Source organism: Chiloscyllium punctatum, chromosome 40, assembly GCF_047496795.1.
Source record: "Chiloscyllium punctatum isolate Juve2018m chromosome 40, sChiPun1.3, whole genome shotgun sequence".
NCBI classification, from domain to species: Eukaryota; Metazoa; Chordata; class Chondrichthyes; order Orectolobiformes; family Hemiscylliidae; genus Chiloscyllium; species Chiloscyllium punctatum.
This window is the reverse complement of record NC_092778.1, coordinates 27,421,004-27,563,736: the sequence shown is the minus strand read 5'-3', so window position 1 is coordinate 27,563,736 and position 142,733 is coordinate 27,421,004. Positions and strand designations below refer to the sequence as shown.

At 54.2% G+C, this 142,733-nt stretch overlaps 1 protein-coding gene across 2 annotated transcripts; it reads left to right on the top strand.

Annotated features, from left to right (window-relative positions):
- The first annotated feature begins 41,767 nt into the window (after positions 1-41,767).
- Positions 41,768-112,168, top strand: LOC140464447 (prolyl 3-hydroxylase 3-like). Of its 2 annotated transcripts, XM_072559506.1 has the most exons (10): positions 41,768-41,853; positions 42,340-42,392; positions 83,603-83,709; positions 84,192-84,319; positions 84,690-84,785; positions 84,924-85,071; positions 85,321-85,429; positions 88,494-88,569; positions 103,469-103,609; positions 107,487-112,168. In XM_072559506.1, the coding sequence occupies exons 1-10, from the start codon at positions 41,806-41,808 to the stop codon at positions 107,718-107,720; spliced, it is 1,140 nt and encodes a 379-aa protein (XP_072415607.1). In that variant the 5' UTR covers positions 41,768-41,805; the 3' UTR covers positions 107,721-112,168. The 2 variants fall into 2 exon arrangements, with proteins under 2 accessions (XP_072415607.1, XP_072415608.1); XM_072559507.1 differs by lacking the exons at positions 103,469-103,609; positions 107,487-112,168 and adding an exon at positions 89,823-89,912.
- Positions 112,169-142,733: the final 30,565 nt, after the last annotated feature.

Genomic DNA, 142,733 nt, shown 5'->3' with positions numbered 1-142,733 from the left:
GTCTGTGTGTTTGGGGATTGGGGGGAGTGTGTGTGTGTATTTGTGTGTGTTTGTGTCTGTGTGTGTGGGGATTGGGTGGAGTGTGTGTGTGTGTGTGGGGATTGGGTGCAGTGTGTGTGTGTGTGTGGGGATTGGGGGGAGTGTGTGTGTGGGGATTGGGAGAGTGAGTGTGAGGGGGTGTGGGGGGAATGTGTGTGTGGGGGGATTGGGGGTGTGTGTCTTTGTGTGTGTGGGGATTGGGGGAGTGTGTGTGTGATGGAGGATTGGGGGGAGTGTGTGTGTGGGTGGGATATTGGGGAGACTGTGTGTGGGGGGGATTGGGAGGAGTGTGTGTGGGGGGATTGGATGGAGTGTGTGTGTGGGGGGTGGAATGCGGGGAGTGTGTGTGTGGGTGATAGGGGGGAGTATGTGGTGTGTGGGGATTGGGGGGGGAGTATGTGTGTGTTTGTGTGTGGGGATAGGGGGGAGTTTGTGTCTCTGTGTGTGTGTGGATTAGGGGGAGTGTGTGTGTGTATTTGTGTGTGTGGGAATTGGGGGGAGTGTGTGTTTGTGTCTGTGTGTGTGGGGATTGGGTGGAGTGTGTGTGTGTGGGGATTGGGGGGAGTATGTGTGTGGGGGGGATTGGGGGGGAGTGTGTGTCTGTGTGTGAGGGGATGGGGGGGAGTGTGTGTGTCTGTGTGTGTGGGGATTGGGGGGAGTGTGTGTCTGTGTGTGGGGATTGAGGGGAGTATATGTGTGTTTGTGTGTGGGGATTTGGGATGTGTGTGTCTGTGTGGGGGGTTTTGGGTGGAGTGTGTGTGTGTGTCTGTGTGTGTGGGGATTGGGGGGAGTGTGTGTGTGGGGATTGGGGGGAGTGAGTGTGAGGGGGTGTGGGGGGAATGTGTGTGTGGGGGGATTGGGGGTGTGTTTCTTTGTGTGTGTGGGGATTGGGGGAGTGTGTGTGTGTGGGGGAGGATTGGGGGGAGTGTGTGTGTGGTGGGGATTGGGGGCAGTGTGTGTATATGTGGGGGATTGGGGGGAGTGTGTGTGTGTGGGGGGGATTGGGGGAGTGTGTGTGTGGGGATTGGGGGAGTGTGTGTGTGTCTGTGTGTGTGGGGATTGGGGTGTGTGTGTCGGGGGGGATGGGGGGAGTGTGTGTGTGTGTGGATTGGGGGGAGTGTGTGTGTATGAGAGGATTGGGGGGAGTGTGTGTATGGGGGAGGATTGGGGGGAGTGTGTGTGGGGATTGGGGGGAGTGTGTGTCTGTATGTGTGTGTGGGGATTGAGGGGAGTGTGTGTCTGTATGTGTGTGTTTGTGTGTGTGGATTGGGGGGAGTGTGTGTATGTCTGTGTGTGTGGGGATTGGGGGGAGTGTGTGTGTGGGGATTGGCGGGAGTGAGTGTGAGGGGGTGTGGGGGGAATGTGTGTGTGGGGGGATTGGGGGTGTGTGTGGGGATTGGGGGCAGTGTGTTTGTATGTGGGGGATTGGGGGCAGTGTGTGTGTATGTGGGGGATTGGGGGAGTGTGTGTGTGTGGGGATTGGGGGAGTGTGTGGGGATTGGGGCGAGTGAGTGTGAGGGGGTGTAGGGGGAATGTGTGTGGGGGGGGATTGGGTGTGTGTGTCTGTGTGTGTGGGGATTGGGGGAGTGTGTGTGTGAGGGAGGATTGGGGGGAGTGTGTGTATGGAAATTGGGGGGAGTGTGTGTGAGGGGGTGTAGGGGGAATTTGTGTGTGGGGGGAATTGGGGTGTGTGTATGTATGTGGGGGATTGGGGAGAGTGTTTGTGTGGGAATTGGGGGGAGTGTGTGTGTGGGAATTGGGAGTGTGTGTGTGAGGGGGTGTAGGGGGAATGTGTGTGGGGGGGGATTGGGGGGAGTGTGTGCGTGTCTGTGTGTTTGGGGGGATTGGGACGTGTGTTTGTGGGGGGATGGGGGAGTGTGTGTGTGGGGGGGCTATTGGGGGGAGTGTGTGTGGGGGGGGTATTGGGGGGAGTGTGTGTGGGGGGGGTATTGGGGGGGAGTGTGTGTGTGGGGGGGATTGGGGGGAGTGTGTGTGTGGGGGGGGGATTGGGGGGAGTGTGTGTGGGGATTGGGGGGAGTGTGTGTCTGTATGTGTGTGTTTGTGTGTGGGGATTGGGGGGAGTGTGTGTATGTCTGTGTGTTTGGGGATTGGGGGGAGTGTGTGTCTGTATGTGTGTGTTTGTGTGTGGGGATTGGGGGGAGTGTGTGTATGTCTGTGTGTGTGGGGATTGGGGGGAGTGTGTGTGTGTGTGTGTGCGCGCGGCGGGATTGGGGGGAGTGTTTGTGTGTGTGTGGGGATTGGGGGGAGTGTGTGTGGGGATTGGGGGGATTGTGTGTGGGGATTGAGGGGAGAGTGTGTGTGTGGGAATTGGGGATGTGTGTGTGTGTGGGGATTGGTGGGAGTGTGTGTGTGTGCGGCGGGTTTGGGGGGAGTGTTTGTGTGTGTGTGGGGATTAGGGGGATTATGTGGGGGGAGTGTGTGTGGGGTTTGGGGGGAATGTGTGTCGGAGGTATTGGGGGTGTGTGTGTGTGGGGGGGTATTGGGGGGAGTGTGTGTGTGGGGGGGTATTGGGGGGAGTGTGTGTGGGGGGGTATTGGGGGGAGTGTGTGTGGGGGGTGATTGGGGGGAGTGTGTGGGGGGGATTGGGGGGAGTGTGTGTGTGGGGGGGATTTGGGGAGTGTGTGTCTGTGTGTGTGGCGGGATTGGGGTGTGTGTGTGTGTGTTTAGGGATTGGGGGTGTGTGTGTGTGGGAATTGGGGTGAGTGTGTGTGTCGGTGTGTGCGGGGATTGGAGGGAGTGTGTGTGTATGTGTGTGTGGCGATGGGGGGAGTGTGAGTATGGATGGGGGGGATTGGGGGGAGTGTGTGGGGGGGGATTTGGGGAGTGTGTGCCTGTGTGTGTGGGGGGATGGGGGGAGTGTGTGTGTGTGTAGGGATTGGGGGGAGTGTGTGTGGGGATGGGGGGAAGTGTGGGGATTGGGGGGGGGTGGTATGTGTGTGTTTGTGTGTGAAGATTGGGGAGAGTGTGTGTGTCTGTGTGTTTGGGGATTGGGGGGAGTGTGTGTGTGTATTTGTGTGTGTGGGGATTGTGGGGAGTGTGTGTTTGTGTCTGTGTGTGTGTGGGGATTGGGTGGAGTGTGTGTGTGTGGGGGGATTGGGGGGAGTATGTGTGTGGGGAGGATTGGGGTGAGTGTGTGTCTGTGTGTGGGGATTGGGTGCTGTGTGTGTGTGTGTGTGTGGGGATTGGGGGGGAGTGTGTGTGTGGGGATTGGGAGAGTGAGTGTGAGGGGGTGTGGGGGGAATGTGTGTGTGGGGGGATTGGGGGTGTGTGTCTTTGTATGTGTGGGGATTGGGGAGGTGTGTGTGTGAGGGAGGATTGGGGGGCGTGTGTGTGTGGTGGGCATTGGAGGCAGTGTGTGTGTATGTGGGGGATTGGGGGAGTGTGTGTGTGTGGGGATTGGGGAGTGTGTGTGTGTGGGGATTGGGGGAGTGTGTGTGTGTGGGGATTGGGTGAGTGTGTGTGGGGATTGGGGCGAGTGAGTGTGAGGGGGTGGAGGGGGAATGTGTGTGTTGGGGGATTGGGGGTGTGTGTCTTTGTGGGGGGATTGGGGGAGTGTATGTGTATGTGGGGGATTGGGGAGAGTGTGTGTGTGTGTGGGAATTGGGGGGAGTGTGTGTGTCTGTGTGTGGGGGGATTGGGATGTGTGTGTGTTGTGGGATGGGGGGAGTGTGTGTGTGTGTGTGTGGATTGGGGGGAGTTTGTGTGTATGGGAGGATTGGGGGGAGTGTGTGTGGGGGGGAGGATTGGGGGGAGTGTGTGGTGATTGGGTGGAGTGTGTGTCTGTATGTGTGTGTTTGTGTGTGGGGATTGGGGGGAGTTTGTGTCTCTGTGTGTGTGTGGATTAGGGGGAGTGTGTGTGTGTATTTGTGTGTGTGGGAATTGGGGGGAGTGTGTGTTTGTGTCTGTGTGTGTGGGGATTGGGTGGAGTGTGTGTGTGTGGGGATTGGGGGGAGTATGTGTGTGGGGGGGATTGGGGGGAGTGTGTGTCTGTGTGTGAGGGGATGGGGGGGAGTGTGTGTGTCTGTGTGTGTGGGGATTGGGGGGAGTGTGTGTCTGTGTGTGGGGATTGAGGGGAGTATATGTGTGTTTGTGTGTGGGGATTTGGGATGTGTGTGTCTGTGTGGGGGGTTTTGGGTGGAGTGTGTGTGTGTGTCTGTGTGTGTGGGGATTGGGGGGAGTGTGTGTGTGGGGATTGGGGGGAGTGAGTGTGAGGGGGTGTGGGGGGAATGTGTGTGTGGGGGGATTGGGGGTGTGTTTCTTTGTGTGTGTGGGGATTGGGGGAGTGTGTGTGTGTGGGGGAGGATTGGGGGGAGTGTGTGTGTGTGTGGGGATTGGGGGGAGTATGTGTGTGGGGAGGATTGGGGTGAGTGTGTGTCTGTGTGTGGGGATTGGGTGCTGTGTGTGTGTGTGTGTGTGGGGATTGGGGGGGAGTGTGTGTGTGGGGATTGGGAGAGTGAGTGTGAGGGGGTGTGGGGGGAATGTGTGTGTGGGGGGATTGGGGGTGTGTGTCTTTGTATGTGTGGGGATTGGGGAGGTGTGTGTGTGAGGGAGGATTGGGGGGCGTGTGTGTGTGGTGGGCATTGGAGGCAGTGTGTGTGTATGTGGGGGATTGGGGGAGTGTGTGTGTGTGGGGATTGGGGGAGTGTGTGTGTGTGGGGATTGGGGGAGTGTGTGTGTGTGGGGATTGGGTGAGTGTGTGTGGGGATTGGGGCGAGTGAGTGTGAGGGGGTGGAGGGGGAATGTGTGTGTTGGGGGATTGGGGGTGTGTGTCTTTGTGGGGGGATTGGGGGAGTGTATGTGTATGTGGGGGATTGGGGAGAGTGTGTGTGTGTGTGGGAATTGGGGGGAGTGTGTGTGTCTGTGTGTGGGGGGATTGGGATGTGTGTGTGTTGTGGGATGGGGGGAGTGTGTGTGTGTGTGTGGATTGGGGGGAGTTTGTGTGTATGGGAGGATTGGGGGGAGTGTGTGTGGGGGGGAGGATTGGGGGGAGTGTGTGGTGATTGGGTGGAGTGTGTGTCTGTATGTGTGTGTTTGTGTGTGGGGATTGGGGGGAGTTTGTGTCTCTGTGTGTGTGTGGATTAGGGGGAGTGTGTGTGTGTATTTGTGTGTGTGGGAATTGGGGGGAGTGTGTGTTTGTGTCTGTGTGTGTGGGGATTGGGTGGAGTGTGTGTGTGTGGGGATTGGGGGGAGTATGTGTGTGGGGGGGATTGGGGGGAGTGTGTGTCTGTGTGTGAGGGGATGGGGGGGAGTGTGTGTGTCTGTGTGTGTGGGGATTGGGGGGAGTGTGTGTCTGTGTGTGGGGATTGAGGGGAGTATATGTGTGTTTGTGTGTGGGGATTTGGGATGTGTGTGTCTGTGTGGGGGGTTTTGGGTGGAGTGTGTGTGTGTGTCTGTGTGTGTGGGGATTGGGGGGAGTGTGTGTGTGGGGATTGGGGGGAGTGAGTGTGAGGGGGTGTGGGGGGAATGTGTGTGTGGGGGGATTGGGGGTGTGTTTCTTTGTGTGTGTGGGGATTGGGGGAGTGTGTGTGTGTGGGGGAGGATTGGGGGGAGTGTGTGTGTGGTGGGGATTGGGGGCAATGTGTGTATATGTGGGGGATTGGGGGGAGTGTGTGTGTGTGGGGGGGATTGGGGGAGTGTGTGTGTGGGGATTGGGGGAGTGTGTGTGTGTCTGTGTGTGTGGGGATTGGGGTGTGTGTGTCGGGGGGGATGGGGCGAGTGTGTGTGTGTATGGATTGGGGGGAGTGTGTGTGTATGAGAGGATTGGGGGGAGTGTGTGTATGGGGGAGGATTGGGGGGAGTGTGTGTGGGGATTGGGGGGAGTGTGTGTCTGTATGTGTGTGTGGGGATTGAGGGGAGTGTGTGTCTGTATGTGTGTGTTTGTGTGTGTGGATTGGGGGGAGTGTGTGTATGTCTGTGTGTGTGGGGATTGGGGGGAGTGTGTGTGTGGGGATTGGCGGGAGTGAGTGTGAGGGGGTGTGGGTGGAATGTGTGTGTGGGGGGATTGGGGGTGTGTGTGGGGATTGGGGGCAGTGTGTTTGTATGTGGGGGATTGGGGGCAGTGTGTGTGTATGTGGGGGATTGGGGGAGTGTGTGTGTGTGGGGATTGGGGGAGTGTGTGGGGATTGGGGCGAGTGAGTGTGAGGGGGTGTAGGGGGAATGTGTGTGGGGGGGGATTGGGTGTGTGTGTCTGTGTGTGTGGGGATTGGGGGAGTGTGTGTGTGAGGGAGGATTGGGGGGAGTGTGTGTATGGAAATTGGGGGGAGTGTGTGTGAGGGGGTGTAGGGGGAATTTGTGTGTGGGGGGAATTGGGGTGTGTGTATGTATGTGGGGGATTGGGGAGAGTGTTTGTGTGGGAATTGGGGGGAGTGTGTGTGTGGGAATTGGGAGTGTGTGTGTGAGGGGGTGTAGGGGGAATGTGTGTGGGGGGGGATTGGGGGGAGTGTGTGCGTGTCTGTGTGTTTGGGGGGATTGGGACGTGTGTTTGTGGGGGGATGGGGGAGTGTGTGTGTGGGGGGGCTATTGGGGGGAGTGTGTGTGGGGGGGGTATTGGGGGGAGTGTGTGTGGGGGGGGGTATTGGGGGGAGTGTGTGTGTGGGGGGGATTGGGGGGAGTGTGTGTGTGGGGGGGGGATTGGGGGGAGTGTGTGTGGGGATTGGGGGGAGTGTGTGTCTGTATGTGTGTGTTTGTGTGTGGGGATTGGGGGGAGTGTGTGTATGTCTGTGTGTTTGGGGATTGGGGGGAGTGTGTGTCTGTATGTGTGTGTTTGTGTGTGGGGATTGGGGGGAGTGTGTGTATGTCTGTGTGTGTGGGGATTGGGGGGAGTGTGTGTGTGTGTGTGTGCGCGCGGCGGGATTGGGGGGAGTGTTTGTGTGTGTGTGGGGATTGGGGGGAGTGTGTGTGGGGATTGGGGGGATTGTGTGTGGGGATTGAGGGGAGAGTGTGTGTGTGGGAATTGGGGATGTGTGTGTGTGTGGGGATTGGTGGGAGTGTGTGTGTGTGCGGCGGGTTTGGGGGGAGTGTTTGTGTGTGTGTGGGGATTAGGGGGATTGTGTGGGGGGAGTGTGTGTGGGGTTTGGGGGGAATGTGTGTCGGAGGTATTGGGGGTGTGTGTGTGTGGGGGGGTATTGGGGGGAGTGTGTGTGTGGGGGGGTATTGGGGGGAGTGTGTGTGGGGGGGTATTGGGGGGAGTGTGTGTGGGGGGTGATTGGGGGGAGTGTGTGTGGGGGGGATTGGGGGGAGTGTGTGTGTGGGGGGGATTTGGGGAGTGTGTGTCTGTGTGTGTGGCGGGATTGGGGTGTGTGTGTGTGTGTTTAGGGATTGGGGGTGTGTGTGTGTGGGAATTGGGGTGAGTGTGTGTGTCGGTGTGTGCGGGGATTGGAGGGAGTGTGTGTGTATGTGTGTGTGGCGATGGGGGGAGTGTGAGTATGGATGGGGGGGATTGGGGGGAGTGTGTGGGGGGGGATTTGGGGAGTGTGTGCCTGTGTGTGTGGGGGGATGGGGGGAGTGTGTGTGTGTGTAGGGATTGGGGGGAGTGTGTGTGGGGATGGGGGGAAGTGTGGGGATTGGGGGGGGGGGTATGTGTGTGTTTGTGTGTGAAGATTGGGGAGAGTGTGTGTGTCTGTGTGTTTGGGGATTGGGGGGAGTGTGTGTGTGTATTTGTGTGTGTGGGGATTGTGGGGAGTGTGTGTTTGTGTCTGTGTGTGTGTGGGGATTGGGTGGAGTGTGTGTGTGTGTGGGGATTGGGGGGAGTATGTGTGTGGGGAGGATTGGGGTGAGTGTGTGTCTGTGTGTGGGGATGGGGTGCAGTGTGTGTGTGTGTGTGTGTGGGGATTGGGGGGGAGTGTGTGTGTGGGGATTGGGAGAGTGAGTGTGAGGGGGTGTGGGGGGAATGTGTGTGTGGGGGGATTGGGGGTGTGTGTCTTTGTATGTGTGGGGATTGGGGAGGTGTGTGTGTGAGGGAGGATTGGGGGGCGTGTGTGTGTGGTGGGCATTGGAGGCAGTGTGTGTGTATGTGGGGGATTGGGGGAGTGTGTGTGTGTGGGGATTGGGGGAGTGTGTGTGTGTGGGGATTGGGGGAGTGTGTGTGTGTGGGGATTGGGTGAGTGTGTGTGGGGATTGGGGCGAGTGAGTGTGAGGGGGTGGAGGGGGAATGTGTGTGTTGGGGGATTGGGGGTGTGTGTCTTTGTGGGGGGATTGGGGGAGTGTATGTGTATGTGGGGGATTGGGGAGAGTGTGTGTGTGTGTGGGAATTGGGGGGAGTGTGTGTGTCTGTGTGTGGGGGGATTGGGATGTGTGTGTGTTGTGGGATGGGGGGAGTGTGTGTGTGTGTGTGGATTGGGGGGAGTTTGTGTGTATGGGAGGATTGGGGGGAGTGTGTGTGGGGGGGAGGATTGGGGGGAGTGTGTGGTGATTGGGTGGAGTGTGTGTCTGTATGTGTGTGTTTGTGTGTGGGGATTGGGGGGAGTGTGTGTATGTCTGTGTGTGTGGGGATTGCGGGGAGTGTGTGTGTGGGGATTGGAGGGAGTGTGTGAGTATGGATGGGGGGGGATTGGGGGGAGTGTGTGGGGGGGGATTTGGGGAGTGTGTGCCTGTGTGTGTGGGGGGATGGGGGGAGTGTGTGTGTGTGTAGGGATTGGGGGGAGTGTGTGTGGGGATGGGGGGAAGTGTGGGGATTGGGGGGGGGGGTATGTGTGTGTTTGTGTGTGAAGATTGGGGAGAGTGTGTGTGTCTGTGTGTTTGGGGATTGGGGGGAGTGTGTGTGTGTATTTGTGTGTGTGGGGATTGTGGGGAGTGTGTGTTTGTGTCTGTGTGTGTGTGGGGATTGGCTGGAGTGTGTGTGTGTGTGGGGATTGGGGGGAGTATGTGTGTGGGGAGGATTGGGGTGAGTGTGTGTGTGTGGGGATTGGGTGCAGTGTGTGTGTGTGTGTGGGGATTGGGGGGGAGTGTGTGTGTGGGGATTGGGAGAGTGAGTGTGAGGGGGTGTGGGGGGAATGTGTGTGTGGGGGGATTGGGGGTGTGTGTCTTTGTATGTGTGGGGATTGGGGAGGTGTGTGTGTGAGGGAGGATTGGGGGGCGTGTGTGTGTGGTGGGCATTGGAGGCAGTGTGTGTGTATGTGGGGGATTGGGGGAGTGTGTGTGTGTGGGGATTGGGGGAGTGTGTGTGTGTGGGGATTGGGTGAGTGTGTGTGGGGATTGGGGCGAGTGAGTGTGAGGGGGTGGAGGGGGAATGTGTGTGTTGGGGGATTGGGGGTGTGTGTCTTTGTGGGGGGATTGGGGGAGTGTATGTGTATGTGGGGGATTGGGGAGAGTGTGTGTGTGTGTGGGAATTGGGTGGAGTGTGTGTGTCTATGTGTGGGGGGATTGGGATGTGTGTGTGTTGTGGGATGGGGGGAGTGTGTGTGTGTGTGTGGATTGGGGGGAGTTTGTGTGTATGGGAGGATTGGGGGGAGTGTGTGTGGGGGGGAGGATTGGGGGGAGTGTGTGGTGATTGGGTGGAGTGTGTGTCTGTATGTGTGTGTTTGTGTGTGGGGATTGGGGGGAGTGTGTGTATGTCTGTGTGTGTGGGGATTGCGGGGAGTGTGTGTGTGTGGGGATTGGAGGGAGTGTGTGTGTATGTGTGTGGGGGGATGGGGGGAGTGTGTGTATGGATTGGGGGGAATGTGTGTGTGTCTGTGTGTGGGGATTGGTGGGAGTGTGTGTGTGTGTGCGGAGGGATTGGGGGGATTGTGTGTGGGGATTGGGGGGAGTGCGTGTCTGGGCATTGGGGGGAGTGTGTGTCGGGGGGATTGGGGGGAGTATGTGTGTGGGGGTGTATTGGGGGGAGTGTGTGTGTGGGGGTGTATTGGGGGGAGTGTGTGTGTGGGGGGGATTGGGGGGAGTGTGTGTGTGGGGGGGATTGGGGGGAGTGTGTGTGTGGGGGGGAATGGGGGGAGTGTGTGTGTATGGGAAGATTGGGGAGAGTGTGTGTGGGGGGGAGGATTGGGGGGAGTGTGTGTGGGGATTGGGGGGAGTGTGTGTGTATGTGTGTGTGGGGATGGGGGGAGTGTGTGTATGGATTGGGGGGAATGTGTGTGTGTCTGTGTGTGGGGATTGGTGGGAGTGTGTGTGTGTGTGCGGGGGGATTGGGGGGATTCTGTGTGGGGATTGGGAGTGTGTGTGTCGGGATTGGGGGGAGTATGTGTGTGGGGGGGTATTGGGGGAGTGTGTGTGTGGGGGGGTATTGGGGGGAGTGTGTGTGTGTGTGGGGGATTGGGGGGAGTGTGTGTGTGGGGGGGATTTAGGGAGTGTGTGTCTGTGTGTGTGGAGGGATTGGGGGGAGTGTGTGTGTGTGTGTGTGTGTGTGTCGGGATTGGGGAAATGTGTATGGGGGTGATTGGGGGAGTGAGTGTGTGGGGGGATTGGGGGAGTGTGTAGTGTGTGGGGATAGGGGGGAGTTTGTGTTTGTGTGTGGAGATTGGGGGGAGTGTGTGTGTCTGTGTGTGGGGGGATTGGGGGGAGTGTGTGTGTGTTTTTGTGTGTGTGGGGATTTGGGGGAGTGTATGTTTGTGTCTGTGTGCGGGGGGATTGGGTGGAGTGTGTGTGGGGATTGGGAGGAATGTGTGTGTGTGGGCATTGGGGGGAGTTTGTGTGTGTGTTTGTGGATTGGGGGAAGTGTGTGTGGGGGGGGGGGGGTTGGGGGGACTGTGTGTGCCTGTGTGTGGGGATTGAGAGGGGTGTGTGTGGAGTTTGGGGTGTGTGTGTGTGTCTGTGTGTGGGGATTGGGATTGTGTGTGTATCTCTGTGTGTGGGGATTGGCGAGAATGTGTGTGTGTGTCAGTGTGTCTGTGGTGATTGGGAGGAGTGTGTGTGTAGGGATTGGGGGGAGTGTGTGTGTGGGGATTGGGTGGAATGTGTGTGTGGGGATTGGGAAGTGTGTGTGTGTGTGTGTGTATGTGTTTGGATTGGGTGGAGTATGTGTCTGTGGGGATTGGGTGTGTGTGTGGGGATTGGGGGGAGTGTGTGTGTGTTTGTGTGTGTGGGGATTGAGGGGAATGTGTGTGTTTGTCTGTGGGGATTGGGGGGAGTGTGTGTGTGTCTGTGTGTGTGGGGATTGGAGGGAGTGTGTGTGTATGTGTGTGTGGGGATGGGGGGAGTGTGTATGTGTCTGTGTGTGTGGGGATTGGGGGGGAGTTTGTGTGTGTCTGTGTGTGGGGGGGGATTGGGGGGGAGTGTGTGTGTCTGTGTGTGGGGATTGTGAGATTGTGAGTGTGTCTGTGTGTGGGGATTGCGGGGAGTGTGTGTGTGGCTGTGTGTGTGTGGGGATTGTATGTGTGTGTGTGTGTTTGTATGTGGGGATTGCGGGGAGTGTGTGTGTCTGTGTGTGTGTGTGGATTGGGGGGAGTGTGTGTGTGTCAGTGTGTGTGTGGTGATTGGGAGGCATGTGTGTGTGAGGATTGGGAGGTGTGTGTGTGTCTGTGTGTGTGCAGATTGGGGGGAGTGTGTGTGTGTGTGTGTTTGTGTGTGTGTGGGCATTGGGGGGAATGTGTGTGTGTCTGTGTATGGGGGGAATTGGGGGGAGTGTTTGTGTCTGTGTGGGGATTGGGGGGAGTGTGTGTGGGGATTGGGGGAAGTGTGTGTGGGGGGGATTGGGGGGAGTGTTTGTGTCTGTGTATGGGGATTGGGGGGAGTGTGTGGGGATTGAGGGGAGTGTGTGTGTGTCTGTGTGTGTTGGGGTTGGATGCAGTGTGTGTGTGGGGATTGGGGAGAGGATGTATTTGTGTCTGTGTGTGTGTGGGGATTGGATGGACTGTGTGGGGTTTGGGGGATGTGTGTGTCTGTATGTGGGTATTGGGGGGAGTGTGTGTGTGTCAGTGTGTTTGTGGTGTGTGGGGATTGGGGGGAGTGTGTGTGTGGGGGGGTTGATTGGGGAAGTGTGTGTGGGGATTGGGGGGAGTTTGTGTGTGTGTGGGAGGGGATTGGGCGGAGTGTGTGTGTGTCTGTTTGTGGGGGGGGATTGGGGGAGTTTGTGTGTCAGTGTGTGTGGGGAGTGTGGGGTGTGTGTGTGTGTCTGTGTGTGGGGGGGGATTGGCGGAGTTTGTGTGTCTGTGTTTGGGGAGTTTGTGGGGAGTGTGTGTGTCTGTGTGTTGGAATTGGGGTTTGTTTGTGTCTGTGTGTGCGTCGGATTGGGGGGAGTGTGTGTGTGTATGGGGTTTGAGGGGAGTGTGTATGTGGGGATTGGGGGGGAGTTTGTGTGTGTCTGTGTGTGGGGGGGGCATTGGGGGGGAGTGTGTGTGTCTGTGTGTGGGGGGGATTGGGGGGGAGTGTGTGTGTGTTTGTGTGTCTGGGGTTTGGGGAGAGTGTGTGTGTGTGTGGGTATCGGGAGGAGTTTGTGTGTGTGTGGGAATTGGGGGGAGTTTGTGTGTGTGTGGGAGGGGATTGGGCGGAGTGTGTGTGTGTCTGTTTGTGGGGGGGGATTGGGGGAGTTTGTGTGTCAGTGTGTGTGGGGTGTGTGTGTGTTGGGGGATGGGGGGAGTGTGTGTGTGTGTGGATTGGGGGGAGTTTGTGTGTATGGGAGGATTGGGGGGAGTGTGTGTGGGGGGGAGGATTGGGGGGAGTGTGTGGGGATTGGGGGGAGTGTGTGTATTTCTGTGAGTGTGGTGATTGGGTGGAGTGTGTGTCTGTATGTGTGTGTTTGTGTGTGGGGATTGGGGGGAGTGTGTGTGTGTGGGGATTGGTGGGAGTGTGTGTGTGTGTGGGGATTGGAGGGAGTGTGTGTGTATGTGTGTGTGTGGATGGTGGGAGTGTGTATGGATTGGGGGGAATGTGTGTGTGTCTGTGTGTGGGGATTGGTGGGAGTGTGTGTGTGTGCGGGGAGATTGGGGGGATTGTGTGTGGGGATTGGGGGAGTGTATGTGTGGGGATTGGGGGGAGTGCGTGTCTGGGGATTGGGGGGAGTGTGTGTCGGGGGGATTGGGGGGAGTATGTGTGTGTGGGGTATTGGGGGGAGTGTGTGTGGGGGGGGGATTGGGGGGAGTGTGTGTGTGGGGGGGATTGGGGGGAGTGTGTGTGTATGGAAGGATTGGGGGGAGTGTGTGTCGGGGGGAGGATTGGGGGGAGTGTGTGGGGATTGGGGGGAGTGTGTGTATTTCTGTGAGTGTGTGGATTGGGGGGAGTGTGTGTCTGTATGTGTGTGTTTGTGTGTGGGGATTGGGGGGCGTGTGTGTATGTCTGTGTGTGTGGGGATTGCGGGGAGTGTGTGTGTATGTGTGTGTGGGGATGGGGGGAGTGTGTGTATGGATTGGGGGGAATGTGTGTGTGTCTGTGTGTGGGGATTGGTGGGAGTGTGTGTGTGTGTGCGGGGGGATTGGGGGGATTGTGTGTGGGGATTGGGGGAGTGTGTGTGTCGGGGGGATTGGGCGGAGTATTTGTGTGGGGGGGTACTGGGGGGAGTGTGTGTGTGGGGGGGATAGGGGGGAGTGTGTGGTGTGTGGGGATTGGGGGGGAGTTTGTGTGTGTTTGTGTGTGGAGATTGGGGGGAGTGTGTGTGTCTGTGTGTGGGGGGATTGGGGGGAGTGTGTGTGTGTATTTGTGTGTGTGGGGATTGGGGGGAGTGTATGTTTGTGTCTGTGTGTGGGGGGATTGGGTGGAGTGTGTGTGGTGATTGGGGCGAGTGTGTGTGTGTGGGCATTGGGGGGAGTTTGTGTGTGTGTTTGTGGATTGGGGGAAGTGTGTGTGTGGGGGGTTTGGGGGGAGTGTGTGTGCCTGTGTGTGGGGATTGGGGGGAGTGTGTGTGTGTCTGTGTGTGGGGATTGGGATTGTGTGTGTATCTCTGTGTGGGGGGATTGGGGAGAATGTGTGTGTGTGTCAGTGTGTCTGTGGTGATTGGGAGGAGTGTGCGTGTAGGGATTGGGGGGAGTGTGTGTGTGGGGATTGGTTGGAGTGTGTGTGTGGGGATTGGGAAGTGTGTGTGTGTGTGTGTGTGTGTGTGTGTGTGTGTGTTCGGATTGGGTGGAGTATGTGTCTGTGGGGATTGGGGGTGTGTGTGGGGATTGGGGGGAGTGTGTGTGTGTTTGTGTGTGTGGGGATTGAGGGGAATGTGTGTGTTTGTGTGTTGGGGTTGGGGGGAGTGTGTGTGTCTGTGTGTGTGGGGATTGGGGGGGAGTTTGTGTGTGTCTGTGTGTGGGGGGGATTGGGGGGGAGTGTGTGTGTCTGTGTGTGGGGATTGGGAGATTGTGAGTGTGTGTGTTTGTGTGGGGGGATTGCGGGGAGTGTGTGTGTTTGTGTGTGTGTGGATTGGGGGGAGTGTGTGTGTCAGTGTGTGTGTGGTGATTGGGAGGCATGTGTGTGTGAGGATTTAGAGGTGTGTGTGTCTGTGTGTGTGCAGATTGGGGGGAGTGTGTGTGTGTGTGTGTGCGCAGATTGGGGGGAGTGTGTGTGTGTGTGTTTGTGTGTGTGTGGGCATTGGGGGGAATGTGTGTGTGTCTGTGTATGGGGGGAATTGGGGGGAGTGTTTGTGTCTGTGTGGGGATTGGGGGGAGTGTGTGTGGGGATTTTGGGAAGTGTGTGTGGGGGGGGATTGGGGGGAGTGTTTGTGTCTGTGTGTGGGGATTGGGGGGAGTGTGTGTCTGTGTATGTGGGGATTGAGGGGAGTGTGTGTGTGTCAGTGTGTTTGTGGTGTGTGGGGATTGGGGGGAGTGTGTGTGGGGGGGTTGATTGGGGAAGTGTGTGTGGGGATTGGGGGGAGTTTGTGTGTGTGTGGGAGGGGATTGGGCGGAGTGTGTGTGTGTGTCTGTTTGTGGGGGGGGATTGGTGGAGTTTGAGTGTCAGTGTGTGTGGGGAGTTTGTGGGGAGTGTGTGTGTCTGTGTGTTGGAATTGGGGTTTGTTTGTGTCTGTGTGTGCGTCGGATTGGGGGGAGTGTGTGTGTGTATGGGGTTTGAGGGGAGTGTGTATGTGGGGATTGGGCGGGTGTTTGTGTGTGTCTGTGTGTGTGTGGGGATTGGATGGACTGTGTGGGGTTTGGGGGATGTGTGTGTCTGTATGTGGGTATTGGGGGGAGTGTGTGTGTGTCTGTGTGTGGGGATTGGGGGGAGTGTGTGTGTGTCAGTGTGTTTGTGGTGTGTGGGGATTGGGGGGAGTGTGTGTGGGGGGGTTGATTGGGGAAGTGTGTGTGGGGATTGGGGGGAGTTTGTGTGTGTGTGGGAGGGGATTGGGCGGAGTGTGTGTGTGTGTCTGTTTGTGGGGGAGGATTGGGGGAGTTTGAGTGTCAGTGTGTGTGGGGAGTTTGTGGGGAGTGTGTGTGTCTGTGTGTTGGAATTGGGGTTTGTTTGTGTCTGTGTGTGCGTCGGATTGGGGGGAGTGTGTGTGTGTATGGGGTTTGAGGGGAGTGTGTATGTGGGGATTGGGGGGGTGTTTGTGTGTGTCTGTGTGTGTGTGGGGATTGGATGGACTGTGTGGGGTTTGGGGGATGTGTGTGTCTGTATGTGGGTATTGGGGGGAGTGTGTGTGTGTCTGTGTGTGGGGGGGGATTGGGGGGGAGTGTGTGTGTCTGTGTGTGGCGATTGGGGTGTGTGTAAGTGTGTCTGTGTGTGTGGGGATTGGGGGGAGTGTGTGTGTGTCTGTGTGTGGGGGGGATTGGAGGGGAGTGTGTGTGTGTTTGTTGTCTGGGGTTTGGGGAGAGTGTGTGTGTGTGTGTGTGGGTATCGGCAGGAGTTTGTGTGTGTGTGGGAATTGGGGGGAGTTTGTGTGTGTGTGGGAGGGGATTGGGCGGAGTGTGTGTGTGTCTGTTTGTGGGGGGGGATTGGGGGAGTTTGTGTGTCAGTGTGTGTGGGGAGTGTGGGGTGTGTGTGTGTTGGGGGATTGGGGGGAGTGTGTGGGGGGGAGGATTGGGGGGAGTGTGTGGGGATTGGGGGGATTGTGTGTATTTCTGTGAGTGTGGTGATTGGGTAGAGTGTGTGTCTGTATGTGTGTATTTGTGTGTGGGGATTGGGGGGAGTGTGTGTGTGTGGGGATTGGAGGGAGTGTGTGTGTATGTATGTGTGTGGATGGGGAGAGTGTGTGTATGGATTGGGGGGAATGTGTGTGTGTCTGTGTGTTGGGATTGGTGGGAGTGTGTGTGTGCGGGGGGATTGGGGGGATTGTGTGTGGGGATTGGGGGAGTGTGTGTGTGGGGTTTGGGGGGAGTGCGTGTCTGGGGATTGGGGGAAGTGTGTGTCGGGGGGATTGGGGGGAGTGTGTGTGTGGGGGGGTATTGGGGGGAGTGTGTGTGTGGGGGGGATTGGGGGGAGTGTGTGTGTGGGGCGGATTGGGGGGAGTGTGTGTGTATGGGAGGATTGGGGGGAGTGTGTGTGGGGATTGGGGGGAGTGTGTGGGGATTGGGGGGAGTGTGTGTATTTCTGTGAGTGTGGGGATTGGGGGGAGTGTGTGTCTGTATGTGTGTGTTTGTGTGTGGGGATTGGGGGGCGTGTGTGTATGTCTGTGTGTGTGGGGATTGGGGGGAGTGTATGTGTGTGGGGATTGGAGGGAGTGTGTGTGTATGTGTGTGTGGGGATGGGGGGAGTGTGTGTATGGATTGGGGGGAATGTGTGTGTGTCTGTGTGGGGATTGGTGGGAGTGTGTGTGTGTGTGCGGGGGGATTGGGGGGATTGTGTGTGGGGATTGCGGGAGTGTGTGTGTCGGGGGGATTGGGGGGAGTATGTGTGTGGGGGGGTATTGGGGGGAGTGTGTGTGTGGGGGGGTATTGGGGGGAGTGTGTGTGTGGGGGGGATTCGGGGGAGTGTGTGTGTGGGGGGATTGGGGGTAGTGTGTGTGTGGGGGGGATTTAGGGAGTGTGTGTCTGTGTGTGTGGAGAGATTGGGGGGAGTGTGTGTGTGTGTGTGTGTAGGGATTGGGGGAATGTGTATGGGGGGATTGGGGGAGTGAGTGTGGGGGGGATTGGGGGAGTGTGTAGTGTGTGGGGATAGGGGGGAGTGTGTGGTGTGTGGGGATTGGGGGGGAGTTTGTGTGTGTTTGTGTGTGGAGATTGGGGGGAGTGTGTGTGTCTGTGTGTGGGGGGATTGGGGGGAGTGTGTGTGTGTATTTGTGTTTGTGGGGATTGGGGGGAGTGTATGTTTGTGTCTGTGTGTGGGAGGATTGGGTGGAGTGTGTGTGGGGATTGGGAGGAATGTGTGTGTGTCTGCGTGTGTGGTGATTGGGGCGAGTGTGTGTGTGTGGGCATTGGAGGGAGTTTGTGTGTTTGTGGATTGGGGGAAGTGTGTGTGTGGGGGGTTTGGGGGGAGTGTGTGTGCCTGTGTGTGGGGATTGGGGGGAGTGTGTGTGTCTGTGTGTGGGGATTGGGATTGTGTGTGTATCTCTGTGGGGGGGATTGGGGAGAATGTGTGTGTGTGTCAGTGTGTCTGTGGTGATTGGGAGGAGTGTGTGTGTAGGGATTGGGGGGAGTGTGTGTGTAGGGATTGGGGGGAGTGTGTGTGTGGGGATTGGGTGGAGTGTGTGTGTGGGGATTGGGAAGTGTGTGTGTGTGTGTGTATGTGTTTGGATTGGGTGGAGTATGTGTCTGTGGGGATTGGGTGTGTGTGTGGGGATTGGGGGGAGTGTGTGTGTGTGGGGGATTGGTGGGAGTGTGTGTGTGTGTGGGGATTGGAGGGAGTGTGTGTGTATGTGTGTGTGTGGATGGTGGGAGTGTGTATGGATTGGGGGGAATGTGTGTGTGTCTGTGTGTGGGGATTGGTGGGAGTGTGTGTGTGTGCGGGGAGATTGGGGGGATTGTGTGTGGGGATTGGGGGAGTGTATGTGTGGGGATTGGGGGGAGTGCGTGTCTGGGGATTGGGGGGAGTGTGTGTCGGGGGGATTGGGGGCAGTATGTGTGTGGGGGGTATTGGGGGGAGTGTGTGTGGGGGGGGGATTGGGGGGAGTGTGTGTGTGGGGGGGATTGGGGGGAGTGTGTGTGTATGGAAGGATTGGGGGGAGTGTGTGTCGGGGGGAGGATTGGGGGGAGTGTGTGGGGATTGGGGGGAGTGTGTGTATTTCTGTGAGTGTGTGGATTGGGGGGAGTGTGTGTCTGTATGTGTGTGTTTGTGTGTGGGGATTGGGGGGCGTGTGTGTATGTCTGTGTGTGTGGGGATTGCGGGGAGTGTGTGTGTGTGGAGATTGGAGGGAGTGTGTGTGTATGTGTGTGTGGGGATGGGGGGAGTGTGTGTATGGATTGGGGGGAATGTGTGTGTGTCTGTGTGTGGGGATTGGTGGGAGTGTGTGTGTGTGTGTGCGGGGGGATTGGGGGGATTGTGTGTGGGGATTGGGGGAGTGTGTGTGTCGGGGGGATTGGGCGGAGTATTTGTGTGGGGGGGTACTGGGGGGAGTGTGTGTGTGGGGGGGATAGGGGGGAGTGTGTGGTGTGTGGGGATTGGGGGGGAGTTTGTGTGTGTTTGTGTGTGGAGATTGGGGGCAGTGTGTGTGTCTGTGTGTGGGGGGATTGGGGGGAGTGTGTGTGTGTATTTGTGTGTGTGGGGATTGGGGGGAGTGTATGTTTGTGTCTGTGTGTGGGGGGATTGGGTGGAGTGTGTGTGGTGATTGGGGCGAGTGTGTGTGTGTGGGCATTGGGGGGAGTTTGTGTGTGTGTGTTTGTGGATTGGGGGAAGTGTGTGTGTGGGGGGTTTGGGGGGATTGTGTGTGCCTGTGTGTGGGGATTGGGGGGAGTGTGTGTGTGTCTGTGTGTGGGGATTGGGATTGTGTGTGTATCGCTGTGTGGGGGGATTGGGGAGAATGTGTGTGTGTGTCAGTGTGTCTGTGGTGATTGGGAGGAGTGTGAGTGTAGGGATTGGTTGGAGCGTGTGTGTGGGGATTGGTTGGAGCGTGTGTGTGGGGATTGGGAAGTGTGTGTGTGTGTGTGTTCGGATTGGGTGGAGTATGTGTCTGTGGGGATTGGGGGTGTGTGTGGGGATTGGGGGGAGTGTGTGTGTGTTTGTGTGTGTGGGGATTGAGGGGAATGTGTGTGTTTGTGTGTTGGGGTTGGAGGGAGTGTGTGTGTCTGTGTGTGTGGGGATTGGGGGGGAGTTTGTGTGTGTCTGTGTGTGGGGGGGATTGGGGGGGAGTGTGTGTGTCTGTGTGTGGGCATTGGGAGATTGTGAGTGTGTGTGTTTGTGTGGGGGGATTGCGGGGAGTGTGTGTGTCTGTGTGTGTGTGGATTGGGGGGAGTGTGTGTGTGTCAGTGTGTGTGTGGTGATTGGGAGGCATGTGTGTGTGAGGATTTAGAGGTGTGTGTGTCTGTGTGTGTGCAGATTGGGGGGAGTGTGTGTGTGTGTGTGCGCAGATTGGGGGGAGTGTGTGTGTGTGTGTTTGTGTGTGTGTGGGCATTGGGGGGAATGTGTGTGTGTCTGTGCATGGGGGGAATTGGGGGGAGTGTTTGTGTCTGTGTGGGGATTGGGGGGAGTGTGTGTGGGGATTTTGGGAAGTGTGTGTGGGGGGGGATTGGGGGGAGTGTTTGTGTCTGTGTGTGGGGATTGGGGGGAGTGTGTGTCTGTGTGTGTGGGGATTGAGGGGAGTGTGTGTGTGTCAGTGTGTTTGTGGTGTGTGGGGATTGGGGGGAGTGTGTGTGTATGGGAGGATTGGGGGGAGTGTGTGTGGGGATTGGGGGGAGTGTGTGGGGATTGGGGGGAGTGTGTGTATTTCTGTGAGTGTGGGGATTGGGGGGAGTGTGTGTCTGTATATGTGTGTTTGTGTGTGGGGATTGGGGGGCGTGTGTGTATGTCTGTGTGTGTGGGGATTGGGGGGAGTGTGTGTGTGTGGGGATTGGAGGAGTGTGTGTATGGATTGGGGGGAATGTGTGTGTGTCTGTGTGGGGATTGGTGGGAGTGTGTGTGTGTGTGCGGGGGGATTGTGGGGATTGGGGGAGTGTGTGTGTCGGGGGGATTGGGGGGAGTATGTGTGTGGGGGGGTATTGGGGGGAGTGTGTGTGTGGGGGGGTATTGGGGGGAGTGTGTGTGGGGGGGATTCGGGGGAGTGTGTGTGTGGGGGGATTGGGGGTAGTGTGTGTGTGGGGGGGATTGAGGGAGTGTGTGTCTGTGTGTGTGGAGAGATTGGGGGGAGTGTGTGTGTGTAGGGATTGGGGGAATGTGTATGGGGGGGATTGGGGGAGTGAGTGTGGGGGGGATTGGGGGAGTGTGTAGTGTGTGGGGATAGGGGGGAGTGTGTGGTGTGTGGGGATTGGGGGGGAGTTTGTGTGTGTCTGTGTGTGGGGGGGGATTGGGGGGGAGTGTGTGTGTCTGTGTGTGGCGATTGGGGTGTGTGTAAGTGTGTCTGTGTGTGTGGGGATTGGGGGGAGTGTGTGTGTGTGTCTGTGTGTGGGGGGGATTGGAGGGGAGTGTGTGTGTGTTTGTTGTCTGGGGTTTGGGGAGAGTGTGTGTGTGTGTGTGGGTATCGGGAGGAGTTTGTGTGTGTGGGAATTGGGGGGAGTTTGTGTGTGTGTGGGAGGGGATTGGGCGGAGTGTGTGTGTGTCTGTTTGTGGGGGGGGATTGGGGGAGTTTGTGTGTCAGTGTGTGTGGGGTGTGTGTGTGTGTGTTGGGGGATTGGGGGGAGTGTGTGGGGGGGAGGATTGGGGGGAGTGTGTGGGGATTGGGGGGATTGTGTGTATTTCTGTGAGTGTGGTGATTGGGTAGAGTGTGTGTCTGTATGTGTGTATTTGTGTGTGGGGATTGGGGGGAGTGTGTGTGTGTGGGGATTGGAGGGAGTGTGTGTGTATGTGTGTGTGTGGATGGGGGGAGTGTGTGTATGGATTGGGGGGAATGTGTGTGTGTGTCTGTGTGTTGGGATTGGTGGGAGTGTGTGTGTGCGGGGGGATTGGGGGAATTGTGTGTGGGGATTGGGGGGAGTGTGTGTGTGTCAGTGTGTGTGTGGTGATTGGGAGGCATGTGTGTGTGAGGATTTAGAGGTGTGTGTGTCTGTGTGTGTGCAGATTGGGGGGAGTGTGTGTGTGTGTGTGTGCGCAGATTGGGAGGAGTGTGTGTGTGTGTGTTTGTGTGTGTGTGGGCATTGGGGGGAATGTGTGTGTGTCTGTGTATGGGGGGAATTGGGGGGAGTGTTTGTGTCTGTGTGGGGATTGGGGGGAGTGTGTGTGTGGGGATTTTGGGAAGTGTGTGTGGGGGGGGATTGGGGGGAGTGTTTGTGTCTGTGTGTGGGGATTGGGGGGAGTGTGTGTCTGTGTGTGTGGGGATTGAGGGGAGTGTGTGTGTGTCAGTGTGTTTATGGTGTGTGAGGATTGGGGGGAGTGTGTGTGGGGGGGTTGATTGGGGAAGTGTGTGTGGGGATTGGGGGGAGTTTGTGTGTGTGTGGGAGGGGATTGGGCGGAGTGTGTGTGTGTGTCTGTTTGTGGGGGGGGATTGGCGGAGTTTGAGTGTCAGTGTGTGTGGGGAGTTTGTGGGGAGTGTGTGTGTCTGTGTGTTGGAATTGGGGTTTGTTTGTGTCTGTGTGTGCGTCGGATTGGGGGGAGTGTGTGTGTGTATGGGGTTTGAGGGGAGTGTGTATGTGGGGATTGGGGGGGAGTTTGTGTGTGTCTGTGTGTGTGGGGATTGGATGGACTGTGTGGGGTTTGGGGGATGTGTGTGTCTGTATGTGGGTATTGGGGGGAGTGTGTGTGTGTCTGTGTGTGGGGATTGGGGGGAGTGTGTGTGTGTCAGTGTGTTTGTGGTGTGTGGGGATTGGGGGGAGTGTGTGTGGGGGGGTTGATTGGGGAAGTGTGTGTGGGGATTGGGGGGAGTTTGTGTGTGTGTGGGAGGGGATTGGGCGGAGTGTGTGTGTGTGTCTGTTTGTGGGGTAGGATTGGGGGAGTTTGAGTGTCAGTGTGTGTGGGGAGTTTGTGGGGAGTGTGTGTGTCTGTGTGTTGGAATTGGGGTTTGTTTGTGTCTGTGTGTGCGTCGGATTGGGGGGAGTGTGTGTTTGTATGGGGTTTGAGGGGAGTGTGTATGTGGGGATGGGGGGAGTTTGTGTGTGTCTGTGTGTGGGGGGGGATTGGGGGGAGTGTGTGTGTCTGTGTGTGGCGATTGGGGTGTGTGTAAGTGTGTCTGTGTGTGTGGGGATTGGGGGGAGTGTGTGTGTGTCTGTGTGTGGGGGGGATTGGAGGGGAGTGTGTGTGTGTTTGTTGTCTGGGGTTTGGGGAGAGTGTGTGTGTGTGTGTGGGTATCGGGAGGAGTTTGTGTGTGTGTGGGAATTGGGGGGAGTTTGTGTGTGTGTGGGAGGGGATTGGGCGGAGTGTGTGTGTGTCTGTTTGTGGGGGGGGATTGGGGGAGTTTGTGTGTCAGTGTGTGTGGGGTGTGTGTGTGTTGGGGGATTGGGGGGAGTGTGTGGGGGGGAGGATTGCGGGGAGTGTGTGGGGATTGGGGGGATTGTGTGTATTTCTGTGAGTGTGGTGATTGGGTAGAGTGTTTGTCTGTATGTGTGTATTTGTGTGTGGGGATTGGGGGGAGTGTGTGTGTATGGGGATTGGAGGGAGTGTGTGTGTATGTGTGTGTGGATGGGGGGAGTGTGTGTATGGTTTGGGGGGAATGTGTGTGTGTCTGTGTGTTGGGATTGGTGGGAGTGTGTGTGTGCGGGGGGATTGGGGGATTGTGTGTGGGGAATGGGGGAGTGTGTGTGTGGGGATTGGGGGGAGTGCGTGTCTGGGGATTGGGGGGAGTGTGTGTCGGGGGGATTGGGGGGAGTGTGTGTGTGGGGGTGTATTGGGGGGAGTGTGTGTGTGGGGGGGATTGGGGGGAGTGTGTGTGTGGGGGGGATTGGGGGGAGTGTGTGTGTGGGGCGGATTGGGGGGAGTGTGTGTGTATGGGAGGATTGGGGGGAGGATTGGGGGGAGTGTGTGTGGGGATTGGGGGGAGTGTGTGGGGATTGGGGGGAGTGTGTGTATTTCTGTGAGTGTGGGGATTGGGGGGAGTGTGTGTCTGTATGTGTGTGTTTGTGTGTGGGGATTGGGGGGCGTGTGTGTATGTCTGTGTGTGTGTGGATTGGGGGGAGTGTGTGTGTGTGTGTGTGTGGGGATGGGGGCAGTGTGTGTATGGATTGGGGGGAATGTGTGTGTGTCTGTGTGTTGGGATTGGTGGGAGTGTGTGTGTGCGGGGGGATTGGGGGGATTGTGTCTGGGGATTGGGGGGAGTGTGTGTCTGGGGATTGGGGGGAGTGCGTGTCTGGGGATTGGGGGGAGTGTGTGTCGGGGGGATTGGGGGGAGAGTGTGTGTGGGGGGGTATTGGCGGGAATGTGTGTGGGGGGGGATTGGGGGGAGTGTGTGTGTGGGGCGGATTGGGGGGAGTGTGTGTGTATGGGAGGATTGGGGGGAGGATTGGGGGGAGTGTGTGTGGGGATTGGGGGGAGTGTGTGGGGATTGGGGGGAGTGTGTGTATTTCTGTGAGTGTGGGGATTGGGGGGAGTGTGTGTGTGTGGGGATTGGAGGGAGTGTGTGTGTATGTGTGTGTGGGGATGGGGGAAGTGTGTGTATGGATTGGGGGGAATGTGTGTGTGTCTGTGTGTTGGGATTGGTGGGAGTGTGTGTGTGCGGGGGGATTGGGGGGATTGTGTCTGGGGATTGGGGGGAGTGCGTGTCTGGGGATTGGGGGGAGTGTGTGTCGGGGGGATTGGGGGGAGTGTGTGTGTGGGGGGGTATTGGGGGGAGTGTGTTTGTGGGGGGGATTGGGGGGAGTGTGTGTGTGGGGGGGATTGGGGGGAGTGTGTGTGTATGGGAGGATTGGGGGGAGTGTGTGTGGGGATTGGGGGGAGTGTGTGGGGATTGGGGGGAGTGTGTGTATTTCTGTGAGTGTGGGGATTGGGGGGAGTGTGTGCCTGTATGTGTGTGTTTGTGTGTGGGGATTGGGGGGCGTGTGTGTATGTCTGTGTGTGTGGGGATTGGGGGGAGTGTGTGTGTGTGGGGATTGGAGGGAGTGTGTGTGTATGTGTGTGTGGGGATGGGGGGAGTGTGTGTATGGATTGGGGGGAATGTGTGTGTGTCTGTGTGGGGATTGGTGGGAGTGTGTGTGTGTGTGCGGGGGGATTGGGGGGATTGTGTGTGGGGATTGCGGGAGTGTGTGTGTCGGGGGGATTGGGGGGAGTATGTGTGTGGGGGGGTATTGGGGGGAGTGTGTGTGGGGGGGGGATTCGGGGGAGTGTGTGTGTGGGGGGATTGGGGGTAGTGTGTGTGTGGGGGGGGATTTAGGGAGTGTGTGTCTGTGTGTGTGGAGAGATTGGTGGGAGTGTGTGTGTGTGTGTGTGTGTGTAGGGATTGGGGGAATGTGTATGGGGGGGATTGGGGGAGTGAGTGTGGGGGGGATTGGGGGAATGTGTAGTGTGTGGAGATAGGGGGGAGTGTGTGGTGTGTGGGGATTGGGGGGGAGTTTGTGTGTGGAGATTGGGGGGGGTGTGTGTGTCTGTGTGTGGGGGGATTGGGGGGAGTGTGTGTGTGTATTTGTGTTTGTGGGGATTGGGGGAGTGTATGTTTGTGTCTGTGTGTGGGGGGATTGGGTGGAGTGTGTGTGGGGATTGGGAGGAATGTGTGTGTGTCTGCGTGTGTGGTGATTGGGGCGAGTGTGTGTGTGTGGGCATTGGAGGGAGTTTGTGTGTGTGTTTGTGGATTGGGGGAAGTGTGTGTGTGGGGTGTTTGGGGGGAGTGTGTGTGCCTGTGTGTGGGGGTTTGGGGGGAGTGTGTGTGTCTGTGTGTGGGGGGGATTGGGGGGGAGTGTGTGTGTCTGTGTGTGGGGATTGGGAGATTGTGAGTGTGTGTGTTTGTGTGTGGGGATTGCGGGGAGTGTGTGTGTCTGTGTGTGTGTGGATTGGGGGGAGTGTGTGTGTGTCAGTGTGTGTGTGGTGATTGGGAGGCATGTGTGTGTGAGGATTTGGAGGTGTGTGTGTCTGTGTGTGTGCAGATTGGGGGGAGTGTGTGTGTGTGCGCAGATTGGGGGGAGTGTGTGTGTGTGTGGGCATTGGGGGGAATGTGTGTGTGTCTGTGTATGGGGGGAATTGGGGGGAGTGTTTGTGTCTGTGTGGGGATTGGGTGGAGTGTGTGTGGGGATTTTGGGAAGTGTGTGTGGGGGGGATTGGGGGGAGTGTTTGTGTCTGTGTGTGGGGATTGGGGGGAGTGTGTGTCTGTGTGTGTGGGGATTGAGGGGAGTGTGTGTGTGTCAGTGTGTTTGTGGTGTGTGGGGATTGGGGGGAGTGTGTGTGGGGGGGTTGATTGGGGAAGTGTGTGTGGGGATTGGGGGGAGTTTGTGTGGTTGTGGGAGGGGATTGGGCGGAGTGTGTGTGTGTGTCTGTTTGTGGGGGGGGATTGGCGGAGTTTGAGTGTCAGTGTGTGTGGGGAGTTTGTGGGGAGTGTGTGTGTCTGTGTGTTGGAATTGGGGTGTGTGTGTGTCTGTGTGTGGGGGGATTGGGGGGATTGTGTGTGTGTGTAAGTGTGTGTGTGGTGAGTGGGGATTGGGGGGGAGTTTTTGTGTGGGGGGTTGATTGGGGGAGTGTGTGTTTGTCTGTTTGTGTGGGGGATTGGGGGAGTTTGTATGTCTGTTTGTGGGTGTTTTGGGGGGAGTGTGTGTGTCTGTGTGTTTAGGGATTGGGGGGATTGTTTGTGTCTGTGTGTGGAATTGGAGGGAGTGTCTGTGTGTGGGGGGTTTGGGGGGATGGTGTGTGTGTCTGTGTGTGTGTAGGGATTGGGGGGAGTGTATGTCTGCGTGTGTGGGGATTGTTGGGAGTGTGTGTGTCTGTATGTGGGGATTGGGGGAGTGTGTGTGTGTCTGTGTATGTGTGGGGATTGGGGGGAGTTTGTGTGTGTGTGGGAGGGGATTGGGGTAGTGTGTGTGTCTGTGTGGGGGGGGGATTGGGAGACGTATGTGTGGGGATTGGGAGGAGTGTGTGTTTGCGTGTGTGTGCAGATTGGCGAGAGTGTGTGTGTGTGTTTGTGTGTGTGTGTGCAGATTGGGGGGAGTGTGTGTGTGTGTTTGTGTGTGTGTGGGCATTGGGGGGAATGTGTGTGTGTCTGTGTGTGGGGGGGATTGGGGGGAGTGTTTGTGTCTGTGTGTGGGGATTGGGGGGAGTGTGTGTCTGTGTGTGGGGGGATTGAGGGGAGTGTGTGTGTGTCTGTGTGTTGGGGTTGGATGCAGTGTGTGTGTGGGGATTGGGGGGAGTGTGTATTTGTGTCTGTGTGTGTGGGGGGATTGGATAGACTGTGTGGGGTTTGGGGGATGTGTGTATCTGTATGTGGGTATTGGAGGGAGTGTGTGTGTGGGGATTGGGGGGAGTGTGTGTGTGTCAGTGTGTTTGTGGTGTGTGGGGATTGGGGGGAGTGTGTGTGGGGGGTTGATTAGGGAAGTGAGTGTGGAGATTGGGGGGAGTTTGTGTGTGTCTGTGTGTGTGGGGGGATTGGGGGTGTTTGTGTGTGTCTGTGCGTGTGTGTGTGTGTGTGTGGATTGGGGGAAATGTGTGTGTGTCTGTGCGTGTGTGTGTGTGTGTGTGGATTGGGGGAAATGTGTGTGTGGGGGGATTGGGGGGAGTGTGTGTGCCTATGTGTGGGGATTGGGGGGAGTGTGTGTGTGTCTGTGTGTGGGGATTGAAGGGAGTGTGTGTGGGGTTTGGGGGGTGTGTGTGTCTGTGTGTGGGGATTGGGGGGAGTGTGTGTGTATCTCTGTGTGTGGGGATTGGGGAGAGTGTGTGTGTGCGCAGATTGCGGGGAGTGTGTGTGTGTCTGTGTGTGGGGATTGGGGGGCAGTTTGTGTGTGTCTGTGTGTGGGGGGGGATTGGGGTGGAGTGTGTGTGTCTGTGTGTGGGGGGGATTGGGGGGGAGTGTGTGTGTGTCTGTGTGTGGGGGGGATTGGGGGGGAGTGTGTGTGTGTGTTTGTGTGTCTGGGGTTTGGGGAGAGTGTGTGTGTGGGTATCGGGAGGAGTTTGTGTGTGTGTGGGGATTGGGGGGAGTGTGTGTGTGTCTGTGTGCTGTGGGGGATTGGGTGGAGTGTGAGTGTGGTGATTGGGTGGAGTGTGTGTGTGTGGGGATTGGGGGGAGTGTGTGTGTGCGCAGATTGGGGGGAGTGTGTGTGTGTCTGTGTGTGGGGATTGGGGGGAGTGTGTGTGTGGGGATTGGGGAGAGTGTGTGTGTGTTTGTGTGTGTGTAGATTGGGGGGGAGTGTGTGTTTGTGTCTGTGTGTGTGGGGATTGGATGGAATTTGAGGTTTGGGGTGTGTGTGTGTCTGTGTGTGGGGGGATTGGGGGGAGTGTGTGTGTGTGTAAGTGTGTGTGTGGTGAGTGGGGATTGGGGGGATTGTGTGTGTGGGGGGTTGATTGGGGGAGTGTGTGTTTGTCTGTTTGTGTGGGGGATTGGGGGAGTTTGTATGTCTGTTTGTGGGTGTTTTGGGGGGGAGTGTGTGTGTGTGTGTTTAGGGATTGGGGGGATTGTTTGTGTCTGTGTGTGGAATTGTAGGGAGTGTCTGTGTGTGGGGGGTTTGGGGGGATGGTGTGTGTGTCTGTGTGTGTGTAGGGATTGGGGGGAGTGTATGTCTGCGTGTGTGGGGATTGTGGGGAGTGTGTGTGTCTGTATGTGGGGATTGGGGGAGTGTGTGTGTGTCTGTGTATGTGTGGGGTTTGGGGGGAGTTTGTGTGTGTGTGGGAGGGGATTGGGGGAGTGTGTGTGTCTATGTGGGGGGGGATTGGGAGACGTATGTGTGGGGATTGGGAGGAGTGTGTGTCTGCGTGTGTGTGCAGATTGGCGAGAGTGTGTGTGTGTGTTTGTGTGTGTGTGTGCAGATTGGGGGGAGTGTGTGTGTGTGGGGGCATTGGGGGGAATGTGTGTGTGTCTGTGTGTGGGGGGGATTGGGGGGAGTGTTTGTGTCTGTGTGTGGGGATTGGGGGGAGTGTGTGTCTGTGTGTGGGGGGATTGAGGGGAGTGTGTGTGTGTCTGTGTGTTGGGGTTGGATGCAGTGTGTGTGTGGGGATTGGGGGGAGTGTGTATTTGTGTCTGTGTGTGGGGGGGGATTGGATAGACTGTGTGGGGTTTGGGGGATGTGTGTATCTGTATGTGGGTATTGGAGGGAGTGTGTGTGTGGGGATTGGGGGGAGTGTGTGTGTGTCAGTGTGTTTGTGGTGTGTGGGGATTGGGGGGAGTGTGTGTGGGGGGTTGATTAGGGAAGTGCGTGTGGGGATTGGGGGGAGTTTGTGTGTGTCTGTGTGTGTGGGGGGATTGGGGGTGTTTGTGTGTGTCTGTGTGTGGGGATTGGGTGGAGTGTGTGTGGGGATTGGGAGAAGTGTGTGTGTGTCTGTGCGTGTGTGTGTGTGTGTGTGTGTGGATTGGGGGAAATGTGTGTGTGGGGGGATTGGGGGGAGTGTGTGTGCCTATGTGTGGGGATTGGGGGGAGTGTGTGTGTGTCTGTGTGTGGGGATTGAAGGGAGTGTGTGTGGGGTTTGGGGGGTGTGTGTGTGTCTGTGTGTGTCTGTGTGTGGGGATTGGGGGGAGTGTGTGTGTATCTCTGTGTGTGGGGATTGGGGAGAGTGTGTGTGTCAGTGTGTCTGTGGTTATTGGGAGGAGTGTGTGTGTGGGGATTGGGGGGAGTGTGTGTGTGGGGATTGGGGGGAGTGTGTGTGTGGGGATTGGGAAGTGTGTGTGTGTGTTAGGATTGGGTGGAGTATGTGTCTGTGGGGATTGGGGGTGTGTGTGGGGATTGGGGGGAGTGTGTGTGTGTTTGTGTGTGTGGGGATTGGGGGGAGTGTGTGTGTGTTTGCGTGTGTGGGGATTGGGGAGAGTGTGTGTGTCTGTGTGTGTGGGGATTGGTTATAGTGTGTGTGTCTGTGTGTGTGTGGGGACTGGGGGGAGTGTGTGTGTCTGTGTGTGGGGATTGGGGGGAGTGTTTGTGTCTGTGTGTGGGGATTGGGGGGAGTGTGTGTGTTTGTGTGTGGGGATTGGGGGGAGTGTGTGTGTGTGTCTGTGTGTGTGGGGATTGGGGGTAGTGTGTGTGTGTCTGTGTGTGTGTGGGGATTGGGGGGAGTGTGCGTGTCTGTGTGTGTGTGGGGATTGGGGGGAGTGTGTGTGTGTCTGTGTGTGGGGGGGGATTGGGGGGGAGTTTGTGTGTGTCTGTGTGTGGGGATTGGGGGGAGTGTGTGTGTGGCTGTGTGTGTGTGGGAATTGGGTGTGTGTGTGTGTGGAGATTGGGAGAAGTGTGTGTGTGTGTGTGTCTGTGCAGATTGGGGGGAGTGTGTGTGTGGCTGTGTGTGTGTGGGGATTGGGGTGTGTGTAAGTGTGTCTGTGTGTGTGGGGATTGGGGGGAGTGTGTGTGTGTCTGTGTGTGGGGGGATTGGGGGGGAGTGTGTGTGGGGGTGGTGTGTGTGTGTGTGTGTGTGGGGTGGGTGAGTGTGTGTGTGGGGGGGGCGAGTGTGTGTGTGGGGGGGGCGAGTGTGTGTGTGTAGGGGGGGTGAGTGTGTGTGTGTGGGGGGGGTGAGTGTGTGTGTGTGGGCATTGGGGGTAATGTGTGTGTGTCTCTGTGTGGGGGGGATTGGGGGAGTGTTTGTGTCTGTGTGTGGGGATTGGGGGGAGTGTGTGTGTGGGGATTGGGGGAAGTGTGTGTGTATGTGGGGATTGGGGGGAGTGTGTGTGTGTGGGGTTGATTGGGGGAGTGTGTGTGTGGGGATTGGGGGGAGTGTGTGTGTGTGTGGGAGGGGATTGGGGGAGTGTGTGTTTGTTTGTGGGGGGGATTGGGGAGTGTGTGTGCCTGTGTGTGGGTGTTTTGGGGGGAGTGTGTGTGTCTGTGTGTGTGGGGATTGGGGGGAGTGTGTGTGTGGGGATTGGGGGAAGTGTGTGTGTATGTGGGGATTGGGGGAAGTGTGTGTGTGTGTGTGGGGATTGGGGGGAGTGTGTGTCTGTGTGTGGGGATTGGGGGGAGTGTGTATTTGTGTCTGTGTGTGGGGGGGGATTGGATGGACTGTGTGGGGTTTGGGGGATGTGTGTGTCTGTATGTGGGTATTGGGGGGAGTGTGTGTGTGTCTGTGTGTGGGGATTGGGGGGAGTGTGTGTGTGTCAGTGTGTTTGTGGTGTGTGGGGATTGGTGGGAGTGTGTGGGGGGGTTGATTGGGGAAGTGTGTGAGGGGATTGGGGGGAGGTTGTGTGTGTGTGGGAGGTGATTGGGCGGAGTGTGTGTGTGTCTGTGTGTGGGGAGGGATTGGGGGAGTTTGTGTGTCTGTGTGTGGGGAGTTTGGGGGGAGTGTGTGTATGTCTGTGTGTGGGGGGGGAATGGGGGGAGTGTGTGTGTCTGTGTGTGGGGGGATTGGGGGGGAGTGTGTGTGTGTTTGTGTGTGTGGCGTTTGGGGGGAGTGTGTGTCTGTGTGTGTGTGGGTATCGGGAGGAGTTTGTGTGTGTGTGGGGATTGGGGGGGAGTGTGTGTGTGGGGTTGATTGGGGGAGAGTGTGTGTGTGGGGATTGGGGGGAGTGTGTGTCTGTTTGTGTGTGGGGGGATTGGGGGGAGTGTGTGTTTGTGTCTCTGTGTGTGTGGGGATTGGATGAAGTTTGTGTGGGGTTTGGGGTGTGTGTGTGTCTGTGTGTGTGGGGATTGGGGGGAGTGTGTGTGTGGTGAGTGGGGATTGGGGGGATTGTGTGTGTGGGGGGTTGATTGGGGGAGTGTGTGTGGGGGGATTGGGGGGAGTGTGTGTGTGTGGCAAGGGATTGGGGGAGTGTGTGTTTGTCTGTTTGTGGGGGGGATCGGGGAGTTTGTGTGCCTGTGTGTGGGTGTTTTGGGGGGAGTGTGTGTGTCTGTGTGTTTGGGGATTGGGGGGATTGTTTGTGTCTCTGTGTGTGTGGGATTGGGGGGAGTGTCTGTGTGTGGGGGTTTTGGGGGGAGTGTGTGTGTGTGTGTGTGTGTGTAGAGATTGGGGGGAATGTGTCTGTGTGTGTGGGGATTGGGGGGAGTGTGTGTCTGTATGTGGGAATTGGGGGTAGTGTGTGTGTGTGTCTGTGTGTGTGGGGGGATTGGGGGGAGTTTGTGTGTGTGGGAGGGGATTGGGGGGAGTGTGTGTGTGTCTGTGTGGGGGGGATTGGGGGAGTTTGTGTGTCTGTGTGTGTGGTGATTGGGAGGCATGTGTGTGTGGGGATTGGGAGGAGTGTGTGTGTGTGTGTGCAGATTGGGGGGAGTGTGTGTGTGTGTGTTTGTGTGTGTGTGTGCAGATTGGGGGGAGTGTGTGTGTGTGTTTGTGTGTGGGGGCATTGGGGGGAATGTGTGTGTGTCTGTGTGGGGATTGGCGGGAGTGTGTGTCTCTTGTGTGGGGATTGAGGGGAGTGTGTGTGTGTCTGTGTGTGTTGGGGTTGGATGCAGTGTGTGTGGGGATTGGGGGGGAGTGTGTGTGTGTGTGTGTGGGGATTGGATGGACTGTGTGGGGTTTGGGGGATGTGTGTGTCTGTATGTGGGTATTGGGGGGAGTGTGTGTGTGTCTGTGTGTGGGGATTGGGGGGAGTGTGTGTGTGTCAGTGTGTTTGTGGTGTGTGGGGATTGGGGGGAGTGTGTGTGGGGGTGCTTGATTGGGGAAGTGTGTGTGGGAGGAGTGTGTGTGTGTGGGCATTGGGGGGAGTGTGTGTGTGGGTGTGTGTGTGTGGATTGGGGGAAGTGTGTGTGTGTGGGGATTGGGGGGAGTGTGTGTGCCTGTGTGTGGGGATTGGGGGGAGTGTGTGTGTGTCAGTGTGTCTGTGGTGATTGGGGGAAGTGTGTGTGTATGTGGGGATTGGGGGAAGTGTGTGTGGGGGGGGATTGGGGGGAGTGTGTGTGTGGATTGGGGGAAGTGTGTGTGTGTGGGGATTGGGGGGAGTGTGTGTGCCTGTGTGTGGGGATTGGGGGGAGTGTGTGTGTGTCAGTGTGTCTGTGGTGATTGGGGGAAGTGTGTGTGTATGTGGGGATTGGGGGAAGTGTGTGTAGGGGGGGATTGGGGGGAGTGTTTGTCTCTGTGTGTGGGGATTGGGGGGAAGTGTGTGTCTGTGTGTGTGGGGATTGAGGGGAGTGTGTGTGTGTCTGTGTGTGTTGGGGTTGGATGCAGTGTGTGTGTGGGGATTGGGGGGAGTGTGTATTTGTGTCTGTGTGTGTGGGGATTGGATGGACTGTGTGGGGTTTGGGGGATGTGTGTGTCTGTATGTGGGTATTGGGGGGAGTGTGTGTGTGTCTGTGTGTGGGGTTTGGGGGGAGTGTGTGTGTGTCTGTGCGTGGGGTTTGGGGGGAGTGTGTGTGTGTCAGTGTGTTTGTGGTGTGTGGGGATTGGGGGGAGTGTGTGCGTGGGGGGTTGATTGGGGAAGTGTGTATGGGGATTGGGCGGAGTTTGTGTGTGTGTGGGAGGGGATTGGGCAGAGTGTGTGTGTGTCTGTGTGGGGGGGGATTGGGGGAGTTTGTGTGTCTGTGTGTGGGGAGTTTGGGGGGAGTGTGTGTGTGTCTGTGTGTGGGGGGGGGATTGGGGGAGTTTGTGTGTCTGTGTGTGGGGAGTTTGGGGGGAGTGTGTGTGTCTGTGTGTTTGGGGATTGGGGGTTTGTTTGTGTCTGTGTGTGTGTCAGATTGGGGTGAGTGTGTGTGTGTATGGGGTTTGGGGGGAGTGTGTATGTGGGGATTGGGGGGGAGTTTGTGTGTGTCTGTGTGTGTGTGGGGATTGGGGGGTGTGTGTGTGTCTGTGTGTGGGGATTGGGGGGTGTGTGAGTGTGTGTGTGGGGATTGGGGGGGAGTGTGTGTGTGTCTGTGTGTGGGGGGGATTGGGGGGGAGTGTGTGTGTGGTGATTGGGGGGAGTGTGTCTGTGGGCATTGGGGGGAGTGTGTGTGTGGGGATTGGGAGGGGTGTGTGTGTTTATGGGGATTGGGTGGAGTGTGTGTGGGGATTGGGAGGAGTTTGTGTGTGGGGGGATTGGGGGGAGTGTGTGTGTCTGTGTTGTGGGGGATTGGGGGGAGTGTGAGTGTGGTGATTGGGTGAGTGTGTGTGTGGGCATTGGGGGGAGTGTGTGTGTGGTGATTGGGAGGAGTGTGTGTGTCTGTGGTGATTGGGGGAAGTGTGTGTGTATGTGGGGATTGGGGGAAGTGTGTGTGGGAGGGGATTGGGGGGAGTGTGTGTGTGGGTGTGTGTGTGTGGATTGGGGGAAGTGTGTGTGTCTGGGGATTGGGGGGAGTGTGTGTGCCTGTGTGTGGGGATTGGGGGGAGTGTGTGTGTGTCAGTGTGTCTGTGGTGATTGGGGGAAGTGTGTGTGTATGTGGGGATTGGGGGAAGTGCGTGTGGGGGGGGATTGGGGGGAGTGTTTGTCTCTGTGTGTGGGGATTGGGGGGGAGTATGTGTGTGTGTGTGGGGATTGAGGGGAGTGTGTGTGTGTCTGTGTGTGTTGGGGTTGGATGCAGTGTGTGTGTGGGGATTGGGGGGAGTGTGTATTTGTGTCTGTGTGTGTGGGGATTGGATGGACTGTGTGGGGTTTGGGGGATGTGTGTGTCTGTATGTGGGTATTGGGGGGAGTGTGTGTGTGTCTGTGTGTGGGGTTTGGGGGGAGTGTGTGTGTGTCTGTGCGTGGGGTTTGGGGGGAGTGTGTGTGTGTCAGTGTGTTTGTGGTGTGTGGGGATTGGGGGGAGTGTGTGCGTGGGGGGTTGATTGGGGAAGTGTGTGTGGGGATTGGGCGGAGTTTGTGTGTGTGTGGGAGGGGATTGGGCAGAGTGTGTGTGTGTCTGTGTGGGGGGGATTGGGGGAGTTTGTGTGTCTGTGTGTGGGGAGTTTGGGGGGAGTGTGCGTGTGTCTGTGTGTGGGGGGGGATTGGGGGAGTTTGTGTGTCTGTGTGTGGGGAGTTTGGGGGGAGTGTGTGTGTCTGTGTGTTTGGGGATTGGGGGTTTGTTTGTGTCTGTGTGTGTGTCAGATTGGGGTGAGTGTGTGTGTGTATGGGGTTTGGGGGGAGTGTGTATGTGGGGATTGGGGGGAGTTTGTGTGTGTCTGTGTGTGTGGGGGGATTGGGGGATGTGTGTGTGTCTGTGTGTGGGGATTGGGGGGTGTGTGAGTGTGCGTGTGGGGATTGGGGGGGAGTGTGTCTGTGGGCATTGGGGGGAGTGTGTGTGTGGGGATTGGGAGGGGTGTGTGTGTTTATGGGGATTGGGTGGAGTGTGTGTGTGGGGATTGGGAGGAATGTGTGTGTCTGTGTGTTGTGGGGGATTGGGGGGAGTGTGATTGTGGTGATTGGGGGAGTGTGTGTGTGGGCATTGGGGGGAGTGTGTGTGGGGATTTGGAGGAGTGTGTGTGTGGGCATTGGGGGGAGTGTGTGTGTGGTGATTGGGAGGAGTGTGTGTGTGGGGGGGGATTGGGGGGAGTGTGTGTGTGCGGAGATTGGGGGGAGTGTGTGTGTGGGGAGATTGGGGGGAGTGTGTGTGTCTGTGTGTGGGGATTGGATGGAGTGTGTGTGGGGGGATTGGGGGGAGTGTGTGTGTTTGTGTGTGGGAGGGGATTGGGGGGAGTGTGTGTTTGTGTCTGTGTGCGGGGATTGGATGGAGTTTGTGTGGGGTTTGGGGTGTGTGTGTGTCTGTGTGTGTGGGGGGATTGGGGGGACTGTGTGTGTCTGTGTGTGGGGGGGGATTGGGGGGGAGTGTGTGTGTGTGTCTCTGTGTGTGGGGATAGGGTGGAGTATGTGTGCGTGGGGATTGGAAGGAGTTTGTGTGTGTCTTTGTGCGTGTGGTGCTTGGGGGGAGTGTATGTGTGTGGGCATTGGGGGGTGTTTGTGTGTGTGGGGGGGATTGGAGGGAGTGTGTGTGTCTGTGTGTGGGGATTGGGGGGAGTGTGTGTGTGGGGATTGGGAGGGGTTTGTGTGTGTCTGTGTGTTGTGGGGGATTGGGTGGAGTTTGTGTGTGTGGGGATTGGGGGGAGTGTGTGTGTCTGTGTGTTGTGGGGGATTGGGTGGAGTGTGTGTGTCTGTGTGTTGTGGGGGATTGGGGGGAGTGTGAGTGTGGTGATTGGGGGGAGTGTGTGTGGGCATTGGGGGGAGTGTGTGTGGGGGGATTGGGAGGAGTGTGTGTGGGCATTGGGGGGAGTGTGTGTGGGGGGATTGGGAGGAGTGTGTGTGGGCATTGGGGGGAGTCTGTGTGTTTGTGTGTGTGGGGGGGATTGGGGGGAGTGTGTGTGTGTGTGTGGGGGGGGATTGGGAGGGGTTTGTGTGTGTCTGTGTGTGTGTGGGGATTGGGAGGAGTTTGTGTGTGTGGGGATTGGGGGGAGTGTGTGTGTCTGTGTTGTGGGGGATTGGGTGGAGTGTGAGTGTGGTGATTGGGGGGAGTGTGTGTGTCTGTGTGTTGTGGGGGATTGGGGGGAGTGTGAGTGTGGTGATTGGGGGGAGTGTGTGTGTGGGCATTGGGGGGAGTGTGTGTGTGGGGATTGGGGGGAGTGTGTGTGTGGGGATTGGGGGGAGTGTGTGTGTGGGGATTGGGACGAGTGTGTGTGGGCATTGGGGGGAGTGTGTGTGGGCATTGGGGGGAGTGTGTGTGTGGTGATTGGGAGGAGTATGTGTGTGGGGGGGATTGGGGAGAGTGTGTGTGTGCGGAGATTGGGGGGGAGTGTGTGTGTGGGGATTGGGGGGAGTGTTTGTGTGTGGGAGGGGATTGGGGGGAGTGTGTGTTTGTGTCTGTGTGTGTGTGGGGATTGGATGGAGTTTGTGTGGGGTTTGTGGTGTGTGTGTGTCTGTGGGGATTGGGGGGAGTGTGTGTTTGTGTCTGTGTGTGTGTGGGGATTGGATGGAGTTTGTGTGGGGTTTGGGGTGTGTGTGTGTCTGTGTGTGTGGGGATTGGGGGGAGTGTGTGTGTGTGTCAGTGTGTGTATGGTGAGTGGGGATTGGGGGAATTGTGTGTGGGGGGGGTTTATTGGAGTGTGTGTGGGGATTGGGGGGAGTGTGTGTGTGTGTGTGTGTGGGTGTGGGGGGGATTGGGGGGCGTGTGTGTGTGTATTGGGAGGAGTTTGTGTGTGTCTGTGTGTGTGGGGATTGGGTGGAGTGTGTGTGGTGATTGGGAGGAGTGTGTGTGTGTCTGTGCGTGTGTGGTGATTGGGGGGAGTCTGTGTGTGTTGGCATTGGGGTGTGTGTGTGTGTGTGTGCATGTGAGTGTCTCTGTGTGTGTGCGTGCATGTTTCTGAGTGTTTGTTCAGTGTGTGTGTCTGTGATTGTGCATGTGTGTCTCTGTGTGCTTGTCTGTGTATCTGTGTGTGCGTGCGTACGTGTCTGTGTGGCTGTGCTTCAGTGTCTGTGCGTGCGAGTGTGGCTGTGCGTGTATGCCTGTGCGCGCGCACGCGCGCGTGTGTGTGTGTGTGTGTTTCTGAGTGTGTGTGCATCTGTGTGGTTGTGCTTTTGTCTGTTTCTCTGTGTGCATGTGAGTGTGTCTGTGTCTCAGTGTCGGTGTGTGAGATTGTGGCTGTGTATCTGTTTCTGTGTATGTGCGTGTGTGTGTGTCCATGTGCATGTGTGTCTACGTGTGTGTGTCTCTGTGTGCGTGTGTGTGTCTGTGTGTGTGTGTGTGTCTCTGTGTGTGCCTGTGTGATTGTGCGTGTGTCTGTGTCTCTGTGTGCGTGTTTGTGTGTGTGTGTGTGTGTGTGTGTGCATGTGTGTGGGGCTGTGACTCAGTGTCTATGTGCATGTGTCTGTTAATTGTGTGTCTGTGTGTGAGAGTGTGGCTGTGTCTCTGTGTCTGTCTGTGTGTGTGTGTGTCTGTGTGCGTGTCTGGGTCTCTGTGTGCATGTGTTTCTGATTGTGTGTGTGTCTGTGTGTACGTGTGTGCATGTGTGTGTGTGGCTGTGTATCTGTTCATGTGTGTGTGTCTGTGAGAGTGTGGCTGTGTTTTTGTGTCTGTGCGGGTGTGTGTGTGTTTCTGTGTGTGTGTGTCTCTGTGCGTGTGTATGTCTGTGTGTGTGTGTGTGTGTGTATGTGTGTGTCACTGTGTGCGTGCGTGACTCTCTGTGTGTCCGTGTGTCTGTGTCTCTGTGTATCTGCGTGTGTGTCTCCGTGTGTCTCTGTGTGTATCACTGCGTGCGTGTGTATGACTCTCTGTGTCTGTGTGTGTCACTGTGTGCATGTGTGTCTGTGTGTGTGCCACTGTGTGCGTGTGTGTATCTGTCTCCGTGTGTGTCTGTGCACGTGCATGTGTGTCTGTGTGTGCGTGCATGTGTTTCTGAGTGTGTATGTGTCTGTGTGATTGTGTCTGTGTCTCTGTGTGCATGTCTGTGTCTGCGTGTGTGTGCATGCGTGTGTGGCTGTGTCTCTGTCTATGTGTGTGTGTCTGTGCATGTTTGTGTGTCTGTGTGTGTGAGTGTGACTGTATGTCTGTGTGTGTGTGTGTGAGTGTGACTGTGTGTCTGTGTGTGGGGGGGATTGGGGGAGTTTGTGTGTCTGTGTGTGGGGAGTTTGGGGGGAGTGTGTGTGTCTGTGTGTTTGGGGATTGGGGGTTTGTTTGTGTCTGTGTGTGTGTCAGATTGGGGTGAGTGTGTGTGTGTATGGGGTTTGGGGGGAGTGTGTGTGTGTCTGTGTGTGTGGGGATTGGGGGGAGTTTGTGTGTGTGAGTGTGTCTGTGTGTGGGGGGATTGGGGGGAGTGTGTGTGTGTCTGTGTGTGTGGGGGGGGGGATTAGGAGGAGTTTGTGTGTGTGTGGGGATTGGGGGGAGTGTGTGTGTCTGTGTGTTGTGGGGATTGGGTGGAGTGTGTGTGTGGTGATTGGGTGGAGTGTGTGTGTGGGCATTGGGAGGAGTGTGTGTGGGGATTGGGGGGAGTGTGTGTGTGTCTGTGTGTGGGGATTGGGGGGAGTGTGTGTGTGTCTGTGTGTGTCGGGATTGAGAGGAGTGTGTGTGTCTGTGTGTGTGGGGATTGGGTGGAGTGTGTGTGTGGGGGGATTGGGGGGAGTGTGTGTCTGTTTGTGTGTGGGGGGATTGGGGGGAGTGTGTGTTTGTGTCTCTGTGTGTGTGGGGATTGGATGAAGTTTGTGTGGGGTTTGGGGTGTGTGTGTGTCTGTGTGTGTGGGGATTGGGGGGAGTGTGTGTGTGGGCATTGGGAGGAGTGTGTGTGGGGATTGGGGGGAGTGTGTGTGTGTCTGTGTGTGGGGATTGGGGGGAGTGTGTGTGTGTCTGTGTGTGTCGGGATTGAGAGGAGTGTGTGTGTCTGTGTGTGTGGGGATTGGGTGGAGTGTGTGTGTGGGGGGATTGGGGGGAGTGTGTGTCTGTTTGTGTGTGGGGGGATTGGGGGGAGTGTGTGTTTGTGTCTCTGTGTGTGTGGGGATTGGATGAAGTTTGTGTGGGGTTTGGGGTGTGTGTGTGTCTGTGTGTGTGGGGATTGGGGGGAGTGTGTGTGTGTGTCAGTGTGTGTGTAGAGATTAGGGGGAGTGTGTGTCTACGTGTGTGGGGATTGGGGGGAGTGTGTGTGTCTGTGTGTGGGGATTGGGGGGAGTGTGTGTGTGTCTGTGTGTGTGTGGGGATTGGGGAGAGTGTGTGTGTGTCTGTGTGTGGGGGGATTGGGGGGATTGGGGGGAGTGTGTGTGTGTCTGTGTGTGTGGGGATTGGGGGGAGTGTGTGTGTGTCTGTGTGTGTGGGGATGGGGGGAGTGTGTGTGTGTGTCAGTGTGTGTGTGGTGAGTGGGGATTGGGGGGATTGTGTGTGTGTGGGGTTGATTGGGGGAGTGTGTGTGTGGGGATTGGGGTGTGTGTGTGTGGGAGGGGATTGGGGGGAGTGTGTGTTTGTGGGGGGAATTGGGGGAGTTTGTGTGTCTGTGTGTGGGTGTTTTGGGGTGTGTGTGTGTGTCTGTGTGTTTGGGGATTGGGGGGATTGTTTGTGTCTGTGTGTGTGTGGGATTGTGGGGAGTGTCTGTGTGTCTGGGGTTTGGGGGGAGTATGTGTGTGTCTGTGTGTGTGTAGGGATTAGGGGGAGTGTGTGTCTGCGTGTGTGGGGATTGGGGGGAGTGTGTGTGTCTGTGTGGGGATTGGGGGGAGTGTGTGTGTGTCTGTGTGTGTGTGGGGATTGGGGGGAGTGTGTGTGTGTCTGTGTGTGGGGGGATTGGGGGAGTGTGTGTAATGTTTGGGGAGTGTGTGTGTCTGTTTGTGGGGATTGGGGGGAGTGTGTGTGTATGGTGATTGAGGTGAATGTGTGTGTGTGTGTGTGGGCATTGGGGGAAGTGTGTGTGTTTGTGTGTGGGCGGGGATTGGGGGGAGTGTGTGTGGGGATTGGGGGGGAGTGTGTGTGTCTCTGTGTGTGGGGATTGGGGGGAGTGTGTGTGTATGGTGATTGGGGTGAGTGTGTGTGTGTGTGGGCATTGGGGGAAGTGTGTGTGTTTGTGTGTGTGGGTGGGGGATTGGGGGGAGTGTGTGTGTGTGTGTGTATGTGGATTGGGGGGAGTGTGTGTGTGGGGATTTGGGGGAAGTGTGTGTGTGTGGGGATTGGGGAAGTATTTTTGTGGGGGGATTGGGGGGAGTGTGTGTGTCTGTGTGTGGGGATTGGGAGGAGTTTGTGTGTGTGTGTGTGTGTGTGTGGATTGGGAGGAGTGTGTTTGTGTCTGTGCGTGTGTGGTGATTGGGGGGAGTGTGTGTGTGTGGATTTGGGGAAGTGTGTGTGTGGGGGGATTGGGGGGAGTGTGTGTGCCAGTGAGTGGGGATTGGGGGGAGTGTGTGTGTGGAGATTTGGGGGAAGTGTGTGTGTGTGGGGATTGGGGAAGTGTTTTTGTGGGGGGATTGGGGGGAGTGTGTGTGTCTGTGTGTGGGGATTGGGAGGAGTTTGTGTGTGTGTGTGTGGGGATTGGGAGGAGTGTGTTTGTGTCTGTGCGTGTGTGGTGATTGGGGGGAGGGTATGTGTGTGGATTGGGGGAAGTGTGTGTGGGGGGGGATTGGGGGGAGTGTGTGTGCCTGTGAGTGGGGATTGGGGGTGTGTGTGTGTGTCTGTGTGTGGGGATTGAGGGATGTGTGTGTGTGTGTAATGTTTGGGGAGTGTGTGTGTCTGTGTGTGGGTATTGGGGGGAGTGTGTGTATCTGTGTGTGTGGGGATTGAGGAGTGTGTGTGTGTCAGTGTGTCTGGTGATTAGGAGGAGTGCGTGTGGGGATTGGGGGGAGTGTGTGTGGGGATTGGGAAGTGTGTGTGTGTGTGTGTGTTCGGATTGGGTGGAGTATGTGTCTGTGGGGATTTGGGGTGTATGTGGGGATTGGGGGTGTGTGCGGGGATTGGGGGGGGTGTGCGTGTTTGTGTGTGGGGATTGGGGGGAGTGTGTGTGTGTGTCTGTGTGTGGGAGGGGATTGGGGGGAGTGTGTGTGTGTGTCTGTGTGGGGGGGGATTGGGGGGAGTGTGAGTGTGGGTGTATTGAGGGGGAGTTTGTGTGTGTCTGTGTGTGTGGGGATTGGGGGTGTGTGTGTGTCTGTGTGTGGGGATTGGGGGGAGTGTGAGTGTGTCTGTGTGTGTGTGCATGCCTGTGTGTGTGCCTGTGTGATTGTGCGTGTGTCTGTGTCTCTGTGTGCGTGTGTGTGGGCGTGTGTGCATGTGTGTGTGTGTGGGCGTGTGTGCATGTGTGTGTGTCTGTGTCTCAGTGTCGGTGTGTGAGATTGTGGCTGTGTCTCTGTGTCTGTGTATGTGCGTGTGTGTGTCTCCATGTGCATGTGTGTCTGCGTGTGTGTGTGTGTATGCCTGTGTATGTGCTTGTGTGATTGTGCGTGTGTCTGTGTCTCTGTGTGCGTGTGCGTGTGTGTGTGGGCGTGTGTGCATGTGTGTGTGGGGCTGTGTCTCAGTGTCTATGTGCGTGTGTCTGTTAATTGTGTGTCTGTGTGTGTCTGTGTGTGTGTCTGTGTGTGTGTGTGTCTCTTTGCGTGTGTGTGTGTCTGTGTGCGTGTGTGTCCCTGTGTGCATGTCTATGTGCGTGTCTGGGTCTCTGTGTGCGTGTGTTTCTGATTGTGTGCGTGTCTGTGTGTACGTGTGTTCATGTGTGTGTGTGGCTGTGTCTGTTCATGTGTATGTGTCTGTCTGTGAGAGTGTGGAAGTGTTTTTGTGTCTGTGTGGGTGTGTGTGTCTCTGAGTGTGTGTTTCTCTGTGTGTGTGTCTCTGTGTGTGTGTATGTCTGTGTGTGTATGTGTATGTATGTGCGTGTGTGTCAGTGTGCGTGTGTGACTCTCTGTGTGTCCATGTGTCTGTGTCTCCTTGTATCTGCGTGTGTGTCTCTGTGTGTATCACTGCGTGCGTGTGTGTCTGTCTGTGTGTCTGTGTGTGTCACTGTGTGCATGTGTGTCTGTGTGTGTGCCACTGTGTGCGTGTGTCTGTGCGTGTGTGTGTGTCTGTCTCAGTGTGTGTCTGTGCGCGTGCCTGCGTGTCTGTGTGTGCGTGCATGTGTTTCTGAGTGTGTATGTGTCTGTGTGATTGTGTCTGTGTCTCTGTGTGCATGCGTGTGTGGCTGTGTCTCAGTGTCTTTGTGCATGTGTCTGTGCATGTTTGTGTGTCTGTGTGTGTGAGTGTGACTGTATGTCTCTGTGTGTGTTTGTGTGAGTGTGGCTGTGTGTCTGTGTGTGCCTCTGTGTGTCTGTGTCTCTGTGCACGTGTGTGTGTGTGCGTGTGTCTGTGTCGTTGTGTGTGTGTGTCAGTGTGCATGTGTGTGTCTCTGTGTGTGTGTCTCTGTGTGTGTGTGTGTCTCAGTGTGCGTGTGTGGCTGCGTGTGTATCTGTGTTCGTGTATGTGTGTCTGTGTGTGTGTGTGTGTGTCTGTCTGCCCATTTTTTCACTCTCTCGCTCTCCTCCCCCTCCCCACCCTCTCTTACCCTTTTCCTGTTTTCCAGAATATTAAAAATTATATTGAGGAGTCCCTCTTACAGAAGGAGATGTTGTATCTCGCGGTGGAGTCTCTCGGACATCACTTCATTGATCCGGTAAGACCCGGAAAATCTCTCTCTCGCTCTCCATCCTTCTCTCTCTCTTTTTCTCTCTTTCTCTCTCTCTCTCTCTCTCTCTCTACTCTCCCCGCCCCCTCTCCATCCTTCTCTCTCTGTCTGTCTCTCTCTGTCTCACTCCCTCTCTCTGTCTCCCTCTCTCTGTCTTGCTCTCTCTGTCTTCCTCTCTCTGTCTCTCTGCCTCTCTCTCTCTCTGTCTCTCTCGCTCTGGCTGTCTGTCTCTCTCTCTCCCTCCCTCCCTCTCTGTCTCTCTCTCTCTCTCTCTCTCTCTCTCTCTCTCTCCCCCCCCCTCTCTCTCCCCCCCCCTCCCTCTCTCTCTCTCTCTCTCTCTCTCTCTCTCTCTCTCTCTCTCTCTCTCTCTCTCCCTCCCTCCCTCTCTGTCTCGTTTCAAGGTGGAGAAAAGGTGAGGGTTAAAAGTTAAAAACTTTCTAACTTGTGAACACTTTCTGAATTGTGTGTTCTCAGGATTCCTGGACGCCTCATGAACTAATTCCGCATTCGGTTCAAAACAACACCAGGTACCTCGCTGAGTACACACTCCCTCAACACTGACCCTCCAACAGTGCAGCACTCCCTAAGTACTGACCCTCCGACAGTGCGGCACTCCCTCAGTACTGACCCTCCGACAGTGCGGCACTCCCTCAGTACTGACCCTCCAACAGTGCGGCACTCCCTCAGTACTGACCCTCCGACAGTGCGGCACTCCCTCAGCACTGACCCCCCGACAGTGCGGTACTCCCTCACCACTGACAGTGCAGCACTCCCTCAGCGCTGATTATCCGACATTGCGGCATTCCCTCAGCACTGACCCTCCGACATAGTGGTACTCCCTCAGTACTGACCCTCCGACAGTGCGGCATTCCCTCAGCACTGCCCCTTCAACAGTGCACACTCCCTCAGCACTGACCTTCCGACAGTGCGGTACTCCCTTCGTACTGACCCTTCAACAGTGCGGTACTCCCGCAGCACTGACCCTCCGACAGTGCCCACTCCCTTAGCACTGACCCTCTGACATTACCCACTGCTTCAGCACTGACCCTCTGACAGTGCGGCACTCTCTCAGCACTGACCCTCCGACAGTGCGGCACTCCCTCAGCACTGACCACCTAGCAGTGTGTCACTCCCTCAGCACTGACCCTCCAATAGTGCGGCACTCCCTCACCACCGACCCTCCGACAGTGCACATTCCCTTAGCACTGACCCTCCGACCACACGGCAATCCCTGAGCACGGACGCTCCGACAGTGCGGCACTTCCTCATCACTGACCCTAAGTGATTGCGGCACTCCCTCAGCACTGACCCTCCGACAGTGCGGCACTCCCTCAGCACCGACCCTCCGACCACATGGCATTCCCTCAGCACTGGCCCTCCAATAGTGCGGCACTCCCTCACCACTGACCCTCCGACAGTGCACATTCCATTAGCACTGACCCTCCGACCACACGGCATTCCCTCAGCACGGACGCTCCGACAGTGCGGCACTTCCTCAGCACTGACCCTCCGACAGTGCGACACTCCCTCAGCACTGACCCTCTGACAGTGCCCATTCCCTCAGCACTGACCCTCTGACCACACGGCATTCCCTCAGCACTGACCCTCCGACGGTGTGGCACCCTCTCAGCACTGACCATCTGACAGTGCGGCACTCTCGCAGCACTGACCCTCTGACCACACGGCATTACCTCAGCACTGACCCTCCGTTAGTGCGGCACTCCCTCAGCACTGACCCTTCGACAGTGCGGCATTCCCTCAGCACTGCCCCTACAAGAGTGCCCACTCCCTCAGCATTGACCTTCCGACAGTGTGGTACTCCCTTAGTACTGACCCTTCAACAGTGCGGTACTCCCTCAGCACTGACCATCTGACAGTGCGGCACTGCCTTAGCACTGACCCTCCGACAGTTCAGCACTCTCTCAGCACTGACCCTCCGACAGTGCGACACTCCCTCAGCACTGACCCTCCGACAGTGCGGCACTCCCTCAGTACTGACCCTCCGACAGTGCGACACTGCCTCAGCACTGACCCTCCGACAGTGCGGCTCTCCCTCAGTACTGACCCTCCGACAGTGCGATACTGCCTCAGCACTGACCCTCCGACAGTGTGGCACTCCCTCAGCACTGACCCTCTGACAGCGCGGGACTCCCTCAGTTATGACCCTCCGACAGTGCGGCACTCCCTCAGCACTGACCCTCTGACAGTGCGGGATTTCCTCAGCACTGACCCTCCGACAGTGCGGCACTCCCTCAGCACTGACCCTCCGACAGTGCAGTACTCCCTCAGCACTGACCCTCCGACAGTGCGGCATTCCCTCAGCACTGACCTTCCGACAGTGCGGTACTCCCTTAGTACTGACCCTTCAACAGTGCGGTACTCCCTCAGCACTGACCCTCTGACAGTGCGGGATTCCCTCAGCACTGACCCTCCGACAGTGCGACACTGCCTCAGCACTGACCCTCCGACAGTGCGACACTGCCTCAGCACTGACCCTCCGACAGTGCGACACTCCCTCAGCACTGACCCTTCGACAGTGTGGCATTCGCTCAGCACTGCCCCTACAACACTGCCCACTCCCTCAGCACTGACCTTCCGACAGTGCGGTACTCCCTTAGTACTGACCCTTCAACAGTGCGGTACTCCCTCAGCACTGACCCTCTGACAGTGCGGGATTCCCTCAGCACTGACCCTCCGACAGTGTGGCACTCCCTCAGCACTGACCCTCTGACAGTGTTCACTCCTTCACCACTGACCCTTCGACTGTGCCCACCCCTCAGCACTGACCCTCCGACAGTGCCCACTCCCTCACCACTGACCCTCCGACAGTGCCCACTCCCTCAGCAATGACTGTCCGACTGTGCCCACTCCCTTAGCAATGGCACACCGACAGTGCCCACCCTCTCAGTCCTCACCCTCCGAAAGTGCCCACTCCCTCAGCAATGACCCTTCGACAATGCCCACTCCCTCAGCACTGACTCTCAGACAGTGCCCACTCCCTCAGCACTGACCCTCCTACAGTGCCCAATCCCTCAGCACTGATGCTCCGACAGTGATCATACCCTCTGTACTGACCCTCGGACAGTGCCCACTCCCTCAGCACTGACCCTCTGACAGTGTTGCACTCCCTAAGCACTGACCCTCCGACAGGGTAGTGCCCCCTCAGGACTGAACCTCCAACGTGTCCATTCCTTTAGCATTGACCCTCTGACAGTGCGGCACTCACTCAGTCCTCACCCTCCGACAGTGCCCATGCCCTCAGCACTGACCCTCCGACAGTGCCCACTCCCTCAATACTGACCCTCCAACAGTGCGGCACACCCTCAGCATTGACCCTCCGACAGTGCCCACTCCCTCAGCACTGACCCTCCATCGGTGCTGCCTTCGTCAGCACTGAACCTCCGACAGTGCGGCACACGCTCAGCACCTGACCCTCCGACATTGCGGCACTCCCTCAGCATTGATCCTCCGACAGTGCCCACTCCCTCAGCACTGATCCTCTGACAGTGCAGCACTCCCTCAGCACTGACATCCGACCGTGTGGCACTCCCTCAGCACTGACCCTCCAACAGTGCGGCACTCCCTCAGCATTGACCCTCCGACAGTGCAGCACTCCCTCAGCACTGACATCCAACCGTGTGGCACTCCCTCAGCACTGACCCTCCAACAGTGCGGCACTCCCTCAGCATTGACCCTCCGACAGTGCGACACTCCCTCAGCACTGACCCTCCGACAGTGCCCCCTGACACGCTCAGCACCTGACCTTCCGACAATGCCCACTCCCTCAGCACTGACCCTCCGACAGTGCGGCACACGCTCAGCACTTGACCCTCCGACATTGCGGCACTCCCTCAGCACTGACCCTCCAACAGTGCGGCACTCCCTCAGCATTGACCCTCCGACAGTGCGACACTCCCTCAGCACTGACCCTCCGACAGTGCGGGATTCCCTCAGCACTGACCCTCCGACAGTGCGGGATTCCCTCAGCACTGACCCTCCGACAGTGCGGCACTCCCGCAGCACTGACCCTCCGACAGTGCAGTACTCCCTCAGCACTGACCCTCCGACAGTGCGGCATTCCCTCAGCACTGACCCTCCGACAGTTTGGCACCCGCTCAGCACTAACCATCTGACAGTGCACACTCCCTCAGCACTGACCCTCCGACACTGGCCACTCCCTTAGCACTGACCCTCTGACATTGCCCACTACTTCAGCACTGACCCTCCGACAGTGCACACTCCCTCAGCACTGACCATCTGACATTGCCCACTCCTTCAGCACTGACCCTCCGACAGTGCGGCACTCCCTCTGTACTGACCCTCCGACAGTGCGACACTGCCTCAGCACTGACCATCCTATAGTGCGGCACTTCCTCAGCACTGACCCTCCGACCACACGGCATTACCTCAGCACTGACCCTCCGTTAGTGCGGCACTCCCTCAGCACTGGCCCTACAACAGTGCACACTCCCTCAGCACTGACCTTCCGAAAGTGCGGTAATCCCTTAGTACTGACCCTTCAACAGTGCGGTACTCCCGCAGCACTGACCCTCAGACAGTACCCTCTCCCTCAGCACTGACCATCCTACAGTGCCAAATCCCTTAGCACTGATGCTCCGACAGTGATCATACCCTCTCTACAGAACCTCGCACAGTACCCACTCCCTCAGCACTGACCCTCTGACAGTGTTGCACTCCCTAAGCACTGACCCTCCGACAGGGTAGTGCCCCTAAGTACTGAACCTCCAACAGTGCCCATTCCTTTAGCATTGACCCTCCGACAGTGCGGCACTCACTCAGTCCTCACCCTCCGACAGTGCCCATGCCCTCAGCACTGACCCTCCGACAGTGCCCACTCCCTCAATACTGACCCTCCGACAGTGCGGCACACCCTCAGCACTGACCCTCCGACAGTGCCCACTCTCTCAGCACAGACCCTCCATCGGTGCCGCCTTCGTCAGCACTGACCCTCCGACAGTGCGGCACACGCTCAGCATCTGACCCTCCGACATTGCGGCACTCCCTCAGCATTGACCCTCCGACAGTGCCCACTCCCTCAGCACTGATCCTCTGACAGTGCAGCACTCCCTCAGTACTGACATCCGACCGTGTGGCACTCCCCCAGCACTGACCCTCCAACAGTGCGGCACTCCCTCAGCATTCACCCTCCGACAGTGCGGGATTCCCTCAGCACTGACGCTCCTACAGTGCGGCACTCCCTCAGCACTGACCCTCTGACAGTGCAGTACTCCCTCAGCACTGACCCTCCGACAGTGCGGCATTCCCTCAGCACTGACCCTCCGACAGTGCGGCACTCCCTCAGCACTGGCCCTACGACAGTGCGGCACTCCCTCAGCACTGACCCTCCGACAGTGCGGCACTCCCTCAGCACTGGCCCTACGACAGTGCGGCACTCCCTCAGCATTGACCCTCCGACAGTGCGGCATTCCCTCAGCACTGACCCTCCGACAGTGCGGCACTCCCTCAGCACTGACCCTCCGACAGTGCGGTACTCCCTCAGCACTGACCCTCCGACAGTGCGGCACTCCCTCAGCATTGACCCTCCGACAGTGCAGCATTCCCTCAGCACTGACCCTCCGACAGTGCGGCACTCCCTCAGCACTGACCCTCCGATAGTGCCCACTCCCTCAGCACTGACCCTCCGATAGTGCCCACTCCCTCAGCGCTGACACTCCATTAGTGAGGCTTTCCCTCAGCATTTACCCTCCGAAGGTGCCCAGTCCCTGATCACTGACCCTCTGACAGTGCGGCACTACGTCAGCACTGACCCTCCGACAGTGCGGCACTCCCTCAGCACTGACCCTCTGACAGTGCGGCACTACCTCAGCACCGACCGTCCAACAGTGCCCACTCCCTCAGCACTGACCCTTCACCAGTGCAGCTCTCCTTCAGCACTGACCCTCCAACAGTGCCCACGCCCTCAGCACTGACCCTTCAACAGTGCAGCACTCTCTCAGCACTGACAGTCCGATAGTGCCCACTCCCTCAGCGCTGACACTCCATTAGTGCGGCAGTCCCTCAGCACTGACCCTCCGACAGTGCCCACTTACTCAGCACTGACCCTCCTAAAGTGCCCACTCCCTCAGCACTGACCCTCCAACAGTGCCCACTCCATCGGCACTCACCCTTTGACAATGCGGTACTCCCTCAGCTCTAACCCACTGACAGTGCGTCACTCCCTCAGCAATTACCCTCAGACAGTTCCCACTCACTTAGCCCTGACCCTCTGACAGTGCACACACCCTCAGCACTGCCCCTCCGACACTACAGTCAGCACTGACCCTCCAACAGTGCGGCACTCCCTCAGCACTGATCCTCCGACAGTGCGACACACGCTCAGCACCTGACCCTCCGACAGTGCGGCACTCCCTCAGCACCTGACCCTCCGACTGTGCCCACTTCCTCAATACTGACCCTCCGACAGTGCCCACTCCCTCAATACTGACCCTCCAACAGTGCGGCACTCCCTCCGCACCTGACCCTCTGACAGTGCCCAATCCCTCAGCACTGACCCTCCGGTGCCGCCTTCTTCAGCACTGCCCCTCCGATAGTGCGGCACACGCTCAGCAACTGACCCTCCGATAGTGCGGAACTCCCTCCGCACCTGAACCTCCGACAGTGCCCACGCCCTCAGCACTGACCCTTCAACAGTGCGGCACTGCCTCAGCATTTACCCTGCGACAGTGCCCATTCACTCAACACTGACCGTCCAACAGTGCCCACTCCCTCAGCACTGACCCTCCGACAGTACGGCACTCCCTCAGCACTGACCCTCCGACAGTGCGGCACTTCCTCAGCACTGACCCTCCGACAGTGCAGGACTCCCTCAGCACTGACCCTCCGTCAGTGCGAAACTGCCTCAGCACTGACCCTCCAACAGTGCGGTACAGCCTCAGCACTGACCCTCTGACAGTGCGGCATTCCCTCAGTATTGACCCTCCGACAGTGCGGCACTCCCTCAGCACTGACCCTCCGACAGTGCCCACTCCATCGACACTGACCCTCTGACAATGCGGTACTCCCTCAGCTCTGACCCTCCGACAGTGTGGCTCTCCCTCAGTATTGACCCTCCGACAGTGCGGCACTCCCTCAGCACCGACCCTCCGACAGTGCCCACTCCATCGGCACTGACCCTGCGACAGTGCCCAATCCTTCAGTAATGACCCTCCGCCAGTGCAACACTCCCTCAGCACTGACCCTCAGACAGTGCCCACTCCCTCAGCAATGACCCTCCGAAAATGCCCTTTCCCTAAGCACTGACCCTCCGAAAGTGCGCAATCCCTTGGCACTGACCCTCCTATAGTGCCCACACCCTCAGTACTGACCCTTCGACAGTACGGCGCTCCCTCAGCACTAACGCTCCGACAGTGCCCATACCCTCTCTACTGACCCTCGGACAGTGCCCAGTCTCTTCAGCACTACCTCTCCGACAGTGTGCAGACCCTCAGCACCTGACCCTCTGACAGTGTGACACTCTCTAAGCACTGAACCTTCGACAGTGTAGTGCTCCCTCAGGACTGAACCTCCAATAGTGCCCATTCCCTCAGCACTGACCCTCTGACAGTGCCCACTCCCTCAGCATTGACCCTCTGACAGTGCCCACTGCCTCAGCACTGACCCTCCGACAGTGCGGCACTCCCTCAGCACCTGACCCTCAGACATTGCCCACTCCTCAATACTGACGCACCGATAGTGCGGCACTCCCAAAGCAGCTGACCCTCCGACAGTGCCCACTCCCTGAATAATGACCCTCCGTCAGTGCGGCACTCCCTCAGCACTGACCGTCTGACAGTGCCCACTCCCTCAGCACTGACCCTCCAACAGTGCGGCACTGTCGGAGGGTGTGGGCGGCACGGTGGCACAGTGGTTAGCACTGTTGCCTCACAGCGCCAGAGATCCGGGTTCAATTCCCGCCTCAGGTGACTAACTGTGTGGAGTTTGCACGTTCTCCCCGTGTCTGCGTGGGTTTCCTCCGGGTGCTCCGGTTTCCTCCCACAGTCCAAAGATGTGCAGGTTAGGTGAATTGGCCATGCTAAATTGCCCCTAGTGTTAGGTAAGGGGTAAATGTTAGGGATATGGGTGGGTTGCGCTTCGGCGGGGCGGTGTGGTCTTGTTGGGCCGAAGGGCCTGTTTCCACACTGTAAGTAATCTAATCTAATCTAATCACTCCCTCAGCACCTGACCCTCCGACATTGCCCACTCCTCAATACTGACCCACCGATAGTGCGGCACTCCCAAAGCAGCTGACCCTCCGACAGTGCCCACTCCCTGAATACTGACCCTCCAACAGTGCAGCACTCCCTCAGCACCTACCCTCTGACAGTGCCCACTCCCTCAGCACTGACCCTCCGGTGCTGCCTTCCCAGCACTGACCCTCTGACAGTGCAACACACGCTCAGCACCTGCCCCTCCGACAGTGCAGCACTCCCTCAGCACCTTACCCTCCGACAGTGCCCAAGCCCTCAGCACTGAGCCCTCAACAGTGCGGCACTCCCTCAGCACTGACCCTCCGACAGTGCCCACTCCTTCAGCACTGACCCTCCGAAAGTGCCCACTCCCTCAGCACTGACCCTCCGACAGTGCGGCACTCCCTCAGCACTGACCCTCCGACAGTGCCCACTCCATCGGCACTCACCCTTTGACAATGCGGTACTCCCTCAGCTCTAACCCTCTGATAGTGCGTCACTCCCTCAGCAATGACCCTCAGACAGTTTGCACTCCCTCAGCCCTGACCCCCTGACAGTGCACACACCCTCAAGCACTGACCCTCCGACACTGCGGTCAGCACTGACCCTCCTACAGTGCGGCACTCCCTCAGCAGTGATCCTCCGACAGTGCGATACTCCCTAAAGCAGTGATCTTCCGACAGTGCGATACTCCCTCAGCACTGACCCTCCAACAGTGCGGCACTCCCTCAGCACTGATCCTCCGACAGTGCGATACTCCCTCAGCACTGACCCTCCGTCAGTGCGAAACTGCCTCAGCACTGACCCTCCAACAGTGCCCACTCCATCGGCACTCACCCTTTGACAAAGCGGTACTCCCTCAGCTCTAACCCACTGACAGTGCGTCACTCCCTCAGCAATTACCCTCAGACAGTTCCCACTCACTTAGCCCTGACCCTCTGACAGTGCACACACCCTCAGCACTGCCCCTCCGACACTACAGTCAGCACTGACCCTCCAACAGTGCGGCACTCCCTCAGCACTGATCCTCCGACAGTGCGACACACGCTCAGCACCTGACCCTCCGACAGTGCGGCACTCCCTCAGCACCTGACCCTCCGACAGTGCCCACTCCCTCAATACTGACCCTCCGACAGTGCCCACTCCCTCAATACTGACCCACAAAAAGTGCGGCACTCCCTCCGCACCTGACCCTCTGACAGTGCCCAATCCCTCAGCACTGACCCTCCGGTGCCGCCTTCTTCAGCACTGCCCCTCCGATAGTGCGGCACACGCTCAGCAACTGACCCTCCGATAGTGCGGAACTCCCTCCGCACCTGAACCTCCGACAGTGCCCACGCCCTCAGCACTAACCCTTCAACAGTGCGGCACTGCCTCAGCATTTACCCTGCGACAGTGCCCATTCACTCAACACTGACCGTCCAACAGTGCCCACTCCATCGGCACTGACCCTCTGACAGTGCAGCACTCCCTCAGCACTGACCCTCTGAGAGTGCGGCACTGCCTTAGCACTGACCGTCCAACAGTGCCCACTCCCTCAGCACTGACCCTCCGACAGTACGGCACTCCCTCAGCACTGACCCTCCGACAGTGCGGCACTTCCTCAGCACTGACCCTCCGACAGTGCAGGACTCCCTCAGCACTGACCCTCCGTCAGTGCGAAACTGCCTCAGCACTGACCCTCCAACAGTGCGGTACAGCCTCAGCACTGACCCTCTGACAGTGCGGCATTCCCTCAGTATTGACCCTCCGACAGTGCGGCACTCCCTCAGCACTGACCCTCCGACAGTGCCCACTCCATCGACACTGACCCTCTGACAATGCGGTACTCCCTCAGCTCTGACCCTCCGACACTGTGGCTCTCCCTCAGTATTGACCCTCCGAAAGTGCGGCACTCCCTCAGCACCGACCCTCCGACAGTGCCCACTCCATCGGCACTGACCCTGCGACAGTGCCCAATCCTTCAGTAATGACCCTCCGCCAGTGCAACACTCCCTCAGCACTGACCCTCAGACAGTGCCCACTCCCTCAGCAATGACCCTCCGAAAATGCCCTTTCCCTAAGCACTGACCCTCCGAAAGTGCGCAATCCCTTGGCACTGACCCTCCTATAGTGCCCACACCCTCAGTACTGACCCTTCGACAGTACGGCGCTCCCTCAGCACTAACGCTCCGACAGTGCCCATACCCTCTCTACTGACCCTCGGACAGTGCCCAGTCTCTTCAGCACTACCTCTCCGACAGTGTGCAGACCCTCAGCACCTGACCCTCTGACAGTGTGACACTCTCTAAGCACTGAACCTTCGACAGTGTAGTGCTCCCTCAGGACTGAACCTCCAATAGTGCCCATTCCCTCAGCACTGACCCTCTGACAGTGCCCACTCCCTCAGCATTGACCCTCTGACAGTGCCCACTGCCTCAGCACTGACCCTCCGACAGTGCGGCACTCCCTCAGCACCTGACCCTCAGACATTGCCCACTCCTCAATACTGACGCACCGATAGTGCGGCACTCCCAAAGCAGCTGACCCTCCGAAAGTGCCCACTCCCTGAATAATGACCCTCCGTCAGTGCGGCACTCCCTCAGCACTGACCGTCTGACAGTGCCCACTCCCTCAGCACTGACCCTCCGGTGCTGCCTTCCCAGCACTGACCCTCCGACAGTGCAACACACGCTCAGCACCTGCCCCTCCGACAGTGCAGCACTCCCTCAGCACCTTACCCTCCAACAGTGCCCAAGCCCTCAGCACTGACCCCTCAACAGTGCGGCACTCCCTCAGCACTGACCGTCTGACAGTGCCCACTCCCTCAGCACTGACCCTCCAACAGTGCGGCACTGTCGGAGGGTGTGGGCGGCACGGTGGCACAGTGGTTAGCACTGTTGCCTCACAGCGCCAGAGATCCGGGTTCAATTCCCGCCTCAGGTGACTAACTGTGTGGAGTTTGCACGTTCTCCCCGTGTCTGCGTGGGTTTCCTCCGGGTGCTCCAGTTTCCTCCCACAGTCCAAAGATGTGCAGGTTAGGTGAATTGGCCATGCTAAATTGCCCCTAGTGTTAGGTAAGGGGTAAATGTTAGGGATATGGGTGGGTTGCGCTTCGGCGGGGCGGTGTGGACTTGTTGGGCCGAAGGGCCTGTTTCCACACTGTAAGTAATCTAATCTAATCTAATCACTCCCTCAGCACTGACCCTCCGACAGTGCCCACTCCTTCAGCACTGACCCTCCGAAAGTGCCCACTCCCTCAGCACTGACGCTCCGACAGTGCGGCACTCCCTCGGCACTGACCCTCCGACAGTGCCCACTCCATCGGCACTCACCCTTTGACAATGCGGTACTCCCTCAGCTCTAACCCTCTGATAGTGCGTCACTCCCTCAGCAATGACCCTCAGACAGTTTGCACTCCCTCAGCAATGACCCTCAGACAGTTTGCACTCCCTCAGCCCTGACCCCCTGACAGTGCACACACCCTCAAGCACTGACCCTCCGACACTGCAGTCAGCACTGACCCTCCTACAGTGCGGCACTCCCTCAGCACTGACCCTCCGACAGTGCCCACTCCATCGACACTGACCCTCTGACAATGCGGTACTCCCTCAGCTCTGACCCTCCGACAGTGTGGCTCTCCCTCAGTATTGACCCTCCGACAGTGCGGCACTCCCTCAGCACCGACCCTCCGACAGTGCCCACTCCCATCGGCACTGACCCTGCGACAGTGCCCAATCCTTCAGTAATGACCCTCCGCCAGTGCAACACTCCCTCAGCACTGACCCTCAGACAGTGCCCACTCCCTCAGCAATGACCCTCCGAAAATGCCCTTTCCCTAAGCACTGACCCTCCGGCAGTGACCACTCCCTCAGCAACTGACCCTCCGAAAGTGCGCAATCCCTTGGCACTGACCCTCCTACAGTGCCCACACCCTCAGTACTGACCCTTCGACAGTACGGCGCTTCCTCAGCACTAACGCTCCGACAGTGCACATACCCTCTCTACTGACCCTCGGACAGTGCCCAGTCTCTTCAGCACTACCCCTCCAACAGTGCGCAGACCCTCAGCACCTGACCGTCTGACAGTGTGACACTCCCTAAGCACTGACCCTTCGACAGTGTAGTGCTCCCTCAGGACTGAACCTCCAATAGTGCCCATTCCCTCCGCACTGACCCTCTGACAGTGCCCACTCCCTCAGCATTGACGCTCCGACAGTGCCCACTGCCTCAGCACTGACCCTCCAACAGTGCGGCACTCCCTCAGCACCTGACCCTCAGACATTGCCCACTCCTCAATACTGACCCACTGATAGTGCGGCACTCCCAAAGCAGCTGACCCTCCGACAGTGCCCACTCCCTGAATACTGACCCTCCGACAGTGCCCACTTACTCAGCACTGACCCTCCTAAAGTGCCCACTCCCTCAGCACTGACCCTCCAACAGTGCCCACTCCATCGGCACTCACCCTTTGACAAAGCGGTACTCCCTCAGCTCTAACCCACTGACAGTGCGTCACTCCCTCAGCAATTACCCTCAGACAGTTCCCACTCACTTAGCCCTGACCCTCTGACAGTGCACACACCCTCAGCACTGCCCCTCCGACACTACAGTCAGCACTGACCCTCCAACAGTGCGGCACTCCCTCAGCACTGATCCTCCGACAGTGCGACACACGCTCAGCACCTGACCCTCCGACAGTGCGGCACTCCCTCAGCACCTGACCCTCCGACAGTGCCCACTCCCTCAATACTGACCCTCCGACAGTGCCCACTCCCTCAATACTGACCCACAAAAAGTGCGGCACTCCCTCTGCACCTGACCCTCTGACAGTGCCCAATCCCTCAGCACTGACCCTCCGGTGCCGCCTTCTTCAGCACTGCCCCTCCGATAGTGCGGCACACGCTCAGCAACTGACCCTCCGATAGTGCGGAACTCCCTCCGCACCTGAACCTCCGACAGTGCCCACGCCCTCAGCACTAACCCTTCAACAGTGCGGCACTGCCTCAGCATTTACCCTGCGACAGTGCCCATTCACTCAACACTGACCCTCCGACAGTGCCCACTCCATCGGCACTGACCCTCTGACAGTGCAGCACTCCCTCAGCACTGACCCTCTGACAGTGCGGCACTGCCTTAGCACTGACCGTCCAACAGTGCCCACTCCCTCAGCACTGACCCTCCGACAGTACGGCACTCCCTCAGCACTGACCCTCCGACAGTGCGGCACTTCCTCAGCACTGACCCTCCGACAGTGCAGGACTCCCTCAGCACTGACCCTCCGTCAGTGCGAAACTGCCTCAGCACTGACCCTCCCAACAGTGCGGTACAGCCTCAGCACTGACCCTCTGACAGTGCGGCATTCCCTCAGTATTGACCCTCCGACAGTGCGGCACTCCCTCAGCACTGACCCTCCGACAGTGCCCACTCCATCGACACTGACCCTCTGACAATGCGGTACTCCCTCAGCTCTGACCCTCCGACAGTGTGGCTCTCCCTCAGTATTGACCCTCCGAAAGTGCGGCACTCCCTCAGCACCGACCCTCCGACAGTGCCCACTCCATCGGCACTGACCCTGCGACAGTGCCCAATCCTTCAGTAATGACCCTCCGCCAGTGCAACACTCCCTCAGCACTGACCCTCAGACAGTGCCCACTCCCTCAGCAATGACCCTCCGAAAATGCCCTTTCCCTAAGCACTGACCCTCCGAAAGTGCGCAATCCCTTGGCACTGACCCTCCTATAGTGCCCACACCCTCAGTACTGACCCTTCGACAGTACGGCGCTCCCTCAGCACTAACGCTCCGACAGTGCCCATACCCTCTCTACTGACCCTCGGACAGTGCCCAGTCTCTTCAGCACTACCTCTCCGACAGTGTGCAGACCCTCAGCACCTGACCCTCTGACAGTGTGACACTCTCTAAGCACTGACCCTTCGACAGTGTAGTGCTCCCTCAGGACTGAACCTCCAATAGTGCCCATTCCCTCAGCACTGACCCTCTGACAGTGCCCACTCCCTCAGCATTGACCCTCTGACAGTGCCCACTGCCTCAGCACTGACCCTCCGACAGTGCGGCACTCCCTCAGCACCTGACCCTCAGACATTGCCCACTCCTCAATACTGACGCACCGATAGTGCGGCACTCCCAAAGCAGCTGACCCTCCGACAGTGCCCACTCCCTGAATAATGACCCTCCGTCAGTGCGGCACTCCCTCAGCACTGACCCTCCGGTGCTGCCTTCCCAGCACTGACCCTCCGACAGTGCAACACACGCTCAGCACCTGCCCCTCCGACAGTGCAGCACTCCCTCAGCACCTTACCCTCCAACAGTGCCCAAGCCCTCAGCACTGACCCCTCAACAGTGCGGCACTCCCTCAGCACTGACCGTCTGACAGTGCCCACTCCCTCAGCACTGACCCTCCAACAGTGCGGCACTGTCGGAGGGTGTGGGCGGCACGGTGGCACAGTGGTTAGCACTGTTGCCTCACAGCGTCAGAGATCCGGGTTCAATTCCTGCCTCAGGTGACTAACTGTGTGGAGTTTGCACGTTCTCCCCGTGTCTGCGTGGGTTTCCTCCGGGTGCTCCAGTTTCCTCCCACAGTCCAAAGATGTGCAGGTTAGGTGAATTGGCCATGCTAAATTGCCCCTAGTGTTAGGTAAGGGGTAAATGTTAGGGATATGGGTGGGTTGCGCTTCGGCGGGGCGGTGTGGACTTGTTGGGCCGAAGGGCCTGTTTCCACACTGTAAGTAATCTAATCTAATCTAATCACTCCCTCAGCACCTGACCCTCCGACATTGCCCACTCCTCAATACTGACCCACCGATAGTGCGGCACTCCCAAAGCAGCTGACCCTCCGACAGTGCCCACTCCCTGAATACTGACCCTCCAACAGTGCAGCACTCCCTCAGCACTGACCCTCTGACAGTGCCCACTCCCTCAGCACTGACCCTCCGGTGCTGCCTTCCCAGCACTGACCCTCCGACAGTGCAACACACGCTCAGCACCTGCCCCTCCGACAGTGCAGCACTCCCTCAGCACCTTACCCTCCAACAGTGCCCAAGCCCTCAGCACTGACCCCTCAACAGTGCGGCACTCCCTCAGCACTGACCCTCCGACAGTGCCCACTCCTTCAGCACTGACCCTCCGAAAGTGCCCACTCCCTCAGCACTGACGCTCCGACAGTGCGGCACTCCCTCAGCACTGACCCTCCGACAGTGCCCACTCCATCGGCACTCACCCTTTGACAATGCGGTACTCCCTCAGCTCTAACCCTCTGATAGTGCGTCACTCCCTCAGCAATGACCCTCAGACAGTTTGCACTCCCTCAGCCCTGACCCCCTGACAGTGCACACACCCTCAAGCACTGACCCTCCGACACTGCAGTCAGCACTGACCCTCCTACAGTGCGGCACTCCCTCAGCACTGACCCTCCGACAGTGCCCACTCCATCGACACTGACCCTCTGACAATGCGGTACTCCCTCAGCTCTGACCCTCCGACAGTGTGGCTCTCCCTCAGTATTGACCCTCCGACAGTGCGGCACTCCCTCAGCACCGACCCTCCGACAGTGCCCACTCCATCGGCACTGACCCTGCGACAGTGCCCAATCCTTCAGTAATGACCCTCCGCCAGTGCAACACTCCCTCAGCACTGACCCTCAGACAGTGCCCACTCCCTCAGCAATGACCCTCCGAAAATGCCCTTTCCCTAAGCACTGACCCTCCGGCAGTGACCACTCCCTCAGCAACTGACCCTCCGAAAGTGCGCAATCCCTTGGCACTGACCCTCCTACAGTGCCCACACCCTCAGTACTGACCCTTCGACAGTACGGCGCTTCCTCAGCACTAACGCTCCGACAGTGCACATACCCTCTCTACTGACCCTCGGACAGTGCCCAGTCTCTTCAGCACTACCCCTCCAACAGTGCGCAGACCCTCAGCACCTGACCGTCTGACAGTGTGACACTCCCTAAGCACTGACCCTTCGACAGTGTAGTGCTCCCTCAGGACTGAACCTCCAATAGTGCCCATTCCCTCCGCACTGACCCTCTGACAGTGCCCACTCCCTCAGCATTGACGCTCCGACAGTGCCCACTGCCTCAGCACTGACCCTCCAACAGTGCGGCACTCCCTCAGCACCTGACCCTCAGACATTGCCCACTCCTCAATACTGACCCACCGATAGTGCGGCACTCCCAAAGCAGCTGACCCTCCGACAGTGCCCACTCCCTGAATACTGACCCTCCGACAGTGCCCACTCCCTCAGCACTGACCCTCCGGTGCCGCCTTCCCAGCACTGACCCTCAGACAGTGCAACACACGCTTAGCACCTGCCCCTCCGACAGTGCGGCACTCCCTGTGCACCTTACCCTCCGACAGTGCCCAAGCCCTCAGCACTGACCCCTCAACAGTGCGGCACTCCCTCAGCACTGACCCTCCGACAGTGCCCACTCCATCGGCACTCACCCTTTGACAATGCGGTACTCCCTCAGCTCTAACCCTCTGATAGTGCGTCACTCCCTCAGCAATGACCCTCAGACAGTTTGCACTCCCTCAGCCCTGACCCCCTGACAGTGCACACACCCTCAAGCACTGACCCTCCGACACTGCGGTCAGCACTGACCCTCCAACAGTGCGGCACTCCCTCAGCAGTGATCCTCCGACAGTGCGATACTCCGTCAGCACTGACCCTCCGACAGTGCGGCACACGCTCAGCACCTGACCCTCCGATAGTGCGGCACTCCCTCAGCACCTGACCCTCCGACAGTGCCCACTCTCTCAATACTGACCCTCCGACAGTGCGGCACTCCCTCAGCACCTGACCCTCCGACAGTGCCCACTCTCTCAATACTGACCCTCCGACAGTGCCTACTCCCTCAGCACTGACCCTCCGGTGCCACCTTCCTCAGCACTGCCCCTCCGATAGTGCGGCACTCCCTCCGCACCTGACCCTCTGACAATGCCCACGCCCTCAGCACTGACCCTTTAACAGTGCGGCACTGCCTCAGCATTTACCCTCCGACAGTGCCCATTCACTCAACACTGACCCTCCGACAGTGCCCACTCCATCAGCACTGACCCTCCGACAGTGCGGCACTCCCTCAGCACTGACCTTCCGACAGTGCGGCACTCCCTTAGCACTGACCGTCCAACAGTGCCCACTCCCTCAGCACTGACCCTCCGACAGTTTGCACTCCCTCAGCCCTGACCCCCTGACAGTGCACACACCGTCAAGCACTGACCCTCTGACACTGCGGTCAGCACTGACCCTCCAACAGTGCGGCACTCCCTCAGCAGTGATCCTCCGACAGTGCGATACTCCGTCAGCACTGACCCTCCGACAGTGCGGCACTCCCTCAGCACTGACCCTCCGACAGTGCGGCACTCCCACAGCACCTGACCCTCCGACAGTGCCCACTCTCTCAATACTGACCCTCCGACAGTGCGGCACTCCATCAGCACTGACCCTCCGACAGTGCCCACTCCATCAGCACTGACCCTCCGACAGTGCGGCACTCCCTCAGCACTGACCCTCCGACAGTGCGGCACTCCCTCAGCACTGGCCCTACGACAGTGCCCACTCCATTGCCACTGACCCTCTGACAATGCGGTACTCCATCAGCTCTGACCCTCTGACAGTGCAGCACTCCCTCAGCACTGACCCTCCGATAGTGCCCACTCCCTCAGCGCTGACACTCCATTAGTGAGGCTTTCCCTCAGCATTTACCCTCCGAAGGTGCCCACTCCCTCAGCACTGACCCTCCGACAGTGCGGCACTCCCTCAACACTGAACCTCTGACAGTGCGGCACTACCTCAGCACTGACCGTCCAACAGTGCCCACTCCCTCAGCAATGGCCCTCAGACAGTGCGGCACTCCCTCAGCACCTGACCCTTCACCAGTGCAGCTCTCCTTCAGAACTGACCCTCCAACAGTGCCCACGCCCTCAGCACTGTCCCTTCAACAGTGCAGCACTCTCTCAGCACTGACAGTCCGATAGTGCCCACTCCCTCAGCGCTGACACTCCATTAGTGCGGCAGTCGCTCAGCACTGACCCTCCGACAGTGCCCACTCCCACAGCACTGATCCTCCGACAGTGCGGCAGTCCCTCAGCACTGACCCTCCGACAGTGCCCACTCCATCGGCACTCACCCTTTGACAATGCGGTTCTCCCTCAGCTCTAACCCTCTGACAGTGCGTCACTCCCTCAGTAATTACCCTCAGAAAGTTCCCACTCCCTTAGCCCTGACCCCCTGACAGTGCACACTCCCTCAGCACTGCCCCTCCGACACTACGGTCAGCACTGACCCTCCAACAGTGCGGCACTCCCTCAGCACTGATCCTCCGACAGTGCGACACACGCTCAGCACCTGACCCTCCGACAGTGCGGCACTCCCTCAGCACCTGACCCTCCGACAGTGCCCACTCCCTCAATACTGATCCTCCGACAGTGCCCACTCCCTCAATACTGATCCTCCGACAGTGCGGCACTCCCTCAGCACTGACCCTCTGACACTGCCCACTCCCTCAGCACTGACCCTCCGGTGCCGCCTTCCCAGCACTGACCCTCCGACAGTGCAACACACGCTCAGCACCTGCCCCTCCGATAGTGCGGCACACACTCAGCAACTGACCTTCCGACAGTGCGGCACTCCCTCTGCACCTGACCCTCCGACAGTGCCCACTCCCTCAGCACTGACCCTCCGACAGTGCGGCACTCCCTCAGCACTGACCCCACGACAGTGCCCACTCCATCAACACTGACCCTCTGACAATGCGGTACTCCCTCAGCTCTGACCCTCTGACAGTGCAGCAATCCCTCAGCACTGACCCTCTTACAGTGCGGCATTCCCTCAGTAATGACCCTCCGCCAGTGCAACACTCCCTCGGCACTGACCCTCAGACAGTGCCCACTCCCTCAGCAATGACCCTCCGAAAATGCCCTTTCCCTCAGCACTGACCCTCCGACAGTGCGGCACTCCCTCATCACTGACCCTCCAACAGTGCGGCACTCCCTCAGCACTGACCCCCCGACAGTGCCCACACCCACAGCACTGACTCTTCGACAGTGTGGCACTCCCTCAGCACTGACCCTCAGACAGGGCGTCACTCCCTCAACACCTGACCCTCTGCCTGTGCGGCACTCCCTCAGCATTGACCCTCCGACGGTGCCCACTCCCTCAGCACTGACCCTCCCTCGGTGCCGCCTTCCACAGCACTGACCCTCCGACAGTGCAGCACATGCTCAGCAACTGACCCTCCGACAGTGCGGCACTCCCTCAGCACTGACCCTCCGACAGTGCCATCGCCCTCAGCAACTGACCCTCCGACAGTGCGGCCATCCTTCAGCACTGACCCTCCGATAATGCGGCACTCCCTCAGCACTGACACTCCATTAGTGCGGCACTTTCTCAGCACTGACCCTCCGAAGGTGCCCACTCCCTCTGCACTGACCCTCCGACAGTGCGGCACTCCCTCAGCACTGACACTCTAACAGTACGGCACTCCCTCAGCTCTGACCCTATGACATTGCGGCACTCCCTCATCACTGACCCTCCGACAGTGCGGCACTCCATCAGCAATGACCCTCTGACAGTTCCCACACCCTCAGCACTGACCCCCCGACAGTGCCCACACCCTCAGCATTGACTCTCCAGCAGTGCGGCACTCCCTCAGCACTGACCCTCAGACAGTGTGGCACTCCTACAGCACCTGACCCTCCGACAGTGCCCACTCCCTCAATACTGACCCTCCGACAGTGCAGCACTCCCTCAACACTGACCCTCCGATAGTGCACACTCCGTCAGCGCCAACACTCCATTAGTGCGGTACTCCCTCAGCACTGACCCTCCGCCAGTGCAGCACTCCCTCAGCACTGACCCTCCGACAGTGCCCACGCCCTCAGCACTGACTCTCCGACAGTGCCCACTCCCTCATCACTGACCCTCCGACAGAGCCCACTCCATCAGCACTGACCCTCCGAAAGTGCCCACTCCCTCAGCAATGACCCTCCGACAGTGCCCATTCCATCGGCACTGACCCTCCGACAGTGCGGCACTCCCTCATCACTGACCGTCCAACAGTGCGGCACTCTCTCAGCACTGACCCTCCGATAGTGCTGCACTCCCTCAGCGCTGACCCTCCGACAGTGCCCACTCCATCAGAACTGGCCCTCCGACAGTGCGGCACTCCCTCAGCACTGACCCTCCAACAATGCGGCACTCCCTCAGCAATGACTCTCCGACAGTGCGGCACTCCCTCAGCATTGACCCTCTGACAGTGCGGCACTCCCTCAGCACTGACCCTCCGACAGTGCCCACTCCATCGGCACTAACCCTTTGACAATGCGTTACTCCCTCAGCACTGACCCTCTGACAGTGCACACACCCTCAGCACTGACTCACCGACAGTGCAGCACTCCCTCAGCACTGACCCTCCCGACAGTGCGACACTCCCTCAGCACCTGACGCTCCGCCAGTGCAGCACTCCCTCAGCACTGACCCTCCGACAGTGCCCACTCCTTCAATACTGACACTCCGACAGTGCGGCACTCCCTCAACACTGACCCTCCGATAGTGCCCACGCCCTCAGCACTGACCCTCCTACAGTGCGGTACTCCCTCAGCACTGACCCTCCGCCAGTGCAGCACTCCCTCAGCACTGACCCTCCGATAGTGCTGCACTCCCTCAGCGCTGACCCTCCGACAGTGCCCACTCCATCAGAACTGGCCCTCCGACAGTGCGGCACTCCCTCAGCAATGACTCTCCGACAGTGCGGCACTCCCTCAGCACTGACCCTCCGACAGTGCCCACTCCCTCAGCACTGACCCTCCGACAGTGCCCACTCCATCGGCACTGACCGTCCAACAGTGCGGCACTCTCTCAGCACTGACCCTCCGATAGTGCGGCACTCCCTCAGCGCTGACACTCCATTAGTGCGGCACTCCCTCAGCGCTGACACTCCATTAGTGCGGCACTCCCTCAGCACTGACACTCCATTAATGCGGCACTCCCTCAGCACTGACCCTCCGACAGTGCCCACTCCATCAGAACTGGCCCTCCGACAGTGCGGCACTCCCTCAGCAATGACTCTCCGACAGTGCGGCACTCCCTCAGCACTGACCCTCTGACAGTGCGGCACTCCCTCAGCACTGACCCTCCATCGGTGCTGCCTTCCTCAGCACTGACCCGCCAACAGTGCCCACTCCCTCAGCACTGACCCTCTGTCGGTGCCACCTTCCTCAGCACTGACCCTCCGACAGTGCCCACACCCTCAGCACTGACCCTCTAATAGTGCCCATTCCATTAGTGCGGCACTCCCTCAGCACTGAGCCTCCGAAGGTGCCCACTCCATCGTCACTGACCATCCGACAGTGCGGCACCCTCCAACAGTGCGGCACTACCTCAGCAATGACCCTCCGACAGTGCCCACTCTCTCAGCACTGACCCCCCGACGGTACGGCACTCCCTCAGCACTGACCTTCCAGCAGTGCGGCACTCCCTCAGCAATGACCCTCCGACAGTGCGGCACTCCCTCAGCACTGACCCTCCAACAGTGCCCACACCATCGGCACTGACCCTCTGTCAATGCGGTACTCCCTTAGCTCTGACCCTTTGACAGTGTGGCACTCCCACAGCAATGGCCCTCAGAAAGTTCCCACTCCCTCAGCACTGACCCTCAGACAGTGCAGCACTCCCTCAGCACCTGACCCTCCACCAGTGCAGCACTCCCTCAGCACTGACCCTCCGATAGTGCCCTCTCCCTCAGCGCTGACACTCCATTAGTGCTGCACTCCCTCAGCACTGACCCTCCAACAGTTCCCACTCTCTCAGCACTGACCCTCCTAAAGTGCCCACTCCCTCAGCACTGGCCCTCCGACAGTGCCCACTCCATCGGCACTGACCCTCAGACAGGGCGTCACTCCCTCAGCACTGACCCTCCAACAGTGCCCACTCCACCGGCACTGACCCTCTGACAATGCAGTACACCCTCAGCTCTGACCCTATGACAGTGCGGCACTCCCTCAGCACCTGAACCTCCGACAGTGCGGCTCTCCGTCAGCACTGACCCTCCGAAAATGCCCACTCCCTCAGCACTGACCCTCCAACGTGCCCACTCCCTCAGCACTGACCCTCCGACAGTGCGGCACTCCCTCAGCACTGACGCTCCGACAGTGCGGCACCCCCTCAGCACTGACCCTCTGACAGTGCGGCACCCCCTCAGCACTGACCCTCCGACAGTGCGGCACCCCCTCAGCACTGACGCTCCGACAGTGCACACTCCCTCAGCACTGACCCTCCGACAGTGCGGCACTCCCTCAGCACTGATCCTCCGACAGTGCAGTACTCCCTCAGCACTGACCCTCCAACAGTGCGGTACTCCCTCAGCACTGACCCTCCGACAGTGCGGCTCTCACTCAGCACTGACCCTCCGACAGTGTCGCACTCCCTCAGCACTGACGCTCCGACAGTGCGGACTCCTTCAATACTGACACTTCGACAGTGGGGCATTCCCTCCACACTGACCCTCCGACAGTGCCCACTCCCTCAGCAATGACACTCCGACAGTACCCACTCCCTTAGCACTGACCCTCCCACAGTGTAGCGCTCTCTTAGTACTGAACCTCTGACAGTGCGGCACTCCTTCAGCACTGCCCCTCCGACAGTGCAGTGCTCCCTCAGCACTGAGCCTCTGACAGTGCCCACTCCCTCAGCACTGACCCTCCAACAGTGTCCACTCCCTCAGCACTCACCCTCCGACAGTGCGGTACTCCCGCAGCACTGACCCCCTCCGACAGTGCGACACTCCCTCAGCACTGACCCTCCGACAGTGCGGCACCCCCTCAGCACTGACCCTCCGACAGTGCGGCACTCCCTCAGCACTGACGCTCCGACAGTGCAGCACTCCCTCAGCACTGAGCCTCTGACAGTGCCCACTCCCTCAGCACTGACCCTCCAACAGTGTCCACTCCCTCAGCACTCACGCTCCGACAGTGCGGTACTCCCGCAGCACTGACCCCCTCCGACAGTGCGACACTCCCTCAGCACTGACCCTCCGACAGTGCGGCACCCCCTCAGCACTGACCCTCCGACAGTGCGGCACTCCCTCAGCACTGACGCTCCGACAGTGCAGCACTTCCTCAGCACTGACATTCCGACAGTGCGGCACTCCCTCAGCACCTGACCCCCCGCCAGTGCGGCACTCCCTCAGCACTGCCCCTCCGACAGTGCGGCACTCCCTCAGCACTGACACTCCGTCAGTGCGGCACTCACTCAGCACCGATACTCTGACAGTGCGGCACTCCCTCAGCACTGCCCCTCCGACAGTGCGGCACTCCCTCAGCACTGACACTCTGACAGTGCGGCACCCCCTCAGCAATGACCCTCTGACAGTGCAGCACCCCCTCAGCACTGACTCTCCGATAGTGCCCACTCCTTCAATACTGACACTTCGACAGTGGGGCATTTCCTCTGCACTGACCCTCCGACAGTGCCCACTCCCTCAGCAATGACACTCCGACAGTGCCCACTCCCTCAGCAATGATCCTCCGACAGTGCCCAATCCCTCAGCACTGACCCTCCCACAGTGTAGCGCTCCCTTAGTAGTGAACCTCTGATAGTGCGGCACACTCTCAGCACTGACCCTCCAACAGTGCGGCACTTCCTCAGCACTGACCCTCCGACAGTGCAGTGCTCCCTCAGTACTGAACCTCCAACAGTGCGGCACACCCTCAGTACAGACCCTCCAACAGTGCGGAATCTCTCAGCACTGACCCTCCAACAGTGCCAAATCCCTCAGCACTGACACTCCGTCAGTGCCCACTTCCTCAGTGCTGACACTCCAATAGTGCGGCAGTCCCTCAGCACTGACCCACCGCCAGTGCGTCACTCCCTCAGCACTAACCTCCAACAGTGTGGCTCCCCCTCAGCACTGACCCTCCGACAGTGTGGCACCCCCTCAGCACTGACCCTACGACAGTGTGGCAGCGGCAGCCCCTCAGCACTGACCCTCCGACAGTGCCCACTCCCTCAGCACTCACCCTCTGTCAGTGCAGCACACCCTCAGCACTGACCCTCCGACAGTGTGGCACTCACTTAGCACTGACCCTCCGACAGTGCCTAATCCCTCAGCACTCACCCTCCGACAGTGCAGCACTCCCTCAGCACTGACCCTCCAACAGTTACCACTCCCTCAGCACTGCCCCTCCGACAGTGACCACTCCCTCAGCACTGACCCTCCGACACTGCAGCAGTCCCTCAGCACTGACCCTCCGACAGTGCGGCACTCCCTCAGCACTGACCCTCCGACAGTGCGGCACTCCCTCAACATTAACCCTCCGACAGTGTGGCACCCCCTCAGCACTGACCCTCCGACAGTGTGGCAGCCCCTCAGCACTGACCCTCCGACAGTGCCCACTCCCACAATACTGACCCTTCAACAGTGTGGTACTCCCTTAACACTGACCTTCTGACAGTGCCCACTCCCTCAGCACTGACCGTCCGACAGTGCAGCACTCCCTCAGCATTGACCCTCCGACAGTGCAGTGCTCCCTAAGCACTGAACCTCCAACAGTGTGCACGCCCTCAGTACTGACCCTCCGACAGTGCCAAATCCCTCAGCACTGACCCTCCGACAATGCCCACTCCCTCAGCACTGTCCTTCTGACAGTGCCAAATCCCTCAGCACTGACCCTCCGACAGTGCGACATACACTCAGCACTGATCCTCCGACAGTGCGGCACTCACTCAGCATTAACCCTTCGACCGTGCAGTGCTCCCTCAGTACTGAACCGCCAACAGTGCCCACCCCCTCAGTACTGACCCTCCAACAGTGCCCACTCACTCAGCGCTGACACTCCAGTAGTGCGGCATTCTCTCAGCACCTAGCCTCCGCCAGTGCGGCACTCCCTCAGCACTGACCCTCCGACAGTGTGCCACCCCCTCAGCACTGACCCTCCGACAGTGCCTACTCCCTCAGCACTCACCCTCCGATAGTGCAGCACTCCGTCAGCATTCACCCTCCGACAGTGTGGCACTCACTTAGCAATGACCCTCCGACAGTGCCTACTCCCTCAGCACTGACCCTCCGACAGTGCAACACTCCCTTATCACTGACTCTCCGACAGTGCGGCAATCCCTCAGCACTGACCCTCCGACAGTGTGGCACTCCCTCAGCAATGACCCTCCGACAGTGCCCACTCCCTCAGCACTAACCCTCCGATAATGCCTACTCCGTCAGTACTGACCCTCCAATAGTGCGGGACTCCCTCAGCACTGACTCTCCGACAGTGTCCACTCCGTCAGCACAGATCCTCCGACAGTGTGGCGCTCCCTCATCACTGACCCTCCGACAGTGCGGTACTCCCTCAGCACTGACCCTCCAACAGTGTGGCACTCACTCAGCACTGACCCTCCGACATTGCCCACTCCCTCAGCACTGACCCTCCGACAGTGCCCACTCCATCGGCACTAACCCTTTGACAATGCGTTACTCCCTCACCACTGACCCTCTGACAGTGCACACACCCTCAGCACTGACTCACCGACAGTGCAGCACTCCCTCAGCACTGACCCTCCCGACAGTGCGACACTCCCTCAGCACCTGACGCTCCGCCAGTGCAGCACTCCCTCAGCACTGACCCTCCAACAGTGTCCACTCCCTCAGCACTCACGCTCCGACAGTGCGGTACTCCCGCAGCACTGACCCCCTCCGACAGTGCGACACTCCCTCAGCACTGACCCTCCGACAGTGCGGCACCCCCTCAGCACTGACCCTCCGACAGTGCGGCACTCCCTCAGCACTGACGCTCCGACAGTGCAGCACTTCCTCAGCACTGACATTCCGACAGTGCGGCACTCCCTCAGCACCTGACCCCCCGCCAGTGCGGCACTCCCTCAGCACTGCCCCTCCGACAGTGCGGCACTCCCTCAGCACTGACACTCCGTCAGTGCGGCACTCACTCAGCACCGATACTCTGACAGTGCGGCACTCCCTCAGCACTGCCCCTCCGACAGTGCGGCACTCCCTCAGCACTGACACTCTGACAGTGCGGCACCCCCTCAGCAATGACCCTCTGACAGTGCAGCACCCCCTCAGCACTGACTCTCCGATAGTGCCCACTCCTTCAATACTGACACTTCGACAGTGGGGCATTTCCTCTGCACTGACCCTCCGACAGTGCCCACTCCCTCAGCAATGACACTCCGACAGTGCCCACTCCCTCAGCAATGATCCTCCGACAGTGCCCAATCCCTCAGCACTGACCCTCCCACAGTGTAGCGCTCCCTTAGTAGTGAACCTCTGATAGTGCGGCACACTCTCAGCACTGACCCTCCAACAGTGCGGCACTTCCTCAGCACTGACCCTCCGACAGTGCAGTGCTCCCTCAGTACTGAACCTCCAACAGTGCGGCACACCCTCAGTACAGACCCTCCAACAGTGCGGAATCTCTCAGCACTGACCCTCCAACAGTGCCAAATCCCTCAGCACTGACACTCCGTCAGTGCCCACTTCCTCAGTGCTGACACTCCAATAGTGCGGCAGTCCCTCAGCACTGACCCACCGCCAGTGCGTCACTCCCTCAGCACTAACCTCCAACAGTGTGGCTCCCCCTCAGCACTGACCCTCCGACAGTGTGGCACCCCCTCAGCACTGACCCTACGACAGTGTGGCAGCGGCAGCCCCTCAGCACTGACCCTCCGACAGTGCCCACTCCCTCAGCACTCACCCTCTGTCAGTGCAGCACACCCTCAGCACTGACCCTCCGACAGTGTGGCACTCACTTAGCACTGACCCTCCGACAGTGCCTAATCCCTCAGCACTCACCCTCCGACAGTGCAGCACTCCCTCAGCACTGACCCTCCAACAGTTACCACTCCCTCAGCACTGCCCCTCCGACAGTGACCACTCCCTCAGCACTGACCCTCCGACACTGCAGCAGTCCCTCAGCACTGACCCTCCGACAGTGCGGCACTCCCTCAGCACTGACCCTCCGACAGTGCGGCACTCCCTCAACATTAACCCTCCGACAGTGTGGCACCCCCTCAGCACTGACCCTCCGACAGTGTGGCAGCCCCTCAGCACTGACCCTCCGACAGTGCCCACTCCCACAATACTGACCCTTCAACAGTGTGGTACTCCCTTAACACTGACCTTCTGACAGTGCCCACTCCCTCAGCACTGACCGTCCGACAGTGCAGCACTCCCTCAGCATTGACCCTCCGACAGTGCAGTGCTCCCTAAGCACTGAACCTCCAACAGTGTGCACGCCCTCAGTACTGACCCTCCGACAGTGCCAAATCCCTCAGCACTGACCCTCCGACAATGCCCACTCCCTCAGCACTGTCCTTCTGACAGTGCCAAATCCCTCAGCACTGACCCTCCGACAGTGCGGCATACACTCAGCACTGATCCTCCGACAGTGCGGCACTCACTCAGCATTAACCCTTCGACCGTGCAGTGCTCCCTCAGTACTGAACCGCCAACAGTGCCCACCCCCTCAGTACTGACCCTCCAACAGTGCCCACTCACTCAGCGCTGACACTCCAGTAGTGCGGCATTCTCTCAGCACCTAGCCTCCGCCAGTGCGGCACTCCCTCAGCACTGACCCTCCGACAGTGTGCCACCCCCTCAGCACTGACCCTCCGACAGTGCCTACTCCCTCAGCACTCACCCTCCGATAGTGCAGCACTCCGTCAGCATTCACCCTCCGACAGTGTGGCACTCACTTAGCAATGACCCTCCGACAGTGCCTACTCCCTCAGCACTGACCCTCCGACAGTGCAACACTCCCTTATCACTGACTCTCCGACAGTGCGGCAATCCCTCAGCACTGACCCTCCGACAGTGTGGCACTCCCTCAGCAATGACCCTCCGACAGTGCCCACTCCCTCAGCACTAACCCTCCGATAATGCCTACTCCGTCAGTACTGACCCTCCAATAGTGCGGGACTCCCTCAGCACTGACTCTCCGACAGTGTCCACTCCGTCAGCACAGATCCTCCGACAGTGTGGCGCTCCCTCATCACTGACCCTCCGACAGTGCGGTACTCCCTCAGCACTGACCCTCCAACAGTGTGGCACTCACTCAGCACTGACCCTCCGACATTGCCCACTCCCTCAGCACTGACCCTCCGACAGTGCCCACTCCATCGGCACTAACCCTTTGACAATGCGTTACTCCCTCAGCACTGACCCTCTGACAGTGCACACACCCTCAGCACTGACTCACCGACAGTGCAGCACTCCCTCAGCACTGACCCTCCCGACAGTGCGACACTCCCTCAGCACCTGACGCTCCGCCAGTGCAGCACTCCCTCAGCACTGACCCTCCGACAGTGCCCACTCCTTCAATACTGACACTCCGACAGTGCGGCACTCCCTCAACACTGACCCTCCGATAGTGCCCACGCCCTCAGCACTGACCCTCCTACAGTGCGGTACTCCCTCAGCACTGACCCTCCGCCAGTGCAGCACTCCCTCAGCACTGACCCTCCGATAGTGCTGCACTCCCTCAGCGCTGACCCTCCGACAGTGCCCACTCCATCAGAACTGGCCCTCCGACAGTGCGGCACTCCCTCAGCAATGACTCTCCGACAGTGCGGCACTCCCTCAGCACTGACCCTCCGACAGTGCCCACTCCCTCAGCACTGACCCTCCGACAGTGCCCACTCCATCGGCACTGACCGTCCAACAGTGCGGCACTCTCTCAGCACTGACCCTCCGATAGTGCGGCACTCCCTCAGCGCTGACACTCCATTAGTGCGGCACTCCCTCAGCGCTGACACTCCATTAGTGCGGCACTCCCTCAGCACTGACACTCCATTAATGCAGCACTCCGTCAGCATTCACCCTCCGACAGTGTGGCACTCACTTAGCAATGACCCTCCGACAGTGCCTACTCCCTCAGCACTGACCCTCCGACAGTGCAACACTCCCTTATCACTGACTCTCCGACAGTGCGGCAATCCCTCAGCACTGACCCTCCGACAGTGTGGCACTCCCTCAGCAATGACCCTCCGACAGTGCCCACTCCCTCAGCACTAACCCTCCGATAATGCCTACTCCGTCAGTACTGACCCTCCAATAGTGCGGGACTCCCTCAGCACTGACTCTCCGACAGTGTCCACTCCGTCAGCACAGATCCTCCGACAGTGTGGCGCTCCCTCATCACTGACCCTCCGACAGTGCGGTACTCCCTCAGCACTGACCCTCCAACAGTGTGGCACTCACTCAGCACTGACCCTCCGACATTGCCCACTCCCTCAGCACTGACCCTCCGACAGTGCCCACTCCATCGGCACTAACCCTTTGACAATGCGTTACTCCCTCAGCACTGACCCTCTGACAGTGCACACACCCTCAGCACTGACTCACCGACAGTGCAGCACTCCCTCAGCACTGACCCTCCCGACAGTGCGACACTCCCTCAGCACCTGACGCTCCGCCAGTGCAGCACTCCCTCAGCACTGACCCTCCGACAGTGCCCACTCCTTCAATACTGACACTCCGACAGTGCGGCACTCCCTCAACACTGACCCTCCGATAGTGCCCACGCCCTCAGCACTGACCCTCCTACAGTGCGGTACTCCCTCAGCACTGACCCTCCGCCAGTGCAGCACTCCCTCAGCACTGACCCTCCGATAGTGCTGCACTCCCTCAGCGCTGACCCTCCGACAGTGCCCACTCCATCAGAACTGGCCCTCCGACAGTGCGGCACTCCCTCAGCAATGACTCTCCGACAGTGCGGCACTCCCTCAGCACTGACCCTCCGACAGTGCCCACTCCCTCAGCACTGACCCTCCGACAGTGCCCACTCCATCGGCACTGACCGTCCAACAGTGCGGCACTCTCTCAGCACTGACCCTCCGATAGTGCGGCACTCCCTCAGCGCTGACACTCCATTAGTGCGGCACTCCCTCAGCGCTGACACTCCATTAGTGCGGCACTCCCTCAGCACTGACACTCCATTAATGCGGCACTCCCTCAGCACTGACCCTCCGACAGTGCCCACTCCATCAGAACTGGCCCTCCGACAGTGCGGCACTCCCTCAGCAATGACTCTCCGACAGTGCGGCACTCCCTCAGCACTGACCCTCTGACAGTGCGGCACTCCCTCAGCACTGACCCTCCATCGGTGCTGCCTTCCTCAGCACTGACCCGCCAACAGTGCCCACTCCCTCAGCACTGACCCTCTGTCGGTGCCACCTTCCTCAGCACTGACCCTCCGACAGTGCCCACACCCTCAGCACTGACCCTCTAATAGTGCCCATTCCATTAGTGCGGCACTCCCTCAGCACTGAGCCTCCGAAGGTGCCCACTCCATCGTCACTGACCATCCGACAGTGTGGCACCCTCCAACAGTGCGGCACTACCTCAGCAATGACCCTCCGACAGTGCCCACTCTCTCAGCACTGACCCCCCGACGGTACGGCACTCCCTCAGCACTGACCTTCCAGCAGTGCGGCACTCCCTCAGCAATGACCCTCCGACAGTGCGGCACTCCCTCAGCACTGACCCTCCAACAGTGCCCACACCATCGGCACTGACCCTCTGTCAATGCGGTACTCCCTTAGCTCTGACCCTTTGACAGTGTGGCACTCCCACAGCAATGGCCCTCAGAAAGTTCCCACTCCCTCAGCACTGACCCTCAGACAGTGCAGCACTCCCTCAGCACCTGACCCTCCACCAGTGCAGCACTCCCTCAGCACTGACCCTCCGATAGTGCCCTCTCCCTCAGCGCTGACACTCCATTAGTGCTGCACTCCCTCAGCACTGACCCTCCAACAGTTCCCACTCTCTCAGCACTGACCCTCCTAAAGTGCCCACTCCCTCAGCACTGGCCCTCCGACAGTGCCCACTCCATCGGCACTGACCCTCAGACAGGGCGTCACTCCCTCAGCACTGACCCTCCAACAGTGCCCACTCCACCGGCACTGACCCTCTGACAATGCAGTACACCCTCAGCTCTGACCCTATGACAGTGCGGCACTCCCTCAGCACCTGAACCTCCGACAGTGCGGCTCTCCGTCAGCACTGACCCTCCGAAAATGCCCACTCCCTCAGCACTGACCCTCCAACGTGCCCACTCCCTCAGCACTGACCCTCCGACAGTGCGGCACTCCCTCAGCACTGACGCTCCGACAGTGCGGCACCCCCTCAGCACTGACCCTCTGACAGTGCGGCACCCCCTCAGCACTGACCCTCCGACAGTGCGGCACCCCCTCAGCACTGACGCTCCGACAGTGCACACTCCCTCAGCACTGACCCTCCGACAGTGCGGCACTCCCTCAGCACTGATCCTCCGACAGTGCAGTACTCCCTCAGCACTGACCCTCCAACAGTGCGGTACTCCCTCAGCACTGACCCTCCGACAGTGCGGCTCTCACTCAGCACTGACCCTCCGACAGTGTCGCACTCCCTCAGCACTGACGCTCCGACAGTGCGGACTCCTTCAATACTGACACTTCGACAGTGGGGCATTCCCTCCACACTGACCCTCCGACAGTGCCCACTCCCTCAGCAATGACACTCCGACAGTGCCCACTCCCTTAGCACTGACCCTCCCACAGTGTAGCGCTCTCTTAGTACTGAACCTCTGACAGTGCGGCACTCCTTCAGCACTGCCCCTCCGACAGTGCAGTGCTCCCTCAGCACTGAGCCTCTGACAGTGCCCACTCCCTCAGCACTGACCCTCCAACAGTGTCCACTCCCTCAGCACTCACCCTCCGACAGTGCGGTACTCCCGCAGCACTGACCCCCTCCGACAGTGCGACACTCCCTCAGCACTGACCCTCCGACAGTGCGGCACCCCCTCAGCACTGACCCTCCGACAGTGCGGCACTCCCTCAGCACTGACGCTCCGACAGTGCAGCACTCCCTCAGCACTGAGCCTCTGACAGTGCCCACTCCCTCAGCACTGACCCTCCAACAGTGTCCACTCCCTCAGCACTCACGCTCCGACAGTGCGGTACTCCCGCAGCACTGACCCCCTCCGACAGTGCGACACTCCCTCAGCACTGACCCTCCGACAGTGCGGCACCCCCTCAGCACTGACCCTCCGACAGTGCGGCACTCCCTCAGCACTGACGCTCCGACAGTGCAGCACTTCCTCAGCACTGACATTCCGACAGTGCGGCACTCCCTCAGCACCTGACCCCCCGCCAGTGCGGCACTCCCTCAGCACTGCCCCTCCGACAGTGCGGCACTCCCTCAGCACTGACACTCCGTCAGTGCGGCACTCACTCAGCACCGATACTCTGACAGTGCGGCACTCCCTCAGCACTGCCCCTCCGACAGTGCGGCACTCCCTCAGCACTGACACTCTGACAGTGCGGCACCCCCTCAGCAATGACCCTCTGACAGTGCAGCACCCCCTCAGCACTGACTCTCCGATAGTGCCCACTCCTTCAATACTGACACTTCGACAGTGGGGCATTTCCTCTGCACTGACCCTCCGACAGTGCCCACTCCCTCAGCAATGACACTCCGACAGTGCCCACTCCCTCAGCAATGATCCTCCGACAGTGCCCAATCCCTCAGCACTGACCCTCCCACAGTGTAGCGCTCCCTTAGTAGTGAACCTCTGATAGTGCGGCACACTCTCAGCACTGACCCTCCAACAGTGCGGCACTTCCTCAGCACTGACCCTCCGACAGTGCAGTGCTCCCTCAGTACTGAACCTCCAACAGTGCGGCACACCCTCAGTACAGACCCTCCAACAGTGCGGAATCTCTCAGCACTGACCCTCCAACAGTGCCAAATCCCTCAGCACTGACACTCCGTCAGTGCCCACTTCCTCAGTGCTGACACTCCAATAGTGCGGCAGTCCCTCAGCACTGACCCACCGCCAGTGCGTCACTCCCTCAGCACTAACCTCCAACAGTGTGGCTCCCCCTCAGCACTGACCCTCCGACAGTGTGGCACCCCCTCAGCACTGACCCTACGACAGTGTGGCAGCGGCAGCCCCTCAGCACTGACCCTCCGACAGTGCCCACTCCCTCAGCACTCACCCTCTGTCAGTGCAGCACACCCTCAGCACTGACCCTCCGACAGTGTGGCACTCACTTAGCACTGACCCTCCGACAGTGCCTAATCCCTCAGCACTCACCCTCCGACAGTGCAGCACTCCCTCAGCACTGACCCTCCAACAGTTACCACTCCCTCAGCACTGCCCCTCCGACAGTGACCACTCCCTCAGCACTGACCCTCCGACACTGCAGCAGTCCCTCAGCACTGACCCTCCGACAGTGCGGCACTCCCTCAGCACTGACCCTCCGACAGTGCGGCACTCCCTCAACATTAACCCTCCGACAGTGTGGCACCCCCTCAGCACTGACCCTCCGACAGTGTGGCAGCCCCTCAGCACTGACCCTCCGACAGTGCCCACTCCCACAATACTGACCCTTCAACAGTGTGGTACTCCCTTAACACTGACCTTCTGACAGTGCCCACTCCCTCAGCACTGACCGTCCGACAGTGCAGCACTCCCTCAGCATTGACCCTCCGACAGTGCAGTGCTCCCTAAGCACTGAACCTCCAACAGTGTGCACGCCCTCAGTACTGACCCTCCGACAGTGCCAAATCCCTCAGCACTGACCCTCCGACAATGCCCACTCCCTCAGCACTGTCCTTCTGACAGTGCCAAATCCCTCAGCACTGACCCTCCGACAGTGCGGCATACACTCAGCACTGATCCTCCGACAGTGCGGCACTCACTCAGCATTAACCCTTCGACCGTGCAGTGCTCCCTCAGTACTGAACCGCCAACAGTGCCCACCCCCTCAATACTGACCCTCCAACAGTGCCCACTCACTCAGCGCTGACACTCCAGTAGTGCGGCATTCTCTCAGCACCTAGCCTCCGCCAGTGCGGCACTCCCTCAGCACTGACCCTCCGACAGTGTGCCACCCCCTCAGCACTGACCCTCCAACAGTGCCTACTCCCTCAGCACTCACCCTCCGATAGTGCAGCACTCCGTCAGCATTCACCCTCCGACAGTGTGGCACTCACTTAGCAATGACCCTCCGACAGTGCCTACTCCCTCAGCACTGACCCTCCGACAGTGCAACACTCCCTTATCACTGACTCTCCGACAGTGCGGCAATCCCTCAGCACTGACCCTCCGACAGTGTGGCACTCCCTCAGCAATGACCCTCCGACAGTGCCCACTCCCTCAGCACTAACCCTCCGATAATGCCTACTCCGTCAGTACTGACCCTCCAATAGTGCGGGACTCCCTCAGCACTGACTCTCCGACAGTGTCCACTCCGTCAGCACAGATCCTCCGACAGTGTGGCGCTCCCTCATCACTGACCCTCCGACAGTGCGGTACTCCCTCAGCACTGACCCTCCAGCAGTGTGGCACTCACTCAGCACTGACCCTCCGACATTGCCCACTCCCTCAGCACTGACCCTCCGACAGTGCCCACTCCATCGGCACTAACCCTTTGACAATGCGTTACTCCCTCAGCACTGACCCTCTGACAGTGCACACACCCTCAGCACTGACTCACCGACAGTGCAGCACTCCCTCAGCACTGACCCTCCCGACAGTGCGACACTCCCTCAGCACCTGACGCTCCGCCAGTGCAGCACTCCCTCAGCACTGACCCTCCGACAGTGCCCACTCCTTCAATACTGACACTCCGACAGTGCGGCACTCCCTCAACACTGACCCTCCGATAGTGCCCACGCCCTCAGCACTGACCCTCCTACAGTGCGGTACTCCCTCAGCACTGACCCTCCGCCAGTGCAGCACTCCCTCAGCACTGACCCTCCGATAGTGCTGCACTCCCTCAGCGCTGACCCTCCGACAGTGCCCACTCCATCAGAACTGGCCCTCCGACAGTGCGGCACTCCCTCAGCAATGACTCTCCGACAGTGCGGCACTCCCTCAGCACTGACCCTCCGACAGTGCCCACTCCCTCAGCACTGACCCTCCGACAGTGCCCACTCCATCGGCACTGACCGTCCAACAGTGCGGCACTCTCTCAGCACTGACCCTCCGATAGTGCGGCACTCCCTCAGCGCTGACACTCCATTAGTGCGGCACTCCCTCAGCGCTGACACTCCATTAGTGCGGCACTCCCTCAGCACTGACACTCCATTAATGCAGCACTCCGTCAGCATTCACCCTCCGACAGTGTGGCACTCACTTAGCAATGACCCTCCGACAGTGCCTACTCCCTCAGCACTGACCCTCCGACAGTGCAACACTCCCTTATCACTGACTCTCCGACAGTGCGGCAATCCCTCAGCACTGACCCTCCGACAGTGTGGCACTCCCTCAGCAATGACCCTCCGACAGTGCCCACTCCCTCAGCACTAACCCTCCGATAATGCCTACTCCGTCAGTACTGACCCTCCAATAGTGCGGGACTCCCTCAGCACTGACTCTCCGACAGTGTCCACTCCGTCAGCACAGATCCTCCGACAGTGTGGCGCTCCCTCATCACTGACCCTCCGACAGTGCGGTACTCCCTCAGCACTGACCCTCCAACAGTGTGGCACTCACTCAGCACTGACCCTCCGACATTGCCCACTCCCTCAGCACTGACCCTCCGACAGTGCCCACTCCATCGGCACTAACCCTTTGACAATGCGTTACTCCCTCAGCACTGACCCTCTGACAGTGCACACACCCTCAGCACTGACTCACCGACAGTGCAGCACTCCCTCAGCACTGACCCTCCCGACAGTGCGACACTCCCTCAGCACCTGACGCTCCGCCAGTGCAGCACTCCCTCAGCACTGACCCTCCGACAGTGCCCACTCCTTCAATACTGACACTCCGACAGTGCGGCACTCCCTCAACACTGACCCTCCGATAGTGCCCACGCCCTCAGCACTGACCCTCCTACAGTGCGGTACTCCCTCAGCACTGACCCTCCGCCAGTGCAGCACTCCCTCAGCACTGACCCTCCGATAGTGCTGCACTCCCTCAGCGCTGACCCTCCGACAGTGCCCACTCCATCAGAACTGGCCCTCCGACAGTGCGGCACTCCCTCAGCAATGACTCTCCGACAGTGCGGCACTCCCTCAGCACTGACCCTCCGACAGTGCCCACTCCCTCAGCACTGACCCTCCGACAGTGCCCACTCCATCGGCACTGACCGTCCAACAGTGCGGCACTCTCTCAGCACTGACCCTCCGATAGTGCGGCACTCCCTCAGCGCTGACACTCCATTAGTGCGGCACTCCCTCAGCGCTGACACTCCATTAGTGCGGCACTCCCTCAGCACTGACACTCCATTAATGCGGCACTCCCTCAGCACTGACCCTCCGACAGTGCCCACTCCATCAGAACTGGCCCTCCGACAGTGCGGCACTCCCTCAGCAATGACTCTCCGACAGTGCGGCACTCCCTCAGCACTGACCCTCTGACAGTGCGGCACTCCCTCAGCACTGACCCTCCATCGGTGCTGCCTTCCTCAGCACTGACCCGCCAACAGTGCCCACTCCCTCAGCACTGACCCTCTGTCGGTGCCACCTTCCTCAGCACTGACCCTCCGACAGTGCCCACACCCTCAGCACTGACCCTCTAATAGTGCCCATTCCATTAGTGCGGCACTCCCTCAGCACTGAGCCTCCGAAGGTGCCCACTCCATCGTCACTGACCATCCGACAGTGCGGCACCCTCCAACAGTGCGGCACTACCTCAGCAATGACCCTCCGACAGTGCCCACTCTCTCAGCACTGACCCCCCGACGGTACGGCACTCCCTCAGCACTGACCTTCCAGCAGTGCGGCACTCCCTCAGCAATGACCCTCCGACAGTGCGGCACTCCCTCAGCACTGACCCTCCAACAGTGCCCACACCATCGGCACTGACCCTCTGTCAATGCGGTACTCCCTTAGCTCTGACCCTTTGACAGTGTGGCACTCCCACAGCAATGGCCCTCAGAAAGTTCCCACTCCCTCAGCACTGACCCTCAGACAGTGCAGCACTCCCTCAGCACCTGACCCTCCACCAGTGCAGCACTCCCTCAGCACTGACCCTCCGATAGTGCCCTCTCCCTCAGCGCTGACACTCCATTAGTGCTGCACTCCCTCAGCACTGACCCTCCAACAGTTCCCACTCTCTCAGCACTGACCCTCCTAAAGTGCCCACTCCCTCAGCACTGGCCCTCCGACAGTGCCCACTCCATCGGCACTGACCCTCAGACAGGGCGTCACTCCCTCAGCACTGACCCTCCAACAGTGCCCACTCCACCGGCACTGACCCTCTGACAATGCAGTACACCCTCAGCTCTGACCCTATGACAGTGCGGCACTCCCTCAGCACCTGAACCTCCGACAGTGCGGCTCTCCGTCAGCACTGACCCTCCGAAAATGCCCACTCCCTCAGCACTGACCCTCCAACGTGCCCACTCCCTCAGCACTGACCCTCCGACAGTGCGGCACTCCCTCAGCACTGACGCTCCGACAGTGCGGCACCCCCTCAGCACTGACCCTCTGACAGTGCGGCACCCCCTCAGCACTGACCCTCCGACAGTGCGGCACCCCCTCAGCACTGACGCTCCGACAGTGCACACTCCCTCAGCACTGACCCTCCGACAGTGCGGCACTCCCTCAGCACTGATCCTCCGACAGTGCAGTACTCCCTCAGCACTGACCCTCCAACAGTGCGGTACTCCCTCAGCACTGACCCTCCGACAGTGCGGCTCTCACTCAGCACTGACCCTCCGACAGTGTCGCACTCCCTCAGCACTGACGCTCCGACAGTGCGGACTCCTTCAATACTGACACTTCGACAGTGGGGCATTCCCTCCACACTGACCCTCCGACAGTGCCCACTCCCTCAGCAATGACACTCCGACAGTGCCCACTCCCTTAGCACTGACCCTCCCACAGTGTAGCGCTCTCTTAGTACTGAACCTCTGACAGTGCGGCACTCCTTCAGCACTGCCCCTCCGACAGTGCAGTGCTCCCTCAGCACTGAGCCTCTGACAGTGCCCACTCCCTCAGCACTGACCCTCCAACAGTGTCCACTCCCTCAGCACTCACCCTCCGACAGTGCGGCACCCCCTCAGCACTGACCCTCCGACAGTGCGGCATTCCCTCAGCACTGACGCTCCGACAGTGCAGCACTCCCTCAGCACTGAGCCTCTGACAGTGCCCACTCCCTCAGCACTGACCCTCCAACAGTGTCCACTCCCTCAGCACTCACGCTCCGACAGTGCGGTACTCCCGCAGCACTGACCCCCTCCGACAGTGCGACACTCCCTCAGCACTGACCCTCCGACAGTGCGGCACCCCCTCAGCACTGACCCTCCGACAGTGCGGCACTCCCTCAGCACTGACGCTCCGACAGTGCAGCACTTCCTCAGCACTGACATTCCGACAGTGCGGCACTCCCTCAGCACCTGACCCCCCGCCAGTGCGGCACTCCCTCAGCACTGCCCCTCCGACAGTGCGGCACTCCCTCAGCACTGACACTCCGTCAGTGCGGCACTCACTCAGCACCGATACTCTGACAGTGCGGCACTCCCTCAGCACTGCCCCTCCGACAGTGCGGCACTCCCTCAGCACTGACACTCTGACAGTGCGGCACCCCCTCAGCAATGACCCTCTGACAGTGCAGCACCCCCTCAGCACTGACTCTCCGATAGTGCCCACTCCTTCAATACTGACACTTCGACAGTGGGGCATTTCCTCTGCACTGACCCTCCGACAGTGCCCACTCCCTCAGCAATGACACTCCGACAGTGCCCACTCCCTCAGCAATGATCCTCCGACAGTGCCCAATCCCTCAGCACTGACCCTCCCACAGTGTAGCGCTCCCTTAGTAGTGAACCTCTGATAGTGCGGCACACTCTCAGCACTGACCCTCCAACAGTGCGGCACTTCCTCAGCACTGACCCTCCGACAGTGCAGTGCTCCCTCAGTACTGAACCTCCAACAGTGCGGCACACCCTCAGTACAGACCCTCCAACAGTGCGGAATCTCTCAGCACTGACCCTCCAACAGTGCCAAATCCCTCAGCACTGACACTCCGTCAGTGCCCACTTCCTCAGTGCTGACACTCCAATAGTGCGGCAGTCCCTCAGCACTGACCCACCGCCAGTGCGTCACTCCCTCAGCACTAACCTCCAACAGTGTGGCTCCCCCTCAGCACTGACCCTCCGACAGTGTGGCACCCCCTCAGCACTGACCCTACGACAGTGTGGCAGCGGCAGCCCCTCAGCACTGACCCTCCGACAGTGCCCACTCCCTCAGCACTCACCCTCTGTCAGTGCAGCACACCCTCAGCACTGACCCTCCGACAGTGTGGCACTCACTTAGCACTGACCCTCCGACAGTGCCTAATCCCTCAGCACTCACCCTCCGACAGTGCAGCACTCCCTCAGCACTGACCCTCCAACAGTTACCACTCCCTCAGCACTGCCCCTCCGACAGTGACCACTCCCTCAGCACTGACCCTCCGACACTGCAGCAGTCCCTCAGCACTGACCCTCCGACAGTGCGGCACTCCCTCAGCACTGACCCTCCGACAGTGCGGCACTCCCTCAACATTAACCCTCCGACAGTGTGGCACCCCCTCAGCACTGACCCTCCGACAGTGTGGCAGCCCCTCAGCACTGACCCTCCGACAGTGCCCACTCCCACAATACTGACCCTTCAACAGTGTGGTACTCCCTTAACACTGACCTTCTGACAGTGCCCACTCCCTCAGCACTGACCGTCCGACAGTGCAGCACTCCCTCAGCATTGACCCTCCGACAGTGCAGTGCTCCCTAAGCACTGAACCTCCAACAGTGTGCACGCCCTCAGTACTGACCCTCCGACAGTGCCAAATCCCTCAGCACTGACCCTCCGACAATGCCCACTCCCTCAGCACTGTCCTTCTGACAGTGCCAAATCCCTCAGCACTGACCCTCCGACAGTGCGGCATACACTCAGCACTGATCCTCCGACAGTGCGGCACTCACTCAGCATTAACCCTTCGACCGTGCAGTGCTCCCTCAGTACTGAACCGCCAACAGTGCCCACCCCCTCAGTACTGACCCTCCAACAGTGCCCACTCACTCAGCGCTGACACTCCAGTAGTGCGGCATTCTCTCAGCACCTAGCCTCCGCCAGTGCGGCACTCCCTCAGCACTGACCCTCCGACAGTGTGCCACCCCCTCAGCACTGACCCTCCGACAGTGCCTACTCCCTCAGCACTCACCCTCCGATAGTGCAGCACTCCGTCAGCATTCACCCTCCGACAGTGTGGCACTCACTTAGCAATGACCCTCCGACAGTGCCTACTCCCTCAGCACTGACCCTCCGACAGTGCAACACTCCCTTATCACTGACTCTCCGACAGTGCGGCAATCCCTCAGCACTGACCCTCCGACAGTGTGGCACTCCCTCAGCAATGACCCTCCGACAGTGCCCACTCCCTCAGCACTAACCCTCCGATAATGCCTACTCCGTCAGTACTGACCCTCCAATAGTGCGGGACTCCCTCAGCACTGACTCTCCGACAGTGTCCACTCCGTCAGCACAGATCCTCCGACAGTGTGGCGCTCCCTCATCACTGACCCTCCGACAGTGCGGTACTCCCTCAGCACTGACCCTCCAACAGTGTGGCACTCACTCAGCACTGACCCTCCGACATTGCCCACTCCCTCAGCACTGACCCTCCGACATTGCCCACTCCCTCAGCACTGACCCTCTGACAGTGCCCACTCCCTCAGCACTGACCCTCTGCCAGTGCCCACTCCCTCAGCACTGACCCTCTGACAGTGCCCACTCCCTCAGCACTGACCCTCTGACAGTGCCCACTCCCTCAGCACTTACTCTCTGACAGTGCCCACTCCCTCAGCACTGACCCTCTGCCTGTGCCCACCCTCTCAGCACTGACCCTCCGACAGTGCCCACTCCTTCAGCACTGACTCTCTAACAGTGCCCACTCCCTCCGCACTGACTCTCCGACAGTGCCCACTCCCTCCGCACTGACCCTCTGCCAGTGCCCACTCCCTCAGCACTGACCCTCCGACAGTGCCCACTCCCTCAGCACTGACCCTCCGACAGTGCCCAATCCCTCAGCACTGACCCTCCGACAGTGCCCACTCCCTCAGCACTGACCCTCCGACAGTGTCCACTCCCTCAGCACTGACTCTCTGACAGTGTCCACTCCCTCAGCACTGACCCTCTGCCAGTGCCCACTCCCTCAGCACTGACCCTCTGCCAGTGCCCACTCCCTCAGCACTGACCCTCTGACAGTACCCACTCCCTCAGCACTGACCCTCCGACAGTGCCCACTCCTTCAGCACTGACTCTCTAACAGTGCCCACTCCCTCCGCACTGACTCTCCGACAGTGCCCACTCCCTCAGCACTGACCCTCTGCCAGTGCCCACTCCCTCAGCACTGACCCTCTGCCAGTGCCCACTCCCTCAGCACTGACCCTCTGCCAGTGCCCACTCCCTCAGCACTGACCCTCTGACAGTACCCACTCCCTCCGCACTGCTTGCCTGACCGGGTTTCTGATTTGGACGGATGAGTTGTTTGGAGTTAGTGCCTGGCCCAGTGTGATCCCATGTCATGTATGCTTGTCACCACCAGGCCTGTGAACATGAGCATCCCGCGTTCACCAAAGGGCACAGGTCAGGCTTCAGATTCTCAACAGAAATCCGTGCTGGGGCAGGAAGGCAGCATGGACAAGCTGCGAGGTCAGTCAGCGCTTGGTTTGTACACTGGGCTCTGGGTTCTGGCCTTGGGATGGGGAACGGGATGAAGGAAATGGCCTAGCCCTCCCTGTGGGAAACATTGTGCCTGAAACCTGCAAATGGCTGCTGGAGTAACCCACGTTGGCCACGTATCCAACAACGTGAGGGACTGGGATGGGAGGCTCTCCAGAGAGAGTTCACTCAGGTTGATGCCAGGGGATGGTGGTAGTGCCTTCTGGAGGGCAGTCCAGCCTGTACACGTTTGCACTGAGAAAAATGAAGGGTCACTCTGTTCAGATTTTTCCTGGGAGGGGAAGGTGTGGGGAGATGGCAGAGTATTGGAGCGGACAAGGGTATTCCCATCAGAAACAGGGATGAGGAATGTTATCCGTCTCTGAGGGGAGGCGAGTGAACCCTTTTGGGCGGGGAGTGTTTTGCTGGTGAGATCTCCCTGTGTAACACCAGGGTTCCCTGCACCCCCACAGCCTCTGCCCCACCTCTGGCCCATCTGAAGCTGGTGATGAATGGATCCCACCTCCGAGGTACACACCGGGTGGTCTTTGATGGTGCCCTCACCCACCAGGAGTGTGTCACCCTGCGCAGTGTCGCCCATGTGAGTACTCGGATCAGGAGGGTGACAGAGGGGTCAGGGGTCAGATGGAGGGTGGTAGAGGGGTCGGGGGTCAGATGGAGATTGACAGAGGGGTCAGGGGTCAGATGGAGGCTGACAGAGGGATCAGGGGTCAGATGGAGGGTGACTGTGGGGTCATGGGTCAGATGGAGGGTGACTGTGGGGTCACAGGTCAGGGGGGTTTGTGGGTGAAGAGTCAGCAATAAATCTTGGTGGAGGGGTCAGGGGTCGGGGGCAGAGGGAGAAGGTAGGGGCTCGATTTGGAGGCGAGGTCCACGGCTGTGGGTGTTGGGACAGAGCTCAGTAACTTGTCATCATCTCTTTCTGTCTTTCTCACTGTGAAACCCCTCAGACCTTGGCAGTGCTGGGAGAAGCGGAACCTGGAGATAACTCTGCTCACCCTCAGAGCACTAACCTCGAGGAACTGAGCATCAAAACAGTGTTGATGGTGAGATCCGCTTGGGAGAGGCTCTGTGTGTGTCTGTGTGTATGTGTGTGTGTATGTGTCTGTGTGTGTGTGTGTGAGAGATGAGCTTTCCTGGATATGGGGAACCCAGGCCTTACCCTTCTCCATGTCTGTTTACAGTTGGCTCGTGACTCCCTGGTTGACCCACCCGCTGCCCGCCTGTATTACCATGCCAGTGTGCGAGTGCAACGCATTACACAGCAATTCTTTACCACCCTCCCTCTTCGCCCATCCATCTCCATCCTGTCCTGTCGTGGTCCAGTGACAGGTGAGTGCAGACGTGATGTTGCTGAGGGTTGGGGGTGGTCTAGAGGACAGAGCTTGGTCCCTGCTTGGTCCTGAACCCCATGCTGCACAGCAAGATCCCAGGGATTTCTTGGAGGTTGGGAACATCCCTGTTCTCTCTCTGATCCAGCTACTTCTCCCCTCCCAGACCCTGGGCTCCCCTCCTGTCCCCCACTCCAGGTGTGCTATTTGACAACTATGTGCTTCACCTCCTTGTTTACCCCCTTTACAGGAGACCAGGAGGCCAGCAGGGGCACAGTGTCAAGGGACCCATGTCTCCAGGAGCCAGAGGGGGCAGAGTGTTGGAGGGAGTCACTCCAAGACTCAGCTGGAGACTACAGGTAACAGAGACCTGGGAAACCCATCGCCAATCCCAAAAACCAAATCTGGACAGGATAGGGAAGGCTAATGGACCGTCAGCTGATTTCTGAGGCAATGGAGTGTGAAGGTAGGGAGGATGTTGCTAGAATGATAGGAATCAATTTTGGGAGTTGGTATCTGGTGACAGATCGCTGTCAAAGCTTCACCTGGGCTTATCTCAGGGGATGGACAGGCTGTCTGATAGGGGGAAGGGATTCACTGATGGTAACACCACTGACCATCAAGAGGCTGATGGCTGGATTCTCTCTCGTTGGAGGTGGTAACGCCCAGGATATTAATTGTGAAGGGGATTCAGTGATGGTAACACCACTGACCGTCTCGTTTTCATCCCGTTTCCCCAGCCCCATTTCAGAAGGTGGTTATCACAACATGGACTGAGCTTTATTGTTCACACCTTGATTTCCCCACTACAATCTCCTTCCCATTTCCTTCAAATTCTCATTCCGTCACAGTGACTTATCTCTCACAGGATTAAAGGAATCGGTTGGTTTCTCTGATCTCTCTCTCAGCCCCATTATAAATTCTTTCATCTCTGCCTGGAATAGGGTCACAGCTAAGTCCTTCAGCCCAGCTGTTACAGGCCATTTTCATGTGTCTTTTGCCAGTTTATGTAACCTCAAAATACTCAAGAAACAATATAATTGTCTCTGCCCAGTCTCACCTTCTGATAGATTGGCTTCTGTATAATTCGCTCCTGGTTTATAATTTGACTGCCTGACTGGTTCAGTTATCTTTGTTCAAAACTAGCACAGCCTCGAGTTGGCTTCTTGATGTATCACTCTTAAAAACCATGCCAAACATCACTGCAGAATGCCAGCCCTGGCTGGTTTACTCTCCCAGTTTGTTGACCCAGTCCACATAGCCATCCCTGAGTCAGACCTGGCACATTGGAACATGATCATGGCTGTTCGAGGTCAGTTATCTCAGCTCCAGAACCTCTCTGCAGGAGCTCCTCAGGGTAGTGTCCAAGGAACAACCATTTTCAGTTGTATCATCGATGACCTTCCCTGCATCTTAAGTTCAGAAATGGGGATGTTATCATTCCTGAATGTTCTGGGCTGGTTGCCATCTCCCACAAGAGAGAACCCCTCCATTGCCTCCATGACCATCCTGGGGGTTACCATCTCCAATGACAAGAGAATCCAGCCATCGCCCTCTTGATGGTCAATGGTGTCGCCATCACTGAATCTTCTCCCACTATCAACATCCTGAGGGTTACCATTTTCCAGAAACGGAACTGGATGGCCAAACCATCTTGTGGATACAAGAGCTGGTCAGAGGCTGAGAATCCTGCAGTGAGTAACTCACCTCCTGACTCCCCGCTCTCCAAAGCCGGTCCCACCATCAATAACGCACAAGTCAGGAGTGAGATGGGCCGAATGCGGGCAGCTCCAACAACACCCGAGAAGTTTGATGTTATCCAGGAACAAAGCAGCTCCCGCTTAATTGGGAACATGTCACCAAAACCCTACTCCTGGGCTGTGCAGGCACAGTCACAACAATCTGTCCCATCGACAACAGGCTCTTCAGAAACTCCTCGAAGATCCTCAGACAACACCTTCCAAAACTAATGACCACTTCCATTGAGAAGGACAAGACCAAAAGAGACACGAGAACAGCAGCCCCAACAATTTCCCCTCTGAGACCTCACACATGGAAATATATCAGCACTTTCTTCAACGTATGTTGGTCATAATCCTGGAAATCGGGATTGCAGTAATTCAACTAGACAGTTCGGAACCACCTTCGCAATCGGCAAGTCATCGAGGGGACTATGAATGCTGGCTGCAGCAAATAACCCGCTCATCCCGTGAATGAACAGAACAACATGTTAGATTTTTCTCAGAGCTATTAATTTCTATCAGTAACAAGCTGATCCCAACCGTCATTATACGGACCTTCAGATTCCCCGGCCTCAGTAACATCCTGATCCTGACCGTCATTATCCCGACCTTCAGATTCCTCGGTCTCAGTAACAAGCTTATCCCAACCTTCAGATTCCCCGGTCTCAGTAACAAGCTGATCCCGACCATCATTATCCCGACCTTCAGATTCCCCAGTCTCAGTAACATCCTGATCCCGACCTTCAGATTCCCTGGTCTCAGTAACATCCTGATCCCAATCGTTAGTATCCCGACCTTCAGATTCCCCGATCTCAGTAACATCCTGATTCCGACCGTCATTATCCCGACCTTCAGATTCCCCAGTCTCAGTAACATCCTGATCCCAACCGTCATTATCCCGACCTTCAGATTCCCCGATCTCAGTAACATCCTGATCCCGACCTTCAGATTCCCCGGTCTCAGTAACATCCTGATCCCGACCGTCATTATCCCGACCTTCAGATTCCCCAGTCTCAGTAACATCCTGATCCCGATCGTCATTATCCCGACCTTCTTATCTGCTCTTTTCCGAAGATTCAAATTTGATCCTTGGGTTTGGAGCACTCGTGTTTCCGTAACTATCTATCTTGGTGATGCCATTATTCCAGCATCTTTCTTGATTGGTGCTCCCTCTCTATCTCTTCCCTCAGTCCTCTCTCTCTCTCGATCTCTTGTTCTCTCTCCACCTCAGTTCCCCTCTTTCTCTCTCGCTTTATCTCTAGCACTCGGTCTCACACTCCCTCTTTCTCTGCCTCTCTCTCTTCATTGCACTCTCTCTTCTCCACTCCCTTGATTTCTGTCTTCTCAATCTCTCTCTCTCTTCCCCGCACTTCCGGTTTTTTGTCTGTTTCTGTACCATAGACCCTCTCGTTCTCTCTCTCGATACCACCACACCATCTCACTTTCCATGTCGCCCAGTTTCTCTCTTTTTCTCTTTCTCCTTCTCTGTCTCTCATTCCCTCCTTCCCTCCATGCGACTCTCACTCTATCTTCTTTCCATTCCATCACTGGCTGGCTGTCACTACACCGTTATTCTCTCCCCCTCAGCTCCCTCCCTGTTTCTCTCTGTATCTCTCTCTCCCTTGTTCTGTTTCTCACTCTCTCTCTCTCTGGTGTTGATTTTCTCTCTGTCTTTTGCCAGGGGTTTCCTCTATCTCAATGATGAATTTGACGGAGGCGAGTTCTACTTCACGGATCAGGGAGGCAAGAGAGTTTCAGTAAGTGACCCCCTCACCCTCAGAGAGAACTTTACTCTTTCTCTAACCCCATGCTGTCCTTGTCCTGGGAGTGTTTGATGGGGGTAGAGTGTAGAGGGAGCTTTACGCTGTATCTAACCCCATGCTGTCCCTGTCCTGGGAGTGATGGGGGACAGTGTAGTGGGGGCTTTACTCAATATAGAACCCCTCGCTGTTCCTGCCCTCGGAATGTTTGATGGGACAGTGTAGAGGGAGCTGTACGCTGTATCTAACCCCGTGCTGTCCCTGTCCTGGGAGTGTTTGATGGGAGGACAGTGTAGAGGGAGCTTTACTCTGTATCTACCTGCATACTGTCCCTGTCCTGGGAGTGCTTGAGGGGAGGACAGTGTAGAGGGAGCTTTACTCTGTATCTACCCCCGTGTTGTCCCTGTCCCTGGGAGTATTTGATGGGGTACAGTGTAGAGGAAGCTTTACTCTGTATCTAACCCCGCGTTGTCCCTGTCCTCGGAGGGTTTCACGGGGGACAGTGTAGAGAGAGCTTTACTCTGTACCTGACCCGGTGCTGTCCCTGTCCTGGGAGTGTTTGATGGGACAGTGTAGAGGCAGCTTTACTCTGTATCTAACCCTGTGCTGTCCCTGTCCCTGGGATGGGGGGACAGTGTAGAGGAAGCTTTACTCTGTATCTACCCACATGCTGTCCCTGTCCTAGCAGTTTTTGATTGGGGTACAGTGTAGAGGCAGCTTTACTCTGTATCTAACCCCTTGCTATCCCTGTCCTGGGAGTGTTTGATGGTGGACAGTGTAGAGGACGCTTTACTCTGTATCTAGCCCCATGCTGTCCCAGACATGGGAATGTTTGATGGGGACAGTGTAGAGTATCTAACCCCGTGCTGTCCCTGTCCCTGGGAGTGTGTGATGGGGGACAGTGTAGAGGGAGGGTTTACTCTGTATATAACCCCGTGCTGTCCCTGTCCTGGGAGTGTTTGATGGGGGGGACAGTGTAGAGAGAGCTTTACTCTGTATCTAACCCCGTGCTGTCCCTATCCTGGGAGTATTTAATGGGGGGGGGGGCGAGGGGGGCGGGGGGCGGGGGGGATAGTGTAGAGGGAGCTTTATTCTCTAGCTCACCCTGTGTTGTCCCTGTCCTGGTGTTAAAGTACACAATTGAGACGACCCAGGCAATCCCTTGTGTACTCAACCTGTCAGCCTCTCTTGGTTTGTCCCGGAGATACCACTGTTTGGAAGTTCTTACAGACATTTTTGTTTTATTTTAGTCATCCCCTTTATTGACTGAATGTAACACTGATACCTAAAAGCTGAACTAACTGGCTCCTAATTACCCAGACGAGTAGGATATCGCTCTTCCTTCAAGAGCCCTCACAGGAAGTTAATTGACAGGTCTGTGTGCACTTGCCTGATCACTCCTACAGGCCCTGAGCCATCCATCAGGTGGGGAAAACATAGCCAGCCGAGATAGGCACCTGCTAGTGAGATAAACCCCGATCAGAAAAAGGTACCAATCTGAGCTAACTGGGAGAGGTCATAAGGTACGAAAATATGTTGCAGGAAAAGCGCAGTGGTCAGGCAAGCATCCAAGGAGCAGGAGAATCGACGTTTCGGGCATGAGCCCTTCTTTAGGAATGAGCCCTTCTTCAGGAGGGCTCATGCCCGAAACGTCGATTCTCCTGCTCCTTGGATGCTGCCTGACCTGCTGCACTTTTCCTGCAACACATTTTCAGCTCTGATCTCCAGCATCTGCAGTCCTCACTTTCTCCGAGGTCATAAGGTAACCTTGCACAGCTCACATTCTGATACAATTGTTTTACAAAATTGCTTCTTAGCAAGGAGGGCAAACTTTGACCATAAAATGGCTTCCCAACAGATTGTGTCAGAATCTCTTCCATGTTAGGTTTAGAATAACTTTAAACTGGGAGCAGACTCCTGCTTTTTATCTTAAGCACAGAATCATCCTGGACATGAGGCTGAAATATTACCATTTAAACTAATTCATTAGTCTCCGAATTAAACATGCTCTCTTTTCAGGGTTGTGATTCAAATTCAAATCAGACCTCAGATCTGATGAGTTAGAATTGACAGTGGGGCAGTCTGTAAGGTCTTTAGAGTGGTCTGCAAGAACAAGTTAAAGCTTTGTCAACATTACCTTTGACAGAGTTTGCATTTCAGAACCAGCAATGGTTACTCACAATCATCATAAACTCTCAAAACTGCAATGAAATTCGATCCATAGCAAGTAAGCACAAAGAGTTTAATTTTCTACTGGCTTCAGCAGTCCCAGCACCAAAATGGTCTCTCTCTCTCTCTGTTGTGGTTCTGTTCGCCGAGCTGAGAATTTGTGTTGCAGACGTTTTGTCCCCTGTCTAGGTGACATCCTCAGTTCCATTCATGGCACTCATCCACAGATTCAATCAACAAACACATCGACCTGGACCCAATGTACCGGCCACTGCAGCGGACAGCTGGAACTGACAACCGGAAGCGGCAGATACAAACCACTATAAATGCCGGAGGAAACATCACAGAAGCGCTTCACAGGAAGGTCCCAAGCACTGAGGATGTCACCTAGACAGGGGACGAAACGTCTGCAACACAAATTCTCAGCTCGGCGAACAGAACCACGACAACGAGCACCCGAGCTACAAATCTTCACACAAACTTTGGTCTCTGTCTCTCTCTCTCTCTCTCTCTCTCTCTCTCTCTCTCCCTCTCTCCAGTGTCCTTTAGAACTCTCAGGTCAAGGACTTGTAAGAGAAAACATGTTTTTCCCTCTCTATCTGCCCCGCTGTCGAGGGGTAATAAGAATCCATTATAATTGACAGAACCTGACCGTTAATTACAAGGCTTTTGATAGTCCCGAGTTTCTGTTCAGGGTCAGAATCAAACACTGTCATTAATTTCACAAGGGAATGGCTGTGAACGTTATCACTCAGTGTCCTGTTCACACAGATTCACTGGTGGTAAGGCAAATGTTCACAATTGCCTTAGATCATCCCGTTATCGCTTGGTGCGAGCAGATGTCTTTCTCTTCTGTATAACTTGGGTTCCCCCTTTTCTCATGGTCCAACCCTCCCTGCTTGTCTAACTTCTAATGTGCAGCAAAGGTGTTCTATAATTCAACATCACATTTTAGTCTGAATGTTTACAGACACGTTTTGAGGCTATAGACATTCTCACTGGGAGTGTTTGAATGGGGGACAGTGTAGAGGGAGCTTTACTCTGTATCTAACCCCATGCTGTCCCTGTCCTGGGGAGTGTTTGATGGGGACACTGTAGAGGGAGCTTAACTCTGTATCTAACACCATACTGACCCTGTCCTGGGAGTGTTTAATGGTGTACAGTGTAGAGGGAGATTTACTCTGTATCTGACCCCGTGCTGTCCCTGTCCCTGGAAGTGTTTGATGGGGTACAGTGTAGAGAGAGCTTAACTCTGTATCTAACACCATACTGTCCCTGTCCAGAGAGTGTTTAATGGGGTACAGTGGTAGAGGGAGATTTACTCTGTATCTGACCCCATGCTGTCCCTGTCCCTGTCCCTGGGAGTGTTTGATGGGGTACAATGTAGAGGAGGCTTTACTCTGTATCTAACCTCATACTGTCCCTGTCCTGGGAATGTTTGATGGGGCTACAGTGTAGAGGGAGCTTTACGCTGTATCTAACCTGATGCTGTCCCTGTCCTGGGAGTGTTTGATGGGGGACAGTGTAAAGGGAGCTTTACACAGTATCTAACACCATGCTGTCCCTGTCTTGGTGTATTTAATGGGGCAGTGTAGAGGGAGCTTTACTTTGCATTTAACCCCTAGCCATCCCTGTCAGAGTGGTGCTGACAGTGTAGAGGGAGCTTAACTCTGTATCTAACACCATACTGTCCCTGTCCTAGAAGTGTTTACTGGGGACAGTGTAGAGGGAGCTTTACTGTGTGTCAAACCCCATGCTGTCTCTGTCCTGTGAATGTTTAATGGGGTACAGTGTAGAGGGAGCTTTACTCTGTATCTGACACCGTGCTGTCCCTGTCCTGGGAGTGTTTAATGGGGAACAGTGTGGAGAGAGTCATAGAGTCATAGAGATGTACAGCACAGAAACAGACCCTTCGGTCCAACCCGTCCATGCCGACCAGATATCCCAACCCAATCTAGTCCCACCTGCCAGCACCCGGCCCATATCCCTCCAAACCCTCCCTATTCATATAACCATCCAAATTCCTCTTAAATGTTGCAATTGTACCAGCCTCCACCACTTCCTCTGGCAGCTCATTCCATACACGTACCAACCTCTGTGTGAAAAAGTTGCCCCTTAGGTCTCTTTTATATCTTTCCCCTCTCACCCTAAACCTATGCCCTCTAGTTCTGGACTCCCCATCCCCAGGGAAAATACTTTGCTGATTTATCCTATCCATGCCCCTTATAATTTTGTAAACCTCTATAAAGTCACCCCTCAGCCTCCGACCCTCTAGGGAAAACAGCCCCAGCCTGTTCAGCCTCTCGCTATAGCTCAAACCCTGCAACCCTGGCAACGTCCAACAGTGGCCTAACCAATGTCCTGTACAGCCGCAACATGACCTCCCAACTCCTGTACTCAATACTCTGACCAATAAAGGAAAGCATATCAAACACCTTCTTCACTATCCTATCTAGCTGCGACTCCACTTTCAAGGAGCTATGAACCTGCACTCCAAAGTCTCTTTGTTCAGCAACACTCCCTAGGACCTTACCATTAAGTATATAAGTCCTGCTAAGATTTGCTTTCCCAAAATGCAGCACCTCGTATTTATCTGAATTAAACTCCCATCTGCCAATTCTCAGCCCATTGGCCCATCTGGTCAAGATCCTGTTGTAATCTGAGGTAACCCTCTTTGCTGTCCACTACACCTCCAATTTTGGTGTCATCTGCTCTTATGCTCACATCCAAATTATTTATGTAAATGACAATAAGTAGAGGACCCAGCACCGATCCTTGTGGCACTCCACTGGTCACAGGCCTTCAGTCTGAAAAACAACCCTCCACCACCACCATCTGACTTCTCTCTTTGAGCCAGTTCTGTATCCAAATGGCTAGGTCTCCCTGTATTCCATGAGGTCTAACCTTGCTAATCAGTCTCCCATGGGGAACCTTGTTGAATGCCTTACTGAAGTCCATATAGATCACATCTACTGCTCTGCCCTCATCAATTTTTTTTGTTACTTCTTCAAAATACTCAAATCAAGTTTGTGAGACATGATTTCCCACACACAAAACCATGTTGACTATCCCGAATTAGTCCTTGCCTTTCCAAATACATGTACATCCTGTCCCTCAGGATTCCCTCCAACAACTTGCCCACCACCGAGGTCAGGCTCACCGGTCTATAGTTCCCTGGCTTGTCTTTACCGCCCCTCTTAAACAGTGGCACCACGTTTGCCAACCTCCAGTCTTTCGACACCTCACCTGTGACTATCGATGATACAAATATCTCAGCAAGAGGCCCAGCAGTCACTTCCCTAGCTTCCCACAGAGTATTCGAGTACACCTGATCAGGTCCTGGGGATTTATCCACCTTTAACCATTTCAAGACATCCAGCGCTTCCTTCTCTGTAATCTGGACATTTTGCAAGATGTCACCATCTCGTTCCCTACAGTCTATATCTTCCATGTCCTTTTCCACAGTAAATACTGATGCAAAATATTCATTTAGTTTCTCCCCCATTTTCTGTGGCTCCACACAAAGGCCACCTTGCTGATCTTTGAGGGGCCCTGTTCTCTCCCTAGTTACCCTTTTGTCCTTAATGCATTTGTAAAACCCCTTTGGGATCTCCTTAATTCTATTTGCCAAAGCTATCTCATGTCCCCGTTTTGCCCTCCTGATTTCCCTCATAAGTATACTCCTACTTTCTTTATACTCTTCTAAGGATTCACTCGATCTATCCTGTCTATATCTGACATATGAGTCCTTCTTTTTCAAACCAAACCCTCAATTTCCTTAGTCATCCAGCATTCCCTATACCTACCAGCCTTCCCTTTCACCCTGACAGGAATATACTTTCTCTGGATTCTTGTTCTCTCATTTCTGAAGGCTTCCCATTTTCTAGCCATCCCTTTACCTGCGAACATCTGCCCCCAATCAGCTTTCGAAAGTTCTTGCCTAATACGGTCAAAATTGGCCTTTCTCCAACTTAGAACTTCAACTTTTAGATCTGGTCTATCCTTTTCCATCACTATTTTAAAACTAATAGAATTATGGTCGCTGGCCCCAAAGTGCTCCCCCACTGACACCTCAGTCACCTGCCCTCCTTATTTCCCAAGAGTAGGTCAAGTTTTGCACCTTCTCTAGTAGGTACATACACATACTGAATCAGGAAATTTCCTTGTACACACTTAAATTCCTCTCCATCTAAACCTTTCACACTATGGCAATCCCAGTCGATGTTTGGAAAGTTAAATTTCCGGGAATATCCCCCCTCAGCACAGCTGTAATGCTATCCCTTATCCAAAATGCCACTGCTCCTCCTCTCTTGCCTCCCTTTCTACCCTTCCTGTAGCATTTGTATCCTGGAATATTAAGCTGCCAGTCCTGCCCATCCCTGAGCCATGTTTCTGTAATTGCTATGCTATCCTGGCAGGCAGTGCAGGGATCCCTTGTGGGCATTCCCCTCAACAATAAGTATACCGTTTTGGATACTATTGGGGGGATGACTTACCGGGGAAAGCAGTGGGGCACCTGCTGCTCAGAAGGGAAGGGGGAAGAGGAGCAGAGCAGTAGTCATTGGGGACTCCATAGTTAGGGGGACAGATAGGAGGTTCTGTGGGGCCGAGAGAGACTCACAGATGGTGTGTTGCCTCCCAGGTGCCAGGGTTCGTGATGTCTCTGATCATGTTTTTGGGATCCTACGGTGGGAGGGAGAGCAGCCCCAAGTCGTGATCCACATTGACACCAATGACATAGGTCGGAAGAGAAATGAGGACTTGAGGCAGAAATTCAGGGAGATAGGATGGAAGCTAGGACAAACAGAGTTGTTGTCTCTGGTTTGCTGCCCGTGCCACGTGCTAGTGAGGTGAGCAATAGGGAGAGAAAAGAGTTGATCACGTGGCTACAGGGATGGTGCAGGAGGGAGGGATGCAGGTTTTTGGATAATTGGAGCTCTTTCTGGGGTAAGTGGGATATCGACAAGCAGGATGGTCTTCATCTAAACCAGAGGGATACCAATATTCTGGGTGGGAAATTCGCTAAAGCTATTAAGGTGAATTTAAACTAATACAGCAGGGTGATGGGAACCAAAATTGTAGGACAGGTACAGAAGAGGATGAGAGTAGGGAGTTCCAAAATCAAGTACCTGACACTGGCAAGCGAGAACCTGGATTGAAGTGGGTTGGTACCTGGGACTTCGACATTGTGGCCATTACGGAGACAGGGATAGAGCAGGGACAGGAATGGCTGTTGCAGGTTCCAAGATTCAGATGTTTCAGTAAGAACAGAGAAGATGGTAAAAGAGGGGGAGGTGTGGCGTTGTTGATCAGGGACAGTATTACAGTTGTAAAAAGGATGTTTGGGGACTCGTTAACTGAGGTAGTATGGGCTGAGGTTAGAAACAGGAAAGGAGAAGTCACCATGCTGGGAGTTTTCTATAGGCCTCCGAATAGTCCCAGAGACATAGAGGAAAGGATAGCAAAGATGATTTTCGATAGGAGTGAGAGAGGCAGGGTAGTTGTCATGGGGGACTTCAACTATCCAAATATTGACTGGGATCACTACAGTACGAGTACTATAGATGGGTCAGTTTTTGTCCAGTGTGTGCAGGACGACTTCCTGACACAGTATGTAGACAGATCTACAAGGGGCGAGGCCACTTTAGATTTAGTACTGGGTAACGAGCCTGGCCAGGTGTTAGATTTGGAAGTAGGTGAGCACTTTGGAGACAGCGATCACAATTCTGTCAGGTTTACTTTAGTGATGGAAAGGGATAGGTGTACTCCACCGAGCAAGAGTTACAGCTGGGGGAAGGGAAATTATGATGTAATTAGGAAAGATTTAGGAAGCGTAGAATCGGGAAGGAAACTGCAGGGGATAAGCTCATTAAAATGTGGACCTTATTAGAGGAAAAGCTCCTGTGTGTCTTAGATAAGTATGTACCTGTCAGGCAGGGAGGAAGATATAGAAGGCGTGAGCCGTGGTTTACTAAGGAAGTGGAATCCCTGGTCAAGAAGAAGAAGAAGGCTTATGTTAGGACAAAATGTGAAAACTCAGGGCACTTTAGGGTTACAAGAAGGTCAGGAAACTACTAAAAAGAGAGCTCAGAAGAGCCAGGAGGAGACATGAGAAGTTGTTGGCGGTTAGGATCAGGGTAAACCCTAAGGCTTTCTATAGGTATGTCAGGAGAGAGAGAGAGAGATTTGGCAAACTGGATTCAGACAGAAGGCAGAGAGTGGTTGTAGATGGAAAGTATTCTGTCTGGAGGGCAGTGTTGAGTGGGGTCCCACAGGGCTCTGTACTTGGGCCTCTACTCTTTGTAGTTTTTATAAATTACGTGGATGAGGTGGTTAAGGGGTGGGTTAGTAAATTTGCTGATGACACAAAGGTTGGAGGTGTCGTCAATAGTATCAAGGGCTACTGCAGGCTGCAGCGTGACATAGACTGGATGCAGAGCTGGGCTGAGAAATGGCAGATGGAGCTCAACCTGGATAAATATGAAGTGATGCATTTTGGAAGGTCGAACTTGAATGCTGCGTATAGGATTAAAGACAGGATTCTTGGCAGTGTGGAGGAACAGAGGGATCTGGGTGTGCAAGTACATAGATCCCTCAAAGTTGCCACCCAAGTGGATAGGGTTGTTAAGAAAACATATGGTGTTTTGGCTTTCATTAACAGGGTCATCGAGTTTAAGAGTCGCGAGGTTTTGCTGAAGCTCTACAAGACACTGGTGAGACCACACTTGGAATATTGTGTCCAGTTCTGGTTGCCCTATAAGGAAAGATACAGAGGCTTTGGAGAGGGTGCAAAGAAGGTTTACTAGGACACTGCCTGGACTGGAGGGCTTGCCTTATGAAGAAAGGTTAAATAAGCTGGGACTTTTCTCTTTGGAGAGAAGGAGGAAGAGAGGAGACCTGATCGAGGTATACAAAAAAGTGAGAGGAATCAATAGAGTCAATAGCCAGAGACCTTTCCCCAGGGCAGGATTGACTGGTCCGAGGGGTTATAGTTTGAAGATATTAGGAGGAAGGTATAAAGGAGACATCAGAGATAGGTTCTTTACGCAGAGAGTTGTGAATGCATGGAATGCATTACCAGCTGTGGTGGTCGAAGCGAAGTCATTGGGGACATTTAAGCGACTGCTGGACATGCACATGGACAGCAGTGAGTTGAGGGGTGCGTAGGTTAGGTTATTTTATTTTAGATTAGGGATAATCCTTGGCACAAATTTTTTGGCTGAAGGGTCTGTTCTGTGCTGTACTTTTCTATGTTGTATGCAAGCTGAAATTGCCTTCGCGTTCTCTGACAGAGGTACTTGCCTGTGGCCTCTGAACAAGTCCAAACTGAGAAATGTAAGTTGCTTGTCCCACTTTTTTGATATAGTCCTCCAACCGTGGAATTGGTTATGCATCAGTCTTTGTAACGGCGTTGACTTTGTGATAGTCCACACATATCCGTTGGGTACCATCTGGCTGTGGAACCATGACTATGGGTGAGCCCCAGACACTGTAACTCAGTTTGACTATACCAGCTTGGAACATGTGCTCTATGTCCTGCTGAACCTGTGCCAACTTGAGAGGATTATGCCTATAAGGATGTTGCTTAATCAGAGCAGGATCTCCTAGCTCGACATCATGCACAATTAGGTTAGTACATCCTAGTTTCTTTCCGTGTATCTCCCCATGTGATAGTAATAACGCTTTCAGAGCATTTTGATTTTCCTCTGGAAAATAACTCAATAATTTATCCCCATTTTCGACAAGTTCCTCATTGTCCAATTTGATTTGAGGAATAGAACACCCCCGATGTTGCACCGACCTGTGAACTATTCTCAGCTCATCCCCCTACACTATCCCATCATCATCCATGTGCTTATCCAAGGATTGTATAAATCTCCATAATGTGGCTGAGTTAACTACATTAGCAGGTAGGGCATTCCACACCCTTACCAGTCTCTGCGTAAAGAACCTGCCTCTGACATGTGTCTTAAATCTATCACCCCCTCAATTTGTAGTTATGCCCCCACAGTGTCTGCCCTATCTAATCCTCTGATCATCTTAGTATGTCTCTATCAAATCCCCTCTTAGCCTTCTCACTCAGGAAAAGGAGAATATTATAGAGGAGGAGGAGGAGGTATGAGATATTAGACTAGAAAGGATTGAGGTTAGTTACAAGCAGGTGTTATCAATTCGAGAAGCAGTGAACGTAGACAAGTCCCCTGGGCCAGATGGGATTTATCTGAGGATTCTCTGGGAAGCGAGGGAGGAGATAGCAGAGCCTTTGGCTTTAATATTTGAGTTATCATTGTCTACAGGTTTAGTACCTGAGGTCTGGAGGATTGCAAATGTGCCCTTGTTCAAGAAAGGGAATAGAGATGATCCAGGTAATTATAGACCAGTGAGCCTTACTTCTATTGTAGGAAAGGGTTTGGAAAGGATTATAAGAGATAAGATTTTATAATCATCTAGCAAGCAACAATTTGATTTCAGATAGTCAACATCGTTTCATCAAGGGTAGGCCGTGTCTCACAAACTTCATTGAGTTTTTTTGAGAAGGTGACCAAGCATGTAGATGAAGGTAGGGCAGTTGACGTGGTATACATGGACTTCAGTAAGACCAAGCTGCAGGAATGAGCAGAGAAGCTGGGATTGGACCAGCTGGGATTGGACTGAAGTGAGAGATAATTACAGCAGTAGATATTTACACTTGCTGGAGAAACCATCAGAATATATAGAGATAACAAGAATTCAATTGCAAATGAAGCATCCCAAGGTAGAGGCGAGAGGTAAGGAAAAGGCAGCAGAAAGGAAACAGTTTGATAAGGTTCCACATGGTAGGCTGTTGGAGAAAATGCAGAGGCATGGAATTGAGGGTGATTTAGCAGTTTGGATTAGAAACTGCCTTTCTGAAAGAAGGCAGTGAGTGGTGCTTGATGGAAAATATTCAGCCTGGATGTGCAGAGGGATCTTGGAGTCTTCAGTTGCCTGCGTCTCCACTGGCTTTTCAACTAGAGTAGGCAGCACACCTACCGGTGAATCAGCTGCATCATTTGCAAAGACAAAGTGTAATCCTGGAGCTGAGAGTTTGTCCAGTACTCCTACCACAAATTCCCCACTCTTCTCTGGGCTCACCAACCTCACTTTACATAACTGAGTGCTTTTTGACTCAGCATGAATTCCTGGCCATAGTCCCTCAGGAGAACATACCTCCTCATCCTTCAGCATCACAGACTGAGAGGATCCTGTGTCCCTTAATATTATAACCTCCTTACCTACTGCTCCTGGCCCATGTGATTGAACTTTACCCTTGCATGTATATTTCTAAAGTAGATCTGGCACTTCCTCCTTAACCAGCCTCTGAACATCTTGTACACTCTGAGGCAGTTGTCTAACTTCCCTTGTGCTTTTTGTTACTAGTCCAACAAAACTCCCAGGCGTGTCTGGTTTTCCTACACCTGACTTTCTCCTAACCCACCCACGCTGTGATTTTGTGCGACCCATTTTATTATAAGGAAAGCATCAGAGCTTTTTAACTTCTTTGTCCCCCTCAAGGGTTTCCTTTTTTACCCTGTGGTAAGTTATCCTTCTGATCTTCACTGAGACCTACCTTTGTCTTTCCATGTGAGGATTTCTCTTTACCCCAGTTTCTATCCCTCATGATTCTGGAAGCCAAACCGGGTTTTATGGACCAGCTCAGAGCCATCAGCCCCTTCAGCTGCTAACCTTGTTGTTTTAACTGTCTGCTCTTCCCCATGAGTTTGTACTACATCCTCACTGAGCCTGCCCTCAGCCTTTATCTCCAGCCTTTAACACTGACTTTCCTTTTTAAGTGTCAGTTTTTAAGTTCAAACACTCTCTTTTTCTTTCTATGCACTCTCTTTTCCCTCTCTTCTGCTTTTAACCCTAACTCAAACTGTTTCCTTTCTGCTGCCTTTTCCTTACCTCTCGCCTCTAACTCGGGATGCTTCATTTGCAATTGAATTCTTGCTATTTCTATAGATTCTGATGGTTTCTCCAGCAAGTGTAACTAGTGAGCTACTGCTGTAATTATCTCTCTTTTCCTCACAGAAGCAGGCTGGTGCAATCCCAGCTTCTCTGCTCATTCCTGCAGCTTGGTCTTACTCACCTTTTACAAACCTTCCAAAGTCACCGCATCCACTTCCAGAAAACCTTTGGCGACTGAAAGAGCCATTCCTATCCCAAGCTTTGCCTACCTCACCAAACCAACACCCAAACTAAAGACACTAGCACCTGCCACTCGCTGTTTAAAATCCCACAAAGAGCCCCCAATCTGTTACGGACTCAGCCAGACCACTCAAAATACCCTTAAGCAGGCAGCCCAGACCATAACTTTGTAATTTGTTTCAGTCAGTGCACGGTGAAAATTACCCAGAGTGAGGGAGCTAGGTTTTAAAACAGACAAAAAAAAATCACAAAATCACACAATGAAACACAAAGAACAGAATAAAGAACCCCCACAAAATTCAGTCTATCCAAACCATACTTAATGATGCTGTTCCGAATATACACAACCGTCCCAATAAGCAAACCCCTCATAAAAACCAGTACAAATGGAACAAATGCTTACAGGTTGAAGTTAGAAGGGCACAGACAGACAGAGAGAGAGAACCAGTTTCCATACTGTTGAACTCCCAACTAAATCTGGACTGAAGTGCTCAGCTAGAGGGCTGACCTTTCATTATGCCGGTCACTTCTAAAACATGACCACTTTGGCCTGAAGTCTCATCTGTTCACATAGAAACAAAAGGCCTCTCAACATCCTTTTCATCTCTGTACCAAACCAGACTAACAGGCACAAGGTACACTTTATGACCCTCTGAAAAAAACCATGGACACAGTATCCTTGAGAAAAGAATCAGCTTTGTAACACAGTGTTTGACAGGAACAGTGTAGAGGGAGCTTCACTCTGATTCTAACCCCGTGCTGTCCCTCTCTTGGATAGTGACAGTGTAGAGGGAACTTTACTCTGAATCTAACGCCATGCTGTCCCTGTCCTGGATGGTGACAATGTAGAGGGAGCTTTACTCCGAATCTAACCTCATGCTGTCCCCGTCCTGGATGGTGAAAGTGTAGAGGAAGCTTTACTCTGAATCTAACGCTGTGCTGTCCCTGTCCTGGATGGTGACAGTGTAGAGGGAGCTTTACTCTGAATCTAACGCCGTGCTGTCCCTGTCCTGGATGGTGACAGTGTAGAGGGAGCTTTACTCTGAATCTAACGCCGTGCTGTCCCTGTCCTGGATGGTGACAGTGTAGAGGCAGTTTTACTCTGACTCTAACCCCGTGCTGTCCCTGTCCTGGATGGTGACAGTGTAGAGGGAGCTTTACTCTGAATCTAAACCTCGTGCTGTCCCCGTCATGGGAGTGTTTGGCAAGATAGTGTAGAGAGAGCTTTATTCTGTATCTTACCCCATGCTGTCCCTGTCTTTGGAATGTTTGATGGGGGATAGTGTAGAGAGAGCTTTACTCTGTATCTAATCCCATGCTGTCCTTGTCCTGGGAGTATTTAATGGGTTAAAAATCACACAACACCAGGTTATAGTTCAACAGGTTTATTTGGAAGCACTAGCTTTCGGAGTGCTGCTACTTTATCGGGTGGTTTTATAGTATAAGATCATAAGACACACCTAATTTATCACAGAAGTTTACAGTGTGCTGACACTGAAATGATATAGTGAATAAGGCCTTAATTGTTTGTTAAGTCTCTTACCTTTTAGAATGACCATGCTGGTTTCAGTTCTTTCATACGTAATTTGCAGAACGTTATAAGAGTAATATTCTCAAGTGAACTTTAACAATTGATGTCATGTCAGTCCAGATAATGCATTGAAGGTGTGAGCTGCTCTGTGTGAGACTCAGTGCCACAACGTTCAGCCTGATTCTCATCCAGAAAAGGGATTTACAGAATCATACATGGATTCAGGCAGTTTTTGAGCAAAATAAGATGTAATTCTCCAAGTACAAATTCACCCCACAAACACGTGTGTGTCTCTGTGTGTGTCTGTGTGTGTGTGTGAGGGTTTGCGTATGAGAGAGGGTTTGTGTATGAGAGAGGGTTTGCGTGAGTGTATGTGTGTCTGTCATCAGTCTGAACATTGTGGCACTGACAGTCTCACACAGGGTACCTCACACCTTCAATGCATTTTCTGGGCTGACATGATACAATTGTTCAAGTCACTTGAGAATGTAACTTTTACAAATTTCTGCGAATTATATGTGAAAGGACTGAAACCAACATGGTCATTCGAAAAGGTGAGAGACTTAACAAGCAATCCTGGTCTTTTTCACTATATGTCAGTTACAGCACAGTGTAAATGTTTGCTATAAATTCTGTGTCTTACAATCTTATCCTCAACACCCACCTGATGAAGGAGCAGCACTCTGAAAGCTACTGCTTCCAAATAAACCTGTTGGACTATAACCTGGTGTTGTGTGATTTTCAATTTTGTCCACCCCCGTCCAACATTAGCATCTCCAAATCATGTTTAATAGGGACAGTGCAGAGGGAGCTTTACTCTGTATCTAACACCATGCTGCCCCTGCCCCTGCGAATGTCCGATGGGAGGGACAGTGTAGAGGGAGCTTTACTCTGTCTCTCACCCCATGCTGTTCCTGTCCTGGGAGTGTCCGATGGGAGGGACAGTGCGGTGGGAGCATGACTCTGTATCTAAAAGTGTCTAAGAGTACAGGAGGATGCAGGCTCGAACATCTGTTCTCTTTGTCTCAGGAGGAGATCTCCCCGAAGTGTGGTCGTCTGGTGGTGTTCCTGTCTGGACGAGAGAATGCACACTCTGTCCGCCCAGTGACAGATGGACAGCGCTGTACCCTCACCCTCACCCTCACTGGGAGAGCCCAACATGAGCAGGAGGTCTGGACACACAGTTTTCACTTCTCTCTCTCTGTCCCTCTCTCTCTCTCTCTCTCTCTCTCTCTCTCTCTCTCTCCCTCTCTCTCCTTCTCCCTCTCTTTGTCCCTCTTCCCCTCTCTGTCCCTCTATCTCGCTCTGTCGCTTCGTCCTTGCATCACTATTTCTCTGTCCCTTTATCTCTCTGTCTCTCTCTCTCTCCCCTTGTCTGTCTGTCTCTCTCTCTCTCTGTCCCCCTTCGCCTCTATATCCCTCTCTTTCTGTCCAACCACCCCATCTCAGTCCCTCTACCTCTCTGTCTCTCTTTCTCTCTCTGGCTCCCTCTCTAATACTCACTGTCATTCTTTGTTTTTCTCTCTCTCTCTCTCTCTGTGAAGGTACAAGGCATGATAAGTAAGTTTGCGGATGAAGCAAAATTAGGAGGTATCACTGATAGTGAGGAAGATTATCAAACATTACAGAGGGATCTTGATCAGATGGGGAAGTGGGCTGGGGATTAGCAAATGCAGTTCATTACAGAGAAGTGTGAGCTGTTGCACTTTGGAAAGGGACACCTTGATAGGTCTTACACAGTAAATGGGGAGGTCCTGAGCAGTGCAATGGAACTGAGGGACCTCAGAGTTAAATGGTTCAGTGAAAGTGGTGTCACAGGTAGATAGGGTGGTGAAGATGGCATTCAGCTTGCTGCCCTTCATTGGTCAAGGCTCTGACTATGGCAGTTAGGATGACAGGTAGCAGTTGTCGGAGTCATTGGTGAGGCCACACTTGGAGTATTGTGTACAGTTTTGATCACCCTGCTACATGAAGGGCACAGTTAAACTAGAGAGAGTGCAAAGAAGATTTACAGGGATATTCCAGGACTAGTCGGCCTGAGTTATAGGGACAGGTTGGTCAGGATAGAACTTTATTCATTGGAACATAGGGGAATGAGGGGTGACCTTATCGAGGTGGGTAAAATCACGAGGGGCAATAGATGCGTAAATACAGATATCTTTTCCCCAGGGGTGGGGAATTGAAAATGAGAGGGTGTAGGATTAAGGGGAGAGGGGCATGATTAAAGAAGGTCCTGAGGAGTAGCTTCTTCACACAGACAGTGGTGTGTGAATGGAATCAGCTCCAGAGAAAGTGTCTGAAGCATGTACAATAACAACATTTACAAAACATTTGGGTAAGTACATGGTTGGGAGGGGTTTAGAGGGATTTAGATTAAATGCAGGCAGTTGGAACCAGCTAACTGGGCACCATGGTCAGTATGAACCAGTTTGGGCAAAGGGCCTATTTCCAAGCCTGTATTAGTCTCTGACTCTTTCTGTCGGTCTGTCTGTCTCTGTCTCTCTCTCTCTCTCTCTCTCTCTCTCTCTCTCTGTTGCATTCTCTCTGACAGTCTCTCTCACTGACACATTCTCTCTCTCTGTCTTTCTAACACTCTCTCTTTCCCCCTCTATTTCTCTCTCTGTCTTTCTGACATACTCTGTCGCTCTCTCTCTGATACTCTGTCTCACTCCATGACACTCTCTCTCTCACACACAGACACACACACACACACACACAGACTCTTTCTCTCTCTCTCTCTTTCTGTCTCTCTAAGCGACATGGTGGTTAGCACTGCTGCCTCATAGTACCAGGGAGCCAGGTTCAATCCCTACCTCAGGTGAGTGTGTGCGGGGTTTGCACATTCTGCTCGTAACTGTCTCACTCTCTGACACTCTCTCTCTCTCTCTGACACTTTCACTCTCTCTCTCTCTGACACTTTCACTCTCTCTCTCTGACACACTCACTCTCTGACACACACTCTCTGTCTCACTCTCTCCCTCTCTGACACTCTCACACTCTGTCTCTCTCTCTGACACACTGTCACTCTCTGCCTCTCCCTCTGACACACTCTCACTCTCTGTCTCTCTGACACATTCTCTCTCTCTGACACACTCACTCTCTCTCTCTCTGACACACTCACTCTCTCTGGCACACTCTCACTCTTCTGACACACACACGCTCTGACACACTCAATCTGTCTCTGACACACACTCGCTCTCTGACACACTCACTCTCTCTGACACTCTCTCTAACACACACTATATGCCTCTCTCTCTGACACTCACTGACACACACACACTCTCTGGCACACTCTGTCTGGCACACTCACTCTGTGGCACACTTTCTGACACACTCACTCTCTCTGACACACTCTCTGACACTCTGACACTCTCTCTGACACACTCTCTCTCTCTGACACACTCTCTCTCTCTGACATACTCTCTCTCTGACACACACTCTCTCTCTGACACACACTCTCTCTCTGACACACACACTCTCTCTGACACACTCACTCTCTCTCTATCTCTAACACACATTCTCTCTGATACACTCTCAATCTCTCTCTGACACATACACTCTCTGACACACTCTCACTCTCTCTCTGACACACACACTCTCTGACACACACTCTCTGACACACTCACTCTCTGACACACTCTCACTCTCTCTGACACACACTCTCTCTGACATACTTAATCTGTCTCTGACACTCGCTCTCTGACACACTCTCACTCTGACACACTCCCTCTATGACACACACTATCTGCCTCTCTCTCTGACATACTCTCTCTATGACACACACTCTCTCTCACTGGCACACTCTCTGGCACACTCTCTCTGGCACACTCACTCTCTCTCTCTGGCACACTTTCTGACACTCTCTGACACACACACTCTCTCTCTCTCTGATACACACTCTCTCTCTGACACACTGTCTCTCTGACACACTGACTCTCTCTCTGACACACACATTCTCTCTGACACACTCACTCTCTCTGTCACACTCTCACTCTCTCTGACACACACCCTCTCTCTGACACACTCAATCTGTCTCTGACACACACTCGCTCTCTGACACACTCTCTCTCTCTCTCTCTGACACACACTCTCACTCTGACACACTCTCTCTGACACACACTATCTGCCTCTCTCTCTGACACACTCTCTCTGACACACTCTGACACACACATACTCTCCCTGGCACACTCTCTCTGGCACACTCACTCTCTCTGGCACACTCTGACACACTCACTCTCTCTCTCTGGCACACTCTCTGACACTCTCTGGCACACTCTCTCTGATACACACTCTCTGACACACTCTCTCTCTGACACACTCTCTCTGTGACACACACACTCTCTCTGACACACACTCTCTGACACACTGTCTGACACTCTCTCTCTGACACACACTTTCTCTGACACACACTCTGACACACTCTGACACACACTCTCTGACACTCTATGACACACTCACTCTCTCTGACACACACTCTGACACACTCAATCTGTCTCTGACACACACTCGCTCTCTGACACACTCTCTGACACACACTCTCTCTGATACACACTCTGGCACACTCACTCTCTCTCTGGCACACCCTCTGACACACTGATGACTCTCTCTCTGACAGACTCTCTCTCTGACACTCTGACACACACACTCTCTCTGACACACACTCTCTGACACACTGTCTGACACTCTCTCTCTGACACACACTTTCTCTGACACACACTCTGACACACTCTGACACACACTCTCTGACACTCTATGACACACTCACTCTCTCTGACACACACTCTGACACACTCAATCTGTCTCTGACACACACTCGCTCTCTGACACACTCTCTGACACACACTCTCTCTGATACACACTCTGGCACACTCACTCTCTCTCTGGCACACCCTCTGACACACTGATGACTCTCTCTCTGACACACTCTCTCTCTGACACACTCCCTCTCTCTGATACACTCTTACTCTCTCTCTGACACATCTCACTTGCCTATGTCACACTCCCCACGCCTCCTCACTGTAACACTGTCTCTCTGTCTCTCTGTTAGGAGTATCCCACTGTGGAGAGTTTATTGGAGTTGCTGTTCCCATCATCATCTCCCCTCGGAGAGCCTGGACACTTGCTGGAACCTGCACACCAGGACCAGGAGAGCCCTGGGCAGTTGGGGAGAGCCCGGGAGGAGAGATCCCAAGCCCGGGAGGGGAGACAGCGCCAGCGGAGGGAGAAGCAACCCCGGCCAGCAGCGGGGAGAGAGATTCCCTTTGTCAGGGACGAGCTCTGAGTCTGGATCGGGGTTGGAGGGTGGGGTAGGAGTGTGTGTGTCTGGTTGGGGTGTCTGTGAGTTCAGGAATGGATGAGATGGGGAGTCAGGAATTGATCAGTATGTCGGACTGACATGGGGAGGGATTGTCTGTGCACGTGCTGGAAACGCGGAGAGAGAGAGAGAAAGAGCCGTTCGAGACGTGGAATAGCTAGGAACTTGGAGAGGGGTAAGTGGAGAGAGAGAGAGAGAGAGACATATCGTCACTGAGAGAGGCATTGCGTCAGGGCTGAGGAGGGAGAGCTTACTGCTGGACAGACAGGCGGTCTCTCACACACACACTCCCAATACATACAGACAGTCTCTCTCACACACACTCCCAATGCATACAGAGGTCTCACACACACACTCCCAATACATACAGACGGTCTCTCACACACACACCCCCAATACATACAGACAGTCTCTCACACACACACACTCTCAATATATACAGACGGTCTCGCACACACACACTCCCAATACATACGGGCGGTCTCTCACACACACACTACCAATACATACAGGCGGTCTCTCACACACACTCCCAATACAAACAGACAGTCCCACACACACACACACTCTCAATATATACAGACGGTCTCGCACACACACACACTCCCAATACATACGGGCGGTCTAACACACACACACTACCAATACATACAGGCGGTCTCTCACACACACTCCCAATACAAACAGACAGTCCCACACACACACACACTCTCAATATACACAGACGGTCTCGCTCACACACTCCCAATAGATACAGACGGTCTCACACACACATTTCCAATACATACAGGCGGTCTCACACACATGCTGCCAATACATACAGGCGGTATCATACATACACTCCCAATACGTACAGACGGTCTCTCACGCATACACTCCCAATACATACGGGCAGTCTCACAGACATACTACCTATATGTACAGGCGGTCTCACACACATACTCCCAATACATACAGGTGGTCTCACACACACTCCCAATAAATACAGGTGGTTTCACACACACGCTCCCAATACATACAGGCGGTCTCTCACAAACACTCCCAGTACATACAGATGGTCACACACATACACTCCCAATACATACAGATTGTCACTCACACACACACTCCCAATACAAAAAGACCGTCTCGCACACACACACACTCCCAATACATACAGGCGGTCTCTCTCACACACTCCCAATAGATACAGACGGTCTCTCACACACACTTCCAATACATACAGGCGGTCTCATACATACACTCCCAATACGTACAGGCGGTCTCACACACACTACCAATATGTACAGGCGGTCTCACACGCATACTCCCAATACATACAGGCAGTCTCTCACGCACACACTCCCAATACGCACAGACGGTCTCTCACACACACTCCCTATACTTACAGGTGGTCTCACACACACACTCCCAATACATACAGACGGTCTCTCTCACACACTCCCAATACATACAGGCGGTCTCACACACTCGCACTCCCAATATTTACCGATGGTCTCACACTCACACTCAATGTATACAGGCAGTCTGACACACATTCCAATTATAAACAGGTGGTCTCACACACACTCCCAATATATACAGACAGTCTTACACACACACTTCCAATACATACAGACGGTCCCACACACACACACACACACACTCCCAATTCATACAGGTGGTCTCACACACACACTCCCAGTACATACAGTCTCTCACACGCTTCCAATACATACAGACAGTCTCTCACACACACACTCCCAATATATACAGACAGTCTCACACACAGACACTCCCATTACGTACAGGCGGTCTCACATACACACTCCCAATACATACAGATGGTCTCTCACACACACACTCTCAATACATACAGACGTTCTCAAACACACACTCCCAATACAAACAGACGGTCTCTCACACACACACTCTCAATATATACAGACGGTCTCGCACGCACACACTCCGAATACATACAGGCGGTCTCACACACGCACTCCCAATAGATACAGAAGGTCTCTCACACACACTTCCAATACATACAGGTGTTCTCACACACAAGCTGCCAATACATACAGACAGTCTCTCACACACACACACACTCCCAATATATACTGGCAGTCTCACACACACACTACCAAGGCATACAGGTAGTCTCAAACACACATACTCCCAATACATACAGGCAGTCTCACACACACACACTCCCAATACATACAGGTGATCTCACACACACACTCCCAATACATACAGGTGGTTTCACACACCACACTCCCAATACATACAGGCGGTCTCACATACACTCCCAATACATACAGGCGGTCTCTCACACTCACACTCCCAATATTTACAGAGGGTCTCACATACACACTCAATGTATACAGGCAGTCTGACACACACACTCCCAATATATACAGGCTGTTTTTCTCACGCACACACTCCCAATATATACAGATGGTCCCACACACACACACACACTCCCAATACATTACAGGTGGTCTCTCTCACACACTCCCAGTACATACAGTCGGTCTCACACACTTCCAATATATACAGACTGTCTCACACACACACACACTCCCATTACGTACAGGCAGTCTCACACACACACTCCCAATACATATGGATGGTCTCTCTCTCACACACTCCCAATACATACAGACGGTCTCTCACATACACTTCCAATGCGCACAGGCAGTCTCACACATTGCCAATGCATACAGGCGATCTCTCTCACACTCACTCCCAATATTTACAGACAGTCTCACACACACACACTCAAAATATACAGGCAGTCTGATACACACTCCAATTATAAACAGGTGGTCTCACACACACACTCCCAATACATACAGACGGTCTCATACACATGCTCTCAATACATTAAGACAGCCTCACACACACGCTCCCAATATATACAGATGGTCTCTCTCACACACACTCCCAATACATACAGACGGTCTCACACACACGCTCCCAATACATACAGGCAGTCTCTCACACACACACTCCCAATACATACAGGCAGTCTCACGCACATACTCCCAATGCATACAGGCAGTCTCACACACACAATCCCAATACATACAGACGGTCTCACACACACTCCCATTACCTTCAGGTGGTCTCACACGCACACTCCCAATACATACAGATGGTCTCACACACACACACATGCTCCCAATACATACAGACGATCTCTCACACACACACACTCCCAATACATACAGTTGGTCTCTCACACACACTCCCAATACATACAGGCAGTCTCTCACACACACATTCCCTTTACATACAGGCAGTCTCGCACGCACACACACTCCCAATACATACAGAAGGTCTCACACACACACACTCCCAATACATACAGGCAGTCTCACACACACACTCCCAATACATACAGACGGTCTCTCACACACACTCCCAATATATACAGGTGGTCTCACACACAGATGGTCTCTCACACACACTCCCAATACATACAGACGGTCTCACACACACATTCCCTTTACATACAGGCAGTCTCGCACGCACACACACTCCCAATACATACAGACGGTCTCACATACACTCCCAATACATACAGGCAGTCTCACACACACTCTCCCAATACATACAGACAATCTCACACACACACTCCCAATTCATACAGGCAGTCTCTCACACACACTCCCAATTCATACAGGCAGTCTCTCACACATGCTCCCAATATATACAGATGGTCTCTCACACACACTGAATATATACAGGCAGTCTCACACACATTCCTATTTTAAACAGGTCGTCTCACACACACTCCCAATGCATACAGGCCGTCTCTCACACACTCCCAATATATACAGACAGTCTCTCACATACACCCAGTACATACTGGTGATCTAACACACAATCCCAATACCTACAGGCAGTCTGTCACACTCCCAATATATACAAGCAGTCTCTCAGGCGCACTCTCAATACTTAAAGGCTTCTCTTTCTCTCTCTCTCTCTCTCTCTTTAACTCTCAATTTCACTCTCTCTTTGATTCGTGCAGGTATTCTCTCACGCTCCCCATACATACAGGCAGTCGAACACATGCAAACCCCATACATATGGGCATCATATGCACCCATACATGCAGTCTCACATGTATACATAGAGACATATCATGCACCCATACAGATGGGCGCACACACACACACCTCACATGTATGCAGGTCCTCATATATATACACACCTTAACATAACAGGCATCTTTCTCGCACACACACACACTCACAGTCTCACTCACCCACACACAGTTATACACATCTACACGGAGAGACACACCACATATACCGAGAGATAACCTTGTGATAGTCCTGTGAATATGGTTGGAATGCTATTTAAAGTATATAGCTCAGACATTGCTGCCTTAAATATTTTATACAGCAAATATACCTTCCATTTGTAAATCCCTGTGTGGACTTCCTTAATTTATTTAACCCAGTATCACACTAGAAGTACATTAGTAACTTTGTACCTCATGTCAACATCAAGCAACATGTGAACAGCATCAATTAGGAGAAACCATAGAATCATTATATCATAAAGGAAAGTCATTTGACACATCATACATGTGATGGCTATCCCAAAGAGCAATTAGGATCAGTGAAACTCAACAATGTGGAGGCAGGCCATTCAGCCCCTCGGGTGCACGTCAACCCCCTGAAGAGCTATCCCTGTAATAACCTGCCATTTCTCATAACCCTGCACTTCCCTGATCACTATGGGCAATTTACCTAACAATTCTGATGCTGTTTATCACCTCTTTGCCCTTATACTTTGAAAATGTTGAACGTTTTTATCATAACATCCCTACAGTGTGGAAACAGGCCATTTGGCCCACACCGCCCCTCTGAAGAGTATCCCATCCAGACCCATTCCCCTTCCCTATTACTCTACATGTTCCCCTGACTAACGTGTTATGATATTGAATTTTGTCATTCTGCCCACCATACCGATATTGAGCAAACAAAAAGGCCCCCAGCCTCATCCCATTGAACAGGCCTTTGAAAGTGCCTGGAAACTGCAGGACTTCAAATGTCGAACCAGGCACCTTTTAAATAGGCAGGGAGCCTCTGTCTCTACTGTCCTTCAGCCAGCCATTTCCAGAATGGAAATCTCACATCATCTATACTCTGTTTAACAATCATTTTGAATCAACTAGAGAAAAGATTGGTCCACTAAAGGATAAGGAATGAAGGTTGTGTGTCGAACCTGAGACAATGGGTGAGATTCTGAATGATTGCATCAGTATTCAGTGAGGAGAAGGATATGATGACTGTTGAGATTAGAGATTGAAGTTTTATTAGTCTTGATCACGTTGGCATAAGTAGGGAAAATGTGTTGGGTAGGCTAGAGGTTATTAAGGTGGACAAATCTCCAGGACCGATGTGATCTATCCCAGGTTGCTGAGGGAGGCGAGAGAGGAAATAGCTGGGGCCCTGACAGATATATTTGAGGCATCCTTTAAACACAGGTGAGGCGCCAGAGGACTGGAGGGTTGTTCATGTTGTCCCCCTGTACAAGAAGGGTAGTAGGGATATTCCGGGTAATTACTGACCAATGAGCCTGACGTCAGTGGTGGGAAAGTTGCTGGAGAAGCTACTGAGGGATACAATCTATTTATAAATGGAAAAGAATGGGCTTATCAGTGATAGGCAACATGGTTTTGTGTGGCAGAGATCATGCCTTACCAAATAGAGTTCTTTGAGGAAGTGACCAAGTTGTTAGATGAAGGAAGGGCTGTTGATGTCATATACATGGACTTTAGTAAGGCGTTTGATAAGGTTCCCCATGGTAATCTAATGGAGAAAGTGTAGTCACATGGTGTGCAGGGTGTTCTAACTAGGTGGATAAAGAACTGACTGAGCAACAGCAGACAGAGTAGTAGTTGAAGGGAGTTTCTTGAAATGAAGAAAGGTGACCAGTGGTGTTTGTAATAGACATAAATGACCTGGAACAGGGCACTGTTGGTATGGTCAGCAAGTTTGCAGATGGCACAAAGACTGGTGGAGTAGCAGAAAGCATAAGGGACTGTCAGAGAATACAGAAGGATATAGATAGACTGGAGAGTTGGGCAGAAAAGTGGCAGATGGAGTTCAATCCAGACAAATGTGAGGTGATGCATTTTGGGAAGTCTAATTCTAGAGCAAACAAGAGTATAAATAGAAGAGCCTTGGGAAAAGTTGATGAGCAGAGAGATCTGGGAGTGCAGGTCCATTGTACCCTGAAGGTTATTGCACAGGTGTATAAAGTGGTCAAGAAGGCATATAGTACGCTTGCCTTCATTGGACTGGGTATTGAGTATAAGAGCTGGCAAGTCATGTTAACATTGTACAAGGCACTGGTTCGGTCGCATTTAGAATACTGTGTACAGTTCTGGTCGCCACATTACCAAAAGGATGTGGATGCTTTGGAGAGGGTGCAGCAAAAGTTTATGAGGATGTTGCCTGGTATGGAAGGTGCTAGCTATGAAGAGAGGTTGAGTAGGTTAGGTTTATTTTCACTAGAAAAAAGGAGATTGAGGGGGGACCTGCTTGAGGTTTACCAAATCATGAAGGGTACAGACAGGGTGGATAGAGACGAGCTTTTTCCCAGGATGAAGGGTTCAATAATGAGAGGTCATGCTTTCAAGGTGAGAAGTGGAATGTTTAATGGGGATACAAGTGGTAAGTACTTTACACAGAGGGTGGTGGGCGTTTGGAACGCGTTACCAGCAGAGGTGGTAGAGGCAGGCAAGGTATATTCATTTAAGATGTGTCTGGACAGATGCTGTAGGTGAGTGGGTGGCGAACAGAGGGATACAGATACTTAGGAATTGACCGATAGCTTTAGACAGTACAATTGGATTGGCTCAGGCTTGGAGGGCCGAAGGGCCTGTTCCTGGGCTGTAAATTTTCTGTGTTTTCTTTGTTCTTTGTAATCTCAGTCCCTATTTACTGAGATGGCCTATATCGGAGAAAGACAATGTTGTTCGCTCTGCAGAGATCCCTTCAGACATTTTACACGGCACTGAAACCTCCCTGCTGTCTCTGCTGCACCAATCTTTCCTCATAACAGGGTGTGTGTGAGTGAGTTTGTGTGAGTGTGTGCGTGTATGAGTGTGTGTGAGTGTAAGAGTGTGCGTGATTGTGTGTGAGTATGAGTGAGTGTGTGTGAGTGCATGAGTGTGTGAGTATATGAGTGAGTGTGTGTGTGTGAAGGTGTGAATGTATGTGGGTGTGTGTGAGTGTGTTTGAGTGAGTGTTTAAGTAAGAATGTGTGTCTGAGTGTATGTGTGAGTGTATATTTGTGAGTGTGTGTGTGAATGAGTGTATGAGTGTGTTTGTGAGAGTTTGTGTGTTTGAGTGTGAGCATGTGTGCGAGTGTGTATGTGTGTGACTGTGAGCGTGAGTGTGTGTGTGTGTCTGTGTATGTGCGAGTGTGAGTGTGTATGAGTGTGTGCATGTGAGTGTGTGCGTGAGTCAGTGTGCGTGTGTGAAACTGAGTGTGTGAGTGTGTGTTTTTCAGTGTATGAGTGTGTGTCTGCGTGTGTGAGTGTGACTATGTATGAGAGTGTGTGTTTGAGTGTGAGTGTGTGTGTGACTGAGTGTGTGTGTATGAGTGTATGAGTTTGTGTATGAGTGTGCGAGTGTGTGCGTGAGTCTGTGTGTGCATGTGTGTGTTTCAGTGTATGAGTGTGTTTGCAAGTGTGTTTGTGACTCTGAGTGTGAGTGTTTGTGTGTGCGTGTGAGTGTATGAGTATGTGTGTGTGAGTGTATGAGTGAGTGTGTGTGAAGGTGTGAGCGTATGTGGGTGTGTGTGTATTTGTGTTTATGAGTGTGTACATATGAGTGGATGAGTGTGTGTCAAAGTGTGTATGTGTGAGTGTGTGTGTAAATGAGTGCATGTGTGTGTTTGTATGAGTGTGTGTGAATGTATGAGTGTGTTTGTGAGAGTGTCTGTGACTGAGTGTGTGTGTGCATGAGGGTGTGCATGAGTTTGTGTGAGTGTATGAGACTGTGTTTCAGTGTATGAGTGAATGAGTGTGTGTCTTTGAGTGTGAGCATATGTGTGTGTGACTGTATATGAGTGAGTGTCAGTGTATGTGTATGAGTGTATGTGTGTGTGTAATTGTGAGTGTATATGAGTGTGAGAGTATATGAGTGTGAGGGTGTGAGTGTGTGTGTGTCTGAGTGTATATGTGTGAGTGTGCGTGTGTGTGTGTGTGTATGAATAAGTGTGTGAGTGTGTGTGAATGAGTGTATGAGTGTGTTTGTGAGAGTGTGTGTGTATGAGTGTGTGTGTGTGCGTGTATGTGTGTGTATGATGTGTATGAAATTATGAGTGTGTATGAGAGTATGTGAGTGCGAGTGTATGAGAGTGTGTGTGTGAGTGTGAGTATGTGTGCATCAGTGTATGAGTGTGTGCTTGTGTGTGTATGAGTATGTGTGTGAGTATGTGTGTGTATTGATGTATGAGTGTGTGTGTGAATGTGACTGTGTGAGAGAGTGTGAGTATGTGTGTTTGAGTGTGAGTGTGTGAGAGTGCGTGTATGAGAGTGTGTGTGAATGAGTGTGTAAGTGTGTGAGTGTATGAATGTATGAGTGTGTGTGTGAGTGTGTGTGATTGTGGGTGTGTGAGTGAGTGTGTGTGAGTATATGAGTGTGTGTGTGAAGGTGTGAATGTATGTGTGTGTGTATGAGTGTGTGAGTAAGAATGTGTGTCTGAGTGTGTATGTGTGAGTGTGTTTGAGTGTGAGCATGTGTGTGCAAATGTATGTGTGTGACTGTGAGCGTGAGTGTGTGGATGAATGATTGTGTGTGTCTGTGCATGTGTGAGTGAGTGTGTGTGAGTGAGTGTGCGAGTGTGTGTGAGTGAGTGTATGAGTGTTCGTGTGAGTCTGTGAACGTGTGTGAAACTGTGAGTGTGTGTGTGTCTTTCAGTGTATGAGTGTGTGTGTCTGTGTGTGTGAGTGTGACTGTATGAGTGTGTGTTTGAGTGTGAGTGTGTGTGTATGAGTGTATGAGTTTGTATGTGAGTGTGTGCGTGGGTCTGTGTGCATGTGTGTGTGTTTCAGTGTATGAGTGTGTGTTTGAGTGCGAGTGTGTGTGTGTGAGTGTGTGCATGTGAGTGTGGGATTGTGAGTGTGTGTGTATGAGTACGAGTGTGTGAGTGTATGAATGAGTTTGTGAGTATATGAGTGTGAGTGTGTGTGAAGGTGTGAGTGTGTGTATTTGTGTGTGTATGAGTGTGTGCATATGAGTGGATGATTGTGTGTATGTGTGAGTGTTTGTATGAGTGTGTGTGTGAATGTATGAGTATGTGAGAGTGTGTGACTGTGTGTGTGAGTGAGTGTGTGTGAGTGTTTGTGGGTGCATGTGTAAGTGTGTGTGTATGAGTGTGTGTGCATGAGTGAGTGTGTACATGAGTCTGTGCGTATGTGAGACTGTGTGTTTCAGTGTATGAATGTATGTCTTTGAGTGTGAGCATGTGTGTGACTGTGAGTGAGTGTCATTGTGTGTATGACTGTGCGTGTGTGTGAGTGAGTGTGAGAGTATATGAGTGTGATTGTGTGAGGGTGTGAAGGTGTGAGTGTATGATTGTGTGCGTATGAGTGTGTGTGCGTACGTGTGTGTGAGTGGGTGAGCGTGTGTGTGTGAGTATGTGTGTGTGAGTGGGTATGGGTGTGTGAGTTTGTGTGTGAGTGGGTATGGGTGTGTGAGTTTGTGTGTGAGTGGGTATGGGTGTATGAGTGCGTGCGTATTGTGTGTCTGAGTATGTGAGTGTGTGTGTGTATGAGTGTATGCGTGTGTGAGTCTGTGTGAGTGTATGAGTGTGTGTATGAGTGTGTGTGTGAATATATGAGTCTGTGTGTGCGAGTGTGTGTATGAGTGTGTGTGTATGAGCATATGAGTGTGTGTGAGACTGTGTGTATCAGTGTATGAGTGTGTGTGAGTCTGTGTGTGTGCGAGTGTGAGTGTGTGTGAGTTGTGTGAGTGAGTGTGTGCATGTGGGTATGAGTGTGATGTGTGTGAGAGAGTTTTTGTGTGTGTATGTGAGTGTGAGTATGAATGTATGAGTGTGTGTGAGCATGTGTGTGTGAGTCTTGTGTGCGAGTGTGTGTGAGTGTATGAGTGTGTGTATGAGTGTGTGTGAGAGTGCGTGTGTGTGTGACTGTGTATATGCGTGCAAGTGTGAGTGCATGAGTGTCAGTGTGTGAGTGCGTGATTGTGTGACTGTGAGTGTATGTGTGTGAGTGTGTGTGTGTGAGATTGTGAGAGTATATGAGTGTGTGTGTGAGTGTGTGCATGAGTGCATGTGTATGAGTGTGTGTGTATGAGTGTGTGTATCTGTGTGTGTGTGAGTGTGTGTGTGACTGTGTGGGAGTGTGTGTGACTGTGGGAGTGGGTGAGGGTGTGTGTGAGAGTGTGTATGAGTGTGTATGTGTGTGAGTGAGTATGGGTGTGTGAGTTTGTGTGTGTGATTGTGTATGAGTGTGTGTGTGAGTGGGTATGGGTGTATGAGTGCGTGTGTTATTATGTGTCTGAGTATGTGAGTGTGTGTGTGAGTGAATGTGTGTGTGTGAATGTATGAGTGTGTGTGAGTGTGTAAGTGTGAGTGTGTGTGTGCGCATGTGCATGAGTGTGTGTATGAGCATATGAGTGAGTGTGTGTTTGTGTATGAGTGTATGTGTGAGTGTGTGTGTATGAGCATGTGTGTGTATGTGTCTATGAGCATGTGTGTGAGAGTGTGTGTGTGTATGAATGAATGTCCGTGTGTGAGTGTGTGTGTGAATATATGAGTGTGTGTGAGTGTGCAAGTATGAGTATGTGTGTATGAATGTGTGTGTGAGTCTGTGTGCGCATGTGTATATGAGTGTGTGTGAGCCTGTGTGTGTATGAGTATGAGTGTGTGTGCGTGTATGAGTGAATGTGTGAGTGTGTGTGTGTATCAGTGTATGAGTGTGTGTATCAGTGTATGATTTAGTGTGTGTGTAACTGTGTTTGTGTGTGCGAGTGTGTTTGTGTGTGTGAGTATGAGTGTGATGTGTGTGAATGAGTGTGATGTGTGAGTGTATGTGTGTGTGAGAGTTTGTGTGAGTGTGAGTATGAATGTATGAGTGTGTGTGAGCGTGTGTATGTATGTGTGTGTGAGTCTTGTGAGTGTATGAGGGTGAGAGTGTGTGAGTGTGCATGTGTGTGTGAGATTGTGAGAGTACATGAGTGTGTGAGTGTGTGTATGAGTGTGTATCTGTGAGTGTGTGTGTGACTGTGTGTGGGAGTGTGAGAGCATGTGTGTGAGTTTGTGTATGTGTGTGTGAGTTTGTGTGTGTGAGTGTATGAGTGGGTATGGGTGTATGAGTGCGTGTGTGATTGTGTGTCTGAGTATGTGTGTGTATGAGTATGTGAGTGTGTGTGCATGAGTGTGTGTATGAGCGTATGAGTATGTGTTTGTGTATGAGTGTGTGTGTGTTTGTGTATGAGTGTATCTCTGTGTGTATGAGTGTGTGTATGAGTGAATGTGTGTGTGAGAGTGCGTGTGTGCATTTATGAGTGTGTGTGTGTGAGTCTATGTGTGCGTGTGTGTGTGAGAGTGTGTGTGTATGAGTGTGTGTGTATCTGTGTGTGAGTGTGTGTGTGACTGTGGGAGTGAGTGTGATTGTGTGTGAGTGTATGTGAGCGTGTATGAGTGGGTGAGCGTGCGTGTGTGTGAGTTTATGTGTGTGAGTGTCTGTGTATGAGTGTGTGTGAGTTTGTGTGAGTGTATGTGTATGTGTGTGTGCGAGTTTGTGTGTGTGAGTGTGTATGAGTGTGAGTGTGTATGTATGAGTGTGTGTGAGTATGTGAGTGTGTGTGTTTGTGTATGAATGTGTGTGTATGTGCGTGTGAGAGTGTGTGTGTGAATGTATGAGTGTGTGTGAGTGTGTAAGTGCGAGTGTGTGTGTGTGAGTCTGTGTATGAGTGTGTATGTGTGTGTGTATGAGCGTATGAGTGTGTGTGTGCGAGTCTGTGTATGTGTGTGTGTATTAGCGTATGAGTGTGTGTGTGCATGTATGAATGTATGTGTGTGTGTGAGACTGTGTGTATCAGTGTATCAGTGTGTGAGTCTGTGTGTGCGAGTGTGTGTATGTTTGTATGAGTGTGATGTGTGTGTGAGTGTATGTGTGTGTGAGTATGAATGTATGTGTGTGTGAGCATGTGTGTATGTCTGTGAGTGTATGAGTGTGAGTGTATGAGTGTGTGTGTGCGAGTGTTTGTGTGTGTGTGAGTGTATGACTGAGTGTGTGTGTGATGAGTGTGTGTGCAAGTGTGTGCGTGTGTGTGGGTGAGTGCTGTGTGTGAGTATGTGAGTGTGTGTGTGAGTATATGTGGGTGTGAGTGTGTGTATGAATGTATGAGCCTGTGTGTGTCTGTGTGTGTATATGAGTGTATGAATGCGTGTGTATGTATGTGTGTGTATGAGTGTATGTGTGAGTGTGAGTGTGTGTGTGTGAGAATGTGAGTGTGTGTGACTGTGTATATGAGTGTGTGTGTGTGTGCAAGTGTGAGTGTGTGTGAGTCTGTGTGTGAGTGTGTATGTGTGTGTATCTGTGTGTGTGTATGAGTGTGTGAGTGTGAGCATGTGTGTGGGAGTGTGTGTGAGACTGTGTGGGAGTGTGTGTGAGTGGGTGAGCGTGAGTGTGTGTGAGATTGTGTGTGTGAGAGAGTGTGTATGAGTGTGTGTGAGAGTGTGTATGGGTGTATGAGTGCCTGTGTAATTGTGTATCTGAGTATGTGAGTGTGTGTATGAGTGTGTGTGTATGAGTGTCTGTGTGTGTGTATGAGCGTATGAGTATGTGTGTGTTTGTATATGTGTGTGTGAGTGTGTGTGTATGAGCGTGTGTGAATGAGTGTGTGTGTATGAGTGAATGTGTGAGAGTGTGTATGAATGTATGAGTGTGTGTGAGTCTGTATGTGTGCGTGTGTATGAGCATATGAGTGTATGTGAGTGAGTGTGTTTGTGTATGAGTGTGTGTGTGTGTGTATGAGTGTATGTGTGTATGAATGAATGTGCATGTGTGTGAATGTATGAGTGTAAGTATGAGTGTGTGCGCGTGTATGTATGAGTGTGTGTCTGTGTGCGCAGTGTGAGGGTGTGTGTGTGTGCATGTATGAGTGTATCTGTGAGTGTGTGTATATGAGCGTGTGTGTATCAGTGTATGAGTGTGTGTGTGTATGAATGTGTGTGAGTGTATGTGTGTGTGTGTGTGTCTGTGTCCTAGTGTGGGTGAGTGTGAGTGCCTGTGTCCTAGTGTGGGTGAGTGTGTGTGAGCGTGTGTGCATGAGATGAATGTTGGTGAGTGCGAGTGATTGTGTGTTTGTATGTGCGTGTGAGAGTGTATGTATGAGTGTGTGTGTGTGTGTGTGTGCGTGTGTATGAATGTGTATGAGCGAGTGTCTGTGTGTGTGCATGAGTGTATGACTGTGTGTGAGAGCATGTGCATTAAGTGTGTGTGTGAGACTATGTGTGTAAATGTGAGACTGTGTGTAAGTGTGTGTATATTTGTGAGTGAGTGTAAACGTGTGAATGAGACTGTATGAGTGTGTGGCTCTCCTTGGTCTTACCTGTTTGTTGCCTCCTTATAGAAGTTTAGTAGATTTGTCAGGTATGACCTGATTCGATTCCCTACAGCATAGAAATAGCCCCTTCGGCCCAACAAGTCCACACCGACCCTCTGAAGAGTAACCCATCTCCCTCTGACTAATGCACCTAAAGCTATGGGCAATTTAGTGTGGCCAATTCACCTAACCTGCACATCTTTGGAGGAAACCCACGCAGACACAGGGAGAATGCAAACTCCACACAGACAGTCACCCAAGGTTGGAATCGAACCTGGGATCCTGGTGCTGACCACTGAGCCACCGTGCCTTCGCTTGATGAAATGCTGCTGACTTTGCCCTATATACACTTTTAAATATTCAGAAATATCATCCTTCACAACAGACTCCAAAATCTTACCAATGACTTAGGTCAGGCTAATCGGCCTATAATTTTCCATATTTTACCTTGCTCCCTTCTTAAACAGAGGGGGTTATATTATTGATTTTCTAGTCCTCTGGGACCCTCCCTGAAACTCCATTACTAAAGCCTCCACTATCTCTTCAGCTATCTCCTCCATAATTCTGGAGTGTCGCCCCATGTTAACTAATGACTTATACACCTTTGGACCTTTCAGTTTTTCGAGCACCTTCCCCTTGATAATTGTCACCGTATTCATCTCTGCCCCCAACTCTCTTGAAATTTTGGTATAGTGTTCACATCTTTCACCACAAAGACTGATGCATTGTACTTATTCAGTTCCTCAGCCATTTCTTTGTTCGCCATTACTTCTTCTCCAGCATCATTTTCCAGTGGCCCAATTTCCACTTTTGCCTTTCTTGTGATCTTTATATTTCTAAAGAAACTCTTGCAATCTTTCCTAATATTACCGGCTAGCTTACCCTCCAAGAGTCCCTTAGCTTGCCATCCTTATGCTTCCTCCTTACTGGAACATGTCGGGCCTGAACTTTCAACAGTCAGTCTTGAAACAATTTCTTCATGTCAAAAGTGGACTTGCCTGATAACATCTCCTCCCAATTAACACTGCCTAGCTCCTGCCTAATGCTGATATAATTTGTCATCCCCCAATTTAATACCTTGCCACAAGGTCCTGATTCATCCTTACTCGTGGCTATTTTAAAACTTAGAGTTGTAATCACTGTTTTCAAAATGCACACCCACTGGAAGGTCAGTCACTCGGCCAAGCTTGTTAACCCGTCCCAGAACCAATACGGCCCCTCCTCTAGTTGTTCAATCCACATACTGTTTCAAGAAACCCTCTTAGATGCATGTAACAAATTGTGCCCCATCTATGCCTCGTGTTCAAGGGAGTTCCAGTCAATACTGGGGAAGTAAAAGTCACCCACTATGACAGCTCTGTTTTCTCTGCATTTTTGCAGATAACGCTTTTTTCAGTCCAATCAACTTTACGACAGCAGTTGCAGTGAGAGGAGCGACAACAAGGACCAGGGGCCTGACGGGAGGGAAATTTTAAAGTATAAAAACTGAGCTCATGTGTTGGCGGAGGGCACACTGAGCAAGAGCGGACACGGGACTGCAGGATAAATGAGGCTTTGTATTTGGGTGGCTGCTTTCCTGAAACGCTACTCAGGCAGTGTCTCCCACCCATCCTCCTCCTCGAACCAAAAAAAATGGTTCTGTCATCTCATTAGGAATTTTGAATAATGGGAATGGAGGTTAGGGCAGTTGAATGTTCCTTCTGCAGAATGGGGGAGGTAACGGCCATCATTAGTGCCCCTGCTGACTACATCTGTGGGAAGTGCACCCTACTCCCTCTCCTCGAAAACCACATCAGGGAACTGGAGCTGGATGAACTTTGGATCATTCGGGAGGTGGAAGGGGTTATTGAGAGGAGTTACGGGGGGGGGGAGGGGGGGAGTCACACCTCAGGTAAAAGAAGAAGGTAGATGGGTTACAGATAGGGGACAGAAAGGGAACCGGCAGGCAGTGAGGGATCTCCTGTGGCCATTCCCTCAACAATAAGTATACCGTTTTGGATAAGTGTTGGGGGGACGACTTACCAGGGGTAAGTAGTGGGGCACAGGGCTCTGGCACAGAGTCTGACCCTACTGCTCAGAAGGGAAGGGGGAAGAGGAAGAGGAGCAGGGCAGTAGTCACTGGGGACTCCATAGTTAGGGGGACAGATAGGAGGCTTTGTGAGGATGAGAGAGACTCACCTTTGGTGTGTTGCCTCCCAGGTGCCAGGGTTCGTGATGTCTTGGATTGTGTTTTTGGGCATCCTTCGGGGGGAGGGGGAGCAGCCCCAAGTCGGGGTCCACATTGGCACCAACGACACAGGTAGGAAGAGAGATGGGGATTTAAGGCAGAAATTCAGGGAGCTAGGATGGAAGCTTAGAACTGGGACAAACAGAGTTGTTGTCTCTGGTTTGTTGCCCATGCCACGTGCTAGTGAGATGAGGAATAGGGAGAGAGAGGAGTTGAACACGTGGCTACAGGGATGGTGCAGTAGCGAGAGTTTTGGATTCTTGGATAATTGGGACTTTTTCTGGGGAAGGTGGGACCTCTATAAACAGGATGGTCTTTACCTGAACCAAAAGGATACCAATATCGTGGGAGGGATATTTGCTAATGCTCTTTGGGTGGGTTTAAACTAATTCAGTAGGGGATGGGAACCTAAACTGTAGTTTAAGTATACAGGAGGTTGAGAGTAGTGAGGTCAGAAATAAAGTTTCAGGGTCTCAAGAAGGCACCAGCAAGCAGTAAGGTGGTTTGAAGTGTGTCTTCTTCAACGCCAGGAGACTCTGGAATAAGGTGGGTGAGCTTGCAGCATGGGTTGGTACCTGGGACTTTGATGTTGGGGTCATGTCAGAGACATGAATAGAGCAGGGACAGGAATGGTTATTACATGTTCTGGGATTTAACTGTTTCAGTAAGAACAGGGGAGGTGGTAGAAGAGGAGGGGATGTGGCATTGTTAGTCAAGGACTGTATTATGGTTACAGAAAGGACGTTTGAGAACTCATCTACTGAGGTGATATGGACTGAGGTTAGAAACAGGAAAGGAATGGTCACACTTTTGGGTATTTTCTATCTGCCCACCAATATGTTCCAGAGATATAGAGGGTACGATAGCAAAGATGAACCTCAGCAGGACCGAGAGTGACAGGATAGTTATTAAGGGGTCTTTAACTTTCCAAATATTGACTGGAAATACTATACTTTGAGTACTTCAGATGGGTCAGTTTTTGTCCGGGAGTATTTCCTGACACAGTACGTAGAGAGGCCAACAAGGGGCAAGGCCACATTGGATTTGGTGCTGGATAATGAACCAGATGTTAGATTTGTAGATAGGTGAGCACTTTGGTGATAGTGAGTACAATTCAATTATGTTAGTTTTTGCAATGGAAATGGACAGGTATATACAGCAGGGCAAGAGTTACAGCTGGGGGTAAGGAAATTATGATGCGATTGGGCAAATTTATGAATCATAGGATGGGGAAGGAAACTGCAGGAGATGGGTACAATTGAAATGTGGAGATTGTTCAAGGAACAATTACTGCGTGTCTTTGATAAGTATGTACCTGTCAGGCAGGGAGATTGTCGAGCTAGGGAGCCGTGGTTTACTAAAGAAGTTGAATCTCTTGTCAAGAGGAAGAAGGAGGTTTTTGTTTGGGTGAGTCTTGAAGGCTCCGTTAGGGCATTTGAGAGTTACATATTAGCCAGGAAAGACTTAAAGAGAGAGCTAAGAAGGGCACATGGGAAGTTGTTTGTGGATAGGATCAGGGTAAACCCTAAAGCTTTCTCTAGGTATATCAGGAATAAAAGAATGAAGAGAATAAGATTAGGGCCAATCAAGGATAGTAGTGGGAAGTTGTGCATGGAGTCAGAGGAGATGGGGAAGTGCTAAATGAATGTCTTTTCCCAGTGTGAATACTGATGAAAAACAATGTGGTCGAGGAGAATACTGAGATATAGGTGACTAGACTAGATGGGATTGAGGTTCACAAGGAGGAGGTGTTTGCAATTCTGGCAAGTGTGAAAATAGATAAGTCCCCTGGGACAGATGGGATTTATCCTAGGATCCTTTGGGAAGTCAGGGAGGAGATTATCGATCCTTTGGCTTTGATCTTTATGCCGTCATTGCCTACAGGAATAGTGCCAGAAGACTGGAGGACAGTAAATGTGGTTCCCTTGTTCAAGAAGGAGAGTAGAGACAACCCTGGGAATTATAGACCAGTGAGCCTTACTTCGGTTGTGGGTGAAGTGTTGGAAAAGGGTAACAAGAGACAGGATTTATAATCATCTAGAGAGGAAGAAGTTGATAAGGGAGAGTCAACACGGTTTTGTGAAGGCTGGTCATACCTCACAAACCTTCTTGAGTTCTTTGAGAAGGTGACCAAACAGGTGGATGAGGGTAAAGTGGTTGATGTGGTGTATATGGATTTCAGTAAGGCATTTGTTATGGTTCCCCATGGTAGGCTATTGCACGAAATACTGAGGCATGGGATTGAGGGTGAATTAATGGTTTGGATCAGGAATTGGCTAGCTCAAACAAGGGGAATGGCCTCACGGGATCCCTGCTCTATCTGTTGGTTCTCTTTCCTCCCCCTGGCAGTAACCCAGCTGTCCTTATCATGTATCTGGGGAGTGATCACCTCCCTGTACTTCCTCTCAATGTCCCCCTCAGCCTTGTGGTTGATGCAGTTGTTGATGGGAAATATTCATACTGGAGTTCAGTTACTGGTGGCGTAAAGCAAGGATCTGTTTTGGAACCACTGCTAGTTGTCATTTTTATAATGGCCGGGATGAGTGTGGAGAAGGATGGGTTAGCAAATTCGCAGATGTCACGAAGGTCAGGAAAATTGTGGATAGAGACGAAGGATGTTGTAACTCAGAGGGACATAGATAAGATGCAGTGCTGGGCTAAGAGGTGGCACATGGAGTTTAATGTGGAAAAGTGAGTGGTGACTCCATTTTGAACAGAGTGGTGAAGAGAGAGGGCAGACAGAAGCGAGGGCTGCTGGGAAGTTTTTAAGTGGGTGAGATCGAAAACCGAAATCCTACACTGTAGGGCCTCCCTCTCACCCACCTCCTCTAACTTTACTAAGAGTCTGTAAACTAGGTAAGTTTTCAGGTTTTCCCATTTTTCTTTTCTACTCTTCCTTTGTTTAGTCCTGTGTGGGCTTTCAGATTAGTGGGGTATGGCTGACAGGTGACTTGCATGTTCCTCCTGCAGAATGTGGCAGGTGAGAGACACTTCACGTGGCTCTGCCAACTACATCAGCGGGAAGTGCACCCAACTCCAACTCCTCGAAAACCGAGTTAGGGAACTGGAGCTGGAGCTGGATGAACTACGGATTATCCGGGAGACTGAGGGGAAATTGAGAGGATATACAGAGAAGTGGTCACTCCCCAGACACAGGATAAGGACAGCTGGGTTACTGTCGGGGGAAGAAATGGAACCGACGGTCAAAGCAGAGATCCCCTGTGGCCATTCCCCTCAGCAATAAGCATACCGTTTTGGATATTGCTGGTGGGGTTGGCCTACCAGGGGAAAGCCTTAGTTGTCAGGTCTCTGGCACTGAGCCTGGCACTGTGGCTAAGAAGGGAAGGGGGGAGAATAGAAAAGTGCGAGTGGTAGGAGACTCAATAGTCAGACGGATTGACAGGAGATCTTGTGGTCAGGAACGGGATTCCCGGAAGGTATGTTGCCTCCCTGGTGCCAGGCTCCAGGATGTCAACGATCGGATCTACAGGATTCTGAAGGGGGAGGGTGAGCAGCCAGAAATCGTGGTACATATTGGCACCAATGATATAGCCAGGAAAGGGATTGAGGATCTGAAAAGCGACTACAGAGAGTTAGGTTGGAAGCTAAAGAGCAGGACGAATACAGTAGTGATCTCAGGTTTGCTACCGGTGCCACGAGACAGTGAGGTGAGGAACAGTCAGCGAATGCACATGGCTCTGCGGCTGGTGCAGGAGGGAGGGTTTCAGATACCTAGACCATCGGGATACCTTTTGGGGAAGGTGGGACCTGTACATGAAGGACGGGTTGTACCTGAAATGGATGGGTACAAATGTCCTGGGTGGGACATTTGCTGGTGTGGTTCAGGAGGGTTTAAACTAGTTTGGCAGGGGCTGGGAATCAGAATCACATATCTGAGATGGGGTCAGTTAGATATGGGGCAGTGACAGGATGTGGTTAATCTATCAGGGAGGTTATTGATGTGATGGAACAAAGGCATTAGTTAATGTGTGTCTGCTTTAACGCAAGGAGTGTCTGATATAAGATTGACAAGCTTAGAGCATGGATCAGTACTTGGGGCTACAATGTTGTGGCCATAACGGAGACGTGGGTTTCACAGGGGCAGGAATGGTTGCTTGAAGTTCCAGGGTTTAGAACGTTTAAAAAGAACAGGGAGGGTGGAAAAAGAGGAGGGGTGTAGTATTGTTAATCAGAGAGTGCATCACAGCTACAGAAATGAAGGTTTGCCTACTGAGTCAGTATGGGTGGGAGTTAGGAATAGCAAAGGAACAGCTACCGCACTGAGGGGTTTCTACAGACCCCCTAATAGCAGTAGGGAGATTGAAAAACTCATAGGAGGGCAGATTCTGGAAAACTGCAGATGTAGCAGGGTTGTTGTTAAGGGCGATTTCAACTTTCCCAATATCGACTGGAACCTCCTTCGTGCGGATGGTTTGGGTGGAGGCGTTTTTGTCAGGTGTGTTCAGGAGGGTTTCCTTACTCAGTATGTAGACAGACCGACGAGGATTAGATTACTTTACAGTGTGGAAACAGGCCCTTCGGCCCAACAAATTCAAACTGACCCACTGAAGCGCAACCCACCCATACCCCTACATTTACCCCTTAGCTAACACTACGGACAATTTAGCATGGCCAATTCACCTGGCCTGCACATCTTTGGACTGTGGGAGGAAACCGGAACACCCGGAGGAAACCCACGCAGACACGGGGAGAACGTGCAAACTCCACACAGTCAGTTGCCTGAGGCGGGAATTGAACCCGGGTTTCTGGCGCTGTGAGGCAGCAGTGCTAACCACTGTGCCACCGTGCCACCCACAAGGGGAGAAGCCATTTTGGATTTGGTGCTCGGCAATGAGCCAGGACAGGTGTCAGATCACACAGTGGGAGAACACTTTGGTGACAGTGACCACAACTGCCTCACATTTACCATAGCCTTGGAGAGAGAAAGGAGCAGTTACCGAGGGAAGATATTTAATTGGGGGAAAGGAAATTATGACTCTATCAGACAGGAGTTGGGAAGTACAGACTGGGAGCAATTGTTCCACAGAAAGGGCACAGCAGACATGTAGAGAGTGATGCATGAATTTGTTCCACTGAGACAGGTAAGAAGGGATAAAACTAAGGAGCCTTGGATGACGAGAGCAGAGGAACTTCTCGTCAAAAGGAAGAAGGCAGCTTACATAAGGTGGAGGAAGCAAGGATCTAGCACAGCTTTAGAGGATTACAGGCTTATTAGAAAGGAGCTTAGAAATGGACTGAGGGGAGTCAGGTGGGGGCATCAGAAAGGCTTGGCAGGAAGAATTAAGGAAAACCCAAAGGCATTTTACTGATACGTGAGGAATAAGAGAATGATCAGGGAGAAGGTAGGGCTGATCAGGGATAGCAGAGGGAACTTGTGTGTGGAGTCTGAGCAGATAGGGGAAGCCCTAAGTGAGTTTTTTGCTCCAGTTCTCATTAAGGAAAGGGACCTTGTTGTGAATGAGAACTTTGAGGAGCTGGGAAACAGGCTTAAACAGATCAAGATTGATGACGTTGATCTGCTGGAAATTTTAGTCAAACATTAAGATTGATAAGCCCCCAGGGCCAGACCAGATTTATCTTAGGTTGCTCCAGGAAGCGAGAAAGGAGGTTGCTAAGCCGCTGGCGAAGATCTTTGGTTCCTCACTCCCCACAGGAATCGTATCAGAGGATTGGAAGGAGGCGAATGTTGTTCCACTTTTCAAGAAGGGGGATAGAGTAGTCCTTGGCAATTATAGACCAGTCGATCTTACATCTGTGGTTAGCAAGGTTTTGGAAAGTATTCTGAGGGATAGAATTTATGACTATTTGGAAAAGCATAGCGTGATTAAAGGCAGGTAGCATGTATTTGTGATGGTCAGATCATGCCTCACAAATCTTATGGAGTTCTTTGAGGAGGTGTTGAGACAGGTTGAGCAGTGGATGTGGTGTATGTGGACTTCAGCAAGGCATTTGACAAGGTTCCTCATGGTAGGATCATTCATAAAGTCATGAGGTATGGGATACAGGAAGATTTGGCTGTCTGGATTCAGAATTGGTTGGCTGACAGAAGGCAGAGAGTGGTTGTAGTTGGAAAGTATTCTGCCTGGAGGTCAGTGTTGAGTGGGGTCCCGCAGGGCTCTGTACTTGGGCCTCTGCTCTTTATAGATTTTATAAATGACTTGGATGAGGAGGTTGAGGGTGGGTTAGTTAATTTACAGATGACACAAATGTCGGAGGTGTCGTTGATAGTATCGAGGGCTACTGCAGGCTGCAGCGCGACATAGACAGGAGAACAAAGAAAATTTACAGCCCAGGAACAGGCCCTTCGGCCCTCCAAGCCTGAGCCAATCCAAATGTACTGTCTAAACCTATCGGTCAATTCCTAAGTATCTGTATCCCTCTGCTCGCCACCCACTCACCTACAGCATCTGTCCAGACGCATCTTAAATGAATATACCTTGCCTGCCTCGACCACCTCTGCTGGTAACGCGTTCCAAACGCCCACCACCCTCTGTGTGAAGTACGTACCACTTGTATCCCCATTAAACATTCCACTTCTCACCTTGAAAGCATGACCTCTCATTATTGAATCATTCACTCTGGGAAAAAGCTCGTCTCTATCCACCCTGTCTGTACCCTTCATGATTTTGTAAACCTCAATCAGGTCCCCCCTCAATCTCCTTTTCTCTAATGAAAACAAACCTAAACTACTCAACCTCTTTTCATAGCTAGCACCTTCCATACCAGGCAACATCCACATAAACCTTCTCCATACCCTCTCCAAAGTGTCCACATCCTTTTGATAATGTGGGGCCCAGAACTGTACACAGTATTCTAAATGCGGCTGAACTAATGTCTTGTACAATGTTAACATGACTTGCCAGCTCTTATACTCAATACCCCATCCATTGAAGGCAAGCATACCATATGCCTTCTTGACCACTCTATCCAACTGTGCAGTAACCTTCAGGGTACAATGGACCTGAGCTCCCAGATCTCTCTGCCCATCAACTTTTCCCAAGGCTCTTCCATTCATTGTATAATTCACTCTAGAATTAGTCTTACCTAAATGCATCACCTCACACTTGTCTGGATTGAACTCCATCTGTCACTTTTTCACCCAACTCTCCAGTCTATCTATATCCTCCTGTATTCTCTGACAGTCCCTTATGTTTTCTGCTACTTCACCAGTCTTTGTGTTATTTGCAAACTTGCTGATCATACCAACAGTGCCTTCTTCCAGATCATTTATGTATATTACAAACAACAGTGGCCCTAGCACTGATCCCTGTGGAACACCACTGGTCACCTTTCTCCATTTCAAGAAACTCCCTTCAACTACTACTCTCTGTCTCCTGTTGCTCAACCAGTTCTTTATCCACCTAGTTAGAACACCCTGCATACCATGTGACTACACTTTCTCCATTAGTCTACCATGGGGAACCTTATCAAATGCCTTACTAAAGTCCATGTATATGACATCAACAGCCCTTCCTTCATCTATCAACTTGGTCACTTCCTCAAAGAACTCTATTAAGTTGGTAAGGCACGATTTCCACCCCACCCCCACAAAACCATGTTGCCTATCACTGATAAGCTCATTCTTTCCTAAATTTCAATAAACCCTATCTCTGAGTACCCTCTCCAGAAACTTCCCCACCACTGATGTCAGGCTCACTGGTCTGTAGTTACCCAGAATATCCCTACTACCTTTCTTGTACGGGGGGACAACATGAGCAACCTTCCACTCCTCCGGCACCTCACCTGTATTTAAGGATGCCACAAAGATATCTGTCAGGGTCCCAGCTATTTCCTCTGTCGTCTCCCTCAGCAACCTGGGATAGATCCCATCCGCTCCTGGGGATTTGTCCACCTTAATAACCTCTATGATACCCAACACATCTTCCCTACTTATGTCAACGTGATCCAGACGAATCAAACTTCTATCTCTAATCTCAAGCTTCATCATGTCCCTCTTCTCCGTGAACACTGATACAAAGTAATCATTCAGAATCTCACCCATTCTCTCAGGTTCGACACACAGCCTTCCTTAATATCCTTTAGTGGACCAATCCTTTCTCAACATACCCGCTTGCTTCATATATAAGAATAAAATGCTTTGGGATTCTCCTTAATTCTGCTTGCTTAAGCTATTTCATGACCCATTTTAGCCCGCTTGATTCCTTGCCCTACTTGGGTGGCACGGTGGCACAGTGGTTAGCACTGCTGCCTCACAGCGCCAGAGACCCGGGTTCAATTCCTGCCTTGGGCAACATTCTGTGTGGAGTTTGCACATTCTCCCCGTGTCTGCGTGGGTTTGCTCCGATTTCCTCCCAAAGTCCAAAAATGTGCGGGTTAGGTGAATTGGCCATGCTAAATTGCCTGTAGTGTTAGGTGTAGGGGAACTGGTCTGGGTGGGTTGCTCTTCGGCGGGTCAGTGTGGACTTGTTGGGCCGAAGGGCCTGTTTCCACACTGTAAGTAATCTAAATCTAATCTACTCTTCTGATATTCCTTCAGGGCCCGTTCTGTTCTTAGCTGCCTAGACCTTATGTACGCTTTCCTTTTCCTCATGGCTAGTCGTACAATTTCTCGTGTCATCCACGGTTCACGAATCTTGCCCTCCCTATCCTTTGCCTTCAATGGGACATGCTTATCCTGCACTATCTTTAAAAGCCTCTCACATCTCAAATGTGTACTTCGGTTCAAATAGCTGTGTCCAATCCACGTTTCCCAGCTCCTGCCTAATTTTGATATAATTGGCCTTGGCCCAGTTTAGTACTCTTCCCTTAGGACAACTCGCTTCTTTATCTACGAGTATTATAAAACTTACAGAATTGTGGTCACTGTTCTCAAAGAAATCCCCCACCGCAACTTCTACCACCTGTCCTGGCTCATTCCCCAGTACCAGGTCCCCTTCCCTCGTCAGACTGCTCTAGAAAACTCTCCTGGACACTTTGTACAAACTCTACCCCATCCAGACCTCTGACGCTAAGTGTATCCCAGTCAATGTTGGAAAATTAAAATCTCCCATCACCACTACTCTATTACCTCTACGTCTTTCCATAATCTGTTTATCTATTTGTTCTTCTACCTCACACTCACTGTAGGGAGGCCTGTAATACAGCCCCAACAGTGTAACTGCACCCTTATTTCTCAGCTCTAACCATAATGCCTCACCACCCAAGACCTCCATAGTGTGCTCCTTTAGCACAGCCGTGATGTCGTCCCTGACCAGCAATGCAACTCCACCCCCTCTTTTACATCCCTCCCTCTCCTGTCTGAAGTGACTATATCCAGGAACATTTAGTTGCCAATCATCATGCCCTTCCATGTGATGGCAATAATGTTATAATCCCAGGCACCAATCCAAGCGCTAAGTTCGTCTGCCTTACACACTATACTCCTGGCATTAAATTAGATACCACTGCCTGAATATAAATTAAGCCCTTACTTCCTGGCATCCCTCGCTTCACTCTTCCTTCTCTCCTCACCGGTCTGGCAAAATGGAGGCAGAGCTGGGCTGAGAAATGGTAGATGGAGTTCAAACTGGATAAATGCGAAGTGTTGTATTTTGGAAGGTTGAACTCGAATGCTGAATATAGGATTAAAACAGGATTGTGGAGAAACAGAGGGATCTGGGTCATCAAGTGCATAGATCCCTTAAAGTTGCCACCCAAGTGGATACGGTTGTTAAGAAAACATGTGCTGTTTTGGCTTTCATTAACAAGGGTGATCGAGTCTAAGAGCTGTGAGGTTTTGCTGCAGCTCTACAAGTCCCTGGTGAGACCACACTTGGAATATTGTGTCTACTTCTGGTTGCCCTAACACAGGAAAGATACGGACAAGGCCAGGCCGGGAGGGCACAAGACCAGGCCGGGAGTGAACAACGCCAGGCCGGGAGTGTACAATGCCAGACCAGGAGGGCACAAGGCCGGGAGGACACAACGCCAGGCTGGGAGGGCACAACGCCAGGCCGGAAAGGCACAAAGCCAGGCCAGGAGGGCACAACGCTAGGCCGGGAGTGTACAACGCCAGGCCGGGAGGGCATAATACCAGGCCGGGAGTGTACAACGCCAGGCCGGGAGGGCACAACACCAGGCCGGGAGGGCACATGGCCAGGCCAGGAGGGCACAAGGCCGGGAGGGCAAAACGCCAGGCCGGGAGGACACATGGCCAGGTCGGGAGGGCACAAGGCCAGGCCGGAAAGGCACAAAGCCAGGCCAGGAGGGCACAACGCTAGGCCGGGAGTGTACAACGCCAGGCCGGGAGGGCATAACACCAGGCCGGGAGGGCACAAGGCCAGGCCACGAGTGTACAACGCGAGGCCGGGAGAGCACAACGCCAGGCTGGGAGTGTACAATGCCAGGCAGGGAGGACACATGGCCAGGCCGGGAGGGCACCAGGCCGAGAGTGTACGAGGCCAGGCTGGGAGGACACATGGCCAGGCCGGGAAGGCACAAGGCCAGGCCAAGAGTCGACAACGCGAGGCCTGGAGAGCACAACGCCAGGCCGGGAGTGTACAACGCCAGGCCGTGAGGACACATGGCCAGGCTAGGAGGGCACAAGGCCGGGAGTGCACAATGCCAGACCGGGAGGGTAAAGCGCCAGACCAGGCGGGAACAAGGCCAGACTGGGAGGGCACGACGCCAGGCCGGGAGGGCACAACGCCAGGCCGGGAAGGCACAACGCCAGACTGGGAGGGTACAACGCCTGACCCGGGAGGGTACGACGCCAGACCGGGAGGACGCAATGCCAGACCGGGAGGACGTACCAGAGTGGGAGTGTACAACACCAGGCCGGGAGGGTACAACACCAGGCCGGGACGGCACAAGGGCAAGCCGGGAGGGTACAACGCCAGGCTGGGAGTGTACAACGCCAGGCTGAGAGTGCACAACGCCCAGCCGGGAGGACACAATGCCAGACCGGGAGGGCACAAGGCCAGACTGGGAGGGTACAACGCCAGACCCGGGAGGGTACAACACTAGGCCGGGAGGGCACAACTCCAGGCTAGGAGGGTACAAAACCAGGCCGGGAAGGCACAACGCCAGACTGGGAGGGTACAATGCCAGACCGGGAGGGTAAAACGCCAGACAGGAGTATACAACACCAAGCTGGGAGGATACAACGCCAGACCCGGGATATCACAATGCTAGGCTGGGAGTGTACAAAACCAGGCAGAGAGTGTACAATGCCAGGCCGGGAGTGCCAAATGCCAGACCAGGAGGGTACAACGCCAGACCAGGAGAACACAAGGCTAGACCGGGAGGGCACAATACCAGACCGGGGGTGCACAAGGCCAGAACGGGAGTGTACAACACCAGGCCGGGAGGGCACAACGCCAGACCGGGAGTGTACAACGCCATGCCAGGAAGGTACAATGCCAGACCGGGAGGATACAACCCCAGGCAGGGAGGACACAACTCCAGGCTGAGAGAGCACAAGACCAGACCGGGAGGTACAATGCCAGACCGGGAGTGTATAACACCACACCGGAAGGACACAACACCAAGCTGGAGGGCACAACACCAGACCGGGAGTATACGACACTAGGCGGGGAGGGCACAACGCCAGATTGGGAGGACACATGGCCAGACCGGGAGGACTCAAGGCCAGACCGGGAGGGTACAACGCCAGACCTGGGAGGCTACAACACTAGACCGGTGGAGGGGCACAACTCCAGGCCGGGAGGGTACAACACCAGGCCGGGAAGGCACAACGCCAGACCGGGAGGGTACAATGCCAGACCGGGAGGGTACAATGCCAGACCGGGAGGGTACAACGCCAGGCCGGGAGGGGACAACGCCAGACTGGGAGGGCACAACACAAAACCGGGAGGGCACAACACCAAATCAGGAGGGCACAATGCCAGACCGGGAGGGCACATCTCCAGACCAGGAGGACTCAACACCAGACCAGGAGTGTACTGCACCAGACCGAGAGGGCACAACGCCAGACTGGGAGGGCACAGCTCCAGACCGGGAGGACACAGAGCCAGACCGGGAAGATGCAACACTAGACCGGGAGGGCACAAGGCCTGACCTGGAGGGTAAAACACTGGACAGGGAGGACACAACAACAGGCCGGGAGTGTACAACGCCAGGCCGGGAGGATTCAACACCAGGCCAGGAGGGGACAATGCCAGGCCGGGAGGGTACAACACCAGACCAGGCGGGAAGAACGCCAGAGCGGACGGAAAGAATGCCAGACCAGGAGAACACAAGGCCAGACCGAGAGGACACAAGGCCAGACCGGGAGGACACAGGGCCAGACCGAGAGGGCATAAAGGCCAGACCGAGAGGGCATAAAGGCCAGACCGAGAGGGCATAAAGGCCAGATCGAGAGGGCGCAATGCCAGACAAGGCGGGTGCATTGCCAAACCGGGAGGACACAACGACAGACCGGGAGGGTACAACGCCAGACCAGGAGGGTAGAATGCCAGACCGGGAGTGTACAACGCCAGGCTGGGAGTGTACAACACCAGGCCGGGAGAACGCAAGGCCAGAATGGGAGGGCACAAGGCCAGATCATGAGTGTCCAGCACCAGGCCGGGAGGGTACAACGCCAGGCTGGGAGGGTACAACGCCATGCCGGGAGGGTACAATGCCAGGACGGACAGGTACAACGCCAGCCCAAGAGGGCATAACGCCATCCTGGGAGGGCACAAGGCCAGACTGAGAGAGCACAACGCCAGACCGGGACTGTATAACACCACACCGGGAGGGCACAACGCCAGACCGGTGGTGTACAACACCAGGCAGGGAGGGCACAACACCAGGCCGGGAGAGCACAATGCAGACCAGGAGGGTACAACTCCTGGCAGGGAGGGCACAACGCCAGACCAGGAGGGCACAACACCCGACCGGGAGGGCACAACGCCAGACCCGAAGGGCACAATGCCAGACCGAGAGTGAGTAACACCACACCGGGAGAGCACAACGCCAGACTGGGAGTGTACAACACCAGGCAGGGAGTGTACAATGCCAGACCGGGTGGGTACAACGCTAGACCGGGAGGGCACAACGCCAGACCAATAGGGTACAACACCAGACCAGGACTGGATAACACCACACCGGGAGGGCACAAGGCCAGACCGGTAGTGTACAACACCAGGCAGGGAGGGCACAAGGCCAGACTGGGTGGGTAGAACGCCAGGCAGGGAGGGCACAATGCCAAACCAGGAGGACACAACACCAGGCCAGGAGTTTACATTGCCAGGCCAGGAGGGCACAAGGCCAGGCCAGGAGGGCATAACGTCAGACCGGGAGGACGCAAAACCAGGCCAGGAGTGTTCAATGCCAGGCTAGGAGGGTGCAAAGCCACGACAGGAGGGCACAGCGCCAGACCGGGATGACACAACACCAGGCCGGGAGGGTACAACATCTGAACAGGAGGGTACAACACCCGACCGGGAGGGTACAACGCCAGACAGGGAGGGCACAGTGCAAGGCCGGGAGGGCACAAGACCAGGCCGGGAGGGCACATACACAGACTGGGTGGGCACAAGGACTGACCGGGAGTGTACAACACCAGGCTGAGAGGACACAAGGCCAGACCAGGAGGACACAACACCCCACCGGGATTGTACAATGCCAAGCCGGGAGGGCACAACACCAGGCCGGGAGGACACAAGGCCAGACTGGGAGGGCACAAGGCCAGATCAGGAGTGTACAGCACCAGGCCGGGAGGGTACAACGCCAGGCCGGGAGGGCACAACGGGAGGGTCTCGTGTCCTTCCAAGAGACTTTGAACCATTTGTCAAGTTGGTGTACATGAGGAAGACCCATTCGTCTGTGCAAATCTTCATTTTTAATAACGTTTAGGCATGTTTTTACTACTGAAGTAACGGGCACTTTTGTACAATTACATCGCTATGTAAAGACTGCCACGCATTCTTGATTCCCATAGGATCTTATCCAAAGATATTTGAGATTTTACTTATCTCTCCACGTATAGTGTCAATGCCTCGAATAGTGACTTGGTCACCATGTTCACCAAGGAAAGACAAGATTATAAAGATCACCAAGGAAAAGCCACCAGTTCAGTACTCTCACCGAAAATTTATTTTTACCATAATGCATGATAATTTCTATCACCATTTTAATCCATCAGCTGTTGTTGTTTGTTTATTTCTCTAAACTTACCCACGTACCTTAAAATCACTTTATGGTTCGTTCTAAGCATTTGATATGTTCCTATGCAAATGAAAAATGTTCTTTTGAGAACTCTTATAACAATAACTCTTTTCATAAGTTTGAACAGTTTAGGTCAGCACAATTCCAATGGTGTTACTCCCTCTCCCTTGAAGTGGCCACAACATATTCCAATGTTTACTGGGTAGAGATAAACAATGGATAAATGTTATAATGCCTGCATGCAAAAACCCATGTTCCTGGTCAATGTCTGAAAAGAAAGCAGTGGGTGAGGATCCGCAGTCAGTGGCCGTACATTACTTCGGTTGGGAGCAGTGTGTCCAGACCCCCTTCCCTCACAAGTTAATATGAACTTATGTATCACCACTAACGATAACCGCATAGGGATCAATTCACCTACCTGCAAAAGCAGTTTTAGTGGGTAAAGTTTTAACCAGAACTTTACTAGACACTGACAGGACCACGGGACAATCCTCTAACTGCATGTGTTCATCTCCTTTTCAATGTTTCTCCCTAAATGCTTTCACATCTCCTTCAGCTGTGTTTTCCTGGGTATATCGCACGATAGTGATGGATTTTGTGGAAGTCAAAAGGACAGCCCCTCATTTCGCTTCCTCCCATGTTAGAAACTGATCATAATTTTCCCATATTCAACATTTCTACAGCTGTATGTTTTGTATTCAAAATTATATTCTCTGTGATCACTATGTGTTCACTGATCTTGCGGTCCATGCAACACAGTCTAAGACTGCCATGCATCTGGGCAAGGCGTTAACTACAGGTCCACCCACAGTAGAGTAGTAGTGTATGGATGGCTCTATGTTGCCATGGATCTGGGTTACCACCGATAACTAAAAGCCTTCCCTCGATGTTGCAATAAGTGTGGAAGCCTTTAAATGCATCTGGCAATCCAAGTCGCGGGAATGAGATCAACTCCGCTTTCTGTTTTGTACAAGAGTCGTCTTACTCTGGTAATCGTTGTGTGGGTCTGACAATTTGGCAAACACTGGGATAAAATTCCTTCAGTAATTAAACAAGCCCAAGCACCGTAGACTGTCACAGGTCGTGGCATTTGTGAAACTGCAGTCTTCTGGTCCCCAAACATTTCTTTCATGTTTTGGGAGATTACATGTCCCGTGTAAAGAACTTTAGTTTTCCAAATCTGGTTTTCAGCAGGTTTGAAATATTTTTGGCAGTGCAGTTTGTGTTCTGGTCCCTCTGTGACTATGGGTCGATTTTAATTTAATGTTTACCAAATTTAGTTTCCGTCTACACCTCCGGAACGGAGAGACGAATTGCACTGAAGCCATTTTCACCTTATTGCCAGTGAAGGATCCAGTTTGGACAGTGTTCAAATGGCTCACAATGTTCTCAGTTTTTTCTCTTTCACCCATTAGGATGGGACCAGATTAATTCACCCATCTGGCAAACTCTAAAGACATCATCCTCCTTTATTAAACCCTGACCCATAATGGTTCCTCCAGTATTTTTACCCAAATAAAATAACATCAGTATAAAGAAATTAGCGATTCATACCAGAGTGGTCTCACTGACGTATGCAGGGTTGCATTGTCAGTTAATCCCCTTCACATAAATCATTTTGTTAGTTATGCCCAAGTGTAGGTCATTATTCGATTTGCATCCTGTGTCAATGAGTGTCACATAATAGTGCAGATACATAAGTCCTATTCTCCTTATTACTTATGCTCGTGGAAGTCTATCCGACGTGTTCAGGCTGATTGTTCGTTTGCCGTGTTTTTCCAAACAAGTGTCTTGAGAATGGCCCCATTCGCCACAGTTTTGACAGAAGTAAATGGACTTTATTATGTTCTAGTTGGGGGCCTGACACTCTCTGGTAAAGTGACCCATCTGTCTGCAATTTCGGCAAATGGGTTCTAATTTTGCTTTTGTCAGTTCTCCCACATTGTCTGGTTTTATTCATACTGTTTTTATCCCCTTCTCATTCCTTCCTTAATGCACAGTCAGATTGGTCTCTCTGTGGAGTCCCTGCAAATTCTTGTTAGAGTTTGTTACTCGCAGGCACCCTCCCCTTTATACTGTCGAGTTTTATTTATTTTTGCCGAGTTGATGGGCAGTTTTGACATACCACACTAAATTTCAGCCTTTAATCTGCCAAAGGAATACGGGAATTGATCATTCCCTGAGCCCAGGGTGAAATCTAACCCCCCTGCATTTCTTTTCCACATGTTTAATGAGTAAATGTCTGTCGATCATATACTGGTTAATGAAAGACCCCAGGGGTCCCTCCTGATCTTCCTGTTTTGCCATAACAATATCAGATTTAAACTCACAGCCCCTCAGATGGTTGATAATATTTATTGCCGGCCACAACTGTTGCATGCTTTCCCACTGGCTGCGTCTCACCCATGCCTGCTCCAATTGGATTCCAGTAATGCCTGACTCAGGGAGTGATCTGTCCCGTATCCCACTTTTTAAAATTCTAGGTCTTATTTCAAGAAGGAACAATCAGGCGACATCTCAGTATCACGTTTCACGTATCCTTTCTGCAGTATCCACACCTATTATAGGGTTCTGGCTTCAGTGTGGGAACTTTCTGCTTATAACTATGGCTCAGGCATGGTGCAAGAGACGGATACCTTCATTGTCAGTTGAGTTCAGCTCAGAAAGCACAAAAACAGGCACTCTCTAATTCAGTCATACCAGACCGACCTGCCTTTGTTCGGTATACAGGCCCAGTTTACCAGGAGGTGTCCATCTTACCCTGTGGAAACAATTGGGTCCCATCCTCAAAACCCAGTTATTTGGGTAAAAGACATACTCAACAATCAGATTTGGTAGCAAGTCAAATTTCGAGCAAAACACTTTTTGGAGAGATCACCCTAATTCGGCAATAAGACCAGACAGTCTGCCAATTAGAGAGATCAACAGTCCTTTATACACCTAACCACACCAAAATACACAGTTTTAGATAAAATTACATAAACATTTCTCCAGACAGAATACCGTCCTCTCGGAGGTGTCTGTCAGCTGATACAACAGGCACTGGCTATTTTGAGTTTGTAGTTTGCTTGGCAATGGCCAGATTTCTCTTTTGCCTGCTCCTGTAAGCTTTAGTAACCAGCATCACAAACGTTTCGACAACAATTTCAGAATTTCCTGTAAAATGTAGTCAACTATCCCAGTATTCTGTGCATAAGTCTTCCTTTCTCTCTCTTTCTCTCCTTTTGTCTCTCTGTCATTTTCTGTCTCTCTCTTTCTTTATCACGCTCGTGCTTTCGTTGTCTTGCTTTGTTTCCCTCTCGCTTTCTTCTACTTCCTCTCTATCACTTTCTTTCTCTCTCTTTCTTTCACTCTGGTTTTTTTGTTTTTCTCCCTTTATTTTTTCTCTCTTTCCCACTCTCTATTTATTGTCTCTGTCTCTTTTTCTCTCGTTCACCCCTTCTCTCTTTCTCTCTCTTTCTTTCTCTCTTTCGCTGTCTCTTCTAATATCTCTCTTTCTCTCCCTCTTTTTCTTTCTCTCTCTTTCTCTTTCTTTCATTTGTTTTCATGCTCTATCTCTCTTTCTCTCTCACTCCCCCTCTCTGTCTCTCTGTCCATCCCTCTCTCTCCCTTTCACTCTCAGTCTCTATTTTCTTTTCCTCCTCATTTATCTCTCATTCGCCCTTTCTCTCCCCCTCTCTCTTGCTGTCTATCGGGTCCCCCTCACTTTGTCTCACACGCTCACTTTCTCTTGCCCACCTTGTTTTCTCTCAACCCCACCCTTTCTCTTGCCCATTTCGCTTTCTTGGTCCCTTTCACCTCCCCTCACATCCCCTGCTCCCCAGTTTGCCACAAGTACTTCTCCTAATTATTTGCCCACACCAACGTTTGTCCACACACCTGGGTGTTATGCCTGCCTCCACCTTGGCAGACCCGTCCCAATTTCCACCAATCCAATTGCACCCTCCCACTGTAGCTTGGCTCCACTCGTCAAACTGCCCACCAAAGGACTTTCCTCAACACATTTGCACCTCCCCAGATTTTTTGCCCACCACCTGACATTGTCCACTATTTAGCACCTGACAATTTGTCACCACCCACCCAAATCATACTGGCCCACAATTTACCACTGTTCTCAACATCTTATTCTTCTTAATATTTGTGGTGGTCCGAGTTGGGGGTGTCAAAAATTTGGGGATGGGTGTTGGCTGTAAACATAACTGCTCGGATTTGATGATGCCACCATTTCCTCCTCCACAACATATTTTCACCTGCCCAATTATGTGACTCTCCCTCCTCATTTTGCAACCACCCCAGGTCTGACATTCCTGCGATTCCTGTCACCGTCTATTTTGCCCTATCCACACAATATTGCTCTACCCTCATGTATTTGGCCTGCCTTGATATCCTGCTGTCAAATACACTCCTCCCCATGTGCAGCTGTTCTCAATTTACCACCACGTGATTCCTCAATGATCACTCCCTCACCCACGCATCCACTCATCGTGGGTGATACTGTGAGCATGTGCAGGAATTCACTGATCTTTTTAGTGACTGGTTCGCTGCACAGCAAGAACCGAGGCACCCACTGTGCCCATGCCAGGAGACAGGGGCTTTATGTCACCCTCAATCAAGTTTCACCTCCCTCTTCAATGTTGTGTTCCTCCACCCAAGTATATTCTTGTCCACAAACTCCCACCTATTTTCACTCTCGCCCCCACCTAGGCATTTACAGCCCCTGCAAATTTACTTACCCTCCCAACTCACTTCCACCAAATATTTGGCCCTTCTCTATTTTTGTGCCCTCCCCCCACAATGGTTGCTGCCCAATACTCCAATAACCTGACCCCGGCTTAATTGTGACCCCACCCACAATTTCCCTTCAGCTGGAATTTTCGAGGTGCATTTCGTACAATCCTAATGTGTTGATTATCCCTTTCTGACTTGTCAGCAGCATCCAAATAACGTCCATAAAAGTATTGTTGCCCTGCACCAGAAGTGCATCTCCCGTCCTCGCCTGACCCACTTTCTCTCCTTCCTTTAGCAACTACAAAT

Excerpts from the sequence above, each read along its gene's own strand:
- LOC140464447 (XM_072559506.1), top strand. The coding sequence starts at position 41,806 with ATGTTGTATCTCGCGGTGGAGTCTCTCGGACATCACTTCATTGATCCG. Across the intron at positions 88,570-103,468 it reads AGGGAGGCAAGAGAGTTTCA|GAGGAGATCTCCCCGAAGTG; the intron begins GTAAGTGACCCC and ends TCTTTGTCTCAG. Across the intron at positions 103,610-107,486 it reads GAGCCCAACATGAGCAGGAG|GAGTATCCCACTGTGGAGAG; the intron begins GTCTGGACACAC and ends TCTCTCTGTTAG.